This window comes from Poecile atricapillus, chromosome 5 (genome assembly GCF_030490865.1).
Source record: "Poecile atricapillus isolate bPoeAtr1 chromosome 5, bPoeAtr1.hap1, whole genome shotgun sequence".
NCBI lineage: Eukaryota > Metazoa > Chordata > Aves > Passeriformes > Paridae > Poecile > Poecile atricapillus.
The window spans coordinates 26,398,928-26,523,042 of NC_081253.1; the positions used below are offsets into that span (position 1 = coordinate 26,398,928).

Consider the following 124,115-nt stretch of genomic DNA (forward strand, 5'->3'; position numbering starts at 1 on the left):
CTAAAGCAGGATTATGAACTTGAAAATAGTTTTGAAAGTCTTTTTCTATTACAAAATAATCCAAATCCTCAAAACAAAACCCCAGCCCCAAATAACTTGGAACTGGGATAACAGATCCCCCAGACTTTCCTTGCAATTCACACTTCTCAGGCTCTGGATTTTTTTCAGCTGTCACTTTCCTTTCTGCCTGCACACTTTGCCAAATGCTGTCCAGACCACCTCTGAACAACACATTTCATATGGTTTCATGCAGAACCTCTATACTGGGGTTTCTTCAAGTCTGTGACACTCTTACTCTGGCCATAACATGGAATGTAATGGTGCCAACAGAGGTCCAAAAAATGGGAATGAAACTCCTCATCACCACAGAGATGGTGAGTCTTCTACCAGCAGCATGTGAATCTGCCTTTAGTCACCACAGTCACTTTAGTGACTCCAAATGCCCTGGAGTCACACGTGCTCCCATGTGCACAGGGTCCATCTCCATGTCTCCAGCTCCTCTCTGCCTGGAATTTTTAACAACCCATTGGCCCTGGGAGCTCAGCAGACACTGCTGTGCTCACACACCAGGCTGAAGTGCCACTCCAGGAGGTGGTAAGCACTCCCACATCCCACTGGCTTGGAGGCCCTCGGCACCCATCCAAGAGTCCTGCCAAAATGTGCTGTTCTGTACCCAGTGCTGGGAGATGAAGCCTAGGTATGGCAGCCGGCTCCTTATGTGCAAGCTGTTGTCTCTTACTTAAAATACGGTGTGTGGTAAATGCTGCAGATACAAACAAATCAATCCAAAGGCTGAAGCATATTGAATGCCCTCAAGGGCAGACTGATCAAACACACAGAGCTGCATGAACAAATCTGGAACCTGCTGAAAGCAGGGATGTAAACAAGTCAGGGAACTGGTCAACTGCTAACATCAAATGAAAAGCAGAGAAACAAGGGTCAGAGAGGTTTAACTAAACTGAGAGGCCCAAATCCCACTGTATAGCCAATAAAACAGATAATACTTAGGCAGTTTTCTGGTACTACAGGCTGAAAATGTGTGAGTAATACTGCTCACTGCTCATAGTAATATATATGAAAAATGTTCTGTTAAAATAATCGTAATATAGTAAATCTTACAAAAAATGACTGTACTTCAAGCAGCTTCAAACACACTATTGTCTTATTCCAAACTTAAATAAATGCAAAGCAGCACAGGTAGAGGAGCAATCTACTGCCTGAAATTGTTGGGTTTTTTTTACCTACAGTTAATGTAAGCTATATTGAAGGTTGAAAGACTACAGATTCTGGGAGTCTAATCTAAACATTGGATTATGCCTCAGGATATTTCACTGCATTTCTCATCTCTCCCCTGCAGAGTGAGTTTGTTTTGCTTGTTTATGTGGGTGTTGAACATCAACTGGAGCAAAATACATTTAAAAAATAGGACAAATATAATAGAATTTGCTTCACACAAAACCTGTAAGAGCCTAGTTAATATTTCAGAATATCTGTGGGGATTTGAGAAGGCAAACAGATTGAAATAAGGTATTAAGATTAAAACAATAAAAAACAACAGATGGGACCTTGGACATAAATCAAACTCCATGCAATAAGAAAAATGCAAAATGCACTGCTGTCACATTTTATAAGGTACAATCTTTAAGAAAAGTTGTCATAGAAATAACATTCAGAGGCTACAGTGCCTCACTGGCATTAAGATAACACATTTTTGACAAAGAATCTCAGTTCTCAATGCAACACTTACATGCAGGCTTGGGAGATGCTCCCACTCCACATTCCTGGCACACATAATTAATTACCAGGGAGAAGCACGAGGTTAATTTCCTTAGAAGCCAGTGCTAAGCTCACCTACATGTGACATGTTTTTCCACACACACAGACCTGTTTTCTGAGCGGGTGTTCAATGTCAGCGCCAGCACTGAGCAGTAACCCTGCGGTGAGTATCCAGCTGCTGAAGGAGCAACTGGAGTCCCACTTTCTTCAGCAATGGGACCTGAAACTGTTCTTGAATTGGGATGAGGGAGGAGAAAGGGCAGCAGGAAAAGCATGTTGTCCACCACATTCCAGAATCTTTTTTTCAGTAACACTGGGAGAAGTGGCCTAGCTCACTTAAACAAGATACAGTACAATCTCCCCCAGGTATCCTGCAAAATACTGAATGATTTGTACATGATTCCTCCCATTTAATAATAAAACTTTCCTACCTTTTAGGAAGCAAGGAATTTATCTTTCAAAAACTTATAATTTTTAGCTCATATTTACAAAGCTTGCAAATGTAATAGATTTGTCTATATTTGTGTTGTGTTTAGATATGTAATGTATTTCTAGTTTCATGTTAGAAGAACATGTGCAAATTACAGAAGGAAATTCTTCATTTACAAACCTTAAACACTGCTCTGGCAAGGCACCAGCACAATTTCAGTACTGTAAGTACAATGGAATTACATACTATAAAATATTTGTTTCAAATGTTGACATTATAAATTAATTTGGTAAGTGACAATATTTCAATAATGTAGATTTTATGACCATGTTTTAGGACGAAAAACATCCTGTGTAAGTGATGAATAGGCATGTAACTACAGAGACTTAAGAGAGCAGAGAAGAGAGTTCACTCTTCCTGATTCAGGCCTAAAATCTTGTTTTGCTTCTACTTGTTCATATAACATTTAGAAAAGGTAAAGAGTTGGTGGAAAGCATGCTGGCATGGCTTATTCATGCACTGAGAGGCAGTGACAAAATGATTTTTCTTCTCTCTCCACAGACATATACTAGCTCTGTAGTTAAACTAATTAACTTGAGCAGAGTGTGTGATGAAGCATGAGCATGTGATTCTCCAATTTGGGAAAACACTTACTGGGAAAGAATGGATCAGAGTTCTGAATCCTCCCTTGCAATCAGCCATGGGCAGCAGGGGAGGTTTTAACTTGTTTGGTCACATCTGAACCAGACATCAATTTGTCTCTGTGGTACCATCCCGTCCTCATGCACTGTACCTCCCATTCAGCCTGGCTGTCTCCAGGAAAGCCAGAGAGCCATCACTGAGAGAGAGAGAGGATGTCATCTTGGAGAGGAAGAAAGTGAAAGTGGGCAAAGCCCCAAGCCCTGCTGCTGTTTTTCAGCCAAGTGCTCAGACAAGGTGTCAGGCTGATTCTGCTCAGCAGGAGCAGGCAGACATCTCCAGCAGCTGTGGCTGGCATGGCTAAGCTGCTGTTTCATCATGGTGAGCCTGGTGGGTGTCTCTTCTTGCGGTCCACCCTGAGCTACATGCTGGGCTGTCCCACCTCCCTCGAGGAGGGCCACCTGCCTCATGGCTGCATACTGAGCAAGAACTCAGCCTGCAAGAGCTGTTCTCAGCTCTGCCACACGCCAGCACGGAGCCACAGCTCTTCCAGCTGGCATCCCACCAGGGGCTCATCCTGAAACAACCCTGCCCTTCCTCCTGTTTCCCTCCCCCGCTTCCCCAGCAGAGTCCAGTTCCTCTGCCTGCCTCCTGCACCTCAACTCAGGACAGGGGAAGGATTCCCGAGGCTCCTGTTGGTTTGCCACAGGACAATCTGTGAGCCCTTCCCATCGAGGCTGCTGAGCTGGGGTTGACACAGCGCCCAGATCAAGTCTTCTTGACACTGTTGCTTGCTTCTGCCTGGCTGCAAATACTTCTTGTGTCACTTTCAGTCTCAGTTCACAGCTTATGTAAATAGATGGGAACTTCTTGTCTGTGTCTTAAAAGCACATTCCCATCCCTCAGGATCACAGGGTGAAGCTCAAACACATGCTTTAATTGCATTCTGGTTTTCCAGAACCAAACAAATGAAGTTAGCCTGCATAATAGTGATTTTAAGCCAGCCATTTCTGAGGCCTGATTCAGAATTCTTAGTGAAACTGCAAGAAAATTATTGGAATGGCAACAGAAGTATAGGTTCCCAATAAAGTATTTCCACCTCAGCAGAGACCAATCCTGCAGGAAATTCCCTGGTCACCCATACACACATTGTCTGTACCAGTACAGCTGACATGTGCATCAGCAATGCCTACCTCCTGGGCTAGTCAGACCTATACCCTGCTGCAGTGACTTGTGCCAGATCTGATTTTTTAACTAATCCAGAGACCTGGAGGTGCTAGAAGTTACTCTTTACAACACATCTGCAGGGATCAATTATTACCTTTCCAATAAGAGGAAAGGGGGAGGGGGACAAAGGGAAAGAAAGGGAGAGATGGAGAAAACAGGTATAATTTCAATATTACAGCAGACTGGCAAAATACCAGTCACTGCAAAGCACAGACTGTCAGGAACAAAACCAGGAACAGAGCACAAGCCAGTTTCGCTCCCCATGCACACAGTCCCACATGCACGAAAGTACCCTATGAAAACTGTATTTCTAGTCATTCTGATTAGGAAATCTGATGGCTTGTGGCATGAACTTCTCCCAAGCAAAGGCTGCAATAGGCGACAGGGGAAAGCAAACAGACCTGTACCTTTCCTAGGAGCTGCTTGCTGCTTGTCTGTTACAAGCAGTGGCACAGGTAAAACGAGCTGTACAACCTCTGTACCCTCTTTATCACAACGCCCTACACTATCCTTTCCTGTTAGCACTTGGCAGCAACAACAAAGAAATTGGGCCAAAGACAAATGCTGAGTTCTACAGTGCTGCTGATGCCTGAAACAAATCTCCCTAGCCTCCCTACATAATTTCTCCTTCCTCAAATCCACCTCGTGTACTTGAGGTGCTGCCCACTGGCTTTTGTCCATTATCTGCCCAAACCACCTGCCTGCTCTCTACTGACTGTATGTCCTTGTTCTCAAAAGAACTTGATGGACCATGATAGAGGGTGCTGGAAAGCTCCTGTACTGTGAATTGAAGTGCACCTGGAACAGCTGTTTGCAACATTTCTCAATATTTGCATCCTTAACGTTTTTCCAGTGCTCATGTGAGCCCTGTCTAGAAATGCCATTTGCTCAGACGCTGCATAGTAAACACAGACTTGCTTTCCTTAATCACCTCCCACAGACCAGCTGTCCTCAGGCAGCCTTATTTGTTGTCTTTGTAAAGAGGCATCAGTGATCCCCAAAGCATGATTTCAGCTCAGATCACCATTTGTGGATTTCTCACAGACTTTCCCTGTGGTACTAAGAGCTGAAAGCAGATCCCCTGACATAAAAGCAAAATACCCAAGTGCGCCATTTAAATTCCAGGAATCCAAACATTTCAACTCTTCACTGGATGGAGAATGACAATGTTTCAGGTAAACACGAAAAGTTGAATTTATACAAATATTTTGGTATAGTTGAGTTTTCCTGCCTGTGAAAAATTAACCTTCTTATCCAACAGAATGTGTTTTGGGTCATGGCAGTGAGCAGATGTCTATAATCTCCCACACGTGGAGAATTTCCATAACATCAGAATTAGCAAGAAGTAAATAGGAAAAAAAAAACCTGAATGGAAACAAATGGAAGACTGACATGGCTCTGTTCCACAAAGTACATCCTGCAGCTGCATCACTGCTCTGGAACAAAGGGGAATGTAATTTTTGTTGTTTTACTTTCATTTCCCATTAGGAAAGAAAAAGCAAATAGAAGTGGTTGTTATTTCTGCAGGGGAGAGCTGGCAGAGGTGAGTGTATGAGGTCACACAGGGAAATTATGAGGAGACTTCCTTAAACCCGAGTAGTTCATGCAACCCAAAAAATCTATCAGCAAAATTCACCATTCACACTGTTCCTGCAGGGCTGAGTCAGGCTTCTCAGATGCCCTGAGGATATGGCTCAGCCACACCTGCTGGGGTAAGGCAGGACTTGGCTGCTCTTACTGTCTTACAAGCCAAGAATGAGAATTGCTTCTGGAGACACAGCTACCTTTGTAATGCCGGCCCCTGCTCCCAGTGTACTTCCTGCTTCCAGGGAAAGCAAGGCCTGCCATAGTCCCTTCTCGTAGCCAAAGGTTTCTAGGTTCACTTGTGGGGCTGAGATGATTTGCTATACAGGCAGATACTCAATCATACACTACTTGCCTCAGTTTGTTGCTTCCTCCTTATTTATGACAGTAAGAAATGAAGCTCCTCATTCTTTCTCCCTTCTTTCTTTGAATTTTGGAGCCAGTTCTTTGGCCAGAGACTTGCATCACTTACTTGCTTGCAAAAATCATCACTGTGGATAGAGAAAAATAAATTAACAATAATGAGGAGACAAAACCAACAAAGCAACTGAGCTACAGGAGGGATGCCACCAATCTGTGTACAGTAGAAAAGTGTCAGTCAGTGGAAATTTGCAGCATCCTTTACTATAACTGAATCCATTTTTTTTCAGTTCTGCTGGATAGGACAGTAGCTCCAGGCTGGGAAAGCTTCTGCTTTTCAGAATGCCAGGATGTCGCCTCTCCATGGGGAGGGTAAAGTGCAATAGTTGGTGTGGAAAAGGTAAGGGGCTGCTCTTTTAATTCCTGTCCCAGCTGCAGAGGTTGTTGCTTGCTGAGTTCTCCACATGCCTGGTTGCCATCAATCCTGTGCTCTCCCCAGGCACCAACCAAAACTGAAGGAGAAAAGTATTTAGTTTAATACCTCCTTCTCCCGTTTTCTTTTTCTGCTTTTCTGCATGTACACTTACAAAGCAGAAAAAGTGTGACAAGAGGTCATGCAAGGCCTGCTGCTCTGAACTGTCTGTAAAACTGTGTTCAGTTCCAACACAAGCACCCAACTTGGCTGGCCAGGGAGAAAGGGGCAGAAGGGAGCAGAGGCACCGCACCACTCGAGCAAGGGCAAACCCCAGTGATTCCTAATGCACAGGACCACCTGGGAACAAGGCAGGGTGGGACCTGCTCATGCCAAAGGCGTCTGGAAGTTATATTCAGCCCTTAGTGATCAAGGAATTCCTCATCCTCCTACCAACCAACACAGCTGCAATGGGGGTTTCCTCTTCCTCCCATTCCTGGAACATGTTAGTACATGAACCACCACCAAAAGACCATGCTTTTTGTCATTAATATGATCTTTAATAAATGGAATAATGCACCATTTTTACAGCAAGCCTTTTCTCTCAGGCCTAAAGAATAGCCTTTTAAATGTTCTTATCCAATGTCTCTGTATCAATACAATCTCTTTATTTAGGTTTATATATAACAAAGCAATTCTTACAAGTATTCATAGAAAACTCTGTAGTGGCTTTAACAATGTCAGCTTTCATAGTGGCATCCACAGATGATTAAAAACCAAAAATTAGCTTTTTATTTCATACTCACACTGTTCCATGAAACACAACTTATACAGCATAGCAAGGGTATTGGGCAGCTTATACAAAAGAAATAACTGAAAGCAATTATTTATAAATTCATACATGATATTTCCTCAGTCATTTGAGAGGAAAACCAAAAATACCCGTTAACAAAAGGGTTCTGATGAGACTCCATATTCTAGGATTTCTCCCCCTCTTCCCCCAGAAAAGCTCGCTCAGAAAGTAATGCTCTCTTTACAGTCTTTCATAAGGAAAATGGCAGTTTCACATCTTCGTATTTTAGCCTTTACAGAAGATCAAACCCTATAATTCATTCTTGCCATATTTATTTTCCTCTTATACTGCATTTGGGGGGAAAATAATTAACAGCGATTGTAAAATATGATTCCAGCTTATATAAATGTGAATAGAGCACACTTTCCTCTAGAGACAAAAAGCAGACAAGAAACATATACATACAAACCGTTTTAAATACGTTTCAACAGTGTGAAAGAGAGAGAAGAGTCACCAATCAGGAAATTCAAAAGTGACAAATGAGTCAGCTATAACTTGGACTTGCCTGTTTGTTCTTGTGACTTCTTACAAAGACCAGAAACATGGACTATTTTCTGAATAAACAAGACTGAAGTGTGAAACTTCATGATACAGTTCTGAAGCACAAAAAAAAAGTGAATCAAGTGCTCTAGAAATAAACCTCACACGTTTGCCATCTTAAAAACAAGTGAATGGGCTACAAAAGTGGAGGTTTGGGAGACCTTGGAAATAAGGCTAATTATTTCTCCTTTAAAATAGTTACCAGGCGAGATGCTGCGCCTCGATGGACACACTCCAGTGATACATCTGCAGAAGCCTGCAAGGATTGGGAAGAAATCCTTCCTTCCTGTGCTGTGAAAGCATGGTGTATGCATTGAAGTTAACCAACTGAACGACTTGCAAATTCAAACACTTGCTGATGGAAACAGCAATAAGCTTTGAAAGACAGCTGATGATTACACTATGAATTAGCATAACTCCAACCAGTTCCTGCTTATTATGCACACGTGTATATTAAACCACAGTGAAATAAACAGAAATGGCCATAAGAAGTAATTTGTATTAATAACGCACTGCTAACACAAACCTACATGGAGCCCAGATCAACATTAAAGGGCCTTGGTGTAAATGCGGATTTATCTTCAACCCTTCCACTCCCACTCCCCCAATGCAGTTCCACTTCTTGACAAAGCCACAGCTGCCCTGTGCTGACCCAACTCCACAGCCTGAATCCCCCATCAACACCACCCAGCAAAGCTCAGGAGCCAGGGCTGCCCCTGCAGTCCCACATTCCACATCAGCTTTCCTAGGGCTAATCCTCCCCAGAAACATTTTAACACCAGAGCCAGCAGAACCCAGCCCTCTTTTGCCCACAATCCAAGGCAGACTCCTGTTGGATTCCAAGCACTCAGCGTGTGCTGATGATGCGCGCATTCTCTCAGAAACACGGGTGCTGAACATGGCATCCATTTGGATTTGCAGGAGTTATTGCAGAAATGGAAGTTCTGCCTCCAATTTTACTCAGTACAGAAGAAACCCAAAATGAGAAATCTGATTTGTTACTCTTTCATGTCAAAACTGAACCTACTTGGGGGGTGGGTGAGATCAAAAAGGGATGTATTTCTATAGCTACAGTTTCATATGACAATATAGGAGCCTAAAATGTAATTGGATTTAATGGACTAAAATACTGTATTTAAATGGCAACCACATATATAACTATAGCTACTACATAAAAAAGCCTTGTAAAAATTATCATGTGTTAAGTGTTTTGGGTTATTTTTTGATCTTTGAGAGAGGTATTTTAAATTACTCAGCTTCAAATAAAGCTTGCCATGTGCATGCCCAGGTTTCTGTCTCTCTCTCATAAATCCATTCCACCCAAACATTCAGTGACAAGTCTGTCACAGGAGATCTTGGACTACTGGACTACATGTCACAGTCTGATCCCAGCTTTACTGTGATGCACCACAGACAATTTTAAAACGGCATATGAACCCCAACCCCCCCATTATACTTTCTACCAGTGCTACCATCTGATGCTGTAACTCACAGAATTTAATCCTGGAACTTACACACAACATACATATGCATCTAAATACACAAAGAGTTTACATAAAAATATATATATATATCTGGCTTCACTGCAATATGTATAGTTTTTTCACTGAAGAAAGGCTTGAGGTTGAACAAAAAATAGTAAGCACATTTTAAAACGAAATTCAATACATTTACCTGTTAAAATGGGTACTGGGAGATCAGAGAGGGAAGTTCAAATAATCCAAACTTATGCAAAATACTAAGTTGTCCAGTCTATGATTCAACTTTCAAAGACTGGTCAATCCAATTTCAATTTACTTTGATGAGCTGCTACAAATCTTCCGATTAGACATCAGGTCATTTATATGCTACTGTGCTTGGCAATTATTATTTTTACGGCTTAAATCCAGCCTATTTCAGCAATGGGACCAGCCATCATTTTTATACAAGTAAAAATTACAGCATAATTAATTTCTAATGTATAGACTAAATATGTCAATTTTAACATTCTCCCTAATTAGGCAAAAAATGTTCACAGTAACATTTCAATGGCAGAATGGCTATAGACTTTTTTATTTTTCATTAAAGAAAATTATAATCTGAACTTAGACACAGTAATGTCATATTAGTGGATTTTTTTTAACATTTAAAAAAGGAATATCATTAGAGCAAAATGCACTGAATACTGGGACTAGGGCATACACAGTGTACACTTATATATATTTTAGTAATAATGACTATTAAGTTTGGGGCAATAATTTATTCCATACAATTCAAGAACTTCCCTATTCTCCTCTCTGAAGCAGGCAGGATTCCAGATTTCTTTTAGAGAAAGCTGACAGGTAGGAGGATATGAACTTTCTGAACATATTTATGAGGTGGACTTTTTTTGTTGCTTATTTCCTGAAGATTGCTAGCATCTATCTTGCATTGTTTTGTGCCCAGTGCACTGAAAAAAAATCAAAATGTGTTGCCTTTGAAAATAAGGTAATTTTCTATATGAAAACAAGAGACAAACAAGTGCCACTAAGAAAGCAAAACAAGAATGGAAATGTTGTTTCTGAAAATATTCTGATTATCTCTGATGGTTTTCTTTTAAATTAGGAATAGCTATAATTTAGCTGTGCAGTGTAAGTGCATCTTGGAGTTTCCAGAAAGGCCTCAGTAACAGGAACTGGCTAGTGTATGAAGCCATAAAGCATTATAAACAAATTCAGAGAAGTGCTGCAGATAATCTGACCTGAAAATACCAATTTTAGAAGACTATGAGGCATGTCTGTTCAAAGGATTAGAATTCACATTCTAAAAACCATGTTCTGTTGATATCACTATTACAGGAGACAGAAGAGGCAATGCATTATCCTAAGCAACTCTCCTGGCTTCTACTAGTAAGCCATTTTCTATACCCAGCAAAATTTTGGATTTTGTCTCATACATACAAACATCAAAAATGTTTCCTCTATCATTTTACTTGAATTATCCATTATAAATTACCATAACAAATATTCTACTGTTGCCTATTTGTCAGTGGCACAACTAACAGGTATTTACACTACCATTCTATTTTAATTTTGCCATATTTTATCTTGTCTGCAATATACACGAGAAACTGACAAAATTATCAACTTTCATTTGTTTTTTTAAACCAAATAAAATTAGCAAAATCATAACTTACATGGAAATAAATCACATTTGTCTTCTTTGTTTATTGTACAGTATCAACTATCCCTGTGTTTGATTTATAAAATTCCTTTTCTTAAACGTATTTTGTTTGGTTAAGGATGATTCCCTGTGGCATGAGATAAAATTCAGTATCATTTAACTTACAGAGAAAGTATTCTATGGACACTGGATTATGTGCTGTGAGGAAAAAAAAATGGCATTACTAAATTAAACATTAAAACCAAACTGCTAGTCTGATTTCATCTAGCCGGGCAGAATTACAGTATTTTGGTACCTACTTAAGAGTTTGCTTTGACTGACCTTTAAAAAAGAATAGATTTTTATCTATTTAACCTATAGGGTATTTAATGATAAAGTACATTTTTCTATCATGTTACAAATTATATTTATCCATGGTAGATTGCACAGCCAACATTGCTACTAATTATAATTCATTCCAAAGGCCCTCCAGCAACTAATAGAAATAGACAAAGGAAAGAAATAAAGTATTGTTTAAGAATGTTGAAGGAGAACTACAGAACAACATTTTCATCTAGTATTAAAATTGATTGCATTGATCACAAAAAGGTTGGATTTCTTACAAAGGCATGGCCTGCAAAGAAAGGCTAAAAGATTGGTGCAATTCTGTCTCAGCAGAAAGAAGCAGCAGTCAGAGAAGTAATTTTTCTCTCCCCAGAGCAGTCTGAGTTGTTAGTGAGAGTCCTAAATATTGTTTTCAGCCCACGTTCTGAAATGCTGATGGGTGATACATGCAAGGCAAAGCAAAAGTCATTGGGAAAGGAGTGAAGAATCCTCAACACCACAATACGGTGCTCACCAAAAAACACCACCGTGCACTCCAAACGGAGACTCACAGGAGGCCAGAAGAGGAGACAGCCACAGTGAGCAATATGAACAGAATGCCAGAAATTCTGATTCAGTTCTTGAAACCCAGCTGAGCAACTGGCAGGTTTTCAACATCTGGGATGTGAGACTGCAGCAGATGGGAAGCCAGAGAGTGAATTAAAAGTCAAACCAGAAGAAGGCTGTATTTTTAAAAAGGAGATATAACTGTATTATACAGAGGGAAAACATAATAATGCCTCAGAGACAAGAGGTGCTATTTGAACTGGTGCTTAAAGAACACAGGGAGCTCAAAATGTGCCTTGTGGCTTGTATTTCTACAGCTACATTTTATAAAAGTCTGGATTTATAGTGCTATCTCTTGGAGATATCTAGGAGAATCTAAGAAATGTTAAGAAGCATTACAAGAGAAAATCATAGCAATCAAGCACAAGCAAGGGATTTTGGGGAACAGCAAGAACCAGATGTAAGCAAGGCATGTATTAGGTTAGTTGTACCATCAGATAGAGAAGAACAGGGTGGCAAAGTTTACCTCAGGGGGAAAAAAAATGGTAAAACGGCAAGGAAACAAATGGGCTTAAAAGCAGAGAGCATCTGCTTCAGTCAGCAGAAAGGAGACAGGCTGGGGGAGGCAATTGTTTGCTGCCAGTATCCTGCCACTGGAGTCTGGCAGGCTGACTGAATTGATTTTCTTTCTTTGAACATCACCCATTTTCAGATGAAGTGATAAATCTTTGCTTGTTACCATAGACTGATGTGTTACACCTTTTTATACCCAAAGAGTTTTTACTGAAGTGTTTTCAATTGGAAAGAATGTTTCTCAGGTGGAAGGCTATTTCTTAGGTGAAAGGAGGTTCTAACTAATAAGAAAATTAATTTTCTTTCAGTAGCCAGTAAATCCAATAATTCCAAAAAAAGGAAAGGTTTACTTGAGATAGTGAAAAAACAATTTATCTCAATACATATTACATTCACATTCACTGACAGCTAAAATCAATGTGCATACAAACTGAAAGAAGGGACTAAGCAGGGGGGGAAAAAAATCCCCAACCTTCCCCCACAAACACCCATGAATTTCAAAAGCATGCAATAAATTTTAACAAGATGAATGAGGGCCTCTAAGAACTCTGAAGGGAGGACAAGTGTTTCAACTCTACTTGGCAACAACAATCAATTAGGATGCACCTACCTGCATAAGTAATCAGGCTGATTTTTACCCCATACTGTCTGTAAGGAGGTAAATCAGGAAAGACTTGTGACTCATCACAAAACTGTTTTGTGCCAAGTAAGATTCATCATTTTTTTCTCTGTGTAAACAAAATACGTTCACAACCTATCTTCACTCAAGCTTTTAAGTATGACAATTATTAATATTTCTGAATAAGATGTATTTTTCAATGTACATCATTAGTGATCTAAATAAGGTTTTACATAAATACAGGGAGTGCAACTGCACACAAAGTAAAATGGAAAAAATGGCTGGAACTGTTTTCTTACATTTGTTCAGCATTTTGTTACTCAACTTCACAGGCTGGCATCTACTACTATAAAGGAAACACATTTTGATTTGGGAGGATCAAAGGAAAGGTACGGAGCTCAGATTTTTTTTTTTTTTTGTTCCTTTTTTAAAGCCCTTTCAAGTTGGGGAAAATTCATGCATTGTCACCTCTGAGCACAATGTGATATTGGCAGCTGCTTCAAGCTGGCTACGATGTGCAAAGTTCACTGTCATGACCGGCTGACTGCTCAACTGTCAAGGAAAAATTAACAAATACAAAAATGGGAACATGTGGCAGTTTTAGAAACACACTTTTCAATAAAGCCTACTGTGAACTATAGACTATTGCACATTTCAACATGACACAAGGAAAATAAGGGGTTTAAAAGAGAATACACTTTGTAACATAGAAATATACAGACTAGCTTGTGCACAGAAATCAAAACATGGTTACAAGACACCACTGCAGTCAAACCTGTCTTATAGTCTGCTTATGATCTTAGTGACCTTAAGAAACTGGTCCAAACTGATTATCAGCAATACTTTTTTTTGTTACTTTTTTTTTAAAAAAATATTTTGAGACCACGTCTTTGATACACATATATATATTCCGTGGTCAAAACAGACAGACTTAACTTTAGCGATACTAAATAAAAGTGCAAAAACGTTCAAAAAATAAAACAAAATAAAAAAATATGGAAGCATAAGCTAAAAATTTTCTGCATAGCTGAAATCTATTTAAAGCGAGTCCTTGGTAGGGGTTGCTGACAGGAGGAGAAAGCAGTTTTTTAAAATGTCTTCTGCATGTTTGTTTCAAATAATGCAAAAAAAAGGTCATTTGTCGGCTTTTGAAGTGTTTCACAGGCAGTTCACCCCTGCGTCCTTAGAGACCATAGTGGTGGCAGTGCCCCCCTCTGCAAGGTACACAGCAGTGCTGGATTTGGGGGGCACTGCCTGCTCACTGCCGTTGTTGTTGACCTCGCAGTGCAGCGGCTCCGTGGAGATGACCCACGTTGACGGACGCCACCGCTTGAGAGAGTACGGAGTTTTCACACGTTTCTTGATCTTCTCTCCTGAACCTGATTTGCCATCCTGTGAAGAGTCACCTACTGAAGGAAAAAAAAAAAACAAACCAAAACAAGAAAACAGAACAGAAAATAGCATTATGAGGAAGGTAAGATTAGATCGGAGTCTGGGGTTGTTACTTATGTGAAACAGAACAAAAGAACAAAACCTTTAAACACAGAAGCAACTGCATGGCAGAGGCATGACAGGTCTATCAACTACAACAGCTGCCACTAAAACAAAGGGTTGGATTTCTGTCAGAAATTACTTCAGTGAAGTAATCTGTGTTACCTGGAACGCACAATGGCATCAAACAGGAGAATCAGCATTTGACATTTGAGGGGCTTTTGCAATCATAGTATCTTACATTACCTGTAATGGGAGGTACAAAAGAACATTGCTACTACAGGACAGCAAAGGCTAAAATTTAAATAGTGCAATGGTAGGTCCCAATCCTATTCCACCTAGCAAAGCATTTCACCTGAAAACAAAATAGTCCATTCTCTGTTAAGATATTAAGTCAGGATTTGGAATGCCGGATTGCAAAACTGGCAAAATCAAATTTAACCATGATAAAACTCCAACAGTAGAAATCTGATTGTTAAAAAATTTTACACAATCCCTTCTTTTAACTTAACCTTCAATTAAAGAAAGTGACTGCAACAATATATTTTCTTTATCTCAGTAAGATTTCAACTCACATCAACAGGTTAAGACAAAAATTAAGTATTCTTACTTAAAAGGAAGGCTTAAGCATTCCATTGCTGAATATTCAACTACATTTCTTGAAAGATACGTTCTTGTTTGGTTTTAAACCTTTTATTTCCAAAGATGCCTGGCATCCCAGTTTACTCCACTATTATCACAGCATCTTCCTAAACACAGTCACGAGATTTGCAAGCACCTTTCAAGACTACACTGACTTCTGGAAATATATTTTCTTTAAAGTGCACACCAGGAGGTCTTTCCAATAGCTCAAACAGGCTCAAATCTAGAGGATGTACCTAATTTAACTATAACTACATGATTACATTCTTAACGTAAAAGGGTGAACCCCATTTTAATCTCTTGGACCTCTGGACATAAAACCTTGAGGAAGTTATTCTGAAATAAACTATTAAAATAAATTCCTTCTCTAATTACTTGGTTTAATGTTAAATGCACATGGCAAACTGATGAAGAATTGCTCTAATTATTTGAGCTAGGACAGCAAAACAGAAAATGCCTCCTCCATTTAGGCTGGGCTAATACAGTAAAATCAATTGCTTTAAAATCATGAAGCATGTAAGTAGTTATTATAATAAATAATTTTAATCAATGCATCTTAGAGACAGCTACTCTTTAGAGAATGAGTGAAAGAAGAATGAGGGAAAAGAAGGTATAATATGCCCCTGCAGAAAAAAAAAAAAATGGGACACTTTTTCAATATGCTTTGCAGCTACCAAAGGCATTTGCAAGGAATAACGGAAGTTAACCTAGAGTCAGAATGGATGGGTTAGAAAGAGAAAGATTTATTCTGTGTATGTGGAGGGACAATAGCTATCTAATATACGGGAAATTATGGAGACAGGACTTCATCAAAAAGGCTGAAATCGCGCTGAGAGAAATTACATTTATATGAGATTTAATAACTATGCTTTGAGGAGAGACAGGAGAGACGGAAATAATTTCTATTCAAGCAGATATATGTAGTTATTAGGTAGAAAGGTGTCAGGGAAACATCAGTCCTGCAGGCACTTACACTGCATACTACTGCTATCCAAACTACTTGTGGCTGACAGATCCAGAGAATTAGGCCTCTGTGCTCTTCTAGTCTGGGTCTGCCCAGGATTTCTCACTACATTCTGGACGCTGGCTGCAGCTGTGTCTGCACATGGATTGCTGTTGTTGTTGTTGGCGTTTGTTCGCCCGTTATCCAGTGGTCGCTCCCTCCTGTCCACCAGGCGGTCCAGAACACCTTCATCGTGGCCAACCTGCTGCTCCCGCCTCAGCAAGGGCTCGTGCTCATCGGGACTGGAATTGATATTCAGCCGACTGTCCTCCCCACTGAACTGGTTCTGAAGCATTTCCTGGGCCCTCTGCGCTACCGAACTGCCGGTCTGGCCGGAGGGCAGCGTGCCATTGACATACTGGGTTGTGCCAGCATGGGAGTTCATGCCGTGGCTCCTTCCAGCCACTCCGTTCATGGTAACTGTCACGACATGAGGTTCTGCAGCATTGATAGTGTTCATCTTGGCAACGCCCGTTTCCACTTGCTTCAAATTTGATTTGTGCTTACCACCAAACTTTAACCGTGGCTCTTTTGTTGAATTTTTGGTGTTTAGAGGGAGGCTGGTAGGCCTCTTCGGAAGGTTCTGTTGCTTGGGCAGAGGATAGACCTGAGCAGATGGGACATCCGGAATCAAACACGCCTGACCGTTGGTAGCTTGTGTGAAGTCCTGCTGTCCTGTCACCTCTACTGCAAGTTTTATCAGTGGATAGAGCAGGCTGGAACTAGTGCTGCTGAGTGGATCTGGCCCGCTAAACTGCTTAAGTGAATGTTCCATCAGATTCTCATCAGAGCTTTCTTTCAGGTTCTTATCCACTTCTTTTGGATCCAATTTATTTGTCTCCAAGTCCTCCTCTGTTAACTGCAGACAAACAGGGGTGGGCCCACCTGGCTGCATGACATTTGTGGTGTGTAAGTTTGTTTCATCCAAATAAGGCATTTCGGATATGGTGGTCATGCCAGTGCTAGGAGTGAGGCCAGCTGTATTGGTGGTGGACAAACTGGTGACGCTTGTCTCAGGACTGGGGATGCGAGCTTGTGCTTGTTGCCGCTCATAGTTAATGGAATTTCTATTCTTTTCCCCTGAAGTCAATGGTGTAGTGGACATTGAATGTTCTGAAGAAATGTTCTTCACTATGCTGTCAGTGTGGTGGATTGAATCTTCAATGTAGGAAGAGGAAGAATAATCAGGATATGGCCTTATCTTTGATACGCGTCTATGATGCGACAGATTCCTTTAAGAAAAAAAAGTGGTATTAAGATCATATGTGTAAATATCACCTCATACTATAATGCCTCTTATTTAAGAGAGCTGAGTATCTTTCTTTGCATGCTTAAACTAAGGATAGATACAGCACAAACTGATGTATTCCAGCCACTTCACTGAAAAGTGCTGAGGATAAGAAAATTTGTTTTACTAGGGCAAAATTTCATCAAGGATTTAATTTCCTAAGAGAACAGTAATCCACTATTTGTCCAATGTGCTGCTTGTCCAGTTGGCAAAGTACTGATAAGGTTCTGTTCTAGATGCAGAGAAGTGATGCTGAAGAAGGTCAACAAAAACCCCAAAGACAAGATCAAGAAAGTGATGCTGGGAAAATGTCATAAGGTCCTAAAAAAACCATGAAAACTCTGCTACTTTGACAATTTAGATATTCTATTATTTGAACATAATATTCTTTCATGACAATAAACACTGTCATATACAGCAACATTATTCTTTTCTCAAAACTGGATTTCTAGAGTATACTATTAAAGGCATTTTGAGTCTGCAAATTCTCATTCCCTCTGGATCACATATGAGCAGAGAACATGCATCACTTCTCTTGCTGGGGTCAGAGTAACAATGACTTAAACAGTGGCCCTGCAGTTTGTTACAACTCTTTGTAGTTTTGAAAAACTACAGGTTTGAGACTTGGTAATTTCCTGAACTCATATCAACCGCAAATTCAGTTCTTAGAAGAACACTTTAAACAGAAGTTTTATGCATCATTTAACAAGTGTACTTGAAGACAATTCACTTTTGTCACTTCATATCATGGCAAGCCTGCTGAGACAGTTTGCCTGAGCTCAGTTTCAAAAGCTCCTCTGTGAGAAATACAGTTGTGTACATAAAAGGTGCCTGAACTCTGGGGACACGCAGGAGATCTTAAGAACACAAGCAGTTGGGATTATGTCATGCAATACCCATATGCAGAGTAGGTCATGTAACACACACCCCTTAATGGGTGCAGCAAGCTGTAGCTTCTGTCCTGGAGTGAGCTGAGCACTGCATTGGGCATTTCCTGCTGACTAAACCCAAATGTGTTCTCTTCTTACCTCTCATTTTGCATGGCAGTTGACATAGGGTTGACTGTTGGACTAACTGATTTATTTCTCTCCCAAATCATCATGAGTTCTGCCATTCTCTCCTCAGCACACTGTGCTGTCAGTCGAGCTTCTGCGTCTTGATCCCAACAGTCTTCAATTGTTTCTTTAAGTGACCTCACAGCCTGTCAGGAGACAAAAGCCTTTTAAGTTATTTTACCTTTATATTGTGCTTCTAATTTGCTGTTTTACGGCAACATTCTGCATGCCTGAAAACAGTCACAAGCTGGTGAAAGAGAGAAACAGAAGATACACAATTTCATTCAAAGCTAATTTAACCTAATAATAGCAATATGCAAGTCTAATAGTATCACACCTCACACACACACACACCAACTGGGAAGACACTTAGGGAAAGCTACATTCACCAATGTCCATACAACCTTCAGCCAGCCCTCTGATGGATGTGTGCTCTGCTCACTCTCCCTGCCTTATGAAAGCTTTGTAGGATTGCTGATATTTTGGAAATGCTGCCATGGTTATCCTCATAGTTCTGCTAATGGTCACTGCCTCGCTCCCCTGCACCGCATGCAAATAACAGCCATGCTCACTTCATCATCCTTGTCTTCTTCTGGTTCCACAGTGACATCCAAATGTCTCGTAAGTATCAATGAATTTGTCTGCTCCATGGGAGGAGATTTTTGTTGCACTTGTTTTACAGGTGTAGAAACACAAACACACACGTGTTCCTGGCACCACACTGTGCGATGAACTGTACAGTCAGGATTAGAGCTCAAGACCTCCAAAACATGCTGCCATATGTTCAGGGAACTGGAGAGGAAACAACTGAAATTACGAGCACTGAACACTTCTTCCACTCCATCTGGAGTACAAAAGCCAGGCAGACATTTATGGGCCCCTGCTGCCAGTCTATGCCCATGGAGAGGAGCTGGTTTGCCAGCACAACTCACATCTACAGTGCAGCTTTAACCTCTCCAGCACTGAGGGCTGAGTATAATCCCATCTGGGCACTAATGTATTCAGTGGGTCCTGCTGACTGTCTCTGTGCCAGAACTGCCTTGTGCCCTTCTGGCAGTGGAAGCCAGGACTAGCTCTGAGCATGAGCCAAGAGCTCCTCACCCATGGAGTGGGCTCCTGGCATCACTTGCATCTGGCAATCACTGCTGCTCAGCGAGGCAGCTCTGGCTGCACAGGTGGGGACGACCTCCCACACAAGCAAACCTTCCATCTCCCCTCCCACAGCAGATCAGAGAGGGGATAAGCCAAAACCCTCTCCTTAGCTGAAGGACATCTAAAAGCACCCTCAGGGACAAGGACAAGGTAGGGTGCTGGATCCATTTGCTCTCCCACAACAAAATGCCTTCATTCAGCTTTTAGGACTTGATTTCATCACAATTTAGACTAAGTCAGTGGACCCCCTAATCTCCTGCCTTGCCTCTTTGCAAGACTCTCTCCTACAGGTTTCACCAGCAGCAAATTCAACCAGAGTTTAATTTAGTACTGTCTGTTCCCCAGCAGATCCTCTCCTTTGGATGTGTTACGGATCATTAAAGGAACACAGTACTGACTGTAGAGAGAGTGATCAAAACTCAAGTTCCTTAGCACATTTACCACAATTATGTGTTTTCTATTAATTTCAGGTTCAAAGACAACTATGCTAAAATTAATTATTTACAAGTACTAGCACTCATCAAAAAGATAGAAGGGACCAGAAATCTCCATTATTCTGTTCATATCTGTCAGTGCTGACCTCTGAAGTCAAGCATGGATCCCACTTTGGCAAGTGAGACAAGAATACCATAACATGTCAACATAGTTTATAGCCTTCAAATTGCTCAGGCTGTTTCTTTATACTGTGAAAAACAATGCTGATAATCAAGGTCTGTAACATAACATAGATGGTTCCAGAAGCAGACCAAGACTGCATAGGCAACCACAAATCAGGATCCCACATCTTCTGAGTACCTTAATTATATGATTAAAAAAGGAAACGTTTTTATTTGTATTTCACAAAAGAAAAGGACAAATTCATGACTTTGCATGAAGGTGTTACAACCCAACATGTCAGCAGAGCTTTAAATAATGGGAAAAAGTCTTTTATCCCATGCATTAGATGCAGGAGGACAGGACCTGGCTCCAGAGTGAGGTTGTCTGGAGCTTAATTTTCTACACTATCTGCCCTAGAGTGCTCATTCAGACATTATCCTAGACTGGCATAGGATAGAAGAAGTTGTTTGACACCTGTGATTATTCTTTTCTCTTAAATCAATGGTGTAGATCAATTCTTAGAGCTGGAGTTATCATCACCATTTTTATTATTGAGAAAAAGAAATTAGCAGCAACACAAAGAATGTGTTAGGCACTTTAAATATGGGGATCATCTAATAATGCTGGAGTCTATCAGCTTGCTAGAACATAATTAACTTTTAAAATGATAGTCAACAAAACAGAACAAACCTTGAACTGTTTCAGTTTTAACTGACTTCAGAAACAGCTGTCAAGCTTGGTTCTTCCAATGATGCATAGTTAAACACGGCTATAGTTAAAACAGCTGTTGTTTGATTTCCCTTATACTGTGGGTGCTGATTTCTCCTTTTTTCTTCTTCCCCCTTTGCCCCCGAGACGGGCTGGCCAAAAGTGTTTAATAAATCACCTCTCTTGGAAGCTCTCAGCTCGGTTACAACACGTTTTACTACAGGCTATGCTCCTCTCTGAAAGCAGACTCCTAACGTACTGGCAAGTACCAGCACAGGTGAGCCTTGGGCTCCTCCTGGTCTGCACAGTAGCTACAAACTTATCAACCACCAAAGTCTCTGAAGATTGAAGGGCATCGTTTCAGTAAGGGAATAACAAGAAGTATCTTTTTAATTAACAGTCAAAAACGCCATTTTCATGCTTGCAATTAAGCTGTATTACCTTGTATCAGATGGAACCCAGTAACTGTTTGCATTGCTCTGTGCTTGTAATAGCAGACAAACAGCCCCCTCTAAGCCAAGGGGATTCACATTACCTGACCTTTGCTGTAGATGAAAGTAAGCACAGACTCTCACCTGACTTGCTCTAACTTGCTGGCCTGCAAAAGCAAGGCACTAAGCCATAGCTACACTCATTCAAAACAACAAACAATATTATTATGTTTATAGTCTTGAAAATAAAAATTGCAGGTCAAATGAAGCCATATAAAAATTTTTATGTAGTTATAATGAAATGATTGTTAGAAGCTTTATCTCTGCAAGTCCTGAGGACTATACAAGTTCAAAAAAGTTTATTACAATGTTTACCAATTTTAGTTTTGGTAGAGTATATTGATGTTTTTGCCAGCTATTTCAGTTGGTATTTTAGTTCAGTTTTATTAGTTTATAAGTTGTCAAAAGGCAAAAAATGGCTTCAGTTTCTCATTCAACACACAGAGAACACATGGGCACTTCATGCACAATACTACAGATAGTGTCCAAAATTAATGTAACAGGTTATCTTCTGTGTATCACATTGCAGCATGCAACAACAACAACAGTAGTATTTGTCCTTAAAAAAAATTTAGTTTTCACATCAATAACTTTTAAAAACTGAATTCAATATTTAATAAGTCCAGGCAGAGACAGCTCCCAATCCTTAAATACTAACAAAGAGGAAAACAAACCTCAAAACCTAAAAAATTGCTTTTAAGAAATGAATACACCCTAAAGCTGGTTAAATTATTGTTTCTTTGAAAATATTCTCTCTCACCAGGCTGTTCTCCTTCCATGCTTCTGGGAATTTTGGTCTTTGCTTCTCTCTAGACACCAAGACTTGCATATCTTCAAAAGTGGGATGGTTTCCGACTTCAGTCTGGAAAGCCATCTGGTACTCTGGCACAGATTCCCCTGTTATCAAAAGAAAGAAAGGAAAAAAAAAAATCAATCACAGATTAAAAGGCAAAGGCTTTCAGTTGATGAAAGGCATTATCAAATTATCAAAGTTGCTGTCTATCGAGATGTTCCCCACTTTCCCCCAAGTCTAACTTCCAAAAAAAGCTGAATTAACTCAAATGAATTAAGTGCTGTTCAGCAACCTTTCAAAGGATAGCATCCTCAGACTTTGCTGGTTCGGTGGCACATTTGGAATGTCTTGGAGCCTGAAGGTGACACCTACTTTCTGTGAAATGCCACTGCCTGATTATATTCATGCACTTCATTCGGGAGTAAGCCCAGCAAGATTACAAGCCTCTGCACATAAAGTACAGCTGTGGAACTGTAGAGAGTATGCTGCATTTTAGATTCATTCTACATGCTGTAGCTTGGGAAGAAGATGGTGAATGTGGCACAATCTCACACGTAAATTTTAAGTCTACTTTGTTTTGGTTTATGTTATGGGTAGAGAGGATTTTTCAATCTAGGGAATTTTCAATGTCCTATCATAAATAAAAGTACAACTAACTAAAGGCTATATTAAGTCACAACATGTTCTCATGATGAAAAGTCTGAAAGACACTTCGGGCACTTCTATCAGTTCTCAGAACTGGAAACACTGCCTTTGCCACCAGCCTAACTCCCAGCATTTTTAAACTCTGGACAATAATAACAACAACAACAACAATAACGCTCAAATGGCACTGAACAGGTGCCTTTCAGCAGGAGCCACGCCTCGCCCTCAGATGCACCGTCCTGACAAGCACCACCTCGAACACTAGATGGCACTGACTTAATGGTAGAAGCAATTGAGGAAACTGCTTCCCTTCTCCACTTCCAAGAGCTTGGGCTCTGAAGTAGCTTGGCTGCTGGTGCCACTTCCTACATTACGGTTTTCCTCAGTTCTTTTCCTTACCTGGGAAGAGGTCTGTACATCTCATGAAGATCTCCCAGTAGATAAGGCCCAGTGCATACATATCTACTTGTTTCAAAGCAGATTCACAGTCCCTCAAGTTCACTGCTCCTTCAAGCACTTCTGGGGCCATATAGCGGATCGTGCCGACCTGGGAAAACATCAAATCAAAGCTTCACATCAGGAAGCGGTCTCCAAATTCAAGTGAGTTCTTAAATGCCCTATTCTGCTTGGTATTTTTAATAAGGAAATCACAGCTTGTTCCAAATCAATGTACTCAGCTTAACTATCTAGTCATAACAAAACCCTTCCCCTACTCTGTCACTTTTTTGTATGTACCAAAAAAAATTATTTTGTCCCTTAATGTTCTCATATGAAATATGATATAGTAGAAGTGTTTCTTTTTCCTGAAATGATTCGGTTAAACACCAAGGTATGTATCATAATGGAAAAGGATCCTGCTGAATAGGAAACTTGTTCTCTATTCCTAGACTGTCAGCAAGGTGCCACCCTACATTTTCTATAGTCAAAGGTTATTAACAGTCTTGGAAGATACCTATTCATTTTCACTAGGATATGTTTTAGATCAGAGCACTTAGTCATCAGTACTTGTAGGACAGCATTTTGCCAAAGGATTATTCCCCACCCCTGCATTTTAACCAGCGGTTTCCCTGTTCAGTATGAGAAGATCTAGATGGAGCTCTTCTGCACTAGCTATTTTCAATTTAGCACTTGCTTTCTAAGGGAGGGTGATTAACACTGTGTAGCATGTTCTTTGAATGATAAATGAAGTTTTTCTGTAAAAGCACAGACAATAACTACACTGAACTATTAGGCATTCTTTGTTTAAAACAGTCTCACTGTATTTCAGTAGCCTGGATGAGATGTCAAGCAGAAGATGCAGAATGTGGTATGTCACCATTTCAGAAAAATTAACACCAAAACCAAAGAATGTTTGGTCTTCAGTTACAACACTGAAGGAACCTGTACCACATAATGCAAGAGAACATGGCAACCAAACCTACCTTGTAGGTTTCTCACACAGAAACTTCAGTCTGCCAATCTATCACCTTTCAAAATGGCAGGTTTGTGATGAGTACTTTGAGAACAAAACCTGTTTCTTTCTATGGAGGCTTCAGCCACTTCTCACCCATACTGCAGTCATTCCCCATTACAGAAATTGTACCACCTGAACATTCATCCAACCATTTGTACTTACCTCACTAATGGCTGCATTGTCTTCCTCACCTGGTCGTACCAGTCTGTTCCCAGTTAATTTCATGGAGAGTCCAAAGTCACTGATTACACATGTTCCATCATTCTTTACCAGTACATTGCGGCTGTTCAAGTCACGATGGGATATTGCAGGTTTGTAATGGTCTATTTGAACACACAGAAGTGTTTGTTACTATTTGAGCAATTCTACTGTTTGGCAAAAGGAGAGAACCTTATTATGTCTGCTCTGCTATTATAAACAGAGAATCAACTTATTTTTCAGGAAACTAACATTTTTGCTTTTTTTACAATGAGCTCCAGAGGAAGCTATCTAGAGAAAACTGACTGGCATCCAGAGTTTCACTGGATATATATGATATATTAGGCTACCACCTTATACAGTTCTAACGTTCACCAACAGTCTTCCTCCCAAGGGATATTTCAGCATGATTTTGGCAGTGAAGACACGGTATACTTAAACACAGATCTGCTGCTGTTATAACATAATAACCATTCCAAATACTCTCTGTCATTTCCACACTCCTGTGTCAAATGCAGCACCAATTATTTACATTATAATTGGAATTACTGCTGACACTTATTCAGAAGATATGCAGACAGTGTTATTCCAGAGCCTGAACATATTCATCTTGCAAGGGATCTGATCTTTTCCAAAGAATAATATTGCTTGTTCCTAGTTTTTATTATTTTGTTAGTAAAGCAGCCAGCAGTACAGAACTTGTTTTACTGTGGAATTTATTCTATTCCATGTATTCCTTCCTAGCATTCACAGACAGTGACTGTCTCTCCTTTATGATGGAACACTTACACATTTTCTGGCTGCTAATGGGCACACCTGTCTGCACATCTCAAAATGATGAAGTTAAGATGATAGCTGCAGTTTCAATGGCACAAAGGAATACTGATTTGGGTATTTTCAGCACTTTTAATAGTATCTTTAGTTGTCATTCTTTGCTAATGCTCATGCTTAACATTTGAGACACGCAGTTTGAAATTTTAATCCAAACATTAGCACCTTAATGTAGATAAAATGAAACCAGCCTTTTATTTCCTGCCAAAACCCTAACCTTTCAGGCCATATTCTGCAGCCTGATACACCACAGATCTCAGAATATCTACTTTATAATTATAACACTTTAGCTGCCGAAATACTGACTGAAGCATGCATGCAGAAAGGTCCAAATCCATACACTGTCACAGCCAATACTCTAATAAAGTACCAGAAGTCCAGCAGTATTGTTTGTACACAGCAAAAACCAGCCCAAACCCTCAGACAAAAATCTAGAGACATGATAAATAAAACTACAGTGGGGTTAGAAGATTTAATTTCATAGTACACATTTCACACACAAACTAAAAATTGCTTTGGTAATTTGTTTCTGAACTGCAAAAACAGACACAACACCTCAACTGTTTGCCCTCTGCTGGAGAGGCAGCCTGTGCTTCAGTAATCTGTTGCCATGATACAGCAGCACTGCACATCTCTGCCTCCTCCTGCCTCTCTCTGGGGCTCTCCCACCTCGCACTCTGTTTCACACAAGGGTTACAGAGCCCACAGAATGGGGCTGTTCAGAAGGAGGGAACTAATCAGAAGTTCTGAGCAATCTCTATTTGCATTCATCACAGTAGGATAAAAGAAAGGCTGGGATCTACTACCTGATAGAAACAAGAATATACTGGAGATCTTTGTATCCGTTCCTGGCCTTACCTCCTCGAGGCAGCTCCGTGTGCAGGTACGCCAAGCCCCGAGTTATAGAGTGGGCCAAACGACAAGAGCTCACCCAGTCACTTGTGTGGAGACTCAAATACTTACACAAAGAACCCTAAAGAGAGCCCCCCAAAAAAAGACAAAACAAAAAACATGGATTAAAATCATTGTCCAGTAGAGTAACTCAAAATCTTTTGGAGAAATAAAGGCATTTCACATTTTTTCTTGTTGTTTACAGATTTTTAAGAATAAGCCCTCTTATTAATCTCCAAATGTCATCAGCTTGTTTTTTTTTTTTCTTGGCTTAGTGGGTTGAGATTCCAGCCCATTCTACTGGAGGCCACAGGACTGTTGTCATGATGTGACTGGGAAATATTCACTGTATTAAACCAGCTTCATGATCTTTCTGCTGCAGAGCCTGCCCACCACCAGATGATTTTTAAGCTAGCTAAAGGCTGTGATTTTATGCTTTTAGTGAAGTTAAAATGATAACCAGGGAAAGTTTTAGTCAAGATTTAGAGAGATATATATTTGTAATTAAGACTATCTTTTCAGAGTCATGAGTTACATGCTAAATTGAGGATATTTGTTCTGACTATAACTTTTGAGAAAACTGATATTTTAACAATCAAAGATTCTATGTGTGATTTAGAACAATTTTTATGTTGTTCTAAAGGGACAAGAGTGTCTGACTACTGGGGCAATAATTCTGTGGCTATTATGTCATTACAAGTGACCCCCATACTGACCTACTACACCTCAGAGTCTCATCAGAGCAGCATGTTGATTGATAAATACACATATCATTCCTTTTACTTGCCTATTTCCTTCAGTCTGAAGGCATGTTTGGATAAAAACACAACCTGGGTCAAACCTCTCTGTCTTCTTTCAAAGTAACACCAAGAACAATTTTCTGTGTAAAAATGCCCTGGTTTGTGTGTTCTTATTTCCATGAAGGAAAGTATTTTGAGGGAGAATGATGAGTTCACCTGCTCATCTTGTATTGGTTAGTCCTTACTGAAATCAGATTTATGGCTCCAGGGTGACACTACAACTCCCTTCTAGCAGGGCTGCCACAGCAGGCTTCCTTTTCTGCTGTTAACTCCACATACAGCAGAACATCTGCTCACTGAATTACAGATCACACTGTGCATTAATTACACCTGCTGTGCACTTTTTCCAATGACTTCCAAACAACCAGTGGATTGATTTTAGACTAATCTTGCTGTTCTTAATACCACAATTGGAAGGAATCTGATAATATGACATCATAAGCTTCATCTGTACATTTAATCAGGTCATTAACAGAGCCTGTTTACCTAAGCAACAAGACACAATTTTCAATCAAATTGCATTTCAACTGAAAATCCTTTCATTCAAGAAAACAGCAAAACCAGATCACCTGTGAAGACAGTTATGCTATGCCCTTCCAGGAGTAGAATACTCATTTGATTTTACTTAACTTTCATTTCATTACATGAAAATACACCAGTTTTGTCAGAATCACATGCCTTGCCAGTGTCCACCTGGTATGGGCACAACTGACCTTTTTCATGGTCACTTCTAGTTTCTGCAATCTCTTCTTAGATGCCTGTCTTACAAGCTGACATGATTGAATGTGTCCTCATGTAAAAGTCTGAGTTAAGATACTCTTTATATTTGCTCTTGTTGCCTTAAGTCTGTATATAGTGTACATGTGTGTAAATACATACCTATGTTTAAGGTATGTATTTACATGGGTGCATTTAACTTTCAATACAAGCATATACACAGAGCCTAAAAACCCCTAAGACAGGCCATCATTACTGCTACTTAGCACTGTTATGCTCCTTTTTGCTATTCAAATAAGCAGCTTTTATCCTACTGCCTCCATAAAATATCAGGCTTCAGGCATCCCCTTCACAGCCTGCAGGAAATACGAGTTTGCTTAAATACGAGTTTGAGACCAAAAAGCTTGTTAAAAGAGTATATATAACTGAATAACTAAAGTTCTTTTCCATACACAGGCAAAAAAATCTCCCCAAGATAAATTGTGACACCATTTTTTGCTTTTTCATATATATAACCGCCATGTACATTTTATGACTTTTGAGGAAAGCTATTCACACTCATACTGCATATTTTTTAAATGTTTCTGTTTCTGTATATGTGTGTACATACACAGAACATTAAGTACCCCAATCCATGAATTTGAGAAATACAAGTATTCAGTTAGCTGAGGAGAGTTGCAGATATAGTTCTGGAAAGTAAGGCTGCCTTCTTAAGACATGTCCTACATCATCTGTATATGCCACAGAAAGCTTTAAAGAAGCTAACAGGATAAAAAAGGCACCATGATTTATAGTAGCACAAACTAGATTGACATCTTGTATCTATTACATTTCACTGTAAAAATCCCCACTTTTTACAGCTATTGAGTGAGGTCATAAGACAGAAATAATGTCTTAATATTAAGAAGTTTTAAATTTATTAGATAACATTTTTAAGTAAAAACAAGTCTTCAGATTCTGTCATTGAATAAGGACAGAATTGACTAAAAAAACCTCTAAAACCTGACTAGAAGTACTCCAGAGATAGGAATTTGTAAGACTATGTCTGGCAGCACTAACTAGGAAATCTAAAAGGGTATTACAGTTACGCACAATAAAGTCCATTAAAATTGCCATTTATATGGATTATTTTTACATTACTGTGCAAGAAGCGCCACCAAAACCTAAAGTACATCCTTTTCACTTGGCTGTTCTCAGGATTCTTAACCAACCCAATTGATTTCTTTGAAGCACTTACATTGGGGTAATATTCCATCACCAATAAATACTCCATCCGGCCGTCTGCAGTGAATCTCTCATCCCCCACAATGAAGCGGGCGATGTTATCGTGTTCCATCAGTGGAATCCTGTAAATGTTCCTCTCATTGACAAAGTTCTGACGATTAGCAAAAGAAAACACTTTCACAGCAACTGGGCGTTCATCTAGGGAACCTTTATACACTGCTCCGTATCGTCCCCGGCCAATCAACTGCAAATGCAAACATAAATAATTAGTTCACAGAATAATAGATGAAGACAAAACCCAAGTTTTCACCCTTACAAGAATTGTATGCCAACTTTCATCCTGACTTATACTATAAGAACAGTGAAGATAGTGAGTATTTAGTAATGAAAACCAGATTTAGAATGCTTTCATAGAGGCTGTTCTGGAGCTGGAAACCTCAGCACAAGCCAAGAAGTTTTTATGTGATCAATTTCATTTCACTTGAGAAATCACAGACATTAAGTGAAACATTTAGGTTTAGGACAGTTTATAAGCTGTACCTTTCAGGTTAGTGGCAACAAAAATACACATTTGTAGTGCAAAATAGATGCCAAGAGAGGTAAACAGATTTTAATAGAAGGAAGAAATTAATTCCTGACTACCTGTGAGTCTTTAATCTAGCCCCCACCATGTTAGACTGTCTTCAAGAATGGCCTTTCATATCTCCATAGTAACTGCAGAAAAAAGATGCGATCTCTACTCTAAACCAAAATGCAGTAACACCTTCAGGAAGAGCCCTAATTTCTAAAGCTCAAAAAATTCCAACTACATAAGAATTTAAGCCCCTATTAAAATAATTTTCAGGATGCCTCATACATGAAACTGTAAAGATTTCATGAGCCTTTTTTTTTTTACTTTTTAAATACTTACAAATGGAGGAGGAAGAGAAAACAGAAGGCATAACAAAAAAAATGATTCTAAAGATGATAAAATCATCTTACAGGAAAGTTTTAAAAAATAAAGTATCATTTAATGGAAAGGCTTCCTGTTTCTCAGTCCTTTTATATCACTGAGTTGCAATGCAGCAGCAAGTCAGTTCAAGGTACAAACCTGGAATGTAATCTACCCACAGAGATGTCAAAAGGCAAGCACAGGTTAAAACATTTGTCCTGCAACACCCTGTGACTGAGGGTAAAGGGTCAGCTCCTTAGGATACAAGAAGCAGTACAGAAGGCACCAGAGCAGATCTCTGTACCAACTTTCAGACTTGGAGAAAGTCACTGTTTTCTCCAAGACTGCATTATCAGTACAAGTGCTTGCATCTGGTGTTTTGTGCACTTCTACAATACCCCTTGTTAGACTCTCATGAACTGTGCCTCAAGTACTTTTTGGGTGGCAGAAGACACCCAAGGTTCTTTGCTGAACAGCCTGCTGTCACCCCTAGAGCAACTCACACTCCATGTCTGCAGTCTGCATCTCTAGGTGGGGTTGGTACTGGGAAAAAGAATAGCACCAGTCTGCATCTCAGTCATTCTACTCATTTTTTTTTCCTGGCTAAAAGCTTTTAAAAATTCCATATGTTCCACCGAGCATACCAACTAGAAGCATGACATTTTGCAGTTTTGTGATAATACATCTAACACCAAGCTGAGCAGAAAGTTCTGGTTGGCCTCTAGTTGCCATGGAGCTAGATAGGGCCCCACACTGAAGAATGACTACACATAAATGCACCACTACTGAAATATACTGCCCTATCTGCAGTACATTCTGTTTTCCAAGAGTGTTACTAAAGAATTTCAAATTCCTGTAGTAGACACTGTATTAAAAATCAAGCAATGTCATGCAAAAAAGATGGATCTTTTGATGCAATGCTGAAATACAGCACACTCTAATTTCCCCCACTACCTCCCAGTGTTTCTTTTTTTTGTTCTCAAGGTAAAACACTTCCACCTAATACCAACAATATTACTAACAAAATTCACAAAATCTACCTGCAGTAATCCCTTTTTTATTTTAATTTCTTCTTGAAACTGTGATTTAAAAGAAAGCATTACAGGAGCATGGATACATTCGGTTCTGTAACTATGCCTGGGATATGACCACACCATTATATTGAATAAAAATAAAGATTAATAACTGAGTTGAATATTTACCTCTAACAGCTTTAGATTATCCAGATCCAATGAGGGCTCTGATGCTGCTGCCTCCATCATGTTCATACTGTGCAAACCTTGTTTACGGTCTCCTGGGGAAGAGGGTGAGGAGGAAATTAGCCAGTTTCCTTTCTGGACATGCTCCAAGTGAAAAAAATGCAACCTACCTGGAGCTGGCAGAATTACATATTGTAGGCAAGGATGCAACAAGTAAAAAGGAGTCCTGTAAAATCTTCTCAAAGTCAGCTAAACGAGCAGTGAAGGTGCTGATAAGCTACAAACTACAGACACCTGCTACACAACTATTTTGGTAATTCAAAAGTCACTGGCAGTAACTATAAAGCGTGTTGACCACCTCACTTAAGCTGTGCTGAGCAGAGGATTTATGGAAGAAAAATGGGTTCCAAAATGCCATCTTAGAGAAGTCATCACTCTCTCCAAACTGTTATGAGAGGGATATCACCATAAAATGTCAGAGAGGACAAGGGGGAGCAACATTTTGTACAAGAGTATAACAGGGACTAGGGAGAACAGAAGACTGAAGTATAGCTTTGAGCAATAACCAAATGAACAATTGAAAACAACAAAGCCAAAAAGATCATCAATCCCTACCTGCAAGCATCCTGTATCCAAAGAACAGAGCAGCTATCAGAACAGCCAGTACAGACACAGATGCCAGGGCAATAACGATGGTCTCATCTCGATGAAAAGAATGAGAAGAATCTGAAAGCAAACAAAATGAGGACTCTTAATTTGTAAATTTGAAAGAATCAACACTATAAAATATGTAATTGATATTACAACAATAAGAAAAATGTACTCTGGATTGTCAAACATCCCCCTGAACTCCTTTTCCTCTCAAAATCTATGGCTGGCAAAAGAGCTGATCAGCTCAAAACCACTGACAGCTTTTCCCAGCTTCCACTTGCCCTGTAGTGAGAGGCACTGACTGCAGAAAATGATTCTTCTTTCTACCTGGCAAAGTTCAGCACAGCCATACAAGGCCAAGTTGATGCAGCTCTCCTCTGTTATCTGTGCCTTAATCCAGTTTCCTGGTATGAATCAGGTTTGTCACCTTTACAAGGTTCTTTTGCTGTTTTTCCCAGGACAAAAATCTTATGAGCTTGCAAATCGGGCTGCAAATATGATGAAAATGGAATGCTTCACACTCAAATACCTAAAACATACACAAGTCCATTTAAGCAAATATTTCAAAATACTTTGGAGTTTTGATTTGTTTTGTGTCAGTGCTCAGATAATTTTTGGCATAATTCTTAGTTCTTAATACACAAAAAGACAGAAGTCTCTACGGACTGAAGCAGAAAATCCAAAACAAAAATAAAACACTAAACAAAATTAAATAAAACCACTTTTATTAAATCTGTTGTAAATAGCATTTGGCTTTTTGTCAAAATGAGTATCTTGTTTTTCTTGGTTATCAGGTTTTATCAAGTTTTCTTGATTGAGTTTTTAAGTTTGTCGAAAAGGAAAAAAGATTTCATGAAAACATTTGTTAGCACCTTGAAATGCTTCTCCATGCCAGACTCCAGCCTTGCCTCTTGCAGTCATATAAAAATCCAGCCACTTTAATACAAAAAATTATTAGTGCAGATACTCTTCTGATGTCAGAATCACTGGAATGTGGCGCAACAAGACCTCATTTACTTTGGCATCAAAACCAAGTTTGGGAACTATGTTTAGACATGTCTTATATACTGCAAGAAGTACTCCTTTAAAGACTGTAATGAGTCCTAACTATGCTAAAACCACAAAATATAAAATGCACACAAGACTTAAACATTGGATAAACTTTTAGGTGAGACTGAAATACAATTTATCCCAGTCAGTCCTAGCTGAATACACTGACAAATTCACTTTTCTTGAATTGCATTTAAAAGAAATTCAACATGACTCACTACTTCAAATTCCCAGTATGGACAGACACAAGAGAACCAGATAAGAAGGAAAAGCAAATTTAAAAGACAACAACTGTCATTTTTACATAACCATAATGGTAAGGGGAAACAATGAAAAGCTGGTAAAACAGAATGCCAGGGACAATTTCAGCTGTGACAGAAGTATGTGAAAAATCACCTTTCAAAACCAACAGGCAGCTCATATCTAATACTCTCTTTAAAGAAAAAAGAGCTTGTGATGATCGCAGTACCGTCAAATTTAATTTTGTTCTGTCAGGAGACATACCATCACTAATGATTTTCGTAAAATAACTTTCACAATGAAAATAAGTTCTTGCCATAGAACCCTAATGTGGAATATGAGCTGTGACTTCCATAGAGAGAAGATTAAAAGATACACATTATAGCTGTCATCTAAATTATGAATTCAAAACATAGACATACATATATATTGAAACCCACAGCATCATAAAGGAAACTGTTACATCATACAAAGCTATATGAAACATGACACAAGTGTAAGCAGATGAGTAATTGCTGGCAGAGGAATGGTAGTTTTGACTTTCATATTTTTATGAATGGAATTTACATTTTATTGGGTTATCCTTTAAAATACATATTAAATGTGGTGGGTTTTGCATCAGTTCAAGACAGTGCTTAGCATGTACCAAGGACTAACAGGTTTTGAGAGACTGACCCCCTTTGGTTGTAATCCCAGCTGTATTTTCCTTGACTGCACAACCAGAGTGCAGCCATTTGCCACCTTCCCATCGCCAAATAACCAGCAATCATTTCCACCACGGTTTGCCAAATGATATCTGATGCCCAAGTCTGACTGCTCTTCTTTAGTTTTCTGTATAATCAAAGGCTTAACAACATGCCTCCATCAGGAGGGCCCTCTGCCCTGGAATGGGATTTTGCTGTTCAAGGGCATCCTGAGCAACACGTTCCCCCACAGCTCTGGCTGCCTTGGCACACTCCCCTCAGAAGCCTGTGAATGGTGACATTCTGCAGGCTGAAGAGATACCAGAAAATCTCAAGATAACATTTCTTTTCCATCAGCAGCTGAAAAACATGCAGAGAGAAAGGATCATTTCTCTCTCCATCCTTGATGGACCATTCCCTCTGGGGGCTTCTTCTGTTTAGTGGGTAGCTTTGCAGCCAGCAGGTAACCCCACAGACCTCCCTGGCCTTCAATGAGGAAAGAAGTTTTCATTTCTTTTTAAGTGGAGTTGTTTCATAAGAATTTTAGACTGGCTTATCTTGAACTAATTTTCAATTCTTATAAATATTTTAAAATAACACTGTCAACATTCCAACAGCCAAATCAGTCCTACAGTGCAAGTTACTACTGTCAGGGTGATGAGCAATATTTATAAATTTAAGAATAAATACAAATTTCTTAGTAAAGTGAACATCTCAATGGAGTGATAACATGCAGCTCAAAACAGCATGAGTGAGTAAAATTCTGTGTGTGACAGCCAGTCATTTCCCAGCAAGGACAGCTTTACTATCTTTTGCTTGTAAACCTACTCTAAAAGGAAAGCACGAAACTCCCTCAATGACAAAAGGCCCAGACAGCTCCAATCCTTCCCTCCCCCCAAAAAGTGTTATTTCTATCAACCCCCTATCTGCTTTGTAAAACAGTAATTTTGGATGTTGTCAGATTATCAATCTTTCTTAAACAAAACCAAAAGGATATGACACTTATCAACCCAGTTTAAAAACCTTCCAAAACTTAACAAAACTCTTATTAACTCCCTAATTTTGTAAATCCTTCTCTGGATAGATTTCATCTTCAGTTTTTACACCATACTCACTTTTAAATGCCTAGCTAAGAACCACACAGGACCTCTCAAGGCATATGCAGATGTTCACATTTGCTCTTTTATCTACTTCTAAGTAATTAATTCAAGCTTTTAATATAAATATGCACAAGAGTCATATTTCTCTCGATTTTATCTGGAGATGTGTTTTAACTAACTCACCAAAAGACATCAGTGTAGGCCAATAAAAGTTATCACCTTTAAGCAAGGCACTTTTAAAATAAGGATGTAAAATGCACATGTATACAAGTCTCTGTTCATGCTTTCTTCCATGAACTTACAGTCTGGTTCAAAACAACCATGATTCATCGTGATTAGGACATTCATTATGAAAGCTGTAATTTGGTATTACATTTTTCTGAGCTAAGACTTGGTTGGTCTTCAGCTGTTGACAATCCCTCCTTCATATCAGTGGACTCAGCTTTTCAAGTTTATTTGTGAGGACCAGACACGTGCCCTACAGCTTCAGTAATTTTTCATCGTGTCATTGTACAAACTGACTTTAAACATGCCTAACAAACACACAACAATCTCATTTGAATTTTTGGAATCATTACCAATATTTGGGTACTTCGTGACAAATACCAACTAATTTAAGAACACTGTCTTCAAATCTCAGACTGGGAGTGCCAATATCTCAGTATTATTCCCAAACCAATGTATTGCATAAGAAAAGCAATACCATGAAGAGCAGAATTAGCTGCAGACTAGAAAATCCAATGATTACGGAGTTGGCTGCTGAGCTAAATTCTATCTACAGTTGTACACAGAAGATCTTGTCAGAGCATGATTTATGTTTCTGTAACTGAAAGGAAGGCTAGTGAAGGTGCTTGCTTCACTGCTATGTGTGAGCCTTTTATTTCCAGCTTCAACTTAGGCTCCCTGATCTGCAACAAAATGTGCCACAACAAAAAATTAATACCAACAGAAACTGCTGTAAGGCCCAAACAACTTGAAAAGCCAATTTCTTATCCCACTTAAATGGGTAGGAGAGCACTGCTCACAGGTCTACTGACTCTACAAGCAGCAGTGCAAAGATGCCACGTGGAAGACACACAGCATGTACACACCTCAGTCTTGAAACATTTTGCCAGTAATCCTGATAGTAGTCAGCAGTTTACTCAAGTCTACCAATCCCAAGACAAAGAAATATCACAGCAAACAGTGTCATTTTTTATTTTTTTAAAGTAAGAAAAAGAAACAAAGCACAACTCATTAAAACAGCACAACCTCCTTCTGGCTGGGGAGCAGCTGGTAACCAACCATTCCCAGAAGCGTCCTGACCTCATCATCAATAAAGGGCTTGTTTTCAGGTTCCAAAAACCTGAGTACAACAGCTCCTGTGTGTGGAGAAGGTACACACAAATGACTGGGGATGTATTTCAGAGCAAACCGTGAAGAGGAATGCTTCTAGTATTCAGTTAGAAGTGAGTCATCTGGCTGAACCCAGCCCTGCACTTGGGACACTCCCCGCAGGCACTTCTACCACATTAAGCATTTCTCTCCCTTTTCTCAGGCATTGCTGCCACAACAGTTTCCAAGCACTTATACAATATCTTTGATGAATCAGGTTTTTGGATTAAGCTTCCATACACTGCTGCACATGGAAGTTGTCAAACTGCTGCCTTCCTAACCTTCCCCAGGAACAACACAGAAAAGAATACTGCCAGTGCTAATGGCATCAGGAAGGACAATGCTTTTTCTTCAAAGTAACTTTTCCACTATAAACATAAACTTGTAATATTAATTAACGCAAAAATATTTCAATCTGCGCCTATGCTGAAAAAGCTTTTTATTTCTCTCTTATTTAACTTTCAAAAATTAAAGCCTCTTTTGTAGGCTTCCTGTTTCCATACTTCAAAATTAGCATTCATCCTATGACCAAAGAATGTTGTGAGAAATCAAAGAAAACTGAGACAAAGCCAGGTAACAACAGCCAATGGCAAATGAGTCTGAAAACATACAGAACTTCTTCCTGGGAGCCAGGAAGGGGACACACCATTCTTCTCTCTTCCTTCCCCTTCAGCAAATACTGTGGGACCTGCAGACAGGAGAGGCTGCTCTGGATAAAGCACCAACTAACCCAGCACCGGCAACGTCCCAGCATCAGTTCAAGCACCCAGGTCTGTGCTCTTGGAGGTAAAATGTTCCAGTCTGGATGATGAACTGTGAGGAAGCCAGGCAGAATTCTCATATTTCCTACTTCACCATTCAACACTTTGTTTCCCCAATACTATTACTGAAATGAGAGGGTATGAAGCAAATGGAATGGGAAATGAAGACAAGGAAGGTCTCCTCCCTGTGGCAGCTGAAAGCTGTCCAGAAAACTTCTCTCTATCCCTACACCAAAGGTGCTGCACCACCATGGCCGGAGAGCTCCCTGGGACACCAGGGAGGTCACTGTTATGATGAGACATCTTAAGACAGCCGTGAGAAAAGACACTAAGTGTTAACCAAGTTGAAAAACTAGGAATCCCAAGGGGGAAAATTTGATTGTGTAATTGAAGGCTGTATCCCAACACAAACACACAAAAGGATATGGCCTTGAATCTGTGCAAGCAATGACATTGTTTCCTTCTAATATTTAAATATGAAACCTTGGGGCTTTGGAATGTTGTTTCAATGCTGCATATTTATATATTATGCTATATATGTGGTGGTGATCATATAATAAAGGACATTTGCACAGAAATTTCCACCAGATCTCTATATTGCTATTAAAGCTTTTCACTCCATTTTCTGAAATCTGCCTGCTCTTTATGTAAATGACTCACAGCTGTGTATCTGCCACACAGTAGTAAATAATTCTAGAAAATATATGTGTGTATTTAAGTTTAGAGAAGCATTGTATAAAAACATTTTAGACAAACATATAATTATTCTATATAATCAAAATCAGTTTTAAAAGTAATTACCTATGTTCCCACAGAATTTCTGGTAGCTATGTATCAAAAGCCAAGTGATCTTAAAGCTGATAAGTACCAAAATATTATCATTTATTTAATTTGCTATAAGACACATAAGTAGTGACATTAGTCTTAAACAAATAAGGGACACACCATGCTTTAACCTTCACAACACAACAGTAACATCTGATTCTTCAAAACAACTGCAGCTGTATGGATTCTGATCAAAGTCAGTAAAATTACACAGGGATTCAAAAGATTTGCCCATACAGATAACTTTAAAAAGAAGCAGAGTCTTCACGCCATCCTACAACTATTTCTTTGATGTGATAGATTCAATATGTTCATAGCCAATCTGGTGCAGAAGTTGCTCTTCCATTAAGGAATCTCAGTGATACCGAGGATGAGATCAGAAGGAAGAGAAAAAGCTTTTGGTTGTGTCACCAATGCAGCCTGAGATGGAAGGCTGCAGTGTGGGAGCAATGTGGCCTTCAGCTGCAGATAACTGCAAATATGCTCTGCAGATCAGAAAGAGGCCTTTCAAGTGTATTTAATTCAACTTGCTTTTAAAGTCACTTTTCTTTTCACGGTAGCCCTGCACAATTTTCATGACAGTGATAAGATCTTGGTCCTTTGAAAAAGCATACAATTAGCAATCTTTTCCAAAGGCCCACAAACCCAATCATAATCTGTTTATCTGTTTTGTCTACACAAAGCTTGTATCAAACATGTCCTCAGAATCCTCCACTACTAGTACAATATGCATCCCTTACTGCATTCTAGCAGCACATTCCAACCAAACCAAAACACCTCATAAGGTTTTTTTCCTGTCCTCCTTTCAGGACAGTAATCAACATTTCTTTCCAACCAAGTGACCACTGCTTCATTCCTGATCCTCTGTCCTTCAGTGAGAGAATACAGTCTTCACCACATTAGAGCAAATGACAAGAAAACCTCTGAGATAAACACTATGCCAGAACAACCCAAATTATTTTATGTATATCTTAAATTCATTCAGTGCAGGGAACAAAATATGTAAGGAAAAAAAATATGTAGAGAATTCTAACAAAACGAAAATGTTAGTAGCCTTTTAGATACCAGAAACATAGGTCATACAATGAAATCAAGAATCCTATCTACACCAATTTAATTAAAAGCACTTACACCTGTATTTTTAGTTAAGTTGGAGCCACAAGGTTGGAATACCTTTAAATTATGTTCTACATTTACAGCGAACTCCAGCAGGAGCTGTTCCAAATTTTCTATTAAATCTATGTATATTTGAGAATGATGAAAGGAAAAAATAGCATTTCTTAACAACTTCTGCTACGGCCCTAAGCTTTTATAGGTCCATGTTTTCAAACAACTACTACCCTAATTCTGTTTCATGAGCCAATGTATAAAGAGGTAGGGTTGCGTGTTTCTGTAAGCATTTGACAAATTATTATTAAGATTAAGATCCATGTCAAAATTTTGTAGTTGGACTACAAAACGTTATCAACATGACCATCTTCAATACGTAAATCAAAGTTAAGGTAGGGAACCACTCTTTCACATAAAATTTTTGGAGGCACTTGAAGGCAAAATGAAGTTAGCAAGGCAACTTCTATGGAAGAGGACTGAGCACAGTGCACATGCAGATGGAAAACACAATGGGAACTGTATTTTTTGTAGGAGATGGTGCAACATTCCTTAACAGAATAATCCTGCCAATCCATAACCCTACGGCAGTTTTCTTTCATAACTCAAAATGGATGTTTTCCCTGGACTTAACAGCAAGTCTCTGGTTTCCAGTCTATTGGCTTAGATGAAACAGATAATTTGCACTTGCTTCTAATCATTCCAGTGTTTGATGAAAAGATTTAAACAGTCACCAATATGTTTCCACTTTGCACTCAGCATCATCATATTTGATTGATTTTAACTTTTCATGTAAAATTTTATATACTTATTGTCATAAGATGCCCTTTATGACACATCTTTTGTATTTTCCTCCACATCAAGAGAGCTAGAATTTTAATGCACTTTTCACATAATCGCATCACTGTCTGGAGCCTGGACTGTCAGAACACACCAGTCTCTCATGAGACTTGCAGTAACATCAAAACCTGGCACTCATGCATCACAGATCCCATCTGCCTCCTCAGTGAATGCCTCAAAACATCATACAGCTCAGGCTATAAAATTTAATTCCCATAATGTGCTCCAGAGGAATCCTGCTATATCTAGAAGTCAGCCATCCATGATAGCAGAGTTTCAGTGGGTAGATAGCTCTTCAAAAATCTGCTGCTGGAAAACACAATTAGGATTTGAGCTTTGTCTCCAAAAGAGGTCCCTCACTGTCCCTGCAGCCAGGCAATCCCAGAGATAGAATCCCTTCAGCAGAACTCCCCTCCTCTATCCTTCTGTGGTGTACTGGCTGCCACCAAACACCCAAATCTGGAGCCAGACTGGGGTGTTCAGATTGGTCTCTTTTGTTAATTTTGAATGCTGAAGGTTACAGTGATACATGAAACTCAAAAATGAAGCATGAGTGGTAATGTCTTTGGCAGGAGAGTGGGTTATGAAATCCCTAACTACTCCTTATTTGATGACTAGATACAGAGAGGTGAATTAGCAATTTTACACATATGTGCAGAAGAAATTAATGAGTTCATAAAAACCCAACAAAACCTCTCTTTCTGCCTTTTCTTCTGGGAGTTCAGGCATCTTTAGTATATTTCTAACACTACTGAACAGAACCTTATAATCATGATGTATGTAAAATAAATAGCAATCCTAACACAGAACTAAATTTAGGTTATTCTTTCTGAAGTTCCCTATATACCAATAAATATTTGATTACTAGAGAGATAAAAGAAGTATCTTGCTTCAATAGTCAAACTGGTTTTGAGTACACCTCAAGTACAACCTTACCTTCAAGCTAAATGGAAAGCTAATTTGAGCACTTAACAACACATTGGGGACATCTTCTGTATTGAAATAAAAGTCAGAAAAATGGTTTTTAATAAAAAGGCTGAAAACAACATTTACACTATCCCCTTATATTCATCTTGGACCAAAAGGACTTCCTGCTTATTAAAACAAATGGTAACACCAGCTTTAACATAATGGCACACTTCCAGCCTCTGTAATGCACTTGATCAAAAAACTACATGTGCTGCAATGGAAAAAAATGAGCACTTCAGAAATCCTCTTTAAAGATAGTTGAAGTTATTTTAATTCCAACAGGCTCAATAGCTATATATTCCGTGTCTGTAATGTTCCCAGGCACTAAAAATAGAGCCCAAAAATTACATCAAAACACTGAAACGCCTGTTTTTATATGGGTGAGCTAAAACCAACCCTCAGATCCTTCACAAAAGGCAGCTCTGATCCCATGTGCTGCATTTTTCATGTCTTCAAGAGTACTGAAGCCCAGGAATGCTGTCTACCAGTCAGTCACGCTCCCCTTGCTCCTACAGAAACCCAGGCCCCCCTTGCCAGCCCTTTCCTCGGTGGGAAGGCGAGCCAAGCCCAAGCAGTGTGGGATGTCTGGGCCTGTCCCAGCAGCTCCTGCTGGGCACACCTGAAGGAGTGGCGGTGCCTCTGTTCACAGCCACAGCCCAGAGATGTGGCGCTGCTCCCGCGTGGGCAGGAACGCAGAGCACTCTGTCCTGTCAGGAGAGCTGCCCACATCGCTCTGACTTTCAGGAATAGTTGTTTTTTCTTGTCAACCTTAGCAGCAGGCAATGGAGAATGAACTGATTTAAAGGATGTGATTGTACTGGGTGTTTATTCCAAAACATTTCCCCAAGCATGCAATGAAATCTGAATTACAGCAGAATTTTAGGCAGCCAGCCTGTTTCAAGTAGAAGTCCAAGATCAATACAAAAAGGGCAAGAATGAGTTCTGACAAAACATTTCCTTACATGTTTGGTTTATGTCCTAGTATTTCAGATGTAATACCCTAAATCAGCTTAATATTGTAATCCTCAAGTGTAATCCTCAAGTGTAGCAAGTATTTTAGTACTAAAACTTAACTTTTCCTATGCTCTTTAATTCAAGAACATATTTCTATATTTCTAGTACAACTCTGTATAGCGTACATTCTTGTACAGAACAGGTTTTGTGATTTTAAATTTGAAGGCCTACACTACACAGTTGTGAGTTAAACCTGTCTGATATTTTAGGAACATTCCCAGTTAGTAAAAGATCATGTTTGTCTGGCTAATGCAAATTCAGACAATGCCTGTAGTGCTCCAAAAGGTACATCTGCTCTAGCTCTTGCTATCATGGTTTAGAAGGATAGAGTAACATGAATGTCCATGTCACGTTTTCCCATTAATCCTACCTAATCTCTTCTTCTCCACAATCATCTTCTCTACGTGGCCATATAATTTCTAACTTCAGCAAATGTTTCTTCTAGGACTTCAAAAATATTTTAGAAGTCTTCTGTAATTTTAAGATGAAAATAAACATTACATTTCTCTATGCTCTAACATCGTACTGGTTGGTCTTACCAGGTATTTCCCAGGTGAAATAGTTATTAGGAGGAAACAAGTGATGAAGTGGGAAGTTGGGACCAGACAGAATTCCCCCTCCTATCTCGCTCCAGGGTGTCTGAGGAATTCAGTGAACAGCATCTCCCCTTCTCTTCCTCAAGACCAGTCTCATTCAGTCTGCATCAGGAGTGTCTGAATCTCACTCCTGCTCCTCACCCAGTCCCATCCAGCACAGCCATCACTGAGGACACTGCTCGCCCCTGTGTCCGTGCCAGAGAGCCGACAAGGGTGGCGGGGCAGCTGAACCTCTCCTGGTTCCTGCTGAAAGCCGCCTCTCCTTCCCAGCTGAGAGACCTTAGCAAGAGCTGTTTCCCTCTACTGTCCTTGCTTAAATGCAGGTTCAGATGGTTTCTGGGCAGGAAGAACCTCTCTCACAAAGATACTTCACAGACAGGAGATGCAGCTATTTGGGGACATCCTCAAGCAGAAGGAAATAAAGGACAGAACAGGCTGTGGGAATCTGAAAAGGCCCATGAGGAGGAGAGGCAGCGGCAGGGCCAGCACTTGGCAGGGCAAGAGCTGATACAGTGAGAAGCCCAGAGAGGAGAAAGGTTTTAACCTCACGAGCACCCCAGCAAAATCAATAGTCTCCTGTGGCACACAGCTTCTGTTTCCAAGGCACCAGCTGGAGTGACCTTTTTCAAACAGAAAAAAAGAAAAAAAGTCTGCATCTTATGTGAGGGCACACAAATGCACGTTAGATATGTGCAAATACATTTCTCCTCCTAAAGGAAAGAAAAAAAACTTCAGAACTTCAAATATAAAACAAAGAGAAACTCAGATTGTGTTTCTGGCTCCGACAGAACAGCCTGATCTTAGGTAGGTTACTTTGCTTCTTAGTGCTTTATGTTAGCTAGTTATATAATGGGAAAAACAGTACCTCCCCTAACTTCAAAGGTTATTCTGATTACTTTAAAATAGCGTGAAGATGAAAAAGGCAATAATGATAAATAGTAATCCTTAGTTTGCACTTATGCAAAATCCCTCTACAGATCTAAGTACTTGATTTCAGATGAAATACAGACATCGTTTGATGTTCAGCTCTTGCAGCACAAGTGCCAGCTCAGGCATCCCCTGCCTCCTACTCCCAGGTGCTGCTCCAGCCCAGCGGTGCCCGACAGCTGTGCTGCACAACCACCGCTGTGCTGAGCTGGGAGCGGGCTGCGGAAGCCAACAGGGAGCCCATGGGATGGGAGGAAGGACCATATCTAAGGCAACATCCCTGCCAAAATAAATATACATCAATCAAGTACAAAGGCTGGCATCAAAGCTATCAATTCGTGTTACAGCTGACTTCACTTGTATAACATGTTCTGTCTGCCCTACAGTAACAAACTTGTTTCAAACCAGGAATAAATATTTCAGCACAAATCTGAATAGGTCATGAGGAGACATTTCATAATCCTATGGAAATTCCTTGCAAATGATATTGGAATCTGCATGATTGCTAGATGAATGTCACTTACATATGCTATGGCTTCTGTAGCTCTTCTACTTTAAACATATTTTCCATGTAATAAAAGCTTTCTTAAATCAATCCCTGAACTGGTCACAGTCCTGAGTATTAGTTTCAGCTGTTTTAATGATGCTGTACAATTAAACTGTAAATCTAAAACTGATACCTTCATAAGACACTTATTTACACAGATACTGTAGAAATTAGAATAGAAAAAGGAGCCTTTAAAAAAATGAATATAAAGAAGTCTTCTGTCAATCTAATTTACTCAAATCCTGACCATACCATGAAATCCTATTAAATGAAAGGCAAAAGCTTCAAGTCCCATTAAGCAAGTAGAAATCTTTTTTTGCAAAACAAAAAATCAAAACTAAACTTGAGACAGACTCCTTTCTGACAGGTGTTCCCACTTTAACACATCACAAAATGTATGCAGTCACAGACAAGGTTTTCAAATGGTTCTTCTGGTTCCCAACTGGTCACCATCAAAGCATTCCTACACTTCATTGAAGACACTTTTAGCACATCCTTGTTTGGTCACTCAAAATTTAAGACACCCTCCATCACTAGTCTAGATTTAGGAATATGCAACTCTATAAGCTTCGTCAAAATGAAAATGTATAACCAGGACAAAAAAGAGGATTTATAATTGCAATTCAACTTCATGCTTTCAGCCTTAAGTCTGGTTTCATAGTTTGGTATTTTTCCCGTTGTTTTCCTTGCTTATTCCTTCTAACAACTCACAGATAATCACACTAGTTATGCCTCCGAGCAGATATTGTCCTACTATTGTTTTAGACAAGAGTTCTGGTTCCAAATCTATTCTTTAAAAAAGGAAATCCAAGTGAGTTCCATTAGTTACACGATACTTACACAACACACTTTCTATTTTTCTTTCTAAACTTCCATTTCCTGAAAGGTTTCAACACCTGGAAAGGTCTGTCAGGAGCCCAGCTCACTGCAAAAATATATGAAGTTGTCAAGTACTTGACCACATTTCTACCAAACAATCAAAACATAGCTCCATTACAGGTGTAAGCTGATTGCATTTGCAAGAACGTATTTGCATCTCAGAAAAACCTGCACCTATCTGGTAACTGGTTTCATTCCATAATCATCTAGAAAGAATGGAAAAGCTTGCCTTCCAATTTCATTTCAAGGGCCCTATCATAACAGAGGCTGGCATTGTGCCAACAGCACTTTTGGGAATAAGACATAACCCATTACAATGATTACAAAGACCTTAAGGCATTGGAAGAAATTCTGGCATCAGATGTGCTAGGCCACTCATCAGGTTTGGCTTAAGCAGTATAAATGCCTAAAAACTGACAATTTCAATTCTTATACAGGTAAAAAAAACCAAGAAAAAGCTCTTAATTTACCTGTTTATGTCCATCTATCAATTCATAAACTCACATGTAAGTGTGCAGGCATAAAATAAACATGTCCTTGATGAACATTTAGGTGACACATGATCTCAACTAATCAAATACTTTGTGCTGTGTCCCCTTATACAACAGGAAACTTCTGTTCCACAGCAATCATGGCACAGTGACTACACAGCCAGAGTCTTCTTAAATGTTGGACTGTGCTCACCCCCTGCTCTGAGTAGTCTACTGCAGATAATTTTACATACCAGCTCTGTGTAGGAACAAGCTCAGCAGAGTTGGGAGAACCTGCTCAGACTGATATCTTTAGTGCCTTATTTCGCTTGTCTGTTCTGTAGTATCCAGTGAAATCAAGGATTCTCAATTAATGAATTTTCCCCCCATTAGCAATTTTTAATTATTATTGTCTTCAGCACAGGTATCTAACACTCCAAGACTATTATGAAAAAAAAAAGAGTAATGTTAGTGCAGCTGAGCTACACACTGAAACCTCAAATTAGTTTCAAACCTTTTCCTTGATGCATTCCCTCCCACTGCTCTTGCTCACTATTCTCTTAGTGCCAGACAGAAGTCTCCCATTTAACCCTCCAAAGCTGGGCAGGAACAGCCTGCACCTCCCTTGGCTCTGTCTCCCTGTGCCAGCCAGAGCAGTGCTGGCAGGGCCTGGGGACGGCACCCCCAGAGCGCCTGGCACAGCGCTCAGAGACGTGTAATGCTGCTGGGCTGCAGTCTGTACTTATTTCACCCACACACAGTTTTAGTTTGCTGCAGAGATGCTATGAATGGCTCTGCAGCTGGGAGTGTCTCAGTGCTCTGCTCACCCAAACCCATGGTGGGGGCACGGCCCAGCCTGGCTGCAGGTAAAAAGGGCAGGATCTGTCTGCTGACAAAGGCAGAGAAGCTCATCTTCAGACTCATTTAAAAAAAAACTTCTCAAAAAGACAGTTAAAACATTTTACAAATGTTCATCTGTCACTGATTTCTCTACCTTTCCATGCCTTAATTGCAGTAAGTTTTCAGCAAGTTCTCTCTGCTTTCCCATAGCACTGTGGAACAACAGTGTCTGGACCTGCATCCAAAGGAAGAACACGTTCAGTGCAATTCACTGTGGCTCAGCATCATCCATTTTGCCTTAGTCACTGCAATTATATCCTCAGAGAAAAATGAAATGGAGAAAAAGAGAACCACAGTTCAAATACAACCAATTTGTATTTGCTGCAGTTTGAGTATCTACCCTGTCAGGAGTTCATTTTGGTGTGAATGTGGGTATTTTCTCCATGCTTGGGGGTTATTTTGTCTTGTTTCTCTATTGGGGAGGAGGGGGTGGATTTGGGTTTTGCTTCTTTTTGAAGTATTTATGTGTGTATTATTTTGGTTTTAGTTTTTTTAAAGAGTAAAACCCCCAAGGTCAAAGGAATACATATATAAAAACTGTGCTTCTGTTTTATAACACTAGTACTAATTTATTGGGGTTTAAAGTTCTATTTCTACATGCTTTTAGACCAGGTTAATGCTTTAATAGGAGAAACAGAACTACAACCAAGCAAAAATGATCGCAGTGGCTCCATGTTGGTTCAGCTGTCTAGAGCACATACCAGCAGTGTATTCCTTCAGACAGACACGCCCAATTTGTGAACAAATCAATAGACAAGGCACTGAATCACAATTCAAAGATAAAACAAAATAAGATAAAAAAAAATTATTTGGCACAGGGGGGAAAAAAAAATCACTTTCACTGCTACAGCTCCAACACTTGTATTTCCCCTTCCAGCATAAAGAAAGTTTTCCTGTTTTCACACAGGATGCAAGGATACCTTACACCCTTGCTCAAACAATAAATAGTTTTAAGTCAATATCAATGTCTGAAACAAGGAATTTTTTGCTAGTCTCAGAAAATACTTAGAGGCCTGCATGCGGATTCTAAATGAGCCTCATGCCACCAGTCCGAGAGAAGGCAAAAATCCAGGCCAAAGTCAAAAGCTGCATAATACCATTCACAGGTACTCCAGAAACTTTTGGGAAATAATAATGCAAAGAAACATACACGCAGTATTTTTTAGGCTCAGTCTTTCAAATAAATGCATAAAACTGTAGTGATTAAACATTTGAGTCCACCTCACTGGAATCTTCAAAGGAATTTTAAAAGAACTGGATCACAAACTCCTATCTCACTGCAGCTTGATATCGATGTCTTAGAAAAAGAAGTATTTTCTCACATCTCTAAGAAAATTACAAATCTGTCTTTCTACTTCAAAATAAGAGAAAAAAGCTAAAGCACAATTAAAAAAAATGCTAAGGTAATAGAAAATCTTCACACTTCCATCTTTCAATACATTCCTTGCCTTTAAAATTGAATTGCTAACTTCTCCCCCTCAGGACATATCTATACAGCAAATGTTTTTCCACTAATTTATTCTGCATGGAAGTATACTACACAAATAAACTGAAACAGGGTGGAACTCAGTAAGTCATACTTTAATGCTAATTAATATATTGATTTCTTTCAAATTAAGAAATGTGTTACAGAATAAAACATCTTAGTATCCCAAAAACAAAACAAACCAAGACTTCTGAGAAAGAAATGTATGGATTGTCTAAATAAATCTGATGTTCAGTTTTTCAAAAGATCAATATCTATTCTGATTTTGAAAACACTGAAGCTAAAAAACAACAAAAATCTGCAGACCTCTAACAGCTGACATGAAAAATCAGATCTCCTACCACAAATTTCAGTCCTAATGAGAATTGCAATAAGGGAAAAAAGGTCTCTGTCACACACAAAAATAGACACAACACTTGGTGTACCAACTCTAATGCTCATGTATTAGTGACCATAGCAACACCTCACCATTTATTTTATTTATTAAATACAAACCAGCAAAAATAATAATAGTGAATGGTACACATCAATAATAGCTAATTCAATATACTAAGGAAGGAAGGAACATTTCCAAAGCTATCACAGAAAGAGAACAAAACTGCAGCATGACTAAGAAGACTAACACCACAAAATACCGAGATAAAAAGACACAAAGAAATATTCAGTATGGGTATACAAACCTAGTTATGGACTGAGGAACTCTGTTCTTCATAACTTCATTTAGGTCTCCTTATAACTTTCTCAGGAACTCATCACATCCCAGTCTGACCTATTAGCCACAGTAAGCTTTCTTCATTATACAATCAACTCAAATGTAAACAGACTTTTGGTATCAACTTGAATCCCTGTTTAAGTACAATTATATTCACAGGAATCTTCACCAAGATTTTTGTGAATACACTGCCATCATCTTCCATTTGGACCACAACAATAGGAGTCATTCCATCTTGAAAATTACAGCTTTGGAAAAACCTGCAATTGGTGTATAATCAGGGGTAACATGACCAGGAGCACACTGATGGGATGCTTCCTGGGTTGGACAGGCTCCCCTGGATGCTCTATGAACTCTGTTTTTCAAGCACGTGTGTTCTGTTAGCAAGAAAGCCAAAAGATCACTTCAGGCAACTTCAAAACAACCCTGACATTTCAGTTCTTCAGAAATAATGGAGATATCTATAGCCAGGATGACATATGTCAGGAGCTAAATGCCCAGTTACAAAACTTCACATTCAGAATTCCAGAGTTAGTCACAAGTTCACAATCCAAACACTTGAGGCACTTAGCTGAATTTTCCAGTCACTCTTTTAATAAGAAGGACGTGAGCCTTTCCTTGTAAGGAAAACTAATTTAAAACACTGATCCCCAATATGAATCCACATGCAAAGATTTTGTCTGATATGATGAAAGGATGAAGGGAAAGAGACAATCCATAGCTTCTATCAACTATAGCTCCTAACCCTTTTTATACTCCTGACAAAAGATGGTCCACCAGCACAGTTGTGAAAGCAATCAAATCACACAAAGAAGAGTCACTTAGTGCATATACACAAAGATAAGCACACATAGTCTCAAGTTCAGGCTTTGGCTGCAGCACCTGCAAGCCAGATCCAAGCACGGTGCTGCCTGCAGCCTCTGCTCCCTGATTTGGGGGCAATGCTGCCATCTCCACTCACAGCCTGCTCTGCACCAGCCTCTGCTCTACAGGAGCCACCTGGCAGCTAACCTACATAATTCCAGCTCTTTTGCCTAAAAGTAATTCAAGTGTCCTTATAAACAACATCACACCGTTAAAAACCAAATGCTTTATTTACCTAGAGCTCCTAGGATTGTGCCAGACTGAAAGGTCATTAGCATTCTACCTCCAGCTAGCACCCTCTCTGAAGAGACACTGAATGCTGTACCATAAGGAATGGAGCCAGAAATCACTGTTAAGTGGTGTATTGGATTTTCTGGACCACATTATTTTTCAGATAAAGAAAAAAAATTACCAGAAACAGCTCAACAAGAAAATGTAATTAATGACCAACTTTGAAGGGCCAATATATTTTAAGTGTCTGCCTGGACTTTCAGTCTCCTCTGAGGCACTGTGCTGAGCTATAGCTGCAGCTCAGGTAAGACTGCAAAGAAGCTGGGCTAACAGGCTATTCCAAGAGTAAGTCAAATACCAAGAACCTAAAGCTTTCTTTTTAAATTGTATCCATCTCAAAACCATGACAGAGAATCAGATTTCTGTCAGCAAACTAGCACACAGGACAGAAACAAGTGAGGCTTACTGAAAATGTCTAATTAAGAAGCAAAAAAAAAGACATGAAAGGTTTTCTATGATGTAAACACTGATCTACACAGATGAGTCTAATAGCACCAAACAGCAAATAACCCAGTATTTATAAGTGATCTTCTGTTTTGCACTTGACAGCTCCAGTCCCAAGTCTGCCTCTTACTATGCCAACAGTCTGAGGACAAAGACTATTACTGTGCTGGGCACAGGGTAGGAATTTATTAGTAGTAGCTGGCAACACCTAGTAGTGCTTTATAACCAAACTTCACAGAGCTCTTGTTTTTTAATCTTAACTCCATTCACTGCAAGATTGTTCAAGAAAAGCAGAGACGAGCCATGCTAAAAATCCTGAGGAATGCTCTGTGGGTAACATGGCAGGACAAAGTGGGTTACAGGAAACAGCGCTCACAGCAGGCCCAGCAGCTCCAGGCTGCCAAGGGAGATACAACTGCAGTGTTTTGAAGCTAATGCCCTCTGTCAGGAGCTGGAGCTGCTGAGCAGCCTGTGCACAGCCATTTCTGCCATTCCAGCTCACTGCAAGGAGCCTCTAAGCATGACAAGACAAGGGAAAGCAGGAGATCAACACAGCCAATGTGAAAATAAACATTTGAAAAAGCACAGGGACGTAGACAAGCAGAACATCCACAAAACATAAACAGTGTTTCCATTTTGCTTGGCAATGACTTCAATGTACACTATCATGGCTAATTCAGTCAGTATACTTTGTTGAGCAGAGTTACCTAAACAAAATTCACAAGCCTTTAAAGGAGAAATGCTTCCACAGAGCTGTAGTCTTAAATCCCACTGAAATGCTGAAGTCTACCCAGTCTTAAAATATTTGAAGAATAGTTACTGAAGAGTATCACAATCAGAAAGCCTGTTGATCTATAATGTCACCCAGAAGTGCACTGGTACGTCAATCTGCCATCCAAAGAGCTCCTACCTATTTCTCAAGTGATTAACATTAAGTAGCAGTGTAGGGTTTGTTTAGAAAAATGATGATATTGCATATATGTATTACATTGCATATTGTAGAATGCGAATAAAGACATAAAAAGTATAGCACCCTTGTCTCTTCTCCACTTTGCCTTGAGTTGAGGCAAAACAATTCCTTATATGCAACCTTTATTGTTTAAATAAAGTCCAGCTTTCCACTAATGCATTCTGAAAGAGTATAATTCTTAGAAGCCTTATCTACTTTTACTGTGTGTCTATAAGGTGCTCACAATAAAGCCCCAATGCACACTGTCACAAAAGGTATCAGCTAATGATGACACTGAATGTATTATACAACAACATAAAGGTCTGCCAGTAGTCAGCATTCCCACCAAAAGGAAACAGTATCTTTACTATATTTGTATTACCCAAAGATATTTGCAGATCTTTAAACTCTTAGAAGTGCATAAAACATAAGCAAGTAATTTCCAGCTGAGATGCAAATCAGTGCCTCAGGAACTGCACATGATACAAGACTGTGAATCACTTTTTTACAGATACTGGTCAACTTAAAATGCGCATTTTCACTAATACTGAAGGTGGCAAAACCAGTGACTACATTACAAAAAAATTTCCATTCTTAAATGTAGATCTTAAATGTGAATAAAATAGTCACTGTGGAGTACTAGAAACAAGCAGGCTACTTCAAGGACGATAAAGATGCAGATCAGACAATTGTATCAAACAAACAAGCTGAAAGTTACGCTCACAGGTACTTGAGGAATTGAAATCTCTAAGGACTCAAGAAAAATAGATGTAGCCCTCTGAAACACAGCACAAATATAGCTCTAGCACATCACAAACACACAATACTGCAGCATCATGATACAGAAAAAATCCCACCTTGCATCCAGAAAAAGCCCTTTTTAGATTCCTGCACATGTTTAAGAGAACTTTGCAAAGATCCTTGCTCTTGGTCCTCCAGGTCACTACTAATTCCTTCAGTTACCTTTCCTATCAAGTGTGCTCCAACAGGAGTGTGACAAAGCAATAAGGAATGTACTCGTAAAAGGAAAAAAAAAAAAAAGAGGGTTTGGGTTATTGGTTTTTTTGTAAAAATAATATTTGAAATGTTTCTGCTTTTTCAAACAAACATGTTTGCTCTTTTAACATGGTTTTCAGCATTTTGTGGGTTTGGTGCATAGCAGAAATTTAAAAACATTTCCAAAACATTTAAATGTCAGTGCAAGTAAAACACTTCAATTTCATCTTCCTGATTAAATGTTTCTGTAACAGAAAAAAGTTTACACATATAGTTTTCTGCCTAAGGAGGTTCTGCCTTCACAGCTAACATTTCATATGCAAGACTCCAATTTCACATCAAAGCTTTACTTTTAAATTCAGTAAAGATTCAAATTTCATCTCAGGAGACTATGATGTCTTAGAAGTTGAAACAGTAAGTGCCGCTACCAACAATCTTTAAGAGACTCTGCTTTTGACAGATTCAGTTTTAATGGGAAACTGAACTTACTCGACAAGCATTACCAGTTATCTTGAGAGACTTGCAAAACATTCCACTGCTTCTACAGAAGTTAAGGCTTTCATTTGGATTTCGAAATAACCTTCTAATTCAATTGCTTCAATAACTTTCACTTCTATTCTTTCTCCCCTGCACTAATCCACAGCACCATCACTTTTCTCTCAGTTGCAAGGGCACAAGATATAGTCTTAATTAGCCCACATTTCCAAAATCTTAGCACTAAGCACTTGTAGCAATGTGTACCCCGTGTCACAGCCCCCTTTGCAGTTAATTAACTTATTGTAACCAAATATACAGCAAAAAATGCCCCACTAAGCACTAAATTTTAGACAGAAAGGCAACTGAAGGTTCAGGAAAATACAGCTTTGTCAACAGCTGGCTAAAAATCCAAATATTTCATAATGAAGCCAGCATATTAAAGAATTCTTTAAAAAAAAAGCCCTACAGTTAATTTTCCCCCTCTATCAGCTGCTCCACATACAATCTTCATGAGAAAATCTCCTTGCACATTGACCACTATCTCCTTCGGCAGCTCAGCATCTTCATTTTCTACAGTGCCCTAAAGCAACTTCCTCAGAGGCACAGTATCATCCTCTTGCATCAAATGCTTAGCTGTCTCAAAGTAAACTCCTTTTTTTAGGAGATCTTAAGGCCCTTAATCACTGTCTTAATATCTCCTCCCCTGCCTTATAACACAGTGAAGGTACATTAACAATACACAATGCCTTGTCCCCTCACTGAAGGAAGAGGTGCCTGACTCCAAATCATTTCCAGGGTAAAAGTTTCAATCCTATATCAGTGTAGATCACTCCCACCTTCATCTTTTAAAACCTTTTTGCCACCTTGCAAAGGTTTGCAATTTCCTCTTTATATCTAAATCACCTGAAAACAAAAAGAATAATACACATGAAGGAAAAAGCTTATTTACAGAATGTTTTTTTAGATTAGGCAGATCAGAAATCAAAGACCAGCTTAAACATCGCTACAAACTTAGCTGATCAGGTGCCGCAACCCAGCTGAAGCAAATGTATTTCAGTTTTAAATTAATATCAGATGCTGATCTCCAGAAAAAGCCATTCAAGACAACTGAGAGTGAGCAGGGCCACAGCTTTCCAAAAAAGCCTGACATGATCTAATTCCTCCTCAGTGGGAGTTAGATTGGGCCACGTGCCCACAGCTACGTGAGTCTAACTGCTGCCTCTCAAAAACGGTGGTTAAATGAAAACTGTCTCATTACTATCATAATTAACCAGTCCCAGGCACATACATTAGTAATGACTTCTTTTTTTTTTAATGGTAGCTTTTGTCAAAGTTTCCACACAATTCCATGAGCACTTCAAGACAGACCTTTACATACCTATTTTATAGAGGTAGCAAGAAGGCTGGCAAAGAGAGGCAAGAATGTTACACTGGAAAGATAGCCTGTCATCAGTGTTTCAGAGTGAGAAATAATTCCCTTGACTGTGTGAGGTGGTCTCTTTCTATCCACAACTCAGTGCTTTTATTCAACAAAGGTTCCCTACATCCTCTAAAAACTGCAGCCACCATTTGCTGTTATGAGATGAAAACCCTATATAATTTTCAACTGCATGTATCAGTAACTGCTCAACTTTTGCTGCCAGGAGTTTTTTCTATATATCACACAAATACACCACCTGTCATAGAAAAATACATTCTTCACACTCATTTGCTGCTACATTAATTTATTTGCAGCACCAGGAAGCAGCCTTGAGGGGAAAAAAAATTAAAAATTGCTCTTTCATCTTGATGTTATTTTAACATGAATGTTTCATTACAGCAATATATCTGTGACCAACAAGGGAGATCATTTAAGTCTTTAGTTACTTAATTTCTATTTAAATAGCTATTATGAATGATTGAGGAACTACTGAATTTGTCTTCAAAACAGTGTCAGAATTTAGGAAGCATTCTGTACTCATAACTGGCAGATATTTAGCAAGTCTGACTAAATATATGACAAAGCTAACAAAGTGAACACATCTCAAAACACTGACTCAGGAAGCCACAGTTGGCACTTTTTAGATAGGGTTACGTGGTATATGAATATACTGGCTGAAGCTGAGATGGAATATTTTTGGTCAATTTTTTGTGAAAATAAGAAATGGAAAAATGGTGAATCTCTCCATGAGTGATTTATCACAGAAGAAGAAAGTATATCTTCCCCCAAAAGTGCGAGTTAAATAGAGGATGAGTGGTTGTTTCTGAAACTCTGCATTTGAGTAGCTCCAAACTCCACAGGCAAATCCTGAAATGAGAAATAAACACCATTCTCCAACCACTACTTCTCCTGGCATCAGGAAACAGCTATCTTAATCTCTGCCTTTTTAATACCTCCCAAGACTGTGGGTTCTAGACTATCACCCATCCTACAGCATTTGCAAAATTCTACCTGGAGGGATTAGCAACCAACAGCTACTCAAATCTGCCTGGATTATCTTTAAGATAGAAGAGATGAGTATTTTGACTACTCAGATGTATGATTGCTTCAAATTACCAGCTGCACATTAACAAGCAATAAGGATTAAATTTCAGGCTTCAAGAACCTGCTTGTCCTCAATGTTATTTTTCATTTTCATAAAAATTTTGTTACAAGACAGGTTGGGCTACATGTATTTATACCCTAATCAAACATGAATTTAAAAAAAGAAAAAGCAAGCTGTTCTGTTCTACACAGATACAGTTGCGAGATAAATGTTTTGACATCCTAAAAACAACAGTGACATTATCTTAAATATTACACTTAATTTTTCTAATTGCTATATGTTATGACAATGATAATTTGATATATCTAACATGTGTTTAGATCTTAATTTTGTCTTCTTGAATCATTTATCGTCTAGCTGTATCTTTCAACACACTACTGTTAAGCCTCATAGAAAAATTGTAGCTAAAGGATTTAAAGTTGAAGTAATTTTTATAATCCTCCACTATTTTTCTGGATGGATTTAGTTCAAGGGCCTAACAGTACTCTGCTGTTTCCACAGATCTTTCATATAGCTGTAAGAAAGCATCTTTAAAAGAACAATTGTAATTTTCCTTAAAAATTAAGCTTTAAATTGATTAGGGTCATCAGCAAGGTGTTCAGGCTCCATCAGTTTTTAAACTACAGCTGAATTTCTACTTGTCATTCCAGGAACTTTTTATTCTGTGTGATTTTACTTAAAATGAGAAGAAAAACATTTACAAATACTTAAGTTAACTGTTGGCTGAATTCATCAGGCTTCACATACTTGTGCACCAGTCACCTCCACTTCAAAATTTCCAGGATCGTAAGTATGGTTCTAGGAGGTCTCATACCTTACTTTGGGCCATTCAAGAACTATTTATCAAAAACATAGATGAAAACTAGTGCTCTTACAGTTCACAGGTTATAGTGAAATAATCTTCCGCAGAAGATTTCCCATGTGACTGTGACCTGTTCAATTTAATAATCTAAAAGGTATGGTAACACAGATTGCCACAGCCTGTGCAGCTAACCTTGCTAATGTCCTTACAGCATTCTGTCAACTCTAAGAGAAAGGCTGGAAGAGTGCCCAAGAAAGGTATCCAGTAGCTAATACAAACCTTCCCAACAACTCTATAAAAACTCAAACCTTGCCAAAGCAAGAATTCTGTACTTAATGTGCCAAAATATAATCTTACAGCACCAGAATGGGTTCTGGAAGGAGCTGACAAACCGTGAACACTCCACCACTGGAAATGGAACATCACAGGGGTCTGTGTGCTGCAGCCTTCCTGCTTTTTCACCCCTCCAGCTCTCTCAAGTATCCTGTACCTCCACACAGTGCTAGCAGAGTGCTGGATATGAACTGCCAGGAGCAGCCCTGTCTCTGTTGGATGCAGCAATGGTAGAGCTTTACAAATAAAACACAAAGTGGCAAATGAGGCCATTCTTGCTGCTGGAATGGCCCATCTCCATCTCTTAACCCAGCCAAAGCAGACAGACAACTGTGCTCTGAAGCAACCTACTTTGCTTGTGCTTATGCCTAAAGCCAAATTTGCCTATTATGAAAATGGAAAGTGACACAATAACACAAAACAGTTTGGAGTCAGTAGATATGCACGCTGCAGCACTCAATTACAGCTGGGTGAATTAAGGACTGTTTTACAGATTTAATTCCCTCCCCCACCTGTGGAGGAAGCCCAGTCCTCTGACAGATCCCTGGAGATCTACCCCTGAAGATAAGACAAAGCTGCCTCCCAGACCCAGCCGCAACACCCACCCACTTTGCAAGTTAAGATAGATCTTTCGCTATCAAAAATTCTATTTAAAACTATTTGAAGATCTTATCACTCAACAACTGAATTAATTCAGCTTGTAATTTTTATCCTTTGAGAAGAACAAGCACAAATCATTTTGTAAGAACCTGGTCTTCCTGTTTTGGGGGGACAGAAAGGGACAAGGAATTACCCTTACACCTGGTTTTCCTCCTATCTAATTTTCCTGCACAACACTAACTCCAGTCACATTTGGGAAGCCAAATCTGGTGACTCTTACCAAAGTCAAGCAGAGTCTGTTCTGCACTGCACAGTGACACTGATTCCAAATGGTGATTGTTCACTGGTTCTACAAACAGTACTGTCAACCAAAAGGCAGCATGTTCTACCAACTTTCTTTACCCATTCATACTGTGCACACTTTCCAAGTTACAGACTGCTGGTTTTTAATGCCAAACCCTCATTTTGATCCAACTTCCTTACAAATATTAGGCCTTACAGCCATTTTTGAAAGCAGCAGTGATCCGTATCTACACACTGAAGTTAATTTCAATACTATCATTCCTAAACACAAACTTCTTTTTGCATTCCACAGCTGTAAATGCTATCCAATTATACGCCTTCATTTCACAAAATACTTTCCACTGATAAAATAACTCTTGACATACAGAACAGTTATACCTGCACTTACATACCTAACTTTATTCAACTTCCCTTTCACAATTCCTATTTAGAAAAGGCTATCCAAATGTTTAGATTAGGCCACTAACTCAACTTCTTTACAGGTTCTTAACTTTTGGAACAACATAAGAGTGCACCTGCTAGTTAAGATCTTGCTTCTGTCATACCAAGTTAAGGGGTCTGATCCCTTGATTTGGTCTGTATGTCAGGCTGATTTTATAATAAACAACTGAACAGAAAATGACTCAAACTAGTATTCTTTGAATTTTATGTCAAAGTTAGCCCTTAGCAGAGATACGCAAAAGGAAGAAGTCAGATTTCAGAGGCTGTTGGAGAGAACTTCAGCAGTCTGATACAAGACTGGTTCTACCACTCAAAATTACCTGTGATTCATGACTGACCAGACAGGCCAAACTTTCCAAAAGTACTGTAGCTTTAATGAAACCACTGGCCTGTTCTCAAGAGAAGTCATGAATCTTCTGCATACCTCCACAGGCTTATGAAGCTGGGCATCCAAATATCAAAACACACAAGATTAGAGACCATTTTGAAAAATATAAGCTGCATTCATAAGTTGCCTATACAAACAATCCTCTTGTGTAAGCATTTAGCTCATTCTTTGTGGAGCAATGTGGAATATGAGAGTAACAAACTACCTAAGGGAAAGCTCTGTTCTGTTTGCCATCTCTGTGACACAGAAAGGTCACAGGTTTCACATTTAACAGTACCAAAAAAGAAGGCTCTTTCCCTAAAATCTTTATACCATGAAATGACAGAGACACAAACATCTGACTTACTGTAAGGTGTTGTATCAGTAGGGTCAGGAGGAGGGAAGTTTTCTGTGAAGTTGACATTACACAAGTCTGTACTACAGCAGCAGAAGCGGTATGTTCCATTCTGAATCAAGGAAGGGGTGGTCGTAACTATACACTCTTCAAAGTGACACTCCTGTGGGTCTCCTATATGAGACCAGCAACCTGTAAAAAGCAGCAAATGACAGATTTTTATTTTTTTTAATTAAGCATAAAATTAGTTCTACTGACTGGATAAACACACCTACATAAATCCATACATTACCTAATTAAACATTACAGAGTGGGGTGAAAACAGTTATCATAACTTGCTTGTCTGACTTTACTACTACCTTTTAAACCAAAACCTGAAGAATATCTTTTAGAACTCCCCATAGCCAAGGAGAAGAAAATGTGGGCAGGGATGAAGGCCAACATCAGAAGTGTCTAGCTATTGCCTAAATACGATAAAACCTGAATTCCTGAGCCTTCTAAGCAGAAATATTCCATTCCTCATCTCTCTGATACCACAGACCATATCACCACTCTCTGGTCCACAGTGTAAATGAATTGTGACTTAGTCCCTTCCTTAGGCCACAAGACTGCATCTACAGCTTGGTGCTTCTTGCATAATTTTCAAAATTCTGCCCTTCCACATTGTCAGCATCACTGGACTTTTCTACAGGATCACAACTTATTGCCTGGTTAATAGCAGGTCCTTTGTCCCTGCAGCAACTGTTTGTTCCCAAGTATGGTCAACAGCAGTTAAATGTCATTTATCCACAAATACCTGGAAGGGAAAGAGGCAGCAGTGGGGCAGAGGTGAGCAGTCAGGCTGCTCCCTTCAGCAGATTGCAAGATCAAACAGCAGTCATGGACTACAGCTCCACAGGCTATTTGTAAATACCAGCTGCATTGTCATTCAGCCTTATACTACATCAACTTGCATCCAAGTAAAAAAGAGCAGAGTCCCTGAGAATGGTCATCAAAACATGCCTCCAGAAACTGCAAAGCCCTTCACCCCTCCTATGTTCATCCTCCTCACAGAACTGCACTTAATTACAGTAGATATGTGAACTATAGCTGCAATTTCCTTTGTAAACAAACATCTAATCAATATGAACATACACTTTTTACTTAATACGACACTTACTATTAAATTTATTGATATATATACTGAAATTCAAGAAAGCCATCCTCCTCTGGACCTTGTAAGTAACAAGAAATTTGAATGTTTTTTTTCAGCTGTGCATTGATGTCTTTTAGAAGTCATTCATTTCAAACAAACTTTCTGTTCACACTTAAAAATGTTAAATGGGAAGTTTAAAACTATGCATTTGTACAATGTGCAAGAAGTCTAGTTTTGCAGTTGTGCAGCTTTGTATCAGCTGGCTAGATCACAAAGAAATGAAGTAAATAAGAAAACTACTGCACTAAAACTGAACTATTACATACCTTGTTTTACAAGATGTATGTCTCCTTCTCGTGTTTTTTCCCAAAGTCCATAGCAGGTACTACCTTTCATGCACAAAATTGTGCCATTCTCCTGGGAGATTCGGCTCTCACTGATTCCATGATCCTGCTGATATGGGTCCTTAAATGCACACAGCCGCTCCTCACTCTGTGTAGCTTTAGCCAAAGAAAGAAAAAATAATTTTTGATTCTGTGCATGAAATATTAACTTTAACAAAAAGATTATTAAGGTCTTCTGAAAAGATACATTCAAAAAAAGATAGATGTGTAACTACAAGGCACTTAGATACTACTCAGAAGTACAGCTCAGCAAACACAGTAAGAATTTGTACTACATATTTCAACAACTAGATTTCATCCAGTTCTTTAACTCCCATCAAAGCACTGGCAGCAAAAAGATGCAAGATGAAGTAGATTGGTCTTTTGGGAAAAACACATTTTGAACTTAAAGTGAAATTATAGCATATGTAATTGTAAATTATTAAAGGTTCTGTATAAAATATCTTCTCACACATGGTTTATTTCTTTGATCATTCTTGAGCAGTGGCCCCAAAGAAGCCATGCTTCAGGAAGGCAGACTTACTGCAAAAACACTGCTTCATGTGTCACCAGCATGGGTTATGAGGTAAGAAAAAACAAGAGACTGGGATACATGCATCTCAATTTCAAGGTTATTACTATTCACTAGGAGTCAAAAATTTGTAATTCTTTTATGCTGAGACAACCATAAATTGCTGCTCTATTCAGGCCAGCATTCTGTCAGTGTTTCCCAGTTTATTCTGTGGCAGCAGCAACTAAAATAGCACAATTTAGCTGATTTTTCTACTGGTCTGATAGAGCGTGTGCGATCAGTTGAGCTGCGTATCAGCTCAGCGGCGATAAAACTCTCAGCTGAGGAGACAGGAACTTCTTAAACCACTGTAATCCAATCACCTGCAGCCCCACACGCTCCAAGAACCTGGCTGGCAGTCCACGCTGCTCACTCACCTCTCTGAACTCTGGTCAGTGCACTATTAACACTTAACTTCTGTAAGTTCTGCAGTGATAAATACATTTATTATGAAGCAGTGACTTATTGGATATTCAGAAAGTCAGTTGCCTAAACTTCATATCCAATTTTTTTTTTTTTAAATCTCTCTGAGCAGAGCTAGTCAAGTTACTGAGTACAAAAAGGTCACACATTAACAGGCAGCACATGCTGCCTCCAGCAGAACTTGCCAGTTGCGCGCTGCAGTTTTATTCTCAGAACAGCTGAGTATGCCAGGCGTGAAGCATCTGTCCTGCATTCTCTGCTCCGTGACATGGGACTGGCCAAGAAACAATGTATGAAAAGGACAGGACCCCACTGCTGTAAGGGAACTGGATCTCACTAACTTTTTGAAAATTCAAAGAAGAAAAAACTATCACAGAACTACAATTTTCAAGACACAATGGGACCAAAGTATACGGCCTTGTGAAATAGGACATATCTGCAGAGGGACAGTAGGAAGGTTTTAAAACCTGTTGCATATGATAGCTGAGTGGGGCTAAGACCATCCAAGATCTGGGTGTTTACCAAATGCTCAAACTGCTGCAAGATAAGCCCTTTCATAACTTGCCTTTGTGAAAAATTAATTTAAAAGAACAGAATTTATGAAACTGCCACACAAATCTGGTTTCCTTATTTAAAAATAAAAGTAATTCTAGGAAAGTCTACTTTAATAATACCTCAATATGTTAAAAAAAAAATAAATCTTTGAATCCATGAACTAAGAGAAGAAAAAAGACCAAAACAAACCAAAACCTTTTGAGTTTGCCTTGGACTCGGAAAACAAATAATGACATGTATCATGTCTGTGCTCCACCAACTGAGACAACTTTAATTGCTTCCTTTTGAGGCCTCTTAATCTTTCTATAAAACTTCTAGGATCAAGTTTGAGAGGTAAGAATATGAGAAGATACTCAAAAAAAGAGAAGTTATTAAGAGTCATGCTAGATGCTGTCCAACCATACATGTACTACAGGAAGTAAAAGTAACTACCAAAGGCTTTTCTGATTTAAAATTTATAAGAATACCTCTGGAGGGAAGGATGGGGCACGCATGAGAAAATACAACATAGAGCTGGCAACCTGAGTGTCCATCAATTTTCTTGCAAAGTAATAAAAATACGAGTTAACTTGACACAATTTAATGTCAGATTATCTCAGTGGGAAACTTTTCCAACAAAAAATAAAGGTTACTCATCCAACAACTAGAGTTTTCATGCTGATCACTGCACATTCCTGCTTCAATTACAACTTGGAGAAGCACAGCCCCTGTGGGAGCAGTACCCACTGCAATACTCTGCTGACCCCTGCCCCTTCCCCCATGGCACAGAACATCTGGAGAACAGGGGACATGGAACAAAAGCTACTTTATTTTTCTCTATGGCCTCTGTATGTTCATTGTTGAAGTTGTAATGCCGAAGAAAATTGGGTAGGGCATTTAGATGTACAGAAACCGTCTTGCAGAACAACAGAATAGATGAGCTGCTTCACTTACTGCTCATGATTTCAGTACATTCCTGCTCTGGGATTTCTTTCTTCCAGGCAGTGGAAACTAGTCAGATTTAAAAACTTTTAGTACTGGAATACTTCTAGGTCAGGTCTTGAAAGCAGCCTCTAGCCTAGGTGAGTACGCTTGTGTGCCTTAAACTTTGCCCAAAAGAAGTACTACAAAATACTACTACAAAAACCACACCAAAGTGCCAGAGTGCCTCTTTATAAAGTTGACCTATTTCAACAGAAATCTTACACTTCAAAGTAAAATACTGTTGCTCATTTGGATTTCCACATGGATGATGTTTGTCAGTTTTCAGTCATCATGGAAGCCAACAGGTATGCAGGCTGCATTCAGAGCTGAAACACATCCCCTGTCCTGTGGGAGCTGAGCCCCTGCAATGTTTGAGGGCAGCCACTCACACTCTTTGTAGCAGCTTAGCTGGAAACAATTCCAAAGCTGCTTTTCCATGCTTGGAGATATTCAAAAACTGTCTACATATGGTGCCAGGCAGCTGGCTCCGGGTGACCCTGCTTCAGCAACGAGTTGGATGAGATGGCTTTCAGAGGTCCCTCTCAACCTCAGCCATTCTGCAATTCTTACATGTCTCCAAGTACCCAATGTGCAGCAAACAAGACACAAAAATTATTTCTCAGCTGGGCTACTTTGCTCTTTTTTGTCTCCAAGGCAAGCGAGATGGTACGGCAAGACTAGAACTACTGGATTCTCTAGTTTGTCTTCAGTTCAAATAGATCCAAATAGACCCAAGGAAATACCTTAATGTTAAGATCTTCATTAAACAACAAGAGCAATTAAAATAAATAACTTATCCTATGAAGACTGAGGCTCCTGAACTGCTCTATTTGAATACATCCAGTTCATTTGCTACCTGTCAGAAACATGAAGGGCAAAGTCCCTGCAGACATGTGTGCTCACCAGATATTAGGGAGCTGTGAGCAGTTCACTGTACAGTGCTCTTTTCCTTACAGATTTCACAGACCCAAGATACACTAGCAATGTATTCTGAAATCAGCAAAATGCAGAAGCCATTTACAGATCAAGCTATGCAGTTAATCTGCCCAGACATGAAACGTCCCAGCATACAAACACAACCAAGACCTAGCACTTAAGTGGCAGCACAGATTTATAGGATGTCTGCTGCATGGCTGAAGTCATCCTTTAAAACCCTGAATTTACCTTTATATGGCAAATTTCTGAGTAAACTCTGTTTTTTGATCCCATAGAACTCATTAGACATTCAGATCTTTTCTAATTAATCCGTTAATGAAATTTCATGAGAGATCTTGAAATAAATAAATGGCAAGTGAATGCCTACATGTCATACACCACTGAAAAATTTGCTACTGGAGAAACTGTAGAAGCAACAGATAGGCTGACAGAAGAGGACAAAAAGTAAAACTTACACAACAAATTATGAAGGAATTGTAATGAAATGTCAATTTTCCATTCCTCTTGTATTGCATACCAGTCAATGTCAAAATAATCCAATAGAAATAATAAAATGAACTCCAACTTCTGTTCTCTCATCCTACAGAGATTTCTAACAAAGACAAGAGGGGAAGGCACCATTCCCACAAGTTTTACCAAGGGAAAAACCAACAGGAGCGCAACAAGCTCTTCAATGCCCTATCACAAACCAGAAAAAAACCCCAAACCTCAAAATAAGTTTTGTTGCTCTCCATCCCATTTTACACCTCTATGTATACAAAAAAATGCTTTTATATTTTATGTTCAGTTTCAGAAACAAACATGAGCGGCATTCGAATGGAATATGGGTGCTCCAAGCAGTCATCTAAGAAAGAGTAAATGTTCTCAGCTTTCTGCTCAGCTGCCACTACCGGTGAGTCTGATCACCACACGCGCTTGTAACAGATTTTACTTGAATCAAATGTGAAAACTTATTGTCATATTCCAATTACTCTCCTGGAATCACAAAGGAACTGGGAATTGCCCATTGTTTCCCAAGTTTGTCCTGTGGCTGACGCTTACTGCTGCAGTGGTCTGGGGGCACAGAGCTCACCCCCATAACACCATACAACCCTGAGAAAGAAGAGCAGGGTTTCAGAAATTCCCTTTCAGCATACGGCTCAGGTTTTTATGTGATTTACCATCCTACAATTTGTCAGTTCTACTGTCAACAACGAAAATCTGAACATTATCATGGAAAAAATGCTATATAGATGTTCTCAATATTTTCTCTCTGTAATCATGATGTTATTTCCAGCTGCTCAGAAACAGAGAACTGATTCACACTGATAAGTGACTTCTGTCTGTTTACTACATAAAATACCCTGAGATGTTTACTATTTGAGTATTTGCCTTTTTTCCCCACTAAAGATATTTCTGAACAGCAAAGATCAGAAAAAAATAACAAGTGCATCTACTATGGCAGAAATACTGTATGTTACTAACACAAAATTCATCCATACTAGGATGAGTTTAAACAAATGAAAACGTCACTATTGTTTTTAATATAGTAATTCTTTCACAATCACTGTGTGTTCTAGGAAAACAACTACTGAAAACAATGAAAGAGAAATACCAAAAGTTACAGGAATCCAACTGCAAATCCTTAGAACATGAGTCATGTTTTCACTAATAGCATCGGAAGTCACTTCCATTAGTACTTAACTGATGCTTCCTGACCTTGCATCTATTCAATGCAGTACATAGAATTCACATCAAGTGCAAAGTGAGGGGGAAAAGAAAAAAAGACTCCAATGTTACTCAAATGCTACTCCATGCTCTAATCATTGGGATTAAAGATAATAAAGAAAACACTTGTCACTTTATGATTAATGCCAGGCAAAACATTTTGTGACTCAACAGTCACAAATGAAAGAATGTGAGAACAGTCTGAAGACAAACCTGCACACAGTCTACAAGAACAGACCCGCTGGCATCACAGACCACACACAGCGTACCATGTTGGTAATCACACCAATTGCACTTAAGTTCATATAGGTGACAACTTAGAAAGACAAAAAAAGCAAAAGGTTTCTGAGCATTTGTTTGCCTGTAATGTGATTTCTTTAAATACAGGCCACTACACATTCAGCTTGGAATCTCAGTAGGCTGCAACAGATTTATTTTCAAAGATCGACGTTTTTTCTGTAGCTTGTCCTTTCAATTAGCAAGATTTTCATCAGAACACCCATAGACACATAATCTGTTTTATTTTGGCCCTGTCAGCTTTCTGTGGAGCTCTTTATTTACACAATAGGGGGAAACATCATTGCCCTCGAGACAGGGTTATGAGACAGCTTGTGTTATGAAGACACATGCTATTATAAGGAAGGTATACATCAGGAAGTTCCTCTGAGTATATCTTTTCAAATTCTGATAGCTGAATTCTCTTGTGATATATAGAGAAACAGATTCTTGAAGAAATCATCACTTAGCAAAAAATCTAATGTTGCTTTTCTTATTTTTTTCTCCTCAGAGGCTTTAATTACAATTATTTCTAAATGTGTATTGACTTATATTAAAATATATCATAAGCAGATGTCTTTTGAAGGAAGTAATGCTCCTCCAAGACAGACCATCCTCAATACCAACTAAGAGTGGGAGGAAAAAAAGCTAAACTACTGGTAATCTTTCACATATTTCTACTTCCAGTATTCTATTTCATAGAATGTTTGACCAGGGCTCTGCACTGACTGCTCAGAAAAACAAATATATTGTCTGCCTAAGGATTAGGCATGAGAACATGCCTAAGGAAGGTCTAAACCAACCTGAAATGGCCTGAAGACTTTCTGAGCAGGAGGTCAGGAGCAGCACAGCGGAACACAAAGCCAGGGAATGTTTGGTCAGGCAGGCTGCACAGCCTATTGCTTTACAGCAAACTTCCATATCAGAAGTCCTCCAGATGGGCTCCAAAACACAACCACTGGATTAATATTTTTAAGACATGAAGATGAAATAATGGAAATTTGCACAATACAGCAGAATTTCTAGGAAGGAGGCAGGAAAGTAAAGAAAAATGCTTCAGAAATTTACATCTGTGGTAAATTCACATATTTTCCCCTCCTTCTAAGAAAAAGAGGGGAAATAAAACCCATCATAATCATTAACTATTTTACAGGACAAAATACGTACCTCAAGATATACTGTAAAATATATTTTGACAATAAACCCTTTACAGTTTATACTCAGTGTTAAAATCTGGAATAATCTGTTCACAGTACTGCATGTCCTCAGCCTTCGTTGATGCAAGTTATTTTGGTTTTGTCTGCTTTTGCTGACTAACATCACAGTTTCAAATGCTGGCAATTACACAGAGCCAGGCTTTGATTGAGAACTAGTGCCAAAACTAAAATGAATGCTAGCACTGCTACCCATTTCAAAATGATTGACTGCACATGCAGATGACAAGATAACTTATGTTCACTACAAGGTCCTTTGCCCTCAAAACAGACTAGAAAATTCAAGTGGTTTTTTTCTGTACATGGTCTTTTTCCCTCTCCTCAGTCTAGCCTTGAAGCAAGCAAGTAAATATGAAATCTGTTTTCTTTCCTTGCTCACTTTCTAACACAGTGTTGTGGGTTGATCAAGGCTACCAGCAGCAATGGAGACACTGGTGGAGCCTTTTCCTGTTGAGTTTTCTCTAATAGTCCATGGGTATCTTGGTGTTTCAGCTTCATTCTGAAGAACCAGTGGTCTGCTAGCACTAAATAAGTGCAACAGAGCCAGATCATGTGGCAGCTGTATTGAGTCATGCTGTGCAAAAGGTTCACATTTTGCTTTCCACTCAGGCACTGCTGTCTCAGACTGCTTCAGTACACAGTCCATGGCTTCCTCTGGGACCAGCTGACCCTGCTGGCACAATCTCACTGGCTCCCAGCTACCAACATACGCCCCCCTTGCGGTCTTACATTAATATTCTATACCTCTGACCATACCAGGAATTTCACTAATTGGAATTCATGTAAATAGCAATGTATGGAGAGGCCAAAAAGTAAATCATCAACTCAAATTCTGTACTGAAGGCCTTGTTCTCCTTTCACCCAAATTTACTCTCAAAGGAAGTCTTGCCTTAGAAGAACCCAGCTTATGCAAGAGAAGCCACACAGCTAAGAACCAGGATAGCAGAGATTTATTGCTAGCAGCTGACGAATTATGTAGTTCCAAAACGCTGCCAGATTTTATGAAAAAACACCTGAGTTTACTGCCAATAAACCATGTCACTGCCTTATTTCTACAACTTTCTAAATGTTTCTGAGGACCACCAGACCACCTTGCTGTGCAAACTTCATGCGAACCAGACATTACCACAGATGCAAAACTTTATCCATCTAGTAAGAGCACAAGACATGGTGTCAAGAAAGCTAGCAACACCTGTGTATTGGGTCAAAATTCAAGAATGTCAAGTGAATTTGAACAGTTAATACTGCTTTACATCAAGAGGTTGAGCATTTTTCAGCTGATATGCAGAGAGATTCAAGCTGAATCTGTAATGAGGATATTAGGGTCAGAGAAGGATAAACTGCAGAATTGAACTCGAGTGTCCCAAAGCTTCAACCACAGCCACAACAACCTCTGACTACCTGACCTCTGACTACCTGAGCCACTAACCAGAGCTTCCCCCACCTTACAATTTCTCCTCCACAATGTATACAACTAAACAAGAAAAAGCATCTACTTCTCACAGTGATTGAGCATTCTCCTTAACATTGTTGTATAGCTGTGTTCAGCAGGTACACACTTAGAACATTTGTTTCTATTGTATAAGTCTGTCTAGTGCAGCAGGTTTCTTCCTTCCATGTTTTTCCCCCCTCTGCTAAATTCCCTTTGATTTTTAACAAGACAAAATTAAAACAAAAGACACCTAACAAAAAGGTAGTGGAAAAAGGTTAGCAATCTGACCAATATGAAATTCCTCAATGTATCATCTTCTAGCTGTGAAAAAAACCCTCTGGTATGTTAAAAAACTGTAACAGTATCTTAGTTCAGTAATTACACAGGACTGATGGCATTTTATCACACAACTTGGCATTTAAACAGTTAAATGCTTCATAGCAAGAGATTACAGCAGGTTTCTTGATGTTGTAGAAACAGTAAGATGTAGTGGCATTTTCACATTCACTTCATTAAGCTTTAAAACACCCATCTTTGTCATCAGACTTCAGCTTACAGCCATTTCCAAAAACTTTTCATTTCATATTAAAGTAAAATCCAGTCAGTGTTTGTCTTACACAAACACAAGGATCCAAGCACATTCAAAAAGTCTTCTGAAAATGCTGTTAATCTCAAATTCTTGAAAGTAGAAGCAACCTAGTATAAAACATGACTAAACCATTAAATACCACAAAAATGTCAGATCATAGCATATGTTTAACACTCACTTAAAGGAGAATATAATCTACTAAACTAAACACATTAGTGGAGGACAAAGCATAAAAAAATTACCCTCAACTCCAAATGCTTGTCTTTATTTTAAAATAATCTTAGAGCTTCCATTAAATTAATGAAGTTGATGATTTTCTGTGAGGATTAGCATGGTAGAAAGCATCCTTGTGGTTTCAAATCACATTGACTAATTTGCACTGTCCTCTCATCTCAAGATGAAATGATTTTTGCTTATTTTACTCCATGAGAAAACAGGAATTCCAGTCTTTACACATAGCTGAATTACCTCAGATAGAATCTACTCACAGGCTCACAATGTAGATCAAAAAAAATTTTCAACAAGAAGTATTCTGCAAGCTAGTTTTAAGTATACCTTCCACTTTATTTAAGAGTTACTCCAATATGCACTAAAGGTCATTGAAACCCAGATTTCTGGAAAAGCACAGGGAAGGGAGTAGCTGGCCTTCACTGACTCAGCAAGATTTTAGACATGCAACTTCTCAAGGTCTCCTGGAAAAATCCCAGTCTACATTTAATCTGAAAGAGTGGCTAAATTACAGGATTTAAACAAGTCTAGCATTTTTCAATTTTTTTTTTAATATATTTTTCACTTCCTAAATGACTCTGTCTCCATTCAAAGAAAAAATAAGTAATTTCATGTTGCTGTTTAGCAATTATGTCAGAACAGAAATCACCACAGCCTTAGTCATACATAATCTTTTCCAGTGGCCAGTGTCTATTAATGGAACTGAAAAAGCCTGAATTCTTTATCTTTGCCCTAGTCTGGAGTTCAGGGATTTTTTCCTGGGTATGAGTGTCTGGCTTTTGTTTATCTGGGCTGTCAAAGTAAAGTATCTGCGTGGAATAACACAGGAAACTCTGCAACTAAAGCAACAGTAAAGCAAAATAATGATGTGGTATTTATCCCCCAAACTCAGATATAACAGACTTCCCACAGCAAAATTGCTTATTTCAGAGTCTGCTTTACATCCCCTCTGAAAAAGATCTGCTACTTTGTAAACCCCTAACACATGTAATGTACTCACTTTCCTACCTAGCAGGGATGCCATTTTGACTGCAGATATTACTGAAACACTTTCTGGAGAACTTTTCAGTACCTTAAATCTGGGAAAAGACAGAACCCATACAGCCTGTCTCTTACAGCATATTACAAAAATTTTTTCCTATAAACATTTTCAGGACGCTTACACTACTGTGAATATACTGAAACATTCAAAAACTGGCAAACATTCTTCAACCTGAAGCTACAAGGAAATTAAGCTCTAGAATCATAATCATATTTTGCCCTCGGACAGAAGCATAATCTATTTGGCTTTGAAATCTTAAATCCTGAAGAAAACGACAAGAGCAGCAAAAGGCAGAAACTAGCTTCTACCCTGACATGCTTCATGAGGGTTTGAAGCTTCTCACCTTTCCAGAATTCTTCACAGAATACATGTTTAAATTCAAAAACATCTCAAATCTTTTTCTTCAAGACATTTGTTAGTATGCCACAGAATACCCCACAAACCATTGTTATCTTGAGTCAAGAGCATGGTCAACACAACCCCTCCCCAGGCACCTTAACACAGCCAGTGCAAAGTGAAAGCCGCTCATGCAGAGGACAAACTATCAAGGAAGGACCTGTAAGAGATTGTGGGCTGCTACAGGAACTTGGGACCTTACTTCAAACACTCCTACTCTGTTCCTTAACTGAGAGCAGGAATGGAAAGAATTGTCAGCTAAAGGTATTTATGGTGTTTGTTGAACTGGTCAGAAACAGAAAATACTGACTTTTGCTTCTGTTAGACTTCAAGGTTATCAGCCAATTGAACACAGAGGTCACTGTTCAAGTATTTCTTGATGTTACTGTGTTTAAATCATTAGAAATTTATGGGTACAGCAATGAACTATTTAAAATCAACTCATACATTTTCTTTATGTATTTATTCTTTCCCATTTAAATCCTTGTTGTACCAAAACCAACTTAAACTGGCTAAGAAAGCGATAGAGGCAAACTTTTACAGACTTTGTATAGTCAGAAAAAAAATCAGTGTCTAGTCAAGACAAGCTCTTCATTAACTTCTGATTTCTAAACTTATGCAGTTAAAAAGGGCATGGTTGGTACATGCAGACAAGCCCAGGTTACTGAACACACTTGTTTCAAGGACTGGCTTTCACGTACTGAAGTACGGTACATCACACCAAGGAAACAAACTTCTGGGGACAAGGAAACAAAAAAAAAAATTTTTTAAACATTATAAGATTGTTTTTAATTATCTTTGTTGATGCTAATGACAGGAAACATGGAAAAGGGCACTCCCAAAATAGACACTCGAGGAAAAGACTGTAATCAACTTGCTTAACATTTTGCATTGCACACCTGAGGATGATGGCTAGAGCTATGCTCAAAAGACCCATTTGACCTCCTCACCCTATACATATACTCAGGTAGCACAGGTTAAAACATCTCACAAGACATAGCAAAAGTGTGAGTAGAAAACATCAGGTTCTGCAGGTCCCAAGGCAGCCTAATCCACCAAGCAGCTGCTGCAGGGGTGAGCACAGAGCCAGACTGTGCGGGGACTCCCCCACACACTGCAGCTCTCTGCCACACACACGAGATCAGCAGCATTTCAGTCCAGGACAGTTGGAACTTTTTCTGATTCAGACCTACTTAAAGGGCAGGAAATAAGCACAAACAGCATCTTGGCATTTGGGACTAGTTAGGAAGGAACAATGCCAAATCTCATTATGACAACCAAAAAAACCACAACAGCATAGAGGCTTTACAATACTAGAATTTACCAGTAAAGAGGTGGCTTCCTCTCTTTTCACTTTTTTTGAAAGACTTTAGTCTTTCAACACCACAAAGTGTTACATATCTTTATTACAGGGACATTGAACAAATATTACTTAGTTGGTGTCTTTCGAAACAAAACTGTGATCAAACACTTTGTTAGCCTCTACTAAGAATATTTTTACTTATGACTAGGGACATAATTTAGTGGTGAACAAGGAGGTGCTGGGTTAATGCTTCGACTCCTTAACCATAGAGGCCTTTTCCAACCTTAACAATCCTATGATTCCATGAACTGATAAATATTTCTCTTTATTTTGAACTAGAAATTTGACAAAACAATATAACTTGAAACACTTAAATAACAGCTTTACATAATGTCAGATCAGGTTTATTAACTCACATACTTATTTCCTAGCAAACTAGCTCTAATTTATGAAAATTAAAGTGTAACATTAAAAAAACCCACTCATGTTTGCACACATATTAATGGTTTTTTTATAAAAAATACATTGTTGCACAGATTACTGCATATTTTAAGTAATCCATATGTACCTACAAAGTAGGTTTTCTGTTCTTCTTAACAGATTTGTATAAAGGAAAACTTACTTGCAATCTCTCTGTAAATAAGAGATCCTGATCTGATCCTGAATTACTTGACAGGGTGATAAGCCAGATAAGGACAATTTCTGATGATTAAAATACAAATCCTTCCAGTGTTAAATGAATTTAAGTTCAATGTTTTGCTAAGCAGTTTTAGGACAGACATGTCTTTTTTTCCCCTTTAAACATAAACATAAGTATCAGAAAAGGGAAAAACCCAGAAAATACACAACTCATAACCTGAATATGTGTTTTAGAGTCTTAAGGCAAGATATAATTTATTCCATAATATTCACTAAACACATTTACAGGATCAGACAGGTTTTTAGAATCTCTGAGACAAACTAATACTGCAATCAAAGGATTAGCAAACCAGCTGCCTATGTGCCATTACAGCTGATTATCATAGACTGTAGACAGCTAGCTTACTTGGAAAGTGCTTTCAGGAATACTCCATTGTTGCCAGAGAGAAGAGTATAGAAGGATAATGTGATAATAACTCATTATTTTATTTTATTTATTATATATAAAAAGGGAACTTATGTAATAGGAATTGCATGAGGTTTTAGAAAATCTTGTTATAAACTACATTTACAGTAAAACCTGACAAAATGAAGAACTGGGGGCTTACTCAACACTTAGCCATTCAGAGCTAAGGATGTTATGCAGTGAAGGTTTGACTTTTCAGCCTTCTGCCCCAATCGCACTAAAAACTAAACCAACGCCAAAATTCATCTTATCATGAGACCTTATTACCTTACACATGCTAGAATAAAATCACAGAAAGAGAAAAAACTGAACAATTTGGAAGTTACAGGCTTATCTTCAAAACATTGTCAAGTATCTTTTCAGTTCACATGCAGGAAAAAACTGTGAAATAGAAACTTCCAAGAGCCCTCAATAAAATAAAAACCCATCCTTGTTATTTAATAGTCCTCTAATAGTTTGTTATGCCCAAATTCTCTCCCTAAGGCTATGAGAAAGAATTATTGTTCTTAGTGGAGACCGAGCTACTACCAAACAGGAAAGCAGCAGAACTCAGCATATTTAAAAATACACTGATCTGTTTACAGCATTGCTTTAAAAAAAAAAACAACAACAACAACAACAAAAAAAAACAACCCAAAAACCAGAAGAGTCTCTAGTCTTCTGCTGACACCAGTAACCAACTTACTTCATCCCTCAGGTAGTTGGTAAAAAAAATGTTAGCAGAGTACAGCTGTGTATCCGAAGTATAGACATGGCATTCTTTTTGTTTTGCTATGTATGGTTAACTTTGACTAACACTGGCTTTAGTCTATGTAATTTGGAATTTTATATTAAATCCTAAGATTCCTGTACAGGGAGAAAAACAGGATCATCTTGATCACAGTACGTAGGTATTGATAGTGCTTCTATATCTCAGAAGAGGAAGCCAAAGTCAGAATTTCACAGCCAGTCAGAAGAGGAGAGACTGCCTAGGGGGAACTACAAAAATATAAATATGCACCAGTTATTCAAAGCACAGCTTTCCAGAAAGCTTTCAGATTAAATAGATTATTCCTTCCTACTTGCTTCTTCTCTAGTTTGTCTTTTCTCCCTCACCTTCTGGCGATTTAAAGGTCTTTGAACATCCTGTGTCAGAGATAAGATGAAACAACAGCCATTCACAGTTTTTAAATGCTCTGTCTGAACGAGGCAGAGTAGTTAAAGAAAAGCAGCTTACCATAGTTTTATCCTCAGCTTCTTTGTTTACAACATGGTTCCTCTCCAGATCTTGCTTGCTGTTTCTATCCCATAATACTGAAAGGTAAACCTCTCAGGTTTGCAAGCTTTTTTCACTCTTACATAAAATCTCTTGAAATCCACCTCCCTCTCCATTCATCCAAACAAAGGTGTCTAAGAAGGTCTAAACACAAGTTCATCCACACTGCCTTTGTTTTCTTTATTTTTAAAAGCTATATTTTCCATTACACCTTTTTTTCTAAATCACAGTTCCACATCATTGAGGACAACGAGGATGAGAAAACAGGAAATACTTTGATTGATGTGGGATTTAATGTTACCCAGTCACTGTAGTATTCAGGGACCAGAAAACACTAACAGAAATTAAAGTGAAGAAGATCCCAACAACAGAATCTGTTGGATCTCACAGAGGAAATATAAAAGAAGCTCATGCTCAGCTTCATTAATCCTTTCCCCCTGGCCCCCTGCCTCTAATTAATATGTTGTAAGTGCTCTCTGAGAACATGGGACCATAAGGATGTACAACACAGGTATCAATGCTAAACTGAAAGTAAAATAATGAAAATGTTGGCAAATAATTAAGTCTCTTCGCTGTGAAGAAGAGAGCAGAACACAAAAGTTCCAGCCAAGTCATCTTTGCAGAATAATAACAAAGGAAAATTAAGAAACTCCAACAAAGGAAATGTGCAACTGTTACCATCTGACAATAAACCAGTGACCACCAGTTACAGAGGAAAAGGAGCATTCCATGGATCAAAAAAAGAGGAATTTATTTACAAATTTAAATAAAGTTCTAAACAAAAATAATTGGTTTTTTCTGTACATGAAAATCGAGCTTCAGGGTATTTTCAACACTACAGAAAAATATTAACAGGACATGACAATTATCAAGCTTTCCTAAAATACTAACTTGTAACTGAAAATACAGACAAGATAAGTACCATAAAATTCAGCAATCTCTGAACACACTGAGTAGCTTCCTCATAAAATACCACCATTATAACACTAGTATTTGGACTTTAAAAGCTACTGAAACAGTGAGTGCAGAATCTGTCCCACAACGTTTAAAGTTCCAGACGGGTTTTACACCAACACAGAAGTCATTATTATGTACCTTTCCACCTCCCTGTTACACCCCTGAAGCAGTAAGGTTCTCTCTCTTGCTATTCCTCCCCTTGATGCTTAACCTCATTGTACCTTACCTTTCAAAGTCCCACCACATTCAGTCCCCCACTGATTTTTTTTTCAATCTGCTTATCATTTTTGTGCCTGCTTCTCCCCTGGTGCATTTAATAGCAGCTGCCAGTTTCTCTCTTAAGCACCACTACACCTTTTCTAGGTCACTCTATAGATACAGCACAGTTCCTCTGAGCAGCTGCCAAGTCACCATCACTCTCACCTAATTTTATCCAAGCTTCTGCAGATATTAATTTCTACCACAATGTAAGTACACAACAAAGAAATTAGTTTCTCTTTTTTAAACCATTTAAAAAGTGTCAGCAAAACCCCCATACTAACAGATGCATTAAGTTGACACGACACATGGCTCCATTGTGACTGTCTTTGGCAGTCTTCAGCCTGTGACCTGGCCTTCACACTTCAGTATTTTTTGCCCTGAGTCATTTCACTGTGTCTTTATTCTGATTATTAATAAACTGAGACATGATCCAACTCAGGCTTTCATCCACATCCACATACATATCAAAAACATTAAAATAAAGATAAAATCCATCCTGGCTACTATCATGTTGCCTGTTACCGCAAAGTTCTTACCGAAGTCCCTATTCAGGAGAAGCAATTTGTTCTCTCATTTTATGGGATAACATATGTAACTCCAGAATCTGAGGGATGGGAGGTGAGGACATTCCAGAGACCTCTGTGGGCCCTGGTAAATTGACTGGCACAAGCACCTACTGTGGAAGAGTCTCTTGGTGACCCCAGCTGAGCCTGCCAGCCAAACCCACAAACTGACCCGCAGGAGCTCACGCTGATATGCATTCACCAGTGGATGAGCCCAGCACTGCAGGAAGAATGACAGCAGTGATTTCCCCCACAGGTTTATTTCTACCCACACAAAAAGCAGTCCCTTTCTTAGCCATATGTCTGCTCCATAACCTAGAGACACCAAATGCTAAGACAAGAGAAGTTCTTTTGTACAGATTCTGTCCTCCTCTCCTTGCTCACTTGCAATTTCCAATGAAATTTGACAAAAAAGTAAAGACCTAATACTCATTTCTCCAGAGTTCAAAGAAAGCATGCTGGCTTTCTAGAAAGCTAGAGGTGAGTGGCACCAGAACCACCCCAATGGAAAGAAAAGGTACTTTACTAGGCACAAGGGATTTTACAGCCACAGGAAAGTTTACTTAAAAGTGCCTCCTACTTAATTCCCAGCACAACACCTCTCAGAGGACCTCTGGGAAACAGAGTGCTCCCAATTTAGCCAGAACTTTTCCCATCATCATATCTAACCTACATTTCTCACTTCCCTAACTTTTTTAGCATAGACATGTAACCATTCACACTTAACTTAAATCAGTTAAGTTGTGGAAGTTAAGTGCCAGTCAAGTGCCAAGTGGCAACATTAGAAGCAAAAACAATGTCAGGTGAAAGCTGAGAAACACTGCAGAGGTCTCTCTGCTCCTTCTCAGCAGAGCAAACAGCTTCCCAACCAAGATCAGCTGCAATGGAACAGGGAGGAAATGGAAGAGGAGCCACATACAATGTCTTGCTGTGTTTTAATCTAAGCTCAGCCATACGCTCCTCACAGCAGTGTCCGTTTTTAAAGCATTACAAACAACTGAATCCTATGGGATCTATGCACACACCCCCATCACCTTCTGCTGAAGCACACACTAACATTAATCCTACACTGGCACAAGCAGCATCTTAAAAGAATCAAGAATTTTGTCTATTAAAATCTAAAGCTTACACTTGGCAGTAGGATGAACACAGCAGACATTCTTTTCATTTCATATAGTTTTCTTGACATGCATAAATTGATTTAAAAGATTCCACTCCAGACACCATTTAAAAGTAAATGAATCTGAGGCTGACAATTTTTATTTTCCTAAGCTTTATTTTTTATATGTGTTCAAAGAAAATAAGTATTGAAAAACATCACTGCAAGCATCACTATAGCAACTGCAGCTCTTGAAACTTCCTTGATGCAACACACTCAGATTCCAGATGGAATAAAATGCCATGTCTATCTTGCTTTTCTAAGGAGCCTCTCATTCCTACAAAGCCTCCAAAGACTAGCAAGGACATCTGCTGCTGAAGTTGCTCTTGCAAAGACCACACAGACTTGGATAAATTCACCTAGTTTCACAGTTCTGAAAGGAAATAAAGCAATCGATATCTGCACCCAAATGCCTGCAGGAAATGTCACTAGAACAAGAAAAGAGTTATGCAAGGTATTTATTTGAGTCCCTTTACAACCCAAGGGTTGACCTCATTAAAGTCAGAGAGTTTTGCCACATATTTCAGCAGAGCCAGAATTCCACATTTACAGATTTCTCTGGTAGCCCAGCTCTTTGACTCACCATGCTGCATCCAGGGTATTTTGTAACATTTCATTACATCTGCTGCAAACCAATACTGCCTAACTACCTGGATGCAATTTGCAGAAAAGGCTGTGTATTGTTGAATCAAAATCTTAGAAAAGACTAACAGCAATAATATTTTTTTTTAAAGTATTATGGAGACTGTAAACAGATCCAGGGTTGGTTTACCTCTAGGAAAAGGAAAAATACTGGAGTAAAGGCACCATTGGCTTATCTTTTTTTACAAAACCATCCAGGGATGTATAACAGACAATTGTGTATTTTGTTCATTGGTTCCAAAGTTCTGCATGAAATTCAATGTTATGGAAGCAAGAAAAACCAAAAGATCCTTTCAGGTGCCAATACAAACTATAACTGCCATAATAATATTCAAGTAAAAATTAGAACACCATCAGAATGCATCAGTTCTCTGTTGTATTCCCGCTGCCAAAACCATGTGGAATTAACAAAAATTCTGATAGATTCTCTGGTTTGGCTCCTATTCTGAAAAATAATTATCAAGACATTTGCCAGCCTCTGGTCTAATCCATTTTCTGAGTTTGCAGAAGTCACCCCTCCACTGCAAGGTGAAATTCTGATATTTATTGCACTCTCTGTGCCAAATGAAGGCCCTGGGCAGGGCTGTGGTGCTGAGAGAGACGAGTAACTCGCCACTGCTAATGGCAGGCACAGACTCCAGCATTTCCAGGGCGCTTGCAAGCCACCATTTTCAAATGGCAATATGGTCATGTACTAGTAACATCATTGTGCCCTGGAGGTTCAGCCCTTTGTCCTCCGGTTCACATAAATGAAAACAAGTGTTAATACATCAAAGAATACTGTCTGTAGCTCTTATCGCAAGCTTCTGCTATAGCTGGCAGATGGCTCGGTTCTTATGAGTGGAAGAAAAAACATTTTCTAGCAGACACCAAATATTTGTGCTGCCTTGGAACACCTCTCAAAGAATTCAAGAGCAGGAAAATGGGGACAGTATGAATTCTCCTTCTGAAAGGAAAATAAATAATGGAGGGAAATAAACAGGTCATGAAATTAATTAATATTGTGCAGGCCATATTTGAAAAATACTACAGAGCACACATCTATACTTCTCTTCTAGAGCCCTAGGCATAACACTCAAAACAACCTCAGCTGCCAATTAACTGGAGTCCCTATAAATACCATCTACTGCAGTGTGGAATCTGACTGTCACTAATGGGGGAAGTACAATAAAAAGGTTTAAGCTATCACTGTAATTTGACAAATGTATAAGTAGTAACTTAAATTATTTTTCTTCAATAATAATTTTCATTTTTAAAATCATAAACGAGGGAGTGTCTACAATTTCTGATGGATATCTTATGTATGGAGTTCAGGTCTGAGAAGAAATTCAAAGCAGTATCAATATCTAACCTTCAAACAATGTTGACAAACTACCATCAACAGCAGTAACAACTGAAAACATTTCTAAAATGGTTCTCTAGGTAGTAAATGCAAACCCAGACATGCAAATTCAATTACACATTTCTGGAATGCTATCAAGGCACATAAAAACACCACATATACTGGTCTGCTTAGCTTTAACTAGAGATAGTTCTTCTCATAATGATTCAGAATCTTTAAAACTTTATTTTAAAATATTTTAAAATATTTTAAATATTTTTCTTTAAAACTTTTATTTTTATTTTGAGCTAAACAAGTTCAAGGAGGTCACGTATCACTTGTGTATATTTTGTGGGGAAAAAAGGTAAAACTTCAATGAAATTACTTCCTTCTAACTATCCCAGTAACCATCTCAGCTACCTTTAAGCACAAAGACGGCATGGGGGATCTATGGCTGTGGAGTTCCCACATCTCAAAATACAGCTCTAAGAACATGCAGCATTGTTTAGACCATGTCAAGCAAAGCTACAATCTCCTAAATTTGGAAATAGATACATCTTTCACATCTGCCTCAAATCATGACACTGTCAAGCTTAGGGGGCAAAAAGTCAAAAGCAAATGCTTCTATGAGGATTTTTAAGTTTGTTCTTCATCCATTCTAGACTCACTAAACAAATAAGCTGCGGTGGTCAGTTACACTTTTCCTACACACTATTATTAATAAATTTGTACTATTAACATAGTAAATGTTCAAATCAACTTATCTTTTCTAGCTTGGGGGGGGGGGGGGGTTGTGGGAATATGAGTTTTCCACTTGGTCAGTAATATTTCCAATATTTTTAGCTTTTGACAGTGTTGTTTTAAATACTTGCAGAACTGCCATTTCTTGAAAAAGAAATCTACAGGAAGTAATAGCCATTGGTAGATCCTCCTCTCTCTGATGCTACATCCCCTAAAAATTAAACCAGTATTTTACAAGAAATTGTAAATCAACTCCCTCTAGGCTCAAGTATCAACTCTATGTCAATACTGGTGTATCAACTCAGTGCTCACTCCTCTCTACACACAAAAGATTTACTAGCAAAAGACAACCACTATACTGACTTAACATCAGTTTGTGCCATCCTTACAGTAATTCTAAATCCTGTGAAAAAGCAAACAAAAAAAAAGGTACATTTTCTTGCAGACAACTTATCTGCATTGTAAAACAAATGTTGGTTTAAAGCTAACTGTAACCACTCAGCAGCACTGCCCCTTGCACTGCCCTGCTCCCAGAAAATGATTAACACCACCGTATGGGACAGGCTGCTTCCCGCCTTCATAATCAACCCCGCTCAGTTTTCAGACAATATAGGACTATTCAGATCCCCATCCTGGCCTGCTTCTTTATGTCTCTATTAACTGACCTGCAGCTGTACAAACAGCAATGTTTCACCAGCATACAGTCTCTTTTACTACAATTTATCTCATTCAACAGCACCTCCTTAAGCTTAAGTAAGTCCAATGTCTGAAAAACAGTAACAAATACCTTCAAGACATACTCCCTAGTTTACAAAATGATACATCCAGGTCCCAAACAATAAAATGCATGACAGTCTGTCTACCACATCTCCACAAAGGGGTTTTGCTGAAATCACAAGTCCCGGGGAGTCTGAGGGGCCATGTGTTAGTTTTATGAATATTCTGACTCATTATCAGGTTCTAGTCTCAAAACAGAAAACAGCACTGTATAAGCTTTGCCAGTACAACCATCAACAAAAGCCACCATTTATTTCTTCAGGTAGAAGAGGTTTCCCCAGCTGTGCTAAGAATGCCATCATCCTCCTAAATAAACTATTAAACTGATGAGGGGACTGTAATTTCTAAAGAAAAGTCTGGAAAGAGTTGTTTTTTCAAATTTCCAAAACAAGTCAGCTAACACGAGCAAACAGTCCCTCTCACAGCTGACAGCCCTGGCTGGCAGCAGGTTGTAACTCATTTTCATGCTTCCCCCTGCTCACCCTGCAATCTTTTTGAGCACTTCTGGGTAAAAGAGAAAGACAGAAGAGAGATTCAGATACATGCATGTAACACACATCCAGTCCGCTGTTAAAAGCAATCCACATGACAATGGCTCAGCTACACTAAATTATTCTGGATTGTCCTTGCACAGACATCTCCGGGCACAGTTTTTCATCTTAGTTGTTCAAAACATTCAGCAGGGGAGCACTTAAATGAAAAGCTTTTTATATTGCTGCTGCTCAGAGCTACAGTGTTTTTCAGAAAGCCTTAAATCTTATCCAGATCAAAATCATAGGTTTAATATAGAAGGAAAAACTTGGCATCAGAGTTGAAAATCCCTCCGTGTCAGGCAGAACTTCTCAGAACGTGTTCTTTCTTCATCTTTTCGAACAGTTCCCCCAGTTACTGCATATTTCAGAAAAGTTACAAATTACCTGAAGTTTTCGTCATAACTGATATAGAGAATAGACTTTTAATATGAGCCAAAACATAGTTTTATGCCTTATAGAAATTATTCTTTTAATCATTTACAGTTTAGGAAAATGGATTTAAATACATTTTTTAAAAAATAATTTACAGATTGCAACAAATGGGACACGTGAAAACCAGACTGTATTTTTCTAAAGTGGTGATGTTTACATCTTTAACACGTTATTTCTCGTTTTATTTTGAGTATGGAACAAGAGCAGTACCAAGAGTAGGGGAAAAACCTTTGAATGTCCTGTTACAGCCATTGTGTCTCACTGACAGGAGGGGCCACATTCAACTTTTACAAGAGCCAGCAGAAGTTACGGCCCGGAGTTTATTTCCAAAAACTCAGCTAACCCCTTCAGCACAATAAAACACAGCAGTTGATGGCTGAAGCCGTCTTTTCTTTCTCCCCCTCCCTTTCTGAACTGCCTCTCTTCGCTGGGAGAGAAAGCGCTGAGGCTCCCCTGCCCTGAATGCCTGGCTCTGCTCCAAGCTGCGCTTAATGAGGTCCTGGCAAGTCCCTGGCACTGCAGACGCCTCTGAGCGCCACAAACAGCCTTCATCAAACAGACAAGGACCGCGGGCAAAGCCGCGCCTGACAGCAGGGCTTTTACTTCCAAAATAAAGAGACAGACAGACATTCGAGAATATCGCACACCCCGGACTTCATCTGAGCTAATCCGGTGTCACTTTAACTCTCCTCCAAGAAAAGCGGGCGCTAATACCTTCTAACAATTAACAAAGTTTATGTATTGTAGCTGTTCAAGTCAGCTAATATTCGATGCAAAAGAAACCCTTAACTCTTCTAATTTCAATTGCTAGAAACATAGTTATATACTCAATATTTGAGGGGGGAAAAAACAAAAAGAAACCCTTAACTCTTCTAAAATTTCAATTGCTAGAAACATAGTTATATACTCAACATTTGAGGGGGGAAAAAGCACTTGTAGAGAAGTTCTTATTTCTTTTCTAAGCATCACTGATAGGGCAAATAACTACAACAGGAACAAAATTCTTCAAAGCAAAAGGAGATTCATTCTCTAAACAAGTATCAACAAAAGAAACACCTCAATAACACATTAGTGACACCACTTACTCAATTTGCTCAAGAATGTAATGCTTACACATACTTCCACATTTTTTAAATGACAGTCATTTTTATGCTTCATATTCGTATTTTAGATTATCTCCTTTTCTGACTAATTATAAGCCTCGTTTAAAACAAAAAACATACAACAGAGAGCAGCTTCTCTGCTTCCAAGTGGATTAACATTAAGTTTCAAGTTAAAAAAAAAAAATTAGCCAAAAGACAATGAATTGTGCACAGAAAGTGCTGTCTCTTACCCATTTATGGAGCAGAATTTTCTTGTTTGGCTTAGGGGTTTATTTACTTGGAAAGAAATGACACTTTTCTCTACGATAATTTGCAAACTTTATTCAAACTGTAATTTGAGTTTGACTGACTATTATATTACAGGGTATAACCCAAATCCTTGCTAACAAGGCCCAAAACACATCCTTTCTAAAAGATCACTTGTGCACAGGAGGGACACCCTGTGAGAAACCACACGTTCAGATCCTACTGGCAGCCAAGTTCCATCTGAAAAGGGTAACTTTTGTAAATTACCAGCAGTGAATCAACAAAGAATCCCATCTCCTCAGGCTCAATGCCAGCACTGCCCAAGCTCAAAACAAACACGTAGGAAGTTTACTCCTATTACCATCTTGTGCTGAAAGCCATTCTCAGCCCTAGCCTTTTGTTTTAAACATAAAAATTACATACACACTATAAACATATAGTATTTAGCAAAGGCTAATTTACACTTCAAATCTTACATTACAGACATTTGTAGTATGTAATGAACACACCAAGTAAATCCTAGGTTAGGACCAGCATCAGCTCCCTCCACCCATGCCAGCCTTGTCAGGATGGAAGACGCTTTTCCCAAAGGGAAGGGAGAAGGTTACTGTTTGATCATATATCACTGATCAAGGAATTAGGAACAGCAAGAGATTGTACCCAATAAAATACGTGGATGAGCTTTAATGAGCACCTAGTCAAGTTGTAATAAATGCTACAGATAAAATCTAATGCCTCCCCACTGCTGAGAGGAAGAAGGGGGTGCAGGTCTCTCCAGATGACACTTGGAAACGAGACACTGCTTCCTACAAAAGGCGTTCCCTAGCATGTTGCTCAGCAAGGCACCCCATTTGGATAATTTTGCATAGGTGAACCATTTAATTAAATACAGTAGTAACAGTACACACAGGGTGTGGGAAATACAAACAGCAAACAAAAAGTACAGATAAGGAAGGTTAAGGGTACAAGAGAAAGGATGCTGGAAGACAGCAGGTAAGTCCACCTGCCCAAGAGGAGCAAGGCACTGGCTAAATGACCATTGATGTGACAATTCACTGCCATGTTAACCACAAATTATATATCCACTGGTCATAACAGTGCTATCAGATGAAATGTAAACCCATTTTTATACCTAAATAATGATTTAATGTATTAGATATTACTTCATTTTAAAATAATTAGCAATCCTCTATATGATATTGAAGGAAAGGGTTGCAACTGACATCATCCTCTCATTTTGTTAATTTCAGATTATGAAATACATACAAATGAATGCCTGTGAAATGCAAAAATAAGAATTAATACGTAAGGATATTTGAGAAGAGACACTGATCCTGCATAATTAAGAGGATGGAAGAGATGGAAATGTTTGCTCTTTTTAACAATATTCAGCAACCTGTAATTTAGCAAGCTGCTATCATGAAAAACCTGTTATTCCATTTATCATTTTCTCACCAAACTGGACAAAAATTTCAGTCTGGATTTCATATAAATCTCTGTAACAGTGCAGCTGAACATAGTTCCATAATCACACCACTGAGTCAGCTAAGTAGGGTATATTTTGAGAGAGAAGGAGGTGAAAGACCTTTTCCTTTAGATACACTAAAGTAGCCTTTGAATCAGACTGAGGGACAGAGTGAAAAGGCATCAACAATGCCCACATCAGAGTAATGAAGCAGAAAAGCAGCAGGATCAGCAGCAGCAGAGCGAAGGAGCTGCGAGGACATTGGACCTCCCCCACTGCAGGGAGGATGGCACCAGTGCCTACGTGACACACGGTGACAAAGCACACACACCACAGCAAGGGTGAGGCTTCAGATTAAGGCCATTCACCTTCCACGTTCTCCATCAGAAGGCAGTGGACAAGTGCTTTGGAAAACCACACTTCTTATTTATTTATAGCACCATCAGTGTGCAGCACAAATCCCCTGCGTGATGCTGAACAAGAGGACACAGGAAAATGCCCAAGATTGGCCTTTCGTCATTCTTAATGTATTGGCAAAATGATCAGAAAACCTTTATTTTCAGTATGAGTAAAAAGGTTTTTGCCAATGCACATCATTTACAAGGATTATCCTGCTGGTTAAAAAGCATTTCAGCAAGCTCACTGCTCAGGGTGTGAAAAGGTTTTAGGGTGTTACATTAGTTTCCCTCCAGCTATTCACTTGGTGCCAGTAACAGAGTACAGTATTTTTGAAATCCAGCACTCACATTGCATATGTTTTTTGGATGAGTTCCAATTCGGACCAGTTTCAGATGTCAGACACAGAAACATACAATATTTTCCAGTACACTTTTCTGGTTTCTAAGCAGCAGCAGCTTAGGACTCTCTAAGTCAGAGATGATGGCATTTTGTGTTTAAAAAAACCAAAACAAAACAACAAAAAAACCCTCTAGAAATTTTTCTCCTACAGATATGAAATGAGTACTTCTCCTTTTCATCATCCTGTTCTATCCTGCACATGTGCCAACAGTCTTTACAAAGAAACGAACTGTATCAAATCACAACTTCCATAGAAAAGCAACAATGGGTTTTACCCAACTAAAATGCAAATATGCATGTTAAGCAATTCGAAATTTTAAATGCAATTCAATACCCTTTAATGTCATTAATCAATATTCTTTTCAGGAAGGTAATGGCATGAAACAGCTTGCATTAAAAACAGCAACAAAACATTTTGCTAGCAATGACCTCCTTCAATCTTGGTAAGATTGACATCTTTCTCTAGAGTTGGAATAGACAATTATAGCCTTACAATATGTAAGCTGACATTTAAAATGTCCATAATTGACTACCAAAACCATTTGTTTACCAAGTCACATAAAAAAAGAATTATCCAATTGTGTAAAAGTCCATTATAAAGCATTACTTTATAAAAAAAGCAATTCAGAACCAAGAAAAATCGTTATGCAAACCCAAGCTGTTTATTATGAACACCGGATAAATGTCATTGTTTGACTTATCATTCGAGATCAGTATTCAGCAGAACATAACTTCATTCTTAACTTTGTGCTTATCATTAAAGATTTGTTAATTTTCTGTTGTATGCGCCCCAAGGAATTATGATTTTGGACCTCGTATTTAGCAAGTTTGCAAGAGATCATAAATACAGTGATGAAATCAGTCTTCACGTCCTTCTTTTCTTGCTCATGCTAGTATATCTAAAAATCATAGAGCTAACACCCAGTATCAGTCCCATATTTTCTTCAAAAATTAACATTATTTTCTTAAAATCTCAAGCAACATACACACTGCACATTCTTCTGCATGTCATGCTTACAGCTTATCCAAATATGATGCAGAACCCCATAGTAACAGCTTGTGTCCATAATGCAACTATCACCTTACCAAATAATCTAAAACAGAGCAACAGGTGAAATGGGAAAAGAAAAACCCAGTCATAATCAACTCTTCAGTATGAAATATTTAAATTATAAATAGGTTAAGTATAAGCTTATGCAAAATTTTACTGATGATTTATTTAAACAAGTAGCTTTTCAGAACAGATCAAATATGATATAGTAGCAGAGCTAGAAACAGTTCTTCAGAGCTCTGCAAGTTTCCTGTTTCAATGTCTCTCATCTCTCCCGCTACAGAAGTCTCTCAAAAGCCAGCTGCATGTACTGTAGACTTTTTAGACAATAATATCCACATCATTTATATATCTTTATTATTTACATTTTCTTATTATCTTAAGTAACCAAAGGTTCACAAACCCAAAATGTCTATAAAGCCTTTACCCTCCTTCTGCCAGGGATTAGCATATTTAAGAATTCTAGGGAGGCCCTCATGAAACAAAAGATAAGGGCCGGGAAGTACTACAAAGAAATGCTTCTCAAGTAGAAATGGGTGCTTTAAAATAAAACTAAAGAAAAAAAATGGAAAAAACCCCAACACTTAAGCATTCACATGGCTTGCTATTTACCCAGTGACAGAAACAGAGGTTAAAAAAAAAATCACTGCAGAAATTCAAAAGATGGTAACAGAAGTTGGTGTGTAACACAATACGCTCGAAGTTACTCAGTTCCTTTTCCTTTGCAGCAGAGGTCTGCTCCAAAGATCACTAAAAAGCAGAATATAGTCAAACGCCAAAACAAGCCTCCTTCTCCTGTAAATCAAGTAAACTACCAAAGGGAATAACAGAAGGAAAAAAGACATCTCTGTCTCTCTCGTCAGGCAAGAAGTTCCCAAAACATCAACACTTAAGCCAAGATTTTCATTGAGACAATGCAGCTTTAAGTTGTTTTATGTGTTTTGTCACACATCAGTAGTGAACTACTGGGTCTCCTGTGCTTCACGGACCAATTGTGGTGAGACAGATTTTTCTCCTAATCGGCTGCTCAATAACTCTAGACAACCCTGTTACTCAGTAATCCAGGAATAATTCTCTCTTTCTCTCCCGGGGCCATTACACTGCTCTCAACCCACGCTGAAGTAGGATTAGCACCATTTTGCCTCTTCCCCTCCCCTACTTGCTGTTTCTCTTGAGACAGAGCTGACACTTGGAACTGCACAGAGAACCAGTTTGGAGAGATGCTCTGGGGAAAGAACAAATTGGGAGCAGGGGAAGGTTAGTCTTGAGAAGCCCTGGGGCTGACAGGGAAGAGAAGGCAAGGCCAGCTGGCTACCAGTGCATGCTGGAGGTGGGTGGAAGTCCACAAAGGTAGTCCCTGCCAGGCCCAGGTTCAGACCAACTTCAATCGCCACAGAACTGCACCCCAGGCTTCACTGCTTCCTTCCAAAGTGAACCAAACAGCTAACAATTCCACAAATGCAAAAAAACCCAGCATTTTTGAGCCAATGGTCTAATCACTGAAATAGAAAGTTGTACTCATCAAATGCTGGCTGGACCCATGATAGAAAACTGCCATTGTCGTCTGATTGTTTCAGCATTCCGTTTTGTGATTCCATGCATGAATTAATACCAAGAACTTTTTCATGGGGAAATTATTTTTTAAGTCATTGACTTCTCATGGTGCCTTTATGGGAATTTTACAGAAGTTTAAGATGCAACCTCATCCTGCACTGAGTAATTAAAAATATAGAATTGTACAAAGAAGAGCAAAATATTAAACCTTTGAGCACTAAATGCCACTGCACTTGATTCTTTGACCTCTGTGGAGCTAAAATGTAACACCACCTACTTCATATCAACCAAGTACATCTACCAGTCAATGAAGAAATCTCAGATTTCTTGGTAAAGAAATGAGAAATGCAAATAAGCTGCTATATTACTGATAACACTTCGGGATTGCTTAGTTCAATTTTTCTGAAGTGCTTTAATACATTTTTGGTAGCTCAGTGAATGGACTTCTGGGTAGTCAATTTGCATATATTTTGATAGAATATGCTAAGAGGTTCTCTGAACATCCCTTTAAATAAACTGTAGAGAAAACATTCGTTGTTTCAGTAACTATGAATGATCGATTTCTCTGTCCCAGAGAAATCAGACAGCCATACATTCTCTGCATTAAAATTTAACTGGATTATTTACTAGCAATGTGATTTCCTTCCTGAAAATCATTTTATACTCATCTCTGACAAGCCTCTAGAAACCTCTAGAAGCCAAGTGAAAAGTTGAAAATTTTACCATAATTATATATTTAAAAACAGAGTTTTATTTTTTTAAATAAAAAGAAACAAATCCACATTTAAATACTCAAAATCAAAAGCAGATTGTTGGGCAACCATCGCTCGAGTTAAAGAGCAAAATCAGCAATAAGCCTGCTAGTCACAGGTGCCTGGATTCTCCCCAAATAACTTGCCAGTTTTGGCCTTTTCAGACTTCCTATTCCCATACAGTTTCCTGCTAGCAATTACTCCACACAGACATTTCCGAACCATCTCTGAGCAGTAAATCTGTTACTTCCTTCTTTGTACTGACCCTGAGTAACTTCACTCCTGGACAAATACCAGTGGACTTTGGAATTTCAAGTTGCAAATAATCAGACTTGCCTTTCCTTACACACAAGTATTCATGAAATTCAAGACTACTTGTCCAATGCAAACATCTCAGGTCTTCCTCTAAGATAAGGCAAAGGCACTGGGAAGAGGGAGCGTTTCACAGAGAGATGATGTATAAAGACAGATTAACCACACAAGACAACTGCACTGTATCATAACAAAAATTACTTTTAATTAGTTTTACAAGAATGAACTTTTGTAACGGAAGATAAAAAGGTGTTGGATTACTCAGAACATCTTTTCAATCTGCTTAACAGAAATGGTTACTAAAATAAGGAAAGATAAGCAGGCAAATAATTTCCAAGCCTTTCAGCTTGGAAGGCAGGTGAATCTATCTGTAGGTGAAAAAAGTTCAAAGATTTGCGTTTAGAAGAAAAATACACAGCAACAGAGTCTTAAAAAATTGTATCTTATGAACTTTACTAGTTAATCACCTGGATTTTTCATAATGAAGCATTTCTTTTAACTGCTTACACCTTGTAAACCATTTTGTACAGCACATAAATACTGTATTATTCTACAGAATTCTACAGCAAATTTTGTATGTGAAGTGTTGTTGTGACATTACAATATTTCATGTTGTTAGGATCATTCATCTCCTATGCAGAAGAGTCCTGCTTCACCAACAGACATGAATTATGTTGTCAGTCTGATACATGTTTAAAGGGTAAGTTTAGATAGCTAGCTATGAAACCTTGCTCTAATAACATAAAAGAAGAAATAAAGACCATTCTGCATCAGAGGGAAGTGCCACAGGCTCTTCGAATTCACATTTGCAATAGGATATAGATGTATGTTATCAGGAAACCCAGCCACTCACAGAATCTAAGTACATACACAGATTGTGTTTCACCATCTAACAGCCCTGAGTTCCTGGATAAATAGTGAGCAGGCAGAGGTAAATTTCTTTCTCAGAATAATTGCCAGAAACATTGAAAATTCCAAAGCAGGGTACAAAAGCACTGCACACTCCCACTATTTAACAAGTATTGGAGCTGACCCACAGCAGGAGCCCCACGAGCTGCTGTAACTTACCAGTCTGGCAGAAAACTAGGTCAGTAGCCCCACAAAAACAGTGCTTAAATTTCTGCCAGTTAGAGACTTAAAGCTGCTTAATGAGGGGTTCCAGATGAGTACAAGGGAGAGGAAGGGCTACATTGCTAGATGCAGGAGAGAAGCTGAGAGAGATTTCATAATGGATTGCTGCTGTAGAAGGATGACTAAATCATCAGCTCCAGAAGCCTCAGCCTCCTGCCTAGTTCCTGAAGGTTCTTGCCAGAATGAGACAAATGGGACACAAGTAAGCAAAGAACTCTAAGTACCCCTCTGCCTCTCAAAGGGCACTCACTCACCAAACCTCAACTACTGTTAATTGCAGACACTTCAAAAGCAATGCCATGCAAACCCCAAATTCAGCACTCATAGTTACAAATTTATACATCATCTTTAAAAACACATTAAACACCATCCCCACAGAGAAATTACTTCTATTTGCTCTGAAATGAAAAAGAAGAAAAGAAGGGTGGCAGGGGAAGGGATAAGTCAGAGAGAAATGTATTTCTTGATAAAATTATCTACATAAAAGAAGTGCAGCTAGAATTTTGTATTAAACATTTTAAAACAGAATGACTTATTATCTCATGGGTTACTTACTTTCAAGGTAACAAACTGCCCACTAAACCACAAATTGTACGAATGGTGACACTGTAGCACCATTTGCAAATCCCAGCGCACTGACCCGGGCAAGCACCATTCTGCACTAAATTAATGACAAGTGAATATTTTTCTTTTCCTTTGCTTCCAGCTGCCTAGCTTACATACCAGTCCTGAAGTTTTCACTTTGCTCTACCTCCTCCAAGACCATCAGTAACACAGATTACATTTCTAAACTACTGAAATGCAGAGTCTGTCCAACCATATGACTATCTGCAGCTGAAAGGATTTGAAGGATCTTCTAGCTACGGCATACTATTCTGTGTATATTCAATGAACTGTTAAGAACAACAGATAATTCACTCATAAAAGGGTAAGTTACTCAGAATTCTTCAAAAATTTAGTATATAGCCTTACCTTAAACAGGAACTGTGGAAAGTAAAAAAACCAAAACAAATTATTTCTTACAGTGGTATACATTAGCCCTAAAACCATTTCCTGTGGGATAATGGCTTGCTTCTAATGAAGTAATAAATCACAGGGAATAGTTAGGAATCAGAAAAACAAATGAGACATCTATTACTGTTTATGAACAATATTTAGAAAGCTCCAGAGAATTTGTCTGCTAGCTTCAGTGGCCATTAGGGTTGTGTATGGGGGGAATCTACCTTCAAAACTCATTTTCCTCAGTTTCACACAGCTTTTGAAAACGTATCAAACCCATAATCACCGTAAAACCCATAAAATTATGCAAGTAAATTTTAGTAGTAAATATTGTAATGTTGGTTAATATTTGACCTTGGAGTTAACATCAAATACACACATGAAAACTCTTACAGATTGCTTTTAAAGACGTGCTGACATAACCTAAAGCCTGTAATGATAGTACTAGATAGTAAATTCAAGTTTGTGATAACAATATTTGAAAGCAGCAAGAATCCCTGAGATACTGAAATGTGAGGTGTTCCAAAATTTCTCACAGAATCCAATTCCTTATTTCTGCTGAATTCCTCCCTGATGTCCATCCAAGACAGCCAGCTATCCCTGTCCCATGCTCTGTTCAGACTAGGCTATGGACCTGGGAGGCCTATGTAATCCATGCTGGATGGTCACAACAGGAGCTTCCCATCTGCTAGCAAGTCTGTTCTCAGTCAGGTTTTTGCCTGGGATGTGGAGGGTGGGAGTAAGTTTGGAGGTAGAGAGAAAGAAGTGTAGTTTTGTTGCTGTTGTTTTAAATAACCAGCTTGAACTGAAGTGACCTTGTCTCCCCAGCCTTGCTAATAATACCTGAGAAGAGGATCTGTGAATTCCTTACAGGTTCTTGATAAGCAAAGCCATAGTAGCTTATTAGAAGATGCTATAGCAAACACACATTTTAGTCACCTTATTAAAAAAACCAGAAAGCTCTACAAACTTCCAGGGCTGCAGTATCAAATTACAGAGACAAACCCAGCCAGTACTTCAGAAAACCCGACCTGACCTTCTGACTGGCTGCCACAAAATCTTTACTTCATTTAAATTCTGCTCCAATTCTACTCTCTATTGTTTCATTGCTTTAGGGAGCTTTCACTTCACAATGAGGGCACCTCTGCCAATGCAGCCCTGCCTCTGTAAATAATTTACTGGTTACAAGATTTCATCATAAGCAGTGACTGGAACTGCAGCACTGGGGAATTTAAAACATGAGTGTTAAAACATGCACTTACCAGAATCCCCCAACAACCAGCGCCCTATCAACTGCAATGCCTGGCAGACCTGGAGCAGGTCTCTCCTTGCTAGAGGAACCACCAAATGTTTCATCAAGATAGGGATGAAAAATTCTGTCCAAGAAGGGTAAGTACTTCAACACAGCTTCTGTAAGCTTCACCTGGCGTACACAAAAGGAGGGGGGTACTCTACACTGATTCCTCCCCATATCTTTCAGCCAGTCTCTCACATCCCTTTTTTTCAACACACCCCATGGCCACAGAAAACAGTCTTGAGTAAATTAAGAAACATCAAACCTCTTGCTGGCCCCATTAGAATACTAGACTGCCTCATGCAGGCTCTCAAAAACATGGAGGGTGTGTTAAGGTACCTCATCCACACCAGCCAGCTGCACACCTACGCCTCCACAGCCACTACAGCACTGTCTTCACAAAAGGGACCACGACAGACATTTAATTCTTCTGTAAAGGCCTTTGAAACAATCTTTCATACATAAAACTAGTTGTCAGATGCACAATTTATGCCACTGGGACTGTCCAAGAGACAGAACACAAAAATTTGTCTCCACTGGGATACAAGGTTTTGTTATTCAGAAGCCTGATTGTAAAAACTGGAGCATGTGCAGCTCTGAGGAGTTTAATGCTCTTGTGAATAGGTCCATTAAAAACACTCACCTGAATACACATTCTCCTGCTTACAGAGCAGAAAACAAGCTTGAGCAGTGACTGTCCTCCACAGATGCTAGCTTGTTTGAGAAGCACCAGGAGTGGGGACAAGTTGCAGAATAGCAGGGATGTCAATTCTCCATCATTAGATAATGGAGTGGTTGCCTGCCTTCTTAAAAAATTTTGCTAGTAGTTACAGATTTCGCCATGCAAACTCCATGAAATTACTGAGTACTGAACTGATATTTTTAAAATTTTGTTAATAATATTACAAGAAATTCAAGCAGAAGGAAAGTTTTCATCATAATTGCAAAACAGCAGAAGACAGTGGTAATTCAGGTCAAATAGGTTACAAATATTTACATTAACACACTAGGTCTGTTTTGTCATTGGCTTTTTATCGTGATTTAGTTTTGTTAAACTGACCACCACAAGCACTCCTGTTCTCATTTATCTTCACATTATTTCACCTCAGTATGTTCATACACATAACCTGAAATTCAAGTTTTAGGAACTCCTCTAAAAACTAATTGTACTGTTAGCTACCTTTTCAATGTTAGCCAATTGAGGACAGCATTGAGGGACAGTTGGGTTGACATTATTTATATTTACTTACTTTTAATTTAAATTGAGAGAGGAGGGAGCAATTACATTTATTATAACCCAGCTTGGAATTCTGCCTGTAATTAAGGATCTGACACATCTTAGAAGAACTCAATTTTCAGTTGCCTAAGACATTCACTGAACTATCAGTGAGGTCACAGATTTCATACAGCAAGCACTTTTCTACTTTTTTGCTTAGAAGTTAAAAACAGACTGTTAAAATGATGTTGTCATGCCTGCAGTAAGACTAGAAAAAATAGGTTGTGAAGTCCCTATTAAAAGACTTTTTTTAAAGTATTCTGTTGACGACTTCTAAAAGTGGAAGAAGCTGAATTTAAGCTGTGGCAGACGGGCTGCCTCATACCAAGGGTGTGGCTCCTGGTTGGTTTGTGGCGAGCTTTTTATTTTCTTGTGGGGAAGTGGAAGGGGAACAGAGAGAGGATTGCTCATATTCTTGACAAAGTACCAAAATTATAGGCCTCTGAAAAACTTCAGAAGAGGTTGTTAGTTTGGAAACTCAATTTTTCACAGACCAGCAGCACTGGACACGCTCTACAGTCTCTCTAGGACATGGGATTGTTGCACATGCTGCTTCCATGGGCAGGGAAAAATCTGGTGCTTTACCAATAAACTGAGGTGAACTTCAGCTCCTCATCCAGCAGCCAAGCAGCTACTCTGGTAAAGATGGAAATAAAAGCATGACTCTGTCTTTTAATCTTGCTTTCCCCAGGGAAACACACAAAATAGAAAAAAAAAAACCAAAAATATGAAGAAAGCTGGTATGTGAAAAACAGTGAAAAGGCAGAACACAGGTCAGTGGAAAAAGCAGCACTCAGGAAAGCAGACAAAAGCAAAGGAGGTCAAAACCAAGCGAAAAGACCAAAAGCCAGGGAGAAGATGCAGCTGCAACAGAGAAAAGAAAGACTGGAAATGCTTGTGGTCTCCAATAAAGAGTAACTCTGCCTTGCAGAAGGAGCTTTTTATTCTTCCCCTGCTCACCCTCTAGGTCCCTGGCATTTATTCTATGATTCTGGTCACAAAGTTGTGCTTAGGAGAAAAATATTATTGTAGCAAACAGTAGGATATAAACTGTTCACTTCAAAGCATACAACAAGAGATCTTTTCTTTAACATCTTGTTTTCACTATATGAAGTTTTGAGTTTGTGACTGGCTTTTTTATCTCTTTTTAAATTAATTTCTTCCGTAACCTTACAGCAGAAAGCTCTCACTGGGGTATCTGGTTGCAAGTCCACATATTTGCATTCTGTAGTATTTAGAGAATTACATCAACAAATAAAAATTGTAAGATACCATGCATTTTTAATTGGTTTGCAGATTCCTGTTTAGTACCAACAAGACTACATACTACAGACCTGAAAGTAGGAACACGTTCATACTATGGCAGAGACATAATTATGCACAAATTGTGCACATGCGTGATCATCAGAAATCTATTCCTTAGTTTATTTACTAAGAAATCTACAAATACTTTCAGCAAAGAACAATTCCTCTCTGTCCAGTCTTTTCTGGGGACTAACTCAAATATGTGTTTTTTTCCACATGCTTACACAGATCTTTATTCCACGGCCCTTGTGAAGAGGATTCATTCTTCACACCAGGCTAGCACCTACCTGGTGCTTCAGCTGTTCAGTCACAGGGTAAAATCAAGACAGAAAAAAGTTAATCTCCAATTATGTTATCAGCATTCTTGCACCTCACTGAATTTTCATGTTAAAATTTCACTACTTCCAAGTAGTAAACCATTGAAACAACCTTTTCTATCAAAGATGTCTTATCTTTCCATCTATTCACCAATACTCTATCACACATTCATCTGTATTCCACAACAGACTGTGGTACTTTTAATTCTACTGTACTTTTTCATTATAGTTTGAAATCTGCACCTAGTCAGAATGTTTCTCACAAAGTAAAGAAACTATAGCTCAGTGTGCATGTCCACTTTCATAATGGTTTTCATATGGTCATAATGTAAGGTTTGACAACTAGAGCATTTTAATCCAAAAATCTAATAACACTACATTGCCCATTTTGGAATTTGGATGCTCAAAGTTCCAACTGTCCGAAGATGACTTAAAATATTGTCTCCTAATTCCAAAGCCAATAACTTTAATTAGGACCACAGTCATCCTGAGCTTGCTCTCTCGCACTCACAAAAAGTCTTAAGAAAAATTACAAAGCTCACCATTAGCAAAAATAAGGGCTGTTACAAATAGGAAGGATTTGGAAGTCAAATGATTAAAACAAAAAAATAGCCACAACTACATGAAAGTTTCACCATAGTATGTGTATCCTAAAATTCACCGAACTGCACTGAGAAGTTGGAAATATCTGAGTAAATCCATATAATCTTCTTTTATTGATTATCAGACAGTAGCTGACTGGACTCCCTCACACTAAACTTAATACTTGAGATCTAAAAATTAATAGCTTCAGAAAAGGTTAAACGGAAACACTCTTAGGGTTTCATATGTTCATTTAAATGTCCTTTGCGTCTAGGAGTTTCTTGGTATCTACAAAGAAAGCAGGGCTCAGAATAATGCTACATGTACTAGTATTAGACACCAAAGCATTCCAGCAACCTAAGTGGATAATGCTAAGGTTCAAATTACCTCTTCTCTCTTCTGCACAGACTTGAAGAACACTGGGCAGAAAAGAGAAACAAAAGTGGAAAAACCAAAGGAAATACGCAAATATGAAAAAAAGAGGAAATAAAAGTAATGAAATTCCAGCAATGTGTCCACGTCTTTACAATTTGTTTTTTCTCGCAATATAAAACCCCAACTAGATTCACTGTCAAAAGACAAGGAAGAAAATAAGCTACACAGGGAACATTCTAGTTTCCTGCTGTTTCTAAGAAAAGCAGTGAAAGCATGTCAGAGTACAGACACTTGGAACTGCTAATTTAGATGCAGCTTAAGATTAGAAATTCACTTTCATCTAAAATAAGGAACATCCACCATGCCTCTTCCAAACAAACACTTTTTGCTGAGTCATTAAAATATATTTAAGCAGTTGGGCAATTGTACACACTACTTCTTTAGTCATCTGTTTCTTAGCTGTTTTATTAAACATCACAGAAGCAGCTCAATCAAAAAGACAGAGAGCATGAGTGGATGATACAAAACTAGAGATATTTGGAATATGTGGCCTGCTTGGCATAACAAGTTGAAGAAATTAGTAGTGGTCAGGAATGATATAAAAAAAATCAGTTTAACTAATCAGAACTCAAACAGCAATAGGGTAAGACATAAAGCAAAACACTTCAAAATATATTTGAAATGACACCACTTTCTCTTTTGAACTTTTTGTATAGAAGTGAAACAGAGCAGTTAACATTGGTGAGAAAGCAATAAACGAATTTCTAAGCATTCCAAAACTAAAATTTCCTTTTAAAATTGGCATCTCTAATAGTTGTATGTTTTGTGATAAAGCTGCCACTTTTCCTAACTTTTCTCTCTGAGAGCAGCTTTACTTAGTACAAAGCTAACACAACCAGCTTCCTACCATGATAAATCTCAAAAAATCCATCAGTCTGGGATCATAATGAATGGATGATGAAGTGGATGACAGTGCACTTGGAGGCAGCAAACCAGGTATCTGTTCCTTTTCGCTGGTGGCACACTAAGCAACAGCAAGATACTTCATCTCACTGTGGTCCTCCTCCCATCCACTGTCAATATTTTTTTTAAAGTACTGTCGTGCTTTTGCTCATTACAATTACAGCTGGGCCTCAATGTTTGTTTTTTCCTTTTAAACATCTGTACTGCAATAATCAATGCGTGCAGAGCAAGTTCTCAAAACACAACTGGTGTTTCAGAACAGAACACCCAGGGAATGAGGCTTGTCTCCATGTCCCAAGAAAACACAAGATTTATGGCAACTTAGACAATTGTTTAGAGGGGAAAAGCAGCTATTTTTAACTATCCTTCTTAGTGGCCGCACTTAAGGGAGGCTCCCGTTTCCTTTCTTCATCTTACACAGCAGCCGTAACTACTATTTCCTTTTCTCTCAGCTGTTTTCACAAAATATCAGGGCTTGCAACTATGCACTGTCTTCAATACTGTCACAGGTTCAAAGCAAAAGCCAAATACTACTTCCAAACCAACTTCTGCCCTAAAGGGCAGCAGGCAACTTTACCTTTGAGTGCATCTATTTCTGTTCCACACAGAAATAGCAAGCCTGAATTAGGTAAGGCCTTGAGGCCAGCCAGGGGAGCCAGACTTAAGCTGCTGGTGTGTAAGTGTAAAAGGGGATGCAGACCTCACACAAACAGATTCTGATTGTGCTGCTCAAGCACTGCTACTTGGTGCAATCATTTGCACTTGGAACAATTAAATTCGAGTACAGGAATCTGTAGAGACAGCACTGCATGAATTGTCAGCTCCTGATGGCCAAAAGCAAATATTTGGTGGACCAGTGAAGAGGAATTTAAGAGCTTCTCTCTTGGAGTACCATTGCCGAAATCCTAGTTAACTCTGACTCTCATTTTATTTTGTTTATTTTAAAGTTGTGAGAAGTTTATTGTCATAAGGTAGAACAAGTCTTCTGCTAGAACAAGTCTTCTGCAGTCCTTAGCAAAACTAGATAAATGCTACCATATGCCAAGTATGGGACATGAGAAAGGAACTCTATCTGTGTCCTCAGATGGAGACATTTGAGATGAAGACAGTATTTGTGTTCACATTTGTATACATTTGGGGAATAAAAACCGGAAGGATAGGAAGGGCAAAGCAAGCAAAGGCTACAGCAGTTCTAAGCTAACTTCCAAAGACTGATCTCATCAGTCTTGCACAATACAATTCCAAACACAATGATGAGAATTCAAAATACATCTAGCAGAACTACAAGGTATCTGCTATCACATTAATGACTAGATACAGATCTCCAAGAGCACATGATCATTTTCTTTTTGAACTGTCACACCCACCTTCCCCTGCCACACAGGAGTTGAAAATGCTGAGAATAATTTTGGTTTTTGTCTACACAGTGACAAATTATATTACCAGCTATTAAGATTCTCAGTTTGTGTTCTGCAAGACAATAAAAGTAGAAAAATAAAGGAGCCTTACTTTTTGAAAGCATACCAGAAGAGTCAGAAAAGCTAAGCATTCCTCTAGGGAAGAATAAACTTCAGTCTCTTGCACTTCCTTTATGTACCCCAGTTGATCTGAGCACTTATCAAAGATCTCTTTTTAGTAACATGATACAACTTGTTTCTTTTCATTAAGGAGAAGAAATGCATATAACAGCAATGTTCAAGTGGAAATAAAAATGTCTTTCTACAATAACTGAAATAAGGGCAGTAAGTGAAATTTAAGAAGAGATGCATAGTATCAAGAAAGAAGCACACATATAGAACCACCTCTGAACTGGGAGATGTAACATCCACGGGGAAGACAGAATCAGTAGACTGTGCAACTGTGAAAGTCTATTCCCTGCAAGGCCTTGAAATTACCCCTTTTTCACCAAATGAGGCAAATACCCTGCTGAGAAAAACACCTTATAAAAACTATCATAGTGCACAAAGCATCTGAATTAAGGTCAAATAGTTGCTATTATGATAGTTTAGAGAACTATATGACTAATTTAATGTTTATTTATGATGCTATGTTTTTTAGGTAATTTTGATTTTGTGAGTGAAAATGAAACTACAGAACTGTGCTCATTCTCTGCTAAGAACATTTGCATCTTCCCTTCTTTAAATGCTCCACTTGGATCTTAATCTGCAGGATTATGATCTCCTGCTTTAGCAGTACAATTGACAACAGAGAAGGAAGGATGTCCACAAAGTCAGATAACAAAATATGAAATGACAGTGTTAATTTACTTAATTTGTCCTACAGCAACTCGGCATCTGCATATTCAAAACGTCTTTTCAGAAGCTACCTTAACACTTACCACAGGCTAGGAACATGCACAGAATCAACCAAAGCACAGCAGTTGGTAAACTAGTTTCCATCTGAACTCATCCTCTTCCTTTACATCACTTCGTTAAGAGTTAACAAGTATCCTCAAGCTGTCATGGTGCATCTCACTCTTTGTGCCTCCCGTGCCATTAGCTATTAATTGTTTGTCTTCACATAACCAAGAAAACTTGAAAATACCTTTCCACACTTTCCTCAACAGCTCCCACATTCTTCCACTCCTAAGTCCTCTCCAAGTAATTCTGGTAGTGTCTATGCAGAGCTAAGGCTACAAAATACAGCAGAAATATTGAAATAGGGCTCACTCTGTGCTACATCATACTCACCTCTTAATTTTGCTATGCCTTAGAAGTAGACACCATCAACTTTCATAAGTTAAATACAATCAAAAAAAGCCCTTTTCCTGTAAATGCTGTTTGAAAAAGTCAAAGCTCACTCTGTTACTCTTCAATTAAAGAGTTGAGTTTCTACAAGTGCTTCCTAATACTTATTGCTATAAAAGCGCACTTCAAACTTCCTCCCACCTCTACTAGATAATAAGCTTTTCCTTCTATCAAACATAATTAACTGTACAGCAATTCATTAAACCATTTCTTTCAAAAACCACCAACCCTATAAAATGAGAAGGAACAAGCATTCTGCAATTCTGATCACATCCTTTCAGGTGAGACCCTTAACTCCAGGACCTGTGCTGCTGGTGATGGCACTGAGCTCTCTCCTTGCCTTTCTGTGTGCCCACCACAGAACATTCTTCAGCTGCAAGGTCACTTTTAAGAAGGTGATTATCCCACCTTGTTTGCTGTAAGATGAATGATGCTCTCGTGCCTGTCTAGACTGAGACTTGATGGAATGCAGTTACCTCTGCACCTCGTATTCCCACACCTCACGGAAGTGAAGCAAGCTTCAGTGTTACCAATGAAGCACTGAAACAAGCTGCTTTATGTAATTGCCACAAAGGAATTTACTATCGGATTCCATCGCATACGTCATCCTCCTGTGCTATTAAATATTTCAGCTAAATGTAATAACTGTTTGTTTGTGGTATTCCTAGATTTTAAACTAGTTGGTTGCAGTTACATGTTGAAAGCACATGTCGGTAAAATAAAGGTAAATTCATGACATGCTTATTCTAACCATCCTAAAAAGAATAACAAAACCAAGGGTGGAGAAGGATGGACAAATCTAGGAAAGAATCAAGACACAAATTCCTTCTCCTGTAATAACACTGGTAAACATCCAGCCAGGATGTCTAGTTTTATCTGGGGAAGCCAGGATATTGCAATAGGCTTACTTCTCAGGGTTTCCTGGCAGTCTCACTAAAATGCCTGATCTCCAAAACCTCTGTCAAGTTCAAAGAACTAACTACAAATGTGTACAAATTAATAAAGTATTCAGAACACAGGAATTCTAAAAAAGCTTGTGGGATTACACCAGCATCTTGTATAATAAGCATCTGGAAATAGACTATAACTGCACTGGACTTCATTGTCCCTGAGTAATTCTGGGTTTAAGCTTACAGCATGAATACAAAAATATGAAAAAAGCAACACTGAACTACAGCTCAGAACTGGCCTCACATCAGCACAGAAAAGGAAAAGTGACTTATTTAAACTTCCATTTAAATACAGAACACTCACATAAATATTCCTTTTCCCCTCAGCAATTAGATACAGAAGACAAGTTAGTTGGTACAATAAAAAAAGTTCAGTATGTAGAATTATCTTGATTTATTCTCAATTAGAAGCCTAAAGGCTGTTGATGTCTTCGGGTTTTTCTTTTGCATTATATCCACGAACATATTGCAGGAAGACTGGAAGTTATATACAACAGTGTCATTAAATGTATGTCAAATTCTGATGTCTGAAAACTATGGATTTAACTACATTTTAAGATTTGAACTTGGCAGAAAAGATACCATATGCACAACAAATACATGAAACCAGCACTAAAGAGAAGCCATACCTCATCTTGCTGTAGTGAAGCAACAATAAAACATAGGTACTGTATATGTAAAACTCCATAGCCTTTCAATCACTTAAATGAAGCACTGGTTTTCATGAATATGTAACAACAAATTTATGAAAGATTAATCATAACCCAAAAGACAAAATAATAAAAAAGGTTGAGATTTTAAGCAAATTCTTATTTCAGTTAGTACAACTGTGGATTATTCAGGCGCTCTGTAAAAAGGCTCTGCAAAGTTTTGCATTATATGCCATATAAAAACATTTTTTAAATGTTTTTAAAAGTGAAGTTTTTGTTTTTCATCTGTTTCTTTCCAGTTCAAACAAAAATCTGCTGCTATTATCATGAGCATTGGCTACACATTGGCTACAGTGCAGTTCAGACAGAATTCTACGTCACATTTTGGATTTACTGGCAATTTCAGATGCTTTTTCACTTAGCTATTGCAAGCTGCTTCTGAAACAGGGCATCCAGGAGTAAGAGGACAATGCACATTGCCCTGGTGCTACACACAATTCAGTCTTCACAATGGGTCCCCTGGTGTTTAATGAGAACCTTAATTAACTGCAGAGCTTTTTCTTTTTTTCCACCTATCTTCCTCCCTCCTTACTGGATCACCAAGTCTGTTCCTTGTTTTGTTTATACCACATTAAAAGCCCATTCTTTATTTTTCTGCATATCTTATTATGTTCTCAGCTCAGTTCTTTTGTTACTAACCCTTCTCCCACTCTTCCAAAACTCAAAGAAGAAATCAAGTTGCTGGCCATGGTATCACTTTGACAATATTTGCTTCCTTTTGCAGAGCTTCACTTTTTCAAGATGAAAGACTTTGTTTTGATGACTGCTTCAAAGTACATCACATCTGAATACTTGTTTCCACATTTAACTCTTCCATTCCTCAACAGAACTCAATTCAACATCCCTTTCAGTACATTCCCTCTTAAATGCCTCTGTATTTCCTCAGGGAAGTGACTCCTGCTCACAACATTCTTATCACTCTCATATATTATGGTACCACTTATTATTCAAGTGTCTTAGGACCTCACTGATTTTTTTCCCCCCTGCACATTAAGAAATTATAAGAAAATATTCTTACATTCTCAAAGTGAAACCATGAAGTTGTTTGAGTTCGTATATTATTACTGTATCACCAGTCCTACTTACTATAAATAAACCCCCTTTCTCCCCATTTTTAAATTTACCATGTGATGTCATATTTGGATTGTGTATTCCTGTGCCCAAAGGCCACATCTTCAGATTTATGTAGCTATAGAGCCTACATACAGACTAGTGAAATAATAATAAGGGAGTTGTTTTGCACACAAACATTGTATTCCAGTATTTCTAAGAAATAGTAAAAAAAAAAAAAAAAAAATTAAAAGAAGCTAATTTTGATTACAGCTTCCTTAATGGTACTGCTTCTCTGATAGGAAACAATTAAAGCAAAGAAAGTCTCTAAATTTGCCACTTTTGATATTTCTAAGTCTGTATGGAAAAAAATCAGGAAAAATATTTACTAGATTTAAAATTCTTGAGTAAAACAATGAGAAACAACTGTAACCAAATAATTGTGTTCTGCTGCAACAGCATTCGCTACGACAGATTAAATTTAACTAAAATTTAATTAGGTCAGATTCACCTTAGCATAACTAAAAGGGAAATTATTTAACAGGTCCTGATAGAATCTGGATGTAATTAGTAAGTGTAAAGTTTACCCATCCTGCAAAATAAACCATTTATGATGACTTTTTTTTTAAATTAAGAATACCATGCAAACAGTAAATTTGCTAATATTAAAATATTATGTTTTAGCAGAAGAGCATAGTGGTAGGCTGGAATTTTGGTGACATACCAAGTACATAAGGATACATACAGACACAGCCATATATACATGTATGTTTTACAACTCATCTTCACTGTATCTATGTCATACACATTACAACAGAGAATTTACATATTTTCTATATAAAAAAGTTTACAGAGATCCAAAAAATGCTGCAGTGGGCATGAGGAATGATTTATCCTACTGTTTCCACATCTTTTTTCACTCATTTAAATTCACTGAGTCATTCATCCCTGCCTGCAGAGCCGAGTAAGAATAGCACAGAAGGCTGGAACGAGTTCTTCCACTTCTCAGCCGAGTCCATGTCCAATAGCCAGGGAGGCAGGAGAGGCAGGAGGTGTTCCCTGGGCTCCTGCTACAGCTGCACAGCCCAGGCCTGGCTGGGTATTTCGGTCATGGCAGCTGCTCCGGCTGCAGCTCCCCGGCCCGGGCCATTACAGCCAGAAATAAAGGAAAAGAACTTCAAACATGCAAACGTAAAAAACCAACACCGTGGTGGCATCCAGACAAACTTCATTACAGGGTTCCTTTTATCCTTCTCTGATTCCAAGTGAAATTATTTTAATATAGAAAGCTGCTTCTTAGGTTAAGTGCCTGCTTTTCATATATATGGCAGTGCCACTGTCTAACTAAAAGGACAGCTGCTACAATTTTCCTACTACATCCTTAATTTTCTTCACCTTACTATATTGGCTTTACATACCACTCATATCTTAGACAGGTAAATATAATAAAAATTTATTTTAAGAACTGGTAATCATTTTAAAACAGCTTAATTTTCAGCCAAGTCCCTTCTCTACAAATAAATATAGAAAACTAATTTCTAGCGTTTAGGTTTTAAACAAATAAAAAGACTGACAAAAGTTCACACCATACAGCACATTATCTTCTGCAAAAAATATGTCCGCACCAAGATTTTTGTGGCTTGGAAGGTATGGGAACACTAAGTCTCCCAAAAAAATCAGCTTTACTGACTTTTCTCTGTAGGACAACATCAGAAGGAATTTTCAAGTACATTCACTAACAAAATAACTACAACAGAACCACTCCTGTCACTAACAAAAGCAAGCATTTTATACCGTGGATAACTAAGCATACTGCTGTGAGATAATTTATTTAATACAGTCATTACTAGAGAAAATAGCTTTAATGGTATCATAACCCACTATTTTTCCTGATACAAGTTTGTGAAGTCTAACAAAGGATTGTGAATTAATTTTAATTCCTGGAAAAATCTAATTAAGGTCCTTTAACATGGATGGTCTAAGAATCTCGTATCAGGTATCTGCTGTTTTAATTGTAAAAATAAAACGGTTTATTTTTAACAGAAACCAAACCATACTGAGGAAGTCTCATAAGGCAAAAGCAAGAGCAGTAGAGCATGTTTAGTCAGTTGTTCTTGTCCCTGAACTATATTAAAGCTTCTCACACCAGGTAAACCTGACCTTTGTGACTTATGCAGAGGGAAGTGCACTTCATGCCAAGTATGACGAGCTTGAGATGACACTGCCAACGCCCAACACTTTGATATTAATTGAGTGCTGCATTCTCTAATGTTTAAACCAAGGAGCCCAATTAACATACGTGACCTATGATCATACTTAGAGCCATCTCACCACCACCAAGAAACCCCAAGAAAGCCTCTTACCCATCTTTTCTTACAACTCAATATAGTCAAAGGGTATATAGTAGAATAAGCAGCAAAAATGTCAGCTTTTGGCTGGACATAATAGTAAGAGCTTCTGTACTGACTTGTTAGTGGCAGGTGGGCAAGGTAATGCAAGGTTCCCTGTACCACTACCTCTGTCATTGTCTGCCACTTACTCCAGCCCAGAAGGTGACAGTACATACCTTCCCACTATTCCTGCTTAAACAAATAATAAAACTATTTTTCATGAGCTTCACAGATTGAAGCAAATATAATACATTACAAAAACATTCAAAGGGACTACAGGAAAAGCCTGAGTTCCAGCACTGTTGAAAAGAAGATCATAAGGAAGCTTGATGTGTGGGATATCTGAACTACAGTGTATACACAGGACAATCAGCTAAACGCAGTTTTGAAAGTGTGAAAAACAATGCATACCATTTAAGTTACTCATACATACTGTGTGAAGTTCATCAATGGATGTTAGCCATTCAGTAAAGTGATTTGGGCACTGTCTTGCAAGTTCAGTCAAAAAAATTAGCTACTACGTTGTCTCAGAGACACCAGTTGTCCCTTAAGTAGTAATTGCCTAGAAATGTGACTTCCCCACACCTCCCACAGAAAGGATCCCTCATTCTCCCCCAGATCTCCTACAGCATTCCAAGTGAACAGGAAACAGAATATTTGTGCATAGTCCAGAACAGTGTATGCACCAACACTTACATCCTCGCACTCACTGAGCAGCAAGTTTTAAACAAAGAGAAATTACCTGGCCTGAGTTACACTCCTCTTTTCCTTTGAAAAACCTCTACCTTGGAACTGTTTCCTCTATTCAGTTTCTAATTGTTCATGAAAACAGTAGCAAATTAATCTCTTGAGACTTTTCTCATCTTTCACATATGGTTGAAATTGGCTAGTAGACTACAGAGTTAGAGGTGGAGGCAGAAGGGTTAACATATGTCAAAGACAGTCTTCTGGGTCCATAGTGCCTATTTTTCCTTCCTTCTCTCACAGAAATAATAAACCAAAGAGAAAATACAGAGTATTGAGAGATGCAAAAGGTAGACATATTTACAGTTCAAAACAAAATGATCTGATGCAAACTCAAGAAGGCAACTGACAAAACTGACACATTCCAGTGACTTGAAACAAAATGCCATCACCACCCAAAAGCTTGTGGTTTCCAAACTTACAAGACTGAGGGAAAAAGAGAAGGGTAAAGGCATCATCTAAATGACTGTGTCTCATTCATTCTCACAAGAAAGAAATCTTCAAAAGTGCTGCCTACAACTATGCTTTCCCTCTCCTCCCAGTGCAAAAGGTTCATTCCATTCATTCTCCAAGCAAGTCTGACAAATGTTCAGCCACTATCTCTGTCTGGCTGTCTAATATGCCTCAGTTCTCATTCCACACCAAACCAGACCGAATCCTTCATCCTTTCAAATCTCTCCTGTCCCAGCCTTTCTTCCTCCTCACCACACCCCCCGACTGACCTCTCCTATCAGATTCTCAGCTGCTCAGCCCAGCTCCCAGCTCTGCAATTAACAGATGACCAGACATCTCGAGTCAGGAAGGCACCATCAGAAATCAAAATTTTTTGAAGAGCACAGTTTTCCAAGTTTTTTAGAACTGCAAAATTGCATTTTAAAACACTTATGGTCAACTCACGGTTTTCATCACAGATTACTGCAGCTAAGGTCAAGACACTAAGTTTTAACACAGGAACTTATCTAAAATGATATTCCCCGGCATCTGCCTGCTTGTGTACTCTACACTACATTTTCAGGTGGATTGCCACATATTCATTAAGGCATATCTTAAACAATCTTGCATTATAAAAGAGGCAAAAAAAAATCTACTACTGTTGCATTATGAAAAACATTACAATTAAGCACTGTAACAGGCCAGACTACTTAGGCTGTGAAATCCTTCTTCACTGGAGATTTTAGAGATGTTAGACAGACATTATTATCTGAACTTACACAACCAGACCATGGAGGAAACAGAGAAATCACTTCCAGCCTTATGTTTCTGTGAACTTATGCTTCAGGGGAAAAAAAAAAAAAAAAAAAAAGAAAGAAAAGGAAAGGAAAGAAACACCAAAACCCACAAACACGTAAAAAACAACCAACCAAAAAAAACTCAAAACAAAACACCATAAAAGCCACACTGCAGAAAATCAGTTTGCATACTGAAATGTGAAAAGTTGGTCTTTTGGGAAACAGTTCCTGTATGTCACTTATTCCTAAATTCAAAATCAAGTAGTGAGTAGCTCCACTAAGTCTACAATCTCAATAAAATTAATAGTTACTGCCTGTAAGCTATGCACAGATTCCAGTCCTACCCAACCTAAATCATCACCCAGCCTGTTTTATTCAGGGCATAAACATTTTGTTCCAAATGAAACTTTACACTCAGCTCACAGCCCTGGCTATAAAGTCATATTCTGCCCAGAAAATGACAGCACATATTCATAGCACAGCCAGACTGAGTCCAAACACAATGCAACTCCAGCACCAGGCACTTTGTTGTTAGGAATAAAACATTTCTGAAGAACCCAATAAAACTTTCTTGTCTCTCCAGTGAGAAAGACAGAGGAAGATGGTATCTGCCAAGGAAACAATGCCACTGACTACACATATTACTGATAAATACTCAATGAAATACAAAAAGAAAGGGGAACAACAATGTAGAAGTCAACAAAATTTTTTTACAGAAATTTTTAGTAAGTGTTAGGGAGATGCCATCAAAATAACCACTTCAACAAATTTCACTGTAAGAACAATTTTAAGAAATACAGTTATGCTTCTCTCTTTGTCCAGGGTGAAGTAAGTATGCCTTCATCAGAGAAGGATAGGCAGATAATTGAGCCAATTTTTTATACACGGTTCCTTTGAGGGTAAAACCATTAACAGGGGAGCAAGGTATATGTGTAATGTCTCAGGGCTAAAAATTTGAGTTCCTCAGCCACCAGATGAGCACAGCTTCTATTTCCTCACAGGCTGTGCCTGCAGTACCCAAGTGCTGCGATTTGCCCGGAAACTGGAAGCACCTTAGTTGAAATATCAGAGGGGTTCACACAGACTGATTTACCTATTGGAAAAAAGGCTCTTCCCAGCAGGGTGAATGGCTCTGTGCAGAACCCTGGGCTTTCACAGCTACACAATTTCTTTCACAAGCAGACAGCCCACAAAGCCCCAGCCTGGCGTCCAGGCTGTGCTTGTGCTGTGATTATCCATCAGGCATACCAGTGTGCTCCTCAAGCCAACAGCCTGGTTTCCATCTCCCAGGCTAAGACTTCTGTGACAGCTCCCAACACAAACAGAAAAATAAACTGACTTCTTAGGTTACATTTGAAAAAGCCATAAGCAATGAGTGTAGCTCCAGTAAATAGGTAGAAAATGGGGTGCAGATAAGTTTAAACCCCCTCCTGTTTAATAGGCAAGATACACAGAATCAGTTACTAATTCAAAACACTGAATTAGAAGAACTGAGTTGAATATCCAAGGGAGATTTTTCCTTGTGTCACTCAATTCACATTTCAAATAAATTATGATGAGATATTAAAGTAACTTTAACCAGCAAGACAGAATTAGATAAAGATGCTTCAGTTCATTTTAATTAATAACTAAAATTATCATTAAAAAATATAATTCAATCTCTATCCAATTCCTTTCACGGTTTAATTTTTGTAGCCCTGTTGAACCATATAGATACAGATTTAGGAAAATATTCCCAAAGATAAAAGGATATTCTGTTTGCTTTAATTTTTACCTTATATTTTCTGCAACTAATTTACACATTAGACAGTGGAATGCTGTCTACCCTGAGCATGTATGCAGAAGGAAAAGTGGTTCAGTATTGCATATCACAGATCGTAAGCAAGTGAAATGAGGAAAGATTGTATCTTTAATATCTGGTCTATACGGACACCCAAACAAAATTCTTTCGCAATACTGAGGAACAGCTCAAAGGTTCACCAACCACCTCTTCAGGCACAAACCCTCATGATTAACACACCAGAATTCTCCACAATATAAAGACATATTTATACATGCCTCATAGTTCTAAACAAAATATTGAGAAATAGGTATTTCAAATAACTTGAGAAATAAAAAACAAAGTATTGCAAACCATTTTTGTCCAATACTGCTTTTTGAACCTCTACCCAAGACTATTGTCAGTAAAATGTCCTCACTGAGGCATTTCTCTTTACAAGGCCTAATACATTATTTAAATGCAGACTTACCAGATAATTGTTAAGATCTGTATTTTATAGAGGAAACCAGTAATATTCTCCTCCTAATAATCAGCAAATATTTCTGAATCTAGAGCTAGTTCTTTATTTTATCTTCAATTACAAAGGGGAAGGAAGAACCACATTCTTTCTTCATTCATATTCCAGATTATAAGTGGAACTATCATCTACAGCCCCACAGAAAGACTTTTTTTTGTCATCTTCTTTATTCATCCTTTTATCTTCCCTTTCCTGTCCATACTAAGCCCAGGTCTTTGTGGAGCTCTCCCCAGAGAGGTCCAGATATTCTCCTCCAGACAGAAACTTAAAAACCTGTTATCAAAATACTTTCCCTCTGATGTCATGATTTTGCATTTATAGGCACTCAATTCTATACACTGCTGAGATATAGTATCTGTTCACTAATCAGAAGTAAGAATTAATAGAGGTTTCAAAGCTACAAAGGCAGCATTTTCACTCTGATGGGAGCATACAGTTCATACTTTGGGGGAGGGGAAGAAAAGAAAGAGTGTTGGCTCTTTCATGAACATAAAAGGGCAGAATTACACATTAGTGTAGCTTCCCCATGTATAGACATTTTTTTCTGAAATGCAGTGTAAACTTAAAATCAACCATTAGCTTCTTTAACTAAAGCTCAAATCATCCACATAATAACTTTTACAGAGGATTATGACTAAGTTTTTTTAAAATGTAAATTGTTAAAATTTCACAATCAAGAAATAAATCACAATGGGAAAATAGGTTCCTATTCACAAAACAACCAACCAAGCTGGCATCATTAATACCCTTTAATACAAGGCAGAACTGAAATACTGGGAATGCTGTTGCCAGGTCAGAATTGAAGTGAATTGGGTAAACCCTGCAAATGGGCTCTTACAGCACCTGCCCAGCCCTTGGCCTGGTACAAACCTGTACTTGCTCCTTCAGTAAAACCCTTCTTCGTCAGGGCACAGAAATTACCAACTCAATGAAGTTTTCACAAAGGCAAAAAAAACCCTACACTTTTCTAAAAAATACATTTGAAAGAAAAGTTGAGATGCTGACCATTCTTGATTCATATGTGCTTTAACACCAAGATTTTTGACCTTCAGAAGTCCCTTCTCCCAAGAAGAAAAAAAAAAGGAAGGGAAAAAACCAAAAACACTCCTCAGAAACGACCACAGAGAGACGCTGCAGACACTCATCTAAAATAATGGCAGTCAAAGGTCAGGATGATATAGGGAACATCAAGCTTTTCATTTATGAATCTTCCTGAAAGAGACCTCTTAGTATGTAGAGGTAAGAAAATCAGGGACTATCCAGTCAGAGCGACATAGAAACTGCCTAAACATGTGTAATTTACAGGATTTTCCTAAAAATGACACCAAGTATCTTCAACTTCGACCAATTAATTTTAAGACCTCCCTGAAATATAACATGGAAACTACCATCAGCTTGTTGGGTCATCTTAACAAGATTCAGCAATTTTCCTATGAAGATCCGCTTATGAACTATACCCAGCAGATTACAAAATAACACGAAGAAAAGCAAGCACTGCAGATTGGATACCGATCAGTAAAACGACAGAAAAGTCGTAGGAGTCTTCCAAAAGTGCTGGAAAATGCATGCTGCAAGAACAATTGGTATTCCTGCCTAACAAAGCTGGGTTACACTCGAAGGCTCCAACATGTTAATCTGTCACTGTGACAGAAAAGCTAAGGATGCCAGACCAACACACATTTCTATTCCAACACCCTGCATATCTAACAATGAGCTTCCGAACACAATTAAAAATAGGTCTAGAGTGTCCAAATATATGAGCACGGATGCTCTTAGCATTTCTACTTCCAACTTCTTGTTACAAAAAAAAGAGTACCCTTCAAGACCTCTCAGCATTCCTTAACAGTGGTTTTTTTTGCATTCTAAAATCACAAGTGACAAAAGAAACAGCTCCATATTTGCTTCAGATCTCTTCAAGGAAAAAAAAAAATACACATTACAGTAATTCTGTTACAAAACTACAGCACATGTGTAAGGCCCCGAGAAGCACCGATGCTGATAAAATTAAAAATGGCTGTGCCCGAAGATCCCACAGCAAAACAGGCACTGCTCTACTGACGATTAAAATATATATTAAAAATTCCTGCATTACCTTACAAAGGGCGAGGTATGCAAAACAAAAAGATTATATATATTTCCAAAACTGAAGTAAGTTATTAGACAAGAGATGCAGATCTAAGCAAAGCATTCTTACTGAGTGCAGCTCGAGCTCATTTACACAATAAAGCAGATTTTATTCCCCGAGACATTTAACGTATCAGGATTTCAAAACTTTTATCAGGCTTCGCCGCTGAAATAGATGCACACCACTTTGTAAGGAGGCACAGATGTGCCCAAATAGCAGCGGACCCCACCCCCTTCCCGCTGCCAAAATGGCCAGTTCGTTACACCCAGTGGCTACTCACCAGCCGCAGTGCCGAGCAGCAGGGTGGCACTGGAGAGCAGGAGCACCAGCACAAGGTGCTGCAGTGAGGCAGGCATACCTGGGCAAGCCACGGTTCGAGCCGGCAGAAGAAAAAAAAAAAAAAAAAAAAAAAAAGGGTTTAAAAAAAACCCCAAACCCCGAAGAGAGGAAATTCCTCCTGCTTTCGCACAGCCTTCCTTAACTCTCTCGGTTCTCGGTTTACAATCCCGTCTGGAAGGGCAAATGGCAGATGAGAGGAGCCGTCTTCGCTCTTACTCCATTACAGCCGCCTGCCTTCATGCCTCGGGAGCCGGCAGCGCTCAGCGGACACGGGGGAAGCGCCTGGCTCTGCCTCCCAGCCCCGAGGCATCTCCCCCGCGGGGAGGACGGCGGCACGCTCCCGACCCCGCTGGGAACCGGGCTATTTCCCACGCAGCTTCACGACATCGAAGAAAGCGCCCGGTTGGGAAGGGAACATATCCAGACGCGCCCACAGCGGTGTCAGTCAGCGCGGGCCCTGCGGGCTGGCCGGGGCACGGAGAGCGAGCTAGGGGCTCACGGCGGCGGCGCGTCCCATCCCGGCAAAGGTCTCTGTCCTCTGGCCGCCCCTCCTCGCTGCCTCACGCTCCGGGGAAGGCGGCGGCGAGGCTCCCTGCTCTCACGGCGAGGGCTGCGGCTGCATCCCGGCCCATCTGCCTCCCGCGCCGGGCGGGCTCCTCCGCGCTGCCCCGGCCCCCGCAGCAGCACCGACGCCACCCCCGGCCACCCCGACAAAGGTGGGGCCCGGGGCGGCGAGGCCCCTCCTCGGCGGCTCCAGCTGCGAGCGTACCCGGCCGCTCTCTGCGGGCGAAGGCCCTTCCCCTCCTCCGCCTCCCGCCCCGAGTTTCCACAGCGCCGGGCAGCCTGGCCCGGCCTCCTCACGCTGGTCTCCGCTCAGCCCCTCCGCGCTGCCAGCGCCTTCCTCCCCCCGCGCCGGGCTCGCCGGCGAGGGGCCGCTCCGCCTCCTTCCCCTGCCCGCCGCCGGCTGCGGGCGGGAGCCGAGCGAGGGCCGGAGCTCCGCCGCCCGCGCCCCCTCTCGCCCGCCCGCCCCAACAGCACGGGCGGCTCCAGACACAAAGGGGAGTCGCTGCCGCCGCCGGCCCGGGCGCCCGTCCCGCCGCACCGCCCCCGGCCCCGCCCCGCACCATAGAGGTGGCTCCAGGTAGGCAGAGCGGGGCCGTCGGGCGGAGCTCCGCCGGCTGAGGGTAGGGGGCGCGGGGCCAAGGACGCCGCCACGGGCAGGGGAGCTGGGGGCGCCGGGCGGTTCCGTGAGGAGGGGAAGGCCCCGCTAGACCTTCCCGGGAAGGCCGCGGGAAGGAGGCGAACGCCCCCCCACCATGCAGCCTTTCTGTGAGGGAGGCTGTCAGCAGGGAGGCGTGAGCTCAGGATTCACAAAAAACGCCTGGAACAACAAGAAAAAAAAATGATTAGCAGCCTCTGAGATTGCGTCATGTTTGAACTCCGTGGCCTGCCTGTCAGGCACCCCGCAGCTTCTGCCTCGTCCTTGCGTTCAAGCCCCGTTATCTCTGTCCCTGTGAGCTTCCCTAGGGGCACTGGCCGTACCACCTTCTGCTCTCCCTCCGTGAGCCCAGGCAAGTCACAGAGACAGATCAGTTAGGTTGGAAAAGACCTCTGAGATCATCGAATCCAACCTGTGACCGATCACCACCCTGTCAGCTAGATCATGGCGCTAAGTGCCATGTCCAGTCTTCCCTTAAACACCTCCCGGGGCAGTGACTCCACCATCTCCCTGGGCAATCCATTCCAATAGATAATCACCCTTTCTGTGAAGAATTTCTTCCTAATGTCCAATCTGAAATCCGTTCAGCTCATATGGCTTCAGCCACCTGACTCTCAAGCAAAACCATTATCTACCTCTTAAAGAGATTTTATGGTTTCAAAACAAAGATAAAGTGAGCCCACTCAGCTATTTGTATGCTTTAACCTTTGCTATATTGCACAGGACCAAAGAGATAAATTGAGGGCAACAGCTGATGGAGAATTGTGACTGGAACGTAGTGTCTGATGTTCTGGCCTAGAACTTGTTTCAAGCAAGTTTTACTGGCTATAGCATAGAAAAAAGGATTCATACACACTGGAAGCACCTTCATATCTGGGCATCACCAAAGGTATATATATATATATATATATATATATATACACACACCCCTATATTCCTATACTAGTTTCAAGAGTGGAATACAAGTTCAGAAATCAAATTCCACAATTCAAGATATTGAATACTACTAAATAAAATGATGTAGTTGCAAGTCAGAGTTACAATTTTAGTGATATTCTGCATAATTCCATTCCTCTTGACAAGCCATAACAGATGAAATAGATGTAATCTGATACTTTTAACATCAAGAGAATTATTAAATAAATTGTACTAGGATTTTCATCATTGTGATGCCCTGGCCAAAGTCATAGTTTGGCATTCCTAGAGTCAAGGTGAATTTACACTGACAGTTATAAAATGCTTTTAAAGTTTCCTAAAATATTTTTACTTCCAGTCTATGCAGATCTAACATGGATATTGGTGAGACAATAAAATATAGAATCACAGATTGTAATTTGTATTGCCACTTTCCAGAACTGCAATGTTAACCACACATGTTAACCACAGTATCCTTCCTGTTATTTGTGGAATGTGAATGTCAAGAAATAACCTTTAGAAGCAACACCAACACCAACTCTCCCCCCTCAACAGCTAGAACAGTTTTACCTCCAAGAGAGGGAAAAAACCCCAACACTGAATTTTTTTTCTGCAGCACCAAAATCCAGTGTTCTTTTCTGGTTCCACAGACACCAAACTATGCAACACATCTTCTGCCCAGCTGTACCTACCAATAGAATAAGCGAGATCTACTTTGTTCAGAGAAAACAAGAACCTTGCCATGTGAGTTACACAGCACTTTCACTGTTTAGATGGTAAAAGAAAATTACCGTAATTGTTTATGACGTGTATGAAAACCTGCTCACCCTGAAGTAAATGACAGAGGTCTCACTTGTTTCAATGGTTCTAGTTTTGGCTCATTAATTAACACTAGGAGTTCTTCTCCACAGGAAATTGTGCAAAAACATATATTCTGCCTTAAAATACTTTTCCTTTTTTCTTTCCACAAAATGGATTGGATTTTTGTTCTCCGTTTTCCTAAAATGAAGAGAAAATACATGCCCTTTTTAATACAATTATTTCCTTTTAGTTTCACAAAAAAACAAAACCCGATCAAGAAAACACACTACTGAAGGGCATGGGGCTTTCCATCTGCTTTGCCTGAGTTTATATCAGGCCCTTGGACTAATCCCACACACTTGCAATCACAGCAGTTTGCAAGAATTTCCCTTCCTTCCCTAAGCTATTTTGAGCCCTGTAGATGTTCTCTGCAAGGGCCAGGTCCCTCCTGGCGCGGTGTGGCTGTGAAGGCTGCACCCAGCGCCGGTCACACACCGATGCCAGGTGGCAGAGCAGGAGCTACTGTACCCTGCTGTCCCTGGAGTTGGCAGGGCCAAGGAAGGGCTGACCCCCACTTCAGCACACAGATGTAGAAAGCAATCACTGCTGTCTAAGCACAGAAGCAGCTTCCTTTTCCCACGGTGGTGGGAGGAAACCAGAGAACCAAACTGTCACAGTCAGGCTCGCTCATTGTTATGTGCTTGGACAAGAACATATTTATAATTCTTCCTGTGATATTGTTTTATCTGTAAGCTAGGATTTCGCTCTCCTAATATTCAGCAACACAAAGTAAGACCTACAGGAAAGTAGTCAGGATAGTGAAAACTTGCCGAGCTGCAGGACAGTAAATCTGGGGTGCGGGTTCAGGTAAAGACAGGGGGGAGAGACAAGAGAAAACACGTCAAATTTACCAAGATTTAAAAGCCAATATTCTAACTGAAGCACTGTATTTCCACCAGGAAGAAATCTGACCATCAGAAATGAAACAACACTATTGAACACTACTGAACTTATTGGAGATAAGACTGTTAGAAAATGTGAGGAGGAAAGACCTTAGGAAGCAGATGGTCTTTTGCAGCTATGTTCACTGTTCTCCCAGCCAGGCAGAGGCAAGGCCGCTTCAGCAGCACGGTCATGGGGCAAGGATGAGGAGGACAGTGGCAGAGGAGCCAGGGTCTGGTGGCTGGAACTCCCCAAGATGCAGGTCAGATAGAGAAGGGGACGTGTATCTTGCCCTTGGTTGAGGGAGCTCTGAACAGCACAGGCACAAACAGCACGTGGGGGTTACCCTTTGCTTCAGTGGGATACAGAGAGGAGAAATGCAGCTGATAGGAGGCTCAGGAGTGTCCCACTCTGGCTCAGACTGATGCAGACACAAACATGTTGATATCACTGGTAAATTCAACACTGCACGTAAGAGAAATTAAACATGTCCTTGTTAGCAGCATCTCCTTTAAACAACACATATCTTTAATTACCTGGAAAAAAGGAAACTATTTTCATGCTACCAAGAGAGTATTCCAATCAGTGGAAAATAAGATGAACAAAAAGAATGAAGAAAACTGAAATGAACTATGAAACAATAGCATGATTTTAATTTCTTTTCAGAAAATCCAATGCTCAGGCACTTTAAAAAGATTTCTCAGGGTAGGTTCACTGTTATCCAAGAGTTTTTCAGCGCTGATGCAATATAACTGTTATCATTGTTAGGACTCAGGGGACTGTTCTTTTTGACAGGGCCTTTCATGAAGTCAACAAATCAGTTTAAAACAAGCCATAAATTGTATTTGGCTGCCTGTCAGCTTGGCTGGGATGTTCTCCCAGTGCTGCCATAAGTGTTGGGGAAAGAATATAACACGTCCAGATATTTAGCTTTTAGGGGATATTTTGTTCCTAATTTAAAAATAAAGCATCCCCCTAGCATTGACTCTGATGCATAAACATATGTTAGAACAGCCATCATGATTTTTACACACTTCCCTTCAAATAAATACACCCATTCTGGATCCTAAGTGATAGCTTAATAAATAATGGGCTCAGTACAGATCTCCCCAGCAAATGCCTGCCACTTTTTGGGAGAACTAGGAGAACACTAGGGAACTGTCAGCAAGATCAACTCCCCAGTCTTGCTCCTGTAACTGTATGTGGAGAGAGAGGTCGTTCCTGATAGATGGGATCCAAGCCTCCTATAGCTCTCTAGATATTGTTAACATCCTGAATTGCAGCCAGGACTCACTGAAAAGACAATAGTGTCTACTTCCAGTCTGCTGAGTTAGCAGCTACAGCTTCAGCCAGTGCAGCCAAACAAGTAACCACACGCAGACGTCATTACCTTTGGAAGTGTTTGGTTACTTGTTTTATATAGATTTTCCCATCAGTGTCCAGTCCTGGGTGCTGCGAGTGTCATTAAAACACCCCCAAAAGTCCCCTTGGAGTAAGGGAGGGAAGGTGGCTGTGGGAAGACCACAGTTACAGGGAAGCAGGCACGTATGCATAAGGAAAAACTATGTAACCTCTGGAGACTTCAGAAGCAATATGAACACCAAAGCACCTTTCCCAGACATGGACATGTTTCCTTGGGAATAGGAAGCAGCACTTTCATCTTGTCTGAATGCTGGGTTTTGCTCCTTTTCTGGGGCTTGGTATTATTTTGGGAAAATGGATTCCACAAAGGAGGGACAGAGGGACACCAAACCATGACTGAAATCCCAGAGAGGTTGTTGTGGAGTAAAGTCCATTTCTTTCTGTTCTTTCTGACAGGCAGGAAAAGCCCAATCCACAATGGTCAGCCTGTCCTGCCAAGACATGACAGTGGCAAAACTTCCTGTGGCATCACATACCAGACCAGGCTCTCATGCTCCCAATTCTACCAAAAGCCTTCAGAAAATGGTAAATCAAATTCCTTGCCTCAGAGGGAATTAATTTCCCCTTTAGTTCAGTTAAATAATCTGTACCAGACATTACTTTTGGCCTTTAGACTCATAAAATCTGTCTGAGGGCTGTTATGACTTCATTTTCCTTTGTCTCTGAGGCACAGAAAAGAGCACCTTACTGTTGAGCTCTTGAAAAAATCCCCAAAACTTTTATGAGTATGAACTAGTAAGTGTTTTCAGACCTGAGTTTTTCTCACTCTACCAGGCTGTTGTCATCTACTACAAGGTGAACCACACTGTGCAATGAAGTCATAACAGTCTTTGACGTCAACATCCTGAATCATAAGAGAAGTTTTGTGACTGCTTTGTTTACTTTTTGATGGCAGATTTTTAGTAAGTTACTGCAAAAATTAATTGCAGCACTTTTGTGGCAATCCCCAGAAAGATCTATTTTCATGTTTCACTTCTTTTTTTTATGCTGGTCTCACATTCCCTGATTTTGTTGTAGCAAGTGGTTTCCTATGGGGTGCCCATAATTGCATGATCAAAGGTGTGAGGATCAAGCCTGGAAACATAAGCAGGTGAGTGTGGGACAAGTCGACCTTGGGTATGCACAGAGAAGAAGGAGGAAGATGCATACTCTGGGATAAACAAAGGGAGTATTTTGTCTCTTAAAGTATTAATAACAAAATAGTTAATCACCATTTTTACATTTCATAATACGTTATATTTCCCAATGATAATGAACTACCAACAGTGTTGATAGCAGTTGCTGTCTTGTTTTAGAGATAACACTGCTTAGTCTGTGGAAATCTTATGTCCACTTTGGGGGTGGAGGTGAGAGAAACTTTCAAGTTAGCTTTGAGAAGCACCTCCCAATTTGAATTAAGTCTGAAATCATATGTTAAAGGCCTTTTACAGCTTGTCTGAATCTCTTGGCTTGTAGATCACGACATAAAATGGGAAGTTTGCTGCAGGGTTTTTATCAGTTCAAAACATCACTTATTCATTAAATCCAACAATGGACGTAGTCAGAAATAGAAATGTGATGAGCTGTGTCAGAATCATCTTCTGGTCCACAGCAGATGGGTATGTCATCACCACAGACCTGCAGGGTTTCATTCCTCAGAGCTACCTGAGCCTTCTCAGACTCATGATAGGCGGCTGGGAACGGTGCTCGCGGAATCTCCAACACTCTCTCCTGCTACTGTTACCTTCCTTTTGCTTTCTGGTTCTGGGTTTTTGGGTTTGGGTTTTTTTCTGTTGTTAGTTGATGTTTTTTTAATCACTCACTACACAAGACAGTTAGCAGTGCAAGTTGGGCTGGTTTTCAAAAGCCACCTTTTCATTTTTGGAATTTAATTTCTCACAGACAGTTAGGATTGGAACTAAAAATATTTCTCCAATCAGCTCAATACTTCTATCAGAAAGGTAATAAAAATTCCCTCTGAGAACAAAATTGAAGTCTCTGGTGAAGCACTGATAGACCTGCACTCAGTTTTCCATGGTGGAGGTCCAGAGGAAGCAGCCTCTGTGCTCATTGCTGGCCATATTTGAACATCAGCTTGACAAATGTCAGGCATAAAGGACAGAAGTGGTGTCTACAACATTCATTTGTTCCTTGTTATTTTAAATGACAGTGTGGAGGGAACAGCTTTTGCTCAGACTTCTTACAACAGTTGCCCTTTGCAATGAGAAAGGAGGGCATCAACTGTGAGCCAAACTGTGAGCTTCTTCAGGTTTTGTCTTCTCTTGCAAATGTGGAAAAGAGTAAAAGGGTTAATGCAGATTAATGCATTAATGCATTAATCCCCTTTTAATGCAGATTTTGTTGCCACTGCAAGGATAATGTCAGAGGGCTGACCAACCTCAGAGCCATAGCTTCCAGAGAAAGGTGTTACTGAGTGTGCCTGCCCAGTGTTCCTCTCCTGCATGCAGGCAGCTCTGGGAACATCACCTGGGGAAAGATAAAATTTTTACCTTTTAGTAAACCAAACAGGAGATTTCTATCCCTTCTGCTTCTGCCTGTAACATGACATCTGTTGCCTGACAATTTTGAGACATTTTTATCTGAGAAGAGTGTTCCTACAGATCAAGAAATGAGTCAGTAGCTCTGCACACCCTGCTTGTTTCTCACGGATTGATTTGGAAACATGAACCCAACTAACTGCTTCCCCAAAGCATCCATCAGGAGCCCTCTCCTTGAAGTGATACAGGCCAGGACACCAACTCCAGCCACCAGCATCAGTCCTGCTTGCTGGGGCCTGCAGGAAACATTGAGGGCACAGTGCCTCCCTACACCATCTACAGTCATTTGAAACTGTGCAGACATTAAAAGCTTTAATTGACAAACAAGAGCCAGGCCTCCAGAGGCTATTTCCACAACACAAAATGGGCTATGTGAGCCTTGGGTGAGTGGTTTAGGGGGCATAGGCAGCACTCAGACTCTGTGAAACCTCTGCCTCTGCTTGCAAGATTAAAAGGCAAACACATAAATGAGGATGCAGGGATAAGTGGGAAGAGACTTCTAGAGGAAAAAATTGCCCTTTATCTCCATTGTAAAGAGTTTGTATTTTTCCACAGATGAAAGCTCACCAAAAGTGGAGAGGACTATCTCACAGAGAGGCTACATGAGGTGCTCAAAGGAATTTCATAAGTTTGAAGGTACTTTTCCTTCTTTTCTTTCCCCCCACATTTGCCACAAAATAATTGTGATGTTTTGCATATTTCTTTTTCTCCTCCCTCTTCTTCATGCCCCTCTGAGCTGGGTAAAATCAATGTCTGAGCAGGGTTTCCCATCTCCAGCACTGTTGCCAGTTTCACTTTTGTATTTGTTTACTTTCAACCTTCAATCCCCTCAACTTTGGAGAAGTTGCATTTAGCAAAAGGAAAAACTACCACCCCTATAGCTCTGCTCTCATAACTGCTGAAGCTCTCAAATTTCCAGCAACAGAAGAGTGGAAGGGGTGTTAAATGGGGGCAAAGAGAAGCATGGACCCTGAACTAAATGTTGAACAGAGAGAGAGAGGAAGTTGTAGGCAGGAGAGAGAGGATCTGAGGAGTGAGAGGAGGAGAAAAAAGTTACAGGAGAAAAATTAAAATGCATTTTGATTTAACAAAAAGGAGGGTGCTAAACTCAGATCTCTGATATGAACCATGCTGACAGGGACACTGGCTTGGAAGTTTCACAATGCTCATCTGCAGGAGTAGGTCTCTGGGACAGGCTGGCAGATAGTCCTCATCTCCAAAGGAAACAGCAAGTCTCAAGTTTTTCTTGGCTTAACCAAAAGTTGTAAAGCATATTCTTCCTGCCCTCCACTCGTATTCAGAGCTCCCCTGCGTACTTTGTTGATGAAATCTCTCACCCCAATTCAGGAGATAGCATTTGCTAAACATGCTCTGCCTGCTACCAGAAGAGCTTCTGACCTTGTCCTGTCTTCTCCTTAGCGTTTGGCAAATACTTATCTGTACTCACTGTGACCTCCAGCCAGCTGGGTAAAAAGCTTTGGAGCCAAACATGTGCACAAATAATTCCAGGGGCAGCTGTTACTACTGGATTATCTCTTCCTGTGGTTTCTACAGATAGAAATAGTTAATACATGTTGCAGTTTACAGACCCTTTCCCTTTAGCAGACCAAGGACCATCTTCCTTCAACTCAGGGCCATTAAACCCATCTCAACAATGAGGGCCTTCAATCTGGTACTCCCCTGTGTTGCCAGATGTATCCTATCACATGAAACAGAGCCCACAACAGTCAAAATCACAGATCACAGCCCTGCCATCTTTAGCCAAGAAGGTCACCATTTAATCACTCTTCTCAAGTTATGTGTAACAGAAGCCATCCTGTGTGTATCCAAACACAGCACCCCCTCTCTCCAACCCCTCCAGCCTCCCACAGCCCAGACATGAGGTGTTTTTTCACCCTGACGCATTGAGGTCCACGCCTGCTCAGAGTTCATTCAACCCAAAGAGCAGCAATGACTCGCTTCCAAAAAATGAGACTATTATGGCTAGAGACCATTACGAAAGCCTGCATGAAGCTGAGACCAGATGTGTCTATGGATGACTCCAAATACTGCTTAGAGCAAAGCTCTGGATTGTTTTGGTTTTGTTTTTTAAACAAAATAGGATTGACAGGATCTCCTCTGTAACAAGAAAGATTTTCTGATGTTTTTCTGCACTGCTGTTACAGATGTGTGGCTGGGCTGGGAGCTCACACCCACTGACAGTGACCACAGCAGCTCTCAGAAGTGCATGAAGACATGGAAGGAGCCCTTACGTGATAGGGTGGAAGTGATGGGGATGCCAGCCCATCTAAGTTCAGCTCCAAGAATCAGCTCGTGGTCATTGGGACCACGTTATCCTTTCAGCAGGATGTTCTGTATGAGCTCCTGGAAGTGTGAGCAATAACATGGCTCTGATTGCTTTTTGCTTTTAAAGCAAACCTTTCATCAGAGGAACCTCAAAGCAACTTGCCAGCAAGAATGGGCACAACCTCACACTGTGCCTGTGAGATAAGCGAAGGATGGAATAGATTAACTGCTTAAAAGCACACAGCAGCTCTGTGGGATGAAGGAAAAATAAGAAAAAAGCCTTATATATGTACATACACGTTTGAAACCATACAGGGTTTTATGGAGAGGCAGCCTGGAAGGCTGCCAGGATACTGAAATTGCCACCCCTGCACAACCACGAATACCATGGAAACCAGTGGGGCACTGGCAGGCAGGAAAGGAAATAAGCTGAAAAACGGCTTTCCATGAAACACAGCCAGGCTGGGACACTGCTCCCCTCCTGAGTGAGGGAGGCCTACGTGCCTAACCACCAGTGTTGCTGCCGGTGGGAGCTGGGCTCCAGGAGAGAGTCATTCCCAGTAATTTCCCAGCCTGGGGTAACGCTTTCCTGGCGGCGGCCAGTGGATGACAGCAAAAAGAGGGATGGCTGAAAACTGCTACATCATGTCAGCTGTGGTATGGAAGTAATGGAAACCCGGAGTGCCAAGTAAAGCTTCAACACATGCTGGGAATTATAGGAAGATCAAAGTCAGTTGACATCTGAATGAGGACAGGGAAGGAACATGTATGTGCAAGCCCCTGCCTGCCCTGTCTGGTGAGGCACGATTAAAAGGCATGAAACACTCATCAGTTTTCCCTCAAAACACTAAGAAAGCTCAAAAAAGGATTCCTTTAACCTGAACAAAAGTAAGTAAAGGAGAGAGGCACAGAAAACAAAGCCAAAAATAACAAATGAAACTGAATATAACAGGAATAACAGAAATAAACAAACCCAGACAAGCAGTGGAGGAGGAATGAACACACTGTTAATCTGTCAAGTACACCGTGCCCACATCAAACTACACAGTAAGTTCAGAGAAATACCCAGCCTCTCGGCTGAGCAAGGGCACCTGCTTGTTACCAAACAGCATTCATCCCTTAAAAAGTCGTACTCCTGGTAAGCCAAGGGAGGAGGAATTCAAATGTAGAACAGCTGTACTCATTCAAAATACTGCTAAGAGGAACAGCGGCATCTTATGAGTAAGCTGGATATGGTGCAACCAGCACCAGGCTTGAGCAAAAATAGCCCAGTGGAGATGAGAGGCAAGAAGAGACACCGGTACACAGCTCTCCCTCTGGCTCAGCAACTGAAGGATGCAGACGTGATTTCCTACAGAGCCCAGATTGAATAAAGGCAGGGGGACATTTCTACAGAAAGGCAAAGAGGACTGAAAAACCAGAGAAGCAGCAGTGCAGCATTTCTGCTACGCTAAAATGCACAGAGCTACGGGCCTTCCAGTAGCCACAGGGGAGGGCTGGAAGGGGATGGGAGCATTGCCATGGCTGGCCCTGATAAGGCTCTATCTAGGAACAGGCGAGGGCTGTGCTCATGGCCTGACCGAGAAACGGGTCTGGAGGAGTGCGAGAACAACAGGATAACATCAGGCACTTCTTACACGGCTGAAGGACCGCCACTGGTCATCAGGAGACAAGTGCAGATGGGAGACTTTAAAGTGGTGCCAGAAAAAACAAGCTACAGCCAGGGTCGAGGAACATGGGATCCAACTCCTAGTTGTCAGCAGTTGTGGTGTATACATTGCTGGAAACAGATGCAGTGCCAGGAAAATCCAACTCCCAGCATGAAAAGAATAACTTAGGAATGATAATGAGAGAAGCCAAAGCAACTGTGACTGTGAATTAGTGATTACATAAAAGTTTTTATCTTAAAGTTATGTTAGGCCAAATTCTGAAGTAATTTTTTCAGCCAAGAACGCTCCCTTGAGACCCTGTGATTTGGCCACAACTTGCTACATCTTTAAAAAAATTGAAGAAAAAAAAAGCTCACAACAAAACAAAGGTTTCCTCTTTATGCTGGCTGGAAATACATAGCAGGCAATAGCTTTGACTGGCATCAAACACTTCTCCAGCAGGTAGCTGAAGTCCTCTGCTTTATGCCACCATCCAGCATCACTGTGAGGGACAGGCCAGTCTTCAGGTTTTGCTCCCTTATGTGGCTGCCACCCAGGGAAGTGGGAACTGTGGCTGTTTGGTATGAAGACAAGTACATGCTATTCAAGCTCCCTGAAACAAGTGAGGTACAATCCACATCACAATTCCTCCCACTTGGACCTATCAAAGCTACTCCTGAAAAACTGAATATACAGTAGCCTGGGTACTGCCATAAGGAAACATAGCAATCATTGCTGCCCACCATGTGCTGAACAGCAATAAAAGTTTCTTTTCAAAGTAGCTGATCTGGGTAAATAACTACCAATATCTCAGTGGCAGGCTCACAAGAACAGGAAAAGGATTCTCTCTATCCCATTCCCTGGGCAGTACTGGGCTCAGCAGCATCTCTGGGCTTCACACCTGGAGGTCTCTGTGTAGTTTCAAGTGGGGCATCTGCAAATCCCAGACCACAGTAAGTCCCAAAGAGATGCAGCCACAATGAGACATCTCTCTCCTCCCAGAACCTCTCCCCATTCCAGTTGGAGACTCATCACATGCACAAAACTTCCCTGCTCATTCTTTCAACTTGGCTTACCAGGAGTAATATGCTGCCAACCTGCAATTGCTAAGGAGGTATCAAAAATAACATGAGAAAGTGAATATTTGGAGCAGGAGACACACCCTTCCCATGACAGATGACCTGCTGTAAAAGCCCTTATAAAAACAAGGGAAATGTGCTCAAATACCTGTTGTAAAATCTGAAGCTTGAATGCTGTGCAGCCAGAAATCCTGGAAATAGTTCTTTCAAATAATGCAAACACTTTGGAGATTCTGAGCTGGAAATAGTTT

At 39.5% G+C, this 124,115-nt stretch overlaps 3 protein-coding genes across 4 annotated transcripts; 2 read left to right on the forward strand and 1 right to left on the reverse strand.

The window, feature by feature from the left end:
• Positions 1 to 6,966: 6,966 nt before the first annotated feature.
• On the reverse strand, positions 6,967 to 111,083 carry BMPR2 (bone morphogenetic protein receptor type 2). Of its 2 annotated transcripts, none has more exons than XM_058839451.1 (13): positions 110,956 to 111,083; positions 59,473 to 59,646; positions 58,024 to 58,203; positions 31,749 to 31,859; positions 31,137 to 31,228; positions 29,017 to 29,247; positions 26,230 to 26,344; positions 24,505 to 24,665; positions 23,289 to 23,436; positions 22,212 to 22,348; positions 18,477 to 18,649; positions 16,131 to 17,392; positions 6,967 to 14,433 (listed from the first exon to the last, which is right to left on the reverse strand). In XM_058839451.1, exons 1-13 carry the CDS (start codon positions 111,029 to 111,031, stop codon positions 14,183 to 14,185), a joined length of 3,111 nt encoding a protein of 1,036 aa, XP_058695434.1. In that variant the 5' UTR covers positions 111,032 to 111,083; the 3' UTR covers positions 6,967 to 14,182. The 2 variants fall into 2 exon arrangements, with proteins under 2 accessions (XP_058695434.1, XP_058695433.1); XM_058839450.1 differs by having other exon boundaries at positions 22,212 to 22,351.
• A 114-nt stretch (positions 111,084 to 111,197) lies between these two features.
• Positions 111,198 to 113,881, forward strand: LOC131579475 (basic proline-rich protein-like). Its single transcript, XM_058839452.1, has 2 exons — positions 111,198 to 112,155; positions 113,799 to 113,881. The coding sequence occupies exons 1-2, from the start codon at positions 111,198 to 111,200 to the stop codon at positions 113,849 to 113,851; spliced, it is 1,011 nt and encodes a 336-aa protein (XP_058695435.1). The 3' UTR covers positions 113,852 to 113,881.
• A 2,530-nt stretch (positions 113,882 to 116,411) lies between these two features.
• On the forward strand, positions 116,412 to 121,233 carry LOC131579925 (uncharacterized). The gene is made up of 3 exons (XM_058840512.1): positions 116,412 to 116,838; positions 119,406 to 119,486; positions 121,016 to 121,233. Exons 1-3 carry the CDS (start codon positions 116,439 to 116,441, stop codon positions 121,231 to 121,233), a joined length of 699 nt encoding a protein of 232 aa, XP_058696495.1. The 5' UTR covers positions 116,412 to 116,438.
• The last annotated feature ends 2,882 nt before the right edge of the window (positions 121,234 to 124,115 follow it).

Bases quoted from the DNA above. Each gene is read 5' to 3' on its own strand.
- BMPR2 (XM_058839450.1), bottom strand. From the start codon at position 111,031: ATGCCTGCCTCACTGCAGCACCTTGTGCTGGTGCTCCTGCTCTCCAGT. The intron at 31,229-31,748 runs GTAGGGATTGAT...CCTCTTCCCCAG, and splicing joins TGGATACAGGATGCTTGCAG to GAGACCGTAAACAAGGTTTG. The intron at 29,248-31,136 runs GTAAATATTCAA...TTGCATTTGCAG, and splicing joins ATAATCTAAAGCTGTTAGAG to TTGATTGGCCGGGGACGATA.
- LOC131579475 (XM_058839452.1), top strand. From the start codon at position 111,198: ATGGCAGATGAGAGGAGCCGTCTTCGCTCTTACTCCATTACAGCCGCC. The intron at 112,156-113,798 runs GTAGGCAGAGCG...CTGGTTCCACAG, and splicing joins CACCATAGAGGTGGCTCCAG to ACACCAAACTATGCAACACA.
- LOC131579925 (XM_058840512.1), top strand. From the start codon at position 116,439: ATGCATAAGGAAAAACTATGTAACCTCTGGAGACTTCAGAAGCAATAT. The intron at 116,839-119,405 runs GTAAATCAAATT...ATTTTTCCACAG, and splicing joins CCAAAAGCCTTCAGAAAATG to ATGAAAGCTCACCAAAAGTG. The intron at 119,487-121,015 runs GTACTTTTCCTT...CTGCTGTTACAG, and splicing joins GGAATTTCATAAGTTTGAAG to ATGTGTGGCTGGGCTGGGAG.